The sequence below is a fragment of the Mytilus californianus genome, unplaced genomic scaffold (genome assembly GCF_021869535.1).
Source record: "Mytilus californianus isolate M0D057914Y unplaced genomic scaffold, xbMytCali1.0.p SCAF_4, whole genome shotgun sequence".
Lineage (NCBI taxonomy): Eukaryota > Metazoa > Mollusca > Bivalvia > Mytilida > Mytilidae > Mytilus > Mytilus californianus.
Window position 1 is genome coordinate 40938119 of NW_026262690.1, and position 121896 is coordinate 41060014.

General features: G+C 32.4%; 1 protein-coding gene and 3 long non-coding RNA genes across 4 annotated transcripts; all 4 read right to left on the bottom strand.

The window, feature by feature from the left end:
- Window positions 1–6797: 6797 nt before the first annotated feature.
- LOC127738054 (uncharacterized) lies at window positions 6798–22838 on the bottom strand. The gene is made up of 3 exons (XR_007999922.1): window positions 22671–22838; window positions 20903–21043; window positions 6798–14150 (listed from the first exon to the last, which is right to left on the bottom strand). It is a non-coding gene; the product is annotated as an uncharacterized LOC127738054 (long non-coding RNA).
- LOC127738055 (uncharacterized) lies at window positions 17250–19511 on the bottom strand. Its single transcript, XR_007999923.1, has 3 exons — window positions 18756–19511; window positions 18147–18303; window positions 17250–17581 (listed from the first exon to the last, which is right to left on the bottom strand). It is a non-coding gene; the product is annotated as an uncharacterized LOC127738055 (long non-coding RNA).
- Window positions 22839–27273: 4435 nt separating the features above from the next.
- LOC127736920 (uncharacterized) lies at window positions 27274–121300 on the bottom strand. The gene is made up of 27 exons (XM_052247486.1): window positions 121126–121300; window positions 120480–120541; window positions 119862–120042; window positions 117738–118043; window positions 110896–110983; window positions 107221–107252; window positions 105669–105797; window positions 101332–101421; window positions 100945–101019; window positions 88376–88425; window positions 75619–75707; window positions 66235–66378; window positions 62078–62213; window positions 61687–61763; window positions 60118–60258; window positions 59166–59280; window positions 57093–57113; window positions 44548–44627; window positions 43944–44093; window positions 43334–43412; window positions 42758–42843; window positions 39443–39583; window positions 38152–38239; window positions 36612–36691; window positions 30800–30934; window positions 28086–28227; window positions 27274–27285 (listed from the first exon to the last, which is right to left on the bottom strand). The coding sequence occupies exons 1-27, from the start codon at window positions 121172–121174 to the stop codon at window positions 27274–27276; spliced, it is 2778 nt and encodes a 925-aa protein (XP_052103446.1). The 5' UTR covers window positions 121175–121300.
- LOC127738057 (uncharacterized) lies at window positions 80591–84127 on the bottom strand. The gene is made up of 2 exons (XR_007999925.1): window positions 83344–84127; window positions 80591–81771 (listed from the first exon to the last, which is right to left on the bottom strand). It is a non-coding gene; the product is annotated as an uncharacterized LOC127738057 (long non-coding RNA).
- Window positions 121301–121896: the final 596 nt, after the last annotated feature.

Consider the following 121896-nt stretch of genomic DNA (forward strand, 5'->3'; position numbering starts at 1 on the left):
GATCTTCTATAACACTTTTATTAAAAACCATTATTTCAGCATTTGTAGTTTCTCATCTTCGTTGCTTTTGTATCAATTTATGAAATATTCTGTTGTCACTTTGGCTTGATTTCATAATTTTCTCGGCAAGTGCTATTCTTTACGAATCTTGTGCCCTACGTTGTGCACTCATTGGCGTTTCGCAGTTCGCATTCATTTTTAAGTTCTTGATTTTAAACACAATCCAGTCAGAAAGCAAGAAGTCAACAATGCCATCAAAAGCCTTAATCGAAAAAAATCCCCCGATGCTTATGGAGTTACGGCAGAAAATCTTATACATGGTGGTGAAGTACTTGCTTCGTACATACAAAAGTTATTTAATAGCTCTTTTGAATTGTTTTATACTGGACATTATCAAATTTGGAACGTTAACATCAGTCTTCAAAAACAGAGGCAACAAGAATGATGCAAAGAATTATAGAGGCATCACAATAACTCCAACCTTATCAAAAATTATAGAAACAGTACTCAAATTTCGTATCAATCCAAAAATTATCTGCTTACAAAATCCACTACAAAGAGGCTTTACCAAAAATGCATCTCCATTATATTGCTAATTAATTATGGAAGAATTTCAAAGGGAAAATAAAGATCTGAAATGAGAGACAATCTTCGTTATGCTGGATGCTAAATCAGCTTTCGATGTAGTAAAACATTCAAGCCGTATACGGAAATTATTTCATATGGGACTCACACTCCAAGAAATATTAATGATTGATGATATCTGTATAAAAATGCAAAATCATGTGTCAAATGGAACGGATAACAATTTGACTCATTTTGACTCAATATTGAACAAGGAGTCCGTTAAGGTGGTACACTTAGCGCCGACCTATTCAAACTTTATGTAAATGATCTGCTCAATGAGATATGAATACTGGATTTGGAGGCCATATTGGAACAATAAACTGTAGTGCACCCACATGTGCTGATGATTTGATCACCACTAGTAATTCTCAATTAGAAGCACAGATATTGTTCAGCATAGCAAATGACTACAGTAAAAGAGAATCATACATATAACAACCTACAAAAATGTTGTATTACCCATACAAACCAACAGCAATACCCAAAATGATATGACACTTCTTATGGATGGAAAGGAAATGCCAATAGTTGATAAAACCACCCATATAGGATACACAGATCAACCAACAACACACAACTTATAACAGCAGAAGAAAATGTTAAGAAAGCTAGAAGAGCTCTGTATAGTTTAATGGCAAGTGGCCTACATGGAGAAAATGGACTAGATCCCTCTACTGCTATATCAACATTTAAAATCTACATTATGCCTATCTTACTTTATGGGCTCGATATAATGATGAGCGGTACCAAGTCTCTAAGAATGCTGCAATCTTTTTACAAGAAGACAATTAAACAAATTCTAGCATTACCAATTACAACTGCTGACTCAGCTATATACATTTTACCTGGTTTGCTACTTATAAATGCTGAAATAGACATCAAAATTATAATATTACTTGGAAATATCTTATGTTCTGATAAAACTACTGTTGAATGGAGGATAGCTAACAGTCAATTGAAAATAAAATCAAGCAAAAGTAACAGCTGGTTCACATATGCAAAGAAAATTTGCTTTAAATACCAATTAGATGAACCTGTGACTTTCCTGGATACTGTACCAACTATAGTGTGTGATAACATTTTGTGGGGGAATTCGATGTTTGCAATACCACGGTTCATTTCAACGTATTTTATGACAATACTACTATACCAATCAGAATGAAAAATTTTGTAGTGTTTTAAAAAATGATTCATCTTTGTATCCATGTATTAGTTATGAAACATTAAATGTCTTAAAAGAGCGAATTTTCTGTATAAAGTCAATAATTATATAAACTTTAGAATCCAAAACTTTCTATTGCCTTCACTACGCAAATGAAAGATCCGAAAACTATACCTATACAGAACGACGTGTTTTTGAAATTATAGCAAACCTTAAGGTTGACAAATTTTTATTCGTTATTGCAAAAAATGAACTTAGATCACGGTCACGTCCACGTTTTATTGTTATATGTATTTCTATTTGTATCCATCTGATGAGTTAAGCCTTTTTCAACTGATTTTTATAGTTCGTTCTTATGTTGTACTGTTACACCACTGTCCCAGGTTAGGGGGAGGGTTTAACCCTGCAACATTCTGTATGTATGTGCCTGTCCCAAGTCAGTAGCCTGTAATTCAGTGGTTGTCGTTTGTTGCTGTGTTACATATTTGTTTTTCGTTCATTTTTTTGTACATTAGTTATGCCGTTAGTTTTCTCAGTTGAATTGTTTTACATTAGTGATTTCGGGGCCTTTTATAGCGGACTATGCGGTATGGGCTTTGCTCATTGTTGAAGGCCGTACGGTGAACTATAGCTGTTAATTTCTGTGTCATGTGGTCTCTTGTGGAGAGTTGTCTCATTGGCGATCATACCACAACTTCTTTTTTATATTTAAAATATCTATCATTTTCTCCCTTCCAAGTTTACCTCTATTACTTATTATGATGTGGACAGGTCATTCTTATTGAATCTTACACAATTTGATTGGATTAAATTATTATCAGTTTACCTTCAAACTGTTTATTTTTTTTTCATACATGTACATGTATATTGATTAAATCAGAGCGTGCATGAATGTGTACAGTAACTTAAATGACCTTCAAACTGGACGAGTCCAATGGCATATTATTTTTTATCAATGAAACTAAAGGTATGAAAGGTAAGAATTGCCACAACTTATATTTTCACAAAGTTTTCCACTTATAGAATAGATAAAATATTTTTTAATAGCCTATTCCGGAGAAAAGAGAAAGTTTACAAATCAGACGTTTTATTCCATTAAACAAGTCATTTTTCGAAGAGAAATGCCGAAATACATTTTACCCACGGCTACGCCAGGTAAAATTATTGTTTATCTTAACAAAAAAAAAAACCAACATTTTTCAGTCTCATTATAATGTCATAATTACAATTAATCCCAAACAAAAGTAGTCAGTAAATAAAGTCAAAATATGTCGGATCTGCCTATTTCTGGACATCAAAATTCAATACGATCGTTTTAAGGTCAAGTTCGTCTACCTCACAAAATCTTGTTAGGCACTATAAGACAACTTGGAAGAAATGTATGATCAACAAAATAAAAACATACTGGCATAAAAAGATCTAAGAAGACGATAAAGAACAATTCTCTAGTCTACAATATATTTCTCCAATATACAATTTTGGACACTGTCAACCATTAGTATATATAACAACACCCAATCCTAAACTTATACACAAATTTACAAATTGCCGCCGAGAGTAAAAATTGCCACAGGTGGATATATTCTACAATCACACAGAGCCAAGTACAACTCAAATGGGGTGGAACCAACATGTCAGCTGTGTCAAAAAGGAGATGAAACAATATCTCATTTCCTGCTCAAATGCGAAGTACTTGAAATAGTAAGAAAACTTATGTTAGAGAAAATTATTTCAACATCCGGAAATTGTTTTCTAAAGAATATACAGTCAATAATATTGAATTACTAAAGCTCATAAGTGATCCGTATAACTATACCTTGTACTATAACAATCAGAATATATTGGACAATATATCCAAAGTACTGGAATCTCAATGCAGGAAGTTGATACATATACTCCATACAACCCGATATATCTTGATAGGAATACGGTGATACATCCAAGGATATTAATACACCGCGCGTGCGTCAAGTAATTTACTTAAGTGGGGCCCCCCTTACAATTTCACTAAAGGTTTTAGCTGGTTCTTCTGCTGTCTGAATTTTGATGAAGATATCCGGTGGTAGTTGGTTCCAGTCTTTAATGGTATTTGGAATGAAACTGTATTTTAATGTGTCTGTTTTTGTTTGAAGTCTAAGGAAATGTTGGCTGTGCATGTTCTTGGTTGTCCTTGATGGTTTTTTCAGTTGGTCAGAAGGTAAGTTTGCTTGACCGTGTATACTTTTGCAGAAAAGGATCAGTCTGTTTTGTGTACGGCGGTCTTTTAGTGATGGTAATTGCAGTTGGTCTAAAATTGCTGTCATACTTCCTGGTTCGTAGTTGTAGTTTGATGTTATAAACCTAGCCGCTCTTTTCTGTACATTTTCCAGTTGGTCTTGGAGATATAGTTGATGTGGGTCCCAGGCAGTGCTTGCATATTCTAGGACAGGTCGTATCAGTCCTTTATATGCCTGGAGTTAAACTTCAAGTGGTGAAAGGTTTCTTTTTAGTAAGCCTAATGTCCTATAAGATTTATTGCATATCTCCTCTATGTGCTTTCCCCAGTGTAGATCATTTGTGATGTTTACTCCTAGATATTTAATAGATGTTAAAAATTGGAGTTCCGTATTTTTGAGAGTGTATTTAAATGATGTAATTTTCTTCTTGCGACTCAATGTCATCATGTTGCATTTAATTGGTTGAAATCTCATATCCCAATTAGTCGCCCAGTTACCAAGGGTATCTATATCTTTCTGTAGTTCTGCACAGTCATCTTCACTTTTAATTTCTCTGTAGCATACACAGTCGTCTGCGAACAGCCTTATTTCTGATGTTACATTTTCTGCTATGTCATTGATATGGACCAGAAATAGGATGGGACCAAGAACCGTTCCTTGAGGTACACCTGATAGGACTGTCGATGTTTTTGACTTAGTCCCATTCACTATCACACACTGAGATCTTGTAGATAGAAATGCGTTAATCCAGATCAAGATGTTTTTCGGCACGCCATATTTGTGAAGTTTACTTTTTAATAGTTCGTGCGGTACGGTGTCAAATGCTTTTTCAAAATCCAAAATAAATATATCCGTTTGTTTCCTGTTGTCAATGGCAGTTGCCCAGTCATGTATTACGTTAATAAGTTGGGTTTCACAGCTGTGTCTTCTTCTAAATGCATGTTGTCGGCTATTTAATTTGTTGTGATCTTCAAAGTGCTGCATTAGGTTCGACCAAATGACATGTTCTAGTAGTTTGCAAGTGATACATGTTAGGGATACTGGTCTGTAATTACTTGGGATGGTTCTGTCGTTCTTCTTGAATAATGGGCATATGTTATAGACTGCTGAGCTATAATGATGGAAAACAACAGAAAAGGAGAAGAAAAATATAACGTTAATAAGGGTGGGCGTGTCTCAGCATAAGACCATCTTAATTTTAATATTAATATACATTAAGTCAATTTTAGATTTTAAACGTCCCTGATACATTGTTAGAAATCGGCAACCTGTACATAATAACGACAATATTCTAGTGGATAGAACTTTTAATATGTGGATAGTACTTATAGCTGTGTGAAATAACATTATTATAACTTGTTTTTGCGTGTGGTGGTGGATATCATACTCCAGATCTTGGAGGTGTGCCTTGACTGGCAGCATATATTATACAGATTACAGATATGGCCACACAAGGACTAGTTCACAAAATATAGTTTTAGAATGGAAGCAGTTTATAACAAGAGTGCACACACTGAAATGTCTGGCCTGCATTACTGATCATTGATTTTATGTTGATAGTCCTAAATATAAAGCTTTACTACAAGTAACACATAAACTGAACATGGATCAAAGAAAATGAGGCCAAGGTCAGATAAACCAAACTGGAAATACATGTACACCTTACAATCATTCCATACACAAAATAGAGTTGACCTATTGCTTATAGTTTCTAAGAAACAAACTTAACCAGGAAAATTTAACATTGACCAATGAACCATGAAAATAAGGTCAAGGGGAGATCAACCATGCCAGACAAACATGTACACCTTACAATCAATCTATGCATTAAATATAGTTGACCTATTGCTTATAGTATCTAAGAAACAAACTTAACCATGAAAATTTAACATTGACCTGAATGAACCATGAAAATGAGGTTAAGGTCAGATGATACCTGCCAGACAGACATATACACCTTACAATCATTCAATACACCAAATATAGTTGACCTATTGCTTACAGTTTAAGAAAAACAGACCAAAACACAAAACTTAACATTGAGCAATGAACAGTAAAAATGAGGTCAAGGTCAATAAAACCTGCCAGACTGACATGTATATCGTAAAATAGTTCAATACACCAAATATAATTGACCTATTGCATATTGTATTAAAAAAAAAAACCAAAACACAAAAACTTAACTTTAACCACTGAACCATGAAAATGAGGTCAAGGTCAGGGGACACCTGCCAGTTGGACATGTACACCTAACAATCATTCAATACACCAAATATAGTTGACCTATTGCTTATAGTTTAAAACAGACCAAAACACAAAAACTTAACATTGAGTAATGAACTGTGAAAATGGGGTCTAGGTCAAATAAAAACCTGCCAGACTGACAATTACATCATAAAATATTTCCATACACCAAATATAGTTGACCTATTGCATACAGTATTAGAAGAAAGAAAACCAAAACACAAAAACTTAACTTTAGCCGGACAGACGGACAAGGGTAAAACATAATGCCCCCTCCGCGTCGGCGAAGGCATAAATAATCTTTTTTTTTTTTTCAAGTAGTCACTGAACCATGAAAATGTGGTCATGGACAATGGACATATGACAGACGGAAACTTCATAACATAAGGCATCTATATACAAAGTATGAAGCATCCAGGTCTTCCACCTTCTAAAATATAAAGCTTTTAAGTTGTTAGATAACTCCGCAGCCGGATCCTCATGTCGATCTTTCTGTGAGTGAAGTCACAGGCTCGACAAAAACTATCAATGGGAATAGAAAAGAGAAGTTGAAGTCACTATCTTTTATATTTTGCAACATGCATACATTAATTTATTAATAACATAGCTTAAAATACGCACATTTAAGATCATTTTCATTTTGCAAGTTGTTTTGTCAATTATCTATCTACATTAAAATATAAATAAATAAATAACAACAAAAAGAAAAAGAAAAAACAAACACCTGATTTAAATGTTGAAAAAATGCAATGCAAGGCAGAAGCAGGCTAACACAGAGATATGTCTTGCCTTTTTGTAATTTTGATAATGCAAATGTTGAAATTAAAATAGCAATACTTTAACATGTAAGTTATGAAAATATCCAAAGTCAATGAACCTTGACTGAAGGTACATGGCTTAACAATCTCCATGGAAATGAGATGTGCCAGTGCTAAATAAAACTGCATACCAAATACTATTGACTTATCATAAGTCATTCCCTTTAAACAAACCTAAACACTATGTAAAAGTTTTAAAGTCAATGAACCATGATGAGGGGTTGGAGCTATATAATCTCAATGGAAACGAGACTTGCAAATGCCAATAAATTTGCATACCAAATATCATTGACTTAACATTAGCAGTTCATCTTAAACTGATCCAATCACAAACTGATCCATATGTAAACTAAGCAAAAGTTTCAAAGTCAATAGACCATGACTGAGGGGGCCGGGCCAAATAATCTCCATGGAAATGAGATGCGCTAATGCTTATACAACTGAATACCAATTAACATTGGCCTACCACTAATGGTTCCCCTTTAACTGACATAATCACAAACTAATACATGTAAACTAAGCAAAAAATTAAAAGTCAATAGACCATGACTGAGGGGAAAGAGCCAAACAATCTCTATGGAAATGAGATATGCCAATGCTTATACAACTGCATACCAAATATCATTTACCTACCACTAGTGGTTCCACATAAACTGACCTAATCACAAACTAATACATGTAAATTAAGTAATAGTTTTAAAGTCAATAGACCATGACTGAGGGGGCAGGGCAAAATAATCCCCATGGAAATGAGATGTGCCAATGCTAATACAACAAAATATTATCTATTGTACTTAAAAAAAACACAAGACATCAGCTACATACTGATGAGGGAAGTGAGCAGATACATTGCTTGATACAAACTTACATTATAAACTAAATGTCCAAATAAAAAAACAAAACAAATAACGCTCTCAGAAACCAAATTGGTAGAAATGGCAGTGATGAGGTTCATCGTCAGCAATGAGCAATACTACAATTACAATTACAATTCACTGAATTATCTTTTATAAAAAATACAAAATCTGCATCAAGTTAGTAATATGGTATCTGAATAGTACTGTTATTATTTAGTTTTGATTAGTATATATGTTGTGTACAAGTTGTAATTTCGTACAAATTATAATTTGTACAGGGTTTTTGTACAAGTTATCAGTATTTTGACACACACCTTCTTTCACCATGTGATACAAGTTTACCTTCAATAATTATCCAGTTCTGTGTTTTACTCACAAATTTATATACTTCAACCTAACATTAAGCACTGTCCTCTATGTCATAAAACTACAAATAAGGTCGCATGATTGGTTTAGATTATATTTTTATTTTTTTACTTATAACAAATTCTATGTCCACAAAATATATTTTAGTGTTTTTGTATAAACTTTTTGTCAGTACTATGTGCAAGACTGTAGCATGTAGTTGTGGAAATAAGACAGTGACAAGCTTAACCAAAGACACTGTGCTTATTTAATCTAGTTATGTAAAGGTATTCACAAAATACTGACAACTTGTACAAAAATACTGTACGAATTATAATTTGTACAACATTACAATTTGTACACAACATATATAAATATGTGACAACTTTAAAACAAACATTCTCCATCTGATAACCTGTGGTTATACAGGGCTAACACCATCATTTATATATACTTCGTCTCAAATCTAGCCCATCAACCTTTAAGCTCATGCAAATTTGCATGAAGTATCTACTATATCTATGGGTTTATATGATCCGTTTATCCTATTTCGACTCTTCAAAATTCAAGAGTCTATCCTAAATTGAGGTAAAATATATGGCCTTCCAAATACTGTTTCGATTCCTAACATCACTGAAGAGACGTTAATTGTCGAAATCCGGATATGGTGTATAAATTTTTGCACCTCATGTTTGCAGTATACCATCTTTTGTGCAAGTTTATTGTTTTCTGTTTGGTATTAAATTAATAATAAAGATCCATTTTGTTGCATCTTGTGATCTGTTTATTTGGCAATTGCCAATGGCAGTCAGAAGAGTTTAAGAACATCCGTTGTTCGACCTGTTAGTCAAATGTGTTTTGTTTAAATATACTTTTTCACTTTTTTGGTCTTTTGGAAAATGTTGTTTGTGCTGTATTTAGACCCCTCTACCAAGAAATTTGTTTTGCATGCACATATATATATAGATAGATAAGTCTAAATTGAAAACAAAGTTCAAATCTATGATTGCGTTGGATAAAAACTGCAATTTTTATACATGTGCATGCAAAACAAATTTCTAATTTCTAATTTAAATTAGAGGCCTCTGTGGCAGAGTGGTCTAAGTAGCTGAACTTTTTTATCACTAGCCTGTCAACACTAAAGTTGTGAGTTCAAATCCCGCATGTGGCAGGTGAGCTCGACTCCAATCTTATTTGACTAGGATTGTCAGTTTTACTTCGTGGATCTCTCAACTTACTTCGGCTTCCTTCCGCATTTAATAACTGACTGCCACGAAATAGCACAAAAGTGCTGAAAGTGGCATTAAACACCAATCAATCAATCAATAATCAATATAATGTAAATTTGCAGATCTTATATTGGTTGGCTAAATTTTTTATATATAATTGTGGTTATCCAATAGAGAATGTCTATTGTAAAGTTGTCACTTATTATATAAGTGAATATTTCTACATGTAACCATAAATTAGTCACATAAGGCATTTTCACAATTTATTGTCCTCATAAGGAGCACATTCACCAAGATTATCAGATACTTTTTTTAAAACATTTGAGACGAATAAACTACTGAACCTAAATTAATTTTCCCATTGAAATATCAACACATTGACCTTTTTCATTCATTGTTTTTTAGTGGTGCCAGATACATGTTACCTAAAATGTATTACCTGGAAAAATCATCATGTGATGCACTCTCAGGCCAAGATAATGATTTTTTTAAAAATCACAAATAAGTTTGAAATTGTATTTATATTGTTCTTGATATAAAAATGATAAAGCACGCAAATAGTTCTTACAACTTCAACCAATACTACATATCATCAGCAAAGATGCAAAAACAGATTAACGAAGTATACAGACTTGTTTTCGACCTTTTTAAAATCCACTTTACTCAATTTTAAAAAACATGTATTAATTGGTAAATCTATGAAAAAGTGATATATAGACATAAAATCTGCAGTTAAACATGTGAGGCTGGACATATTTTTTTTTTAACTCAGTTAGGAAGCAAGATCATTTCATATATATTCCTTCCAGAAAGGAAAAAAAAAATAAAGGTAGGTAGCACTTTCAAAGTGTAAAACATATATTTATTCCTGGACTACCATAATATGAAAAGCCCTTTGATAATACGGTATGCAAAAAAATTTTAACAAACATACTATAAAATTCGTAAGGGTTCCGCGGAACCCAGTGTCTCGCCTACTTTTTCTGTTAATCGCAGGCTCAACAAAAATGAGGAAGTAAATCAATAAAAATATTCCTCTTGATACTTTCTTTTGATTGTAAGAAGCTTTTGTCCAAGTTTGGTAAAAATCAAGGATAGTTTATGAATCTAATAAATGTTTAAAAACATTAACTGCAGACTGAATGTAATGTTAACTGGAAGAAAAAAAAAAATTTCCTTCTAGATACTAGCATTTGACCATAAACAAGCTTCTGTCCAAGTTTGGTACAAATCCAAAATAGTATAAGAAAGTTATTAAAATTTTAAAAACTTTAACCACAGAGTGAATGTGTTGTTTCCTGGCAGAAAATCTAAGTCCATTTAAAAGTAAAATACTGAAAAAATGGATTTATTTTTTTACAAAATTTCCTTCTAGATACTAGCTTTTGATCTAAAACAAGCTTCTGTCCAAGTTTGGTACAAATCCAAAATAGTATAAGAAAGTTATTAAAATTTTAAAAACTTTAACCACAGAGTGAATGTGTTGTTTCCTGGCAGAAAATCTAAGTCCATTTAAAAGTAAAATAAGGAAAAAATGGATTTTTTTTTTTACAAAATTTACTTCTGGATACTATCTTATGATCATAAACAAGCTTCTGTCCAAGTTTGGTAGAAACCCAGGATAGTTTAAGAAAGTTATTAAAATTTTAAAAACTTTAACCACAGAGTGAATGTAATATTTCCCGGCAGAAAAACTAAGTCCATTTATAAGTAAAATACGGAAAAAATGGAATTTTATTTTTACAAAATTTACTTCTGGATACTATCTTATAACCATAAACAAGCTTCTGTCCAAGTTTGGTAGAAATCCAGGATAGTTTAAGAAAGTTATTAAAATTTCAAAAACTTTAACCACAGAGTGAATATTTGTGGACGCCGCCGCCGCCGCCGACGGAATGTAGGATCGCTATGTCTCGCTTTTTCGACTAAAGTCGAAGGCTCGACAAAAAAGCTCTCTTATCTGCAGTGTTTTGGTTGTGAAATAATTGGCTGTCAAGAATGAGTTAAAAGGGTGGTAACAAAAAAAAAGTGATTTAACACGCAAATTTTAAGTATTTGGATCTCATTGACATCATATATTCAGTGAAAGTGTCATTCTAAAAGGTGACATATTTTGGTAAAGAGCAATTTTAGGTATGGAATGATATATATCAATATTGAGTCCACATATTGGTGGTGACTGGCCATTTATCTAGATTTTCCTTATTTTTTCCCATTATCTGTAAACTTATTTTTTTAAATGTTTGATAAATCAACATTTCTTAAGAGGGTCAGCAATAATTTTTTTTTTTCAAATTGATGTTGCGCAGCTTCACATCCTTTACAGGATTTTCATTTAAAAATATTAATCCTTGGTTCTATTTCTAGTAAATTCAGATAAGCTGTTTTACCAGAAGGTATATTTGATTAGCTTATAAACTAAACATTAGTGTTACCGGTACCCTGCCCAAAGTATGTGCCCCTCCTAAGTCACGTACATCATCAGTAGTGGTCTTTTGTTATCCAAAAAATCTCCCTGATATTAGGCATTTTTGGGTATTTGCTGTTGATAGCAACTCTTTCATAGTTTATGTTAAATTTAATAGCAACAATGTTTAGTCAGGAATGAGAGCTGGATATATTGTATAGACTCCTGTCTATTTCAATAAGTTTATGCTGATCTCTAGATATTTTTTAGTTTTTGTGAAGTTAGGTTGCTGTCTCATTTAACGAAATAAACCTTTTTGATTCATATCTTAAGGATGATAGTGTTTACGTCTAGTGTTTCACTAAAGCCAGCAACATTTTTTCATGACCAGTAATTAACTTGTTCATTGCATTAAATTAAGCAGCAGAATGCCTATTTTAACAAAATCTTTTCAAGGATATCAAAATTTAGTACATCAGATGTGCATTACATTTACATAAGACTCAACATTTATGATAAAATTGAAAATACACAGAGCAAAAGTATCAAATACATACAAGGCTGAAAAAGTAATTAAGAAATATACAGTAAAAAAATGTACAATATGGACATACATTTAGATTTTATTATCAATATTTATTAAAATACAAAATAAGCACCAACCAAAAAATAATATCAAATACATGTATATATAAATAAATGATAACTTATCATTAAAATGCTTAGTGGTAAATAAAAAGGAAAAAATATATCTATGTAATATATTTAATACGAATACATGTATAATAAATAAAAAATGACAATGGCAGTGTGAAATTGTCGATCTGTAAAATGCAATTGTATTGAATGATTTTTTCATACTGCTAGGCCTTAGCTTAAAAAATCAGAAGCTAGTTGAATACATATTGTTTATCATCAGGGAACACTGTTGTTGTAGGAAACCTGTACGACTTTTAGTGAGTTCACATTATGAAATTTGCTTCTGGATGAACCTGGGATACCTAAGTTCACACTTGTTATTCAATTCACCTCAATTTTAGGTTCCCTGCTTAACAAAAATAGACATGTACCAGTATGTACAAAAAATGTTAGTTGAATCTCTCGGTTGGATTTGATTACTTTCTCTGCATAACAAATGCAAGTTTTTCAAGTCTCAATTTTTCCCAACTCCTTTAAGGGGTTTTGAGGAAACCTACAGCACCAATCTGCCTTCCTGTGTATATGAATTCATGTATATTCTGTATAGAGTAGTGAACTCCTACTTTTTCTTGCTCACTCTTTATATAGATTGCAAGATTAACGCCAATGAAAATCAGTCCATGTTTGGCAATGGTTACTGGTAAGATGTTCATACTACCCAAAATAACCCCTGATTTTTTTCATTATCAACTTATTTGAGCAGAAACTAAAATCAAATCGGATAGAGTGAACAGAGTATTTGTTTCACAATGACTATATAGTTGAATAAATAAATTTTTTGTTTTTAAGCTAGCATTTTTGAAAAGTATGATTAAACTATAGTTTCTCCACTATGTTTGTTCAGAATGTTTTATTCCTTATCCAATTGTTAGCGTCATTTATTTCTAAATAAACTAGTAAATTAAAAAAAATAATATACTTGCCATAGCAGAAGATTCAAAGTTTGAAATGAACACATATTAATACAATGTTAACCTTCTACTTACAAAAAAAATATTTCACTTCAAGATGTTTGTTCAGAATGTTTTATTCCTGATCCTATTGTTAGCATCATTTACTTGCAAATATACCAGTAAAGTTTAAAAAAAATTTTACTAAAGTGACTTATAGTTGTTAAATTCTGTCATTTGGTTTCTGGTGGAGTGTTCGTCTCATTGGAAATTACACCACATCTTCTTATTTTTGTATTGCCATGGCAGAAGATTTATACAAATAAAACAATGTTATCCTTCTACTTATAATAAAAAAAGTAGATAGAACAACTGCTTGACTAGCTAGGGTTCAACAGATACATACTTGTGAACAAAGTAAATCATACTTGTGAACAATGTAAAATTGTATAAAGAGTTGTACAACAGGAACATAGATAATATTATAAAGCGTACTTCAAGCTTTTATTTGGCAGTTTGCTGTTCTTTTAGATAACCTCATCATTAAGTATCAATATATATATGTATACTTAATGTGGGTGTATTAACTTTCAAACAGTCTTATCATATTTTGATCTCCACTTTCCTTTGCTTCATCTAAAGGTGTACGTTGCCATCTAAACATAGAAAAAATATCACATTAAATCAAATATAAATAAATTCTGAGCCAAGCTCAGCTGGATACAACCGCAGAGGTCCAACCCTGAACAGTCTTGGCAAAAATGGACACAATATTCAAGCTTGATACAGGTCTGAATTTGGATTGTAATTAAATATTTGATACATAATAGGTTTCTGACACAGAATAAATGTAGTCAAAGAACTTAGAATTGGTTATATGATTTGAATTTATATTCATTTTTTTTGCTTTTGTGCAATACACCATGCTGTTGCAAATTGAACCCCCCCCCCTTCCAAATTTTTTTTTTTTTTACCCCCACCCCCCTTTTTTTGCAAAAAAAATAATATTTGAAGAAATTTTCTTTTTAATTTCTGAAATCTAAGAAAAAATTGTCCCCCACAATTTCTTTTTTACCCCCTCCCCCCAATTTTTTTCACCCCCCCCCCTTTTCCAAAAATAAAAAATTTCTTTCCCTCAAAATATGGTCATAATCTCAATTCAAATTTCCAATAGATTTTGCAACCATAATTACCCATTTAAATACATCATAAAAGTCTTAATTAAAAATAGAAAATGACATACACAATCATGGCTATAATTAATATAACTTAATCAGCATTTTCAAAACAGTAAGTTCTACAAATAAATTGACAGCTAATAACCTCAAGGCAGTACAACATTTCTTTATACATAATTTAAATGCAGTGTAAGGGAGGTAATTAAAACACAACATTGTACTTTTAAAGTAATTGTCCATTAACATGGAAACCCTTGCTTTTTCCCCTTTTTTGCCCACAATTCCTAAAGGGTTTGAGCTATAACCCCCAAAAGCCAATCCTAACCATCCCTTTGTGGTATGGAAACTTGTGGTATAATTTCAGAGAGATCCATACAACGTTCCAAAGTTATTGTCTGGAAACTAGAAAAATGCTTATTTGGGTCCCTTTTTGGCCCCCTAATTCCTAAACTGTTGGGACCATCACCCCCAAAATCAATCCCAATCTTCCTTTTGTGGTTATAAACCTTGTGTTTAAATTTCATAGATTTCCATTTACTTATACTAAAGTTATTGTCCGTAAACCAAATGTCTTCGGACAACGCAGAAGACAACGCCGTGATACCAATATATACCACCGCAAATTTTTTGCGGACGTATAAAAAGAAAGGCTAAGTGTAAATTTAAACTGTTGTAATGACATTATTTATAACCTGATTTAAATTAGATCTTACAAACAAGATAGATTTGTTTGTATTTTTTGTTCTTTTATGTACCTATTTACCCTGTCACATATTCATGTGCCTAGCCTAAGTCAGTAACCTTGCTAGTGTTCTTAAGTCTTATCTTTATGTTTTTACTGCTATTTTGAGAATTTGATGTTCATTGATAGACTATTAAATTATTCAAAACTTTATATGACTTCTGGGGATTTAGAGTTTGACATATTGTATAGACACTTGTGTATTGTTAAAGACTGTATGTATGTTGGATTCTTGGTGTCCTTTTATTATATGTCATTGCATTACTGTCACATTAACCTCTATCTATCATATCCTTTTATTTATGTAATTATCTGTTTATTATTGTATGCTTCCTGTGCAATGTTAGAAAATGTTAGCTTGTGATATTCTTTTGTATATGCAGTGCAATATTGCTAAGAACAGGCAATATTATGAATAGGTAAACATGGCTTCTTGCCTTTCTAAATGATGATACAGAGATATGTCTTACTTATATCTTATTTTGATATCAAATGGCATTACTTTGACATGCAAACTATGTAAAACATCAAATGTCAATGAACTATGACTAAAGGTTCATGCCAAATAATCTCAGTGGAAATGAGATATGCCAATGCTAATTTAACAACAATGTGGATTCATTTATTTTTTTGGGTATCAATTTTCGCAGATTCAGGAAAACTTGAATTTTCGTGGATATTTGATTTCTTGGTTTTACCTATCTTTGCATACAGGGCTTATAGAAAATTTGTAAGTCGTTGAACATTTGGAATCGTGGTTCACCTGTTCCCATGAAACCCACTAAAATTGGTATCCAATGAATAATAATGAATCCACAGTACTAAATATCATTGCCTTATCATATGTGGTTTGACTTTAACATGTAAACTATGCAAATATTGCAGTCATTGAACTATAACAGAGGATGCAGGGTCATTTAATCTCCATATATAGAAATGATATGTTCTTATACTGATCTATATTAACACAACTGCATACCAAATACCATTGACTTGCCATTAGTTGTTACCTAAACACAAACTTGAACATTTAAACTAAGCTAAAGTTTCAAAGTCAATAGACCATGACTGACGGAACAAATAATATTCATGAATATGAGATGTGATAACACAGATACAACTCCATACCAAAAATCATTGACTTACCATTCGTGACACCCTTCAAACTGACCTAAACACAAACTTTATCAAATTGTTGACATCAAGTCAGATGGAAACAGCATGTCCAAGTCTGACTAACTTAACTTCTTGTGGTGACACAAAATTTGTTATTGCACTTATATACTTGTAGAATATCTTTTCCCTTTGATAACCCTACTGAAAATGTAAAGTGGGATTTCACTGAAAATACCAGTGGAGTTTCATCAGAGTTCCATTGGAATACCACTGTATTACCACTGGGAAATTTGGTCGGGATTTTCATTGGACATTCATTGTTTTCCATTGGGATATCAGTGGAATATCCAGTGGGATTCCGGTGAATACTCGAGTGGAATACAGTGGAAATTCCATTGGAATACCAGTGAAAACATCGTTGAAATACCATTGTTTTCCCACTGGACATTTATTGTTTTCAACTGGGATACCAGTGGTAATTCCATTGGAAATTGTAACAATCAACCAAAGAAAACCAGTGATATTTCAATGGAAATTGACATTTCCACTGAAATGTAATTATCATTTTGCATGCACTGCTTATCTTTAAATGAATTAAAAAGAAAACTTGAAATAAGACAATAACCATTTTAATGCAAGTCAAGAATTAAAGAAATTAAAACAGTTTATACATTATCCACATTTAAGACCTTTTAAATGAAAAGATCAATTAACCTCTTTAAAATATTAATGTTGATAAATTATCATTTTTTAGTCAAAGATGTATTTACTTAATTGTACATGTAAATCATTTTTCTGGTTAAATCATTCATAAGTCCATGGTAACTTTTGGTCCTCTTGAAATCTTTCACAAATGGTTTTAATTATCAATTTTACAAATTTGTTTATTGTGCATTAAACAAACAAAAATGTCCAGTTTACATGCATCCGAAATACTTTGTCAGTTTGTTCAGTTTTCTTCATCATCCATTGATGTTATTCATGAATTAAGTCCAAAGTTTCTGCATTCCAATCCTGTTCCATTAAGTCTTCATCATGTTCATTGATTAATCTGAAAGAAAAAAAATCATACATCATAACATGCATAGAACAAGGATTTTTATAGTCTCACTATACAAATCCTCGCATAGAATTTTGAATTAAAATAACATTACAATACCATGCTCCAGTCTGCAATTATTCAAAAATATATGTTACTGGCATATTTTTTTGGTGTTTGTTTAATTTATTCACAACATTTATACACTAAGAGCAATTTAGACACATGTATGTCTATTGTTGAAGACTATGTGCAAGGATTTTTTTTATTTTATGGCTTTTTTTTACATTGAGTCTATGGGAGCAACATTCTGACTTAAACAGTGCTTAATACTGACAATGACTGAAAAATGACAAAAAAATCTTTAAGGTAGGCTATTGTTAAGACTAAAAAAAAGGTAGGTAAGGTAATTGGAACCATGCATATATTTTTATTTAGCCTCATATTATCTTTCCCTTTGTGTTGTGTTTGTTGTTGGTTTACTATCTGTGTTTACAGCTTATAGATGTATAGATGTGAATGATTAATGTATTTTCTTTCAAGTGTGGGAAGGATGAAAAAATAATTCAATAAGTACCTTTCAATAATCTTATACTCAAATTTCTCTTCTGCTGCTGGTTCGTTTGTTTTCATCGTGTTTTCATATTATTGAGTGGGTATTGATCGATGCACAGTCATCATTTTTGCAGCTTTGTACCTTCACCATGAACAATGCCTTTTAATATATGGACAACCTAAAAAAAATATGTAGACATTTTATTAATAATTTTTAATTCTGGTCATGACCTGTATGCATCATATATTACTGATATTTATCATACAATGTACATATATAATTAAGAAGCTTCTTTCATTTAAGTATAAAGATTCTAAAACACAATATTAACCTTTAGGGAATTTTTGTGTTGCATGTCCATCCAAATCAGAACATGACAAAATTAAGTTGAATGTGCCGGAAATTGTGTAGTAAACATCTTTCCTTGATTGTGAAGGCACACAATGTAATTGAATATTGAATAATAAAATTATTATTACATTCCCACCTCCCTCTTTTCAGAACACCAAATGGTCATCCTCAAAGTGTGAACTAACGGAGTCTATGAATGAAACTAAAGGGGGTGTATATCTTTTTTTAAATTTTAATTAAAAATATTCATGATCAAATGTAAAATCTCTTAAAAATTACCTGTATCTGCTGTACGTCTGCCCTACATCAGCACATCGTCTCATCGTAAATTCTTGGTTCAACAGCTAATGTCATGTCTAAATGTTCTGCCTTTAATGTCTATTTCTTTATTTATCGAAGGTTGTTGAGTATTAATAATTATTAACATGATTAATGTAACCACAGCTGGACAGGATACATACTCGTACAATATTTGTAGTTTCAAATTTGAACACATTCCGTGTATTAATGATAACGACGATCTGATTGGCCGATCGGAAATCCCGGAAATTGAGTTATCCAATCAAATCAGCGGTTATATTTATAGTCTGGTAGAAAAAATGGCAGCCTCCATGAATGTAAACATGTTTGTTGAAAAACAACATTATAGACTACAGTTTCACGAATTTTCTGCTCAAATTATGCCAAAACACTGACATTTAGCGTACAATTAATTGGAGGGGATTAAGTGAAATGTTTCTATAGATTAACTTATATGACCCGAGTTCCAGTGCCGAGTTCAGGACATGAAAATGATGAAAAATTCATCACACCGACAAAGTTAAGATACCGAAACAGTTTATAGAACAATGTGGAAAATGAAAGCCGTTCACTTTGTTTTTCTCAAAAGAACAGTAGACCAGTAACAGTTAATGAACATGATGAAGTCAAAGGAGAAATAATTATATTATTGTATACATGTAGACTGTAGTGCAGGGCAGTTGCCAGTACGGTCACTTGAAGAAAAAAACGGAGTTATCCTAACAATTCGTACAGACTGAGATAATTTCTGCAACAGATCTGTTTAAAAACGGCCCTTTTAAGAGCCATGCACATTTTTCAAAAAGAATCTTAATTGTTTTTGTTCGTTAAATCAAACAGAATCTTATTCTCAACCCAATTTGATATAAAATATTCATTTATTTATTTATATTATTGCACATTTAATTTTATTTCTTAATAGTTAAAATATATCCTTTCAATGTGTCATACTCATAGGCTATATGGTGATGCATTATATTCACCCTACATATGAGGAGCTACCATTTTACTTATTTTATATGGGGGGGGGGGGGGGGGGGTCATATTCATTTCATATTACGTTTAACCATGTAACTTTTTTGAACAAATGTTTCATATACATGTATATATGTAGGTTTATGAAATATTCATTACATCCCATATATTATCATGATTATAATATTTAATTTCTTATCAGGCCAGCAAATCATATGTTACAAATTAAATCCTTTATATAATAATCATGCACTTAATTATTTGAAAAATTTGAATTAGAAGTATATATTCCTTTAAATTTCTAAGTCCAAAATTCCACTGGAATATTTGCATTAAATCAAAAATCCACTGAAATATAAACAATAATATTCCACTGGAAATTTATTGGAAAATCTTTGGAAGTTTCATTGGAAATTTCACTGATTTTCCATTGGAATTAAAGTGTGAAAAATATTCCAGATGTTTTGGATGAAATTCTAATGGGATTCCATCGGAATATTTTTTTCCACTGAATACCAGTGTAATTTCACTGGAAATCCAGTGGAATCCCGTACTCATTTTCAGTAGGGAAAGACCTTTTAACTTCACATTTAGATACCATTTACAATAATTACATAACACAGGATTATTGCTCTTATTTCAGTGAATATTGTCATGAGTGAAATGATACATTACTGAAGCCTCCATTGCTGCCAAACAGCCATTTGTCAAGCAACATTGAACAAATGCAATACGAAGGAATATTCCAAACACACAATTTGTTACATTCTATGGGGAATAATATGCTACTCCACAATAAAACATACTTGTATTGCAATAAAGATGTGGTTTAAAAATTATTTATACGTACGCCTGCCTTATTAAAAAACTTCTTGAAAAATTGAGGATGGTTTTTAAGAACATAACAGTCATGATAACTAGATGTTACCATGCTTATCCTATTGGGTGGACAGGTCACTTCTTTCTTTTAACCATAAGACTAAGATTAAACAATACCTTGGAAAAGTAAGAAAAGCTATTGTATTCAATACTTTACTGAATATTATGTTAAATTTGAGTGTACAAGAGGTGTCTTCCCACAATGGGTCCACCTGAGCTCTGGTGTAAGCACAAAATATGGTAAAATTTGTTATTTCAATCTTTAAATATACCTGTCTTTCATAAGCTTATCAGCTCCATGCTTCAATAGATATTTAACCAAGTGAATATGTCCCTCTGCTACTGCCATATGTAAAGCTGATCTTTCATCATAGTCAATTTTATTACAAAGTTTAATGTCTGTCTGTAAATACCTGTAATTTAAAGAGAGAAAAGCAAATCACTGAAAAAGAATTTGAAATAGTATAAAAACAACAGATTTATTACTATTTAAATCACTTCATTAGACAGTGCTATGAATTGAATTTTAACGGGTACCTACTGACAATCAGGCCCTGTTTCAATAAGAATAAAAAAAACATATGTATACAAAGAAATTCATATGTGTCCTGCAATGTTAAATGGTTTTACTATCATCTATTACAAAATGAACTTAAATGGCATAATTTTAAATTGAAACTATAGTTTTCTAAGAATAGATCATAATGCAAAGAATATGATGCAAACAAAAGCAACTATAATAGTAATTTCTACCTGTTATCTTGTCAATGGAATAAAGCAGATTTTAACCAACTTTAATGAGATTTACTCGTAAATATTGTATGAAGTTATAAAGATAAGATGATTTACTGCTGAAAACAAAAACTTCAGCTAAGATGAATATCTCAAGATCAATATACACAAAAAAACAAACAGTTTAAAGGGGCATTAGCTGTCAAATTCATGTTCACTGATTTGACTCAAACTCTAATATATGATTTATAACATACAAAAACATATATCCAAATTACAATAAGTCTGAAATAAACAATTAACAATGCATGGACTCGATGATATATATCAGCATTTCCTTTGTATTTTAGTCTGGAGGCCACCTAACTAACTATCAAGATGACCTCCGAAGACTGCCAACAGTCACATAACCCGATATATATACATAAGCATAAATATAAATAGATAACGACCTCATGCAATTTGACTTTTCTAGGTCTCTTTGATTTCATGTTATAGGCTAAAAAAGATAAGTTAGTCATCAATTTTACCTGTATTAGAATGAGTTTTTTATGGATTGAGTCAGTCAAAACAATGGTTCACCTTTGTTTCACTTTCAATGTTAACATTCTTTCCCTTTTAATGACTGAACACAACTAATTCATGCGTAATCAATCTCTAGCTAATGGGTTAAATTGAAGGTCACATGAATACGGATTCAATGAGGTCGAATTATTCACAAGTGAATAATTCGTCAGTGGTGTTTTTTATCTTATTTTGACAAAATCGAACTAATCTGGCTGCTAAAATTAAAGTATTATTTCACTATTTCACTTTCATTTATGATTGAACAAAAAAAAAAATTCATAGCTAGCAAGTAATTTAATTCAAAGAAAATGTTAGCAATTACAATATGAATCTCCCACAGACACATATGACATGCTGAGAGGTAAAACTATGCACACATATATGCATGATGCATGAAACTTTTGTATTGATAACATAAAAGCTTATACTAAACAGACATGTAAAAAAATTACACAATTTCTTTAATTCAGCCAATGTCATTTTTAAAATGGCATATGACATTTAAAGTAAACAAATAAAAAAGTATATCTATCAGGTAAATTTTCTTTGATATTTAAGGTTAACAGAATTTCCAGGGTTCAAAAAATTCTACTAAGCCAAAGATACCCTTGAATACTTGTAAGGATACAAGCCCACTACAATATCTGGAATAACCTTCATCAGGAAAATTAAGGGCAAAACTTAGGAAAGCCTAAAATACTCATTGACTTCACATGTTTAAAATGAATTTTAATTGTATACCTGCGAATTGTCTTTAAATCACCTTTACAGGCTCTATTAAGAAATAGAAATATCCTTTCTTCATCTGAATGTTTGATGAAGTTTTTGTCTTCCTCCTGTACAAATAGAATATTTTTTTAGTTTGGTGTGAAATAATCATTTCAATTGTGTCTTTAAAATGTGACTTATACAATATGAACAATAAAAGCCAATAAAATATTACTTTACAGAAGAATTAATTAAAACATGAAACATAATCATGTTTTGCTTAGTTTTCACCTAGCTACTATATATAGAATAATGGCATTTTTGTTTTTGATACTGACTTTATCAGCAAGAATATCAATCGAGCCCGCTAGGGAATGGAATAGTTCGTAAAACTACTTTTATGCTTACAAAACGTTGGGATAGTTGTTCGGTTGTATGAATGAAGTTGTGTGCATTTCACTGATAAATTGATGCGGATGGATTTGAACAAGCGATGTTGCTGAACTGATACATGACGTCATTGCCTAATATTTTTCGAGTATCAAGTCCTTTCCATGATCTTAATCAAAGCACTGTAAGCGCTGTAGGCAGTTAACCAAAAACCAAGGCAAACATAATTATGAAAACTGTGGCTATGTTGCTTCATTTTTTTTAAGATTTAAAAGAACAAACATTAAACATTCATATATTGTGCATTTATGTTCATTTAACGAATTAAATATTAAGGCAAATAATTCATATTTTATCAAGGTTTTCAAAAGCAACGCATATATCAAGTATATTTTTAATAGTCATGTGTCTGCAGTGGTACAAGTTTGAAATGATTGCAGTTGTTCTAGTTAATAGTTAACGTTGGTATTAGTTGACTGTTAGTAGTTCAAGTTGACTTAGTACGAGCTTGTAATAGTATGCATGGACTTGCTTCCCTGGAAAGAAAACTGAGTTTGTGTTCTACAGTGCAAAAGTTATGAGACACAAATCAGACAAATGTTTACTACTACGGGGATCAAAGGTGAGGTCTGACTGACCTGCCCATAGTAAATGTAAATGACCCCCGCCTTCACCCCAAGTCCATGATGTCTAAGTTTGGAATAAAATGACAGGTGATTATAATAAAGTTGGTCAAACACTCTTGGGCTTGAAAGATATGTTTTCTTTAAAATGAGCCATATTAAAATGAAATTTTTTATAGAACCAGAAATTATTCAAAATATAATTAAGGTAAATTCTTTAAACCTACTCATTTTTTGCATCAATAAAATTTTATAATAAACAAGAAATAATTGTAACAGAATGCTGTTACGAAGTCTCCCAAACAAAGCTGCCATAATTATTCATTCCCATGGTCGCCTGACATTGGGCAAAGTCTAGTACACATTGATTAGGTCTAGTAAAGTGATATGCATATGTGATGCCTATGAGATTGACCTTGTATGTCATTCAAATCTGTTTGAAATGATGAACAGGAATGAATATGGTTTAGGAGTTGGTATCTCAAACTTTTACAAGTTCTTAAAACACACACAAGAGGGGATGGGGTGACCTTAGGGACTAACCCTATATTTCATTTGATTTTTTATGTTGTCCCATACATGAATATATATATGGTTTAGGGGTGGGGATCTCGACCGTTATCAAGTTTTCAAACAGGAGGGGGTGGGGTGACCCCAGTGACTTCCCCTATATTTCATTTGATTTGTTATATTGCCAAATACATGAGTATATATGGTTTAGGGGTGGGGATCTCATCTGTTTCCAAGTTATCAAACAGGAGGGGGTAGGGTGAACCTTAGGACTCTCCCTATATTTCATTTGATAAGTTCTGCTGTCCCATACATGAATATATATGGTTTAATTTAGAGGTCGGGATCTCGACTGTTTCCAAGTTCTCAAACAGGAGGGGTGGGGTGACTGCAGGGACTCCCCTATATTTCATTTGATTTGTTATATAGTCCCATACATGAGTATATATGGTTTCGGGGTGAGGATCTCGACCGTTTCCAAGTTCTCAAACAGGATGGTTTACAGTGACCATAGGAGCTGCCCCTATATTTCATTTGATTTGTTATATTGTCCCATACATGAATATATATGGTTTAGGGTGGGGATCTCGACCGTTTTCAAATTCTCAAACAGGAAGGGGTAGAGTGGCCCCAAGCACTCAACCTATATTTCATATGATTTGTTATATTGTCCCATACATGAATATATATGGTTAAGGGGTGGATCTCGACCGTTTCCAAGTTCTCAAACAGGAGGGGTGGGGTGACCCCCAAGGACTCCCCCTATATTTCATTTCATTTGTTATATTGTCACATACATGAATATGTATGGTTTATGGGATCATTATTTTTTTGTATGCTCCAATGAACAAATTATGTCTTTACGAGAAAGATATATACCTACATATTACACACAAAATCCTTCCCAATTGAAACTTACTGGTCTATTATCACACTGTAACGTGCCACTGCTAACAAAAGTGTGCATGTTTCTAAGACATATTGAAAAAATATTTTCATAATACAAAGCATGTTACAATAACTTCATATCCACGTTGCAATTAAGAATTTTGCAAACAAATCAACCTACTATGGTTTATTTCAATTTTATTGTATGATATCACTTATTTATTTATTGTGTGTCTTGCTTGTAAATGTATAAGTATATATGTAATTGTTAATGTATAATTGTTATCCTCTTGTAGCACCATACGTGTGCTTAAGTTTAAATAAATTGTCTTGTCTTGTCTTGTCTTGTCTTGGGATCTTGACCGTTTCCAAATTCTCAAACAGGAGGGGTGGGGTGACCGCAGGGACTCCCTCTATATTTCATTTGATTTATTATATTGTCCCATACATGAATATATTTGGTTTAGGGGTGGGGATCTCGACCATTTCAAAGTTCCCAAACAGGAGGGTTTGGGTGACCCCAGGGACTCCCCTGTATTTCATTTGTCATTGATTAGTTATATTGTCCCATACATGAATATATATGGTTTAGGGGTGGGGATCTCGACTGTTTCCAAATTCTCAAACAGGAGGGGTGGGGTAACCCTAGGGACTTCCCCCTATATTTCATTTGATTAGTTATATAGTCCCATACATGAATATATATGGTTTAGGGGTGGGGATCTCATCCGTTTCAAAGTTATCAAACAGGAGGGGGTAGAGTGACCCAAAGGATTCCACCTATATATCATATGATTTGCTTACATTCAGGTATCATAAAATCTAGTTGCACTATTTGCGAAAACAAAGTAAGAAACTTCCAGCTATGTTAACTGACCCTTCAAAATTGAGAAAAAAATTGCAGTAATATGTTTACACTTTAAAAGCATCTTACATGCATTATCAACATTTATCACTGATAAAGAAGATTTATACTGTCACCAGGAACATATATATTGTTAGATATACTGTTCCCAGCTGTCACATTGTATTGGATTTTGACATTAAAATTTGTCAAAAAGTAATTTTGAGTTTCTGTATCAAATATTTTTTGCTTTTTCTTTCTTTTACATATATCTTTTGGTTTCCATTTCTAGTGTTTATATTTATTTACCATGCATAGATGTATTTTGTCACCTGCCTGAAATTTTTTTTTGTAGTTGATCTCCAAAACCCGGAATTACCCTTATCCGCTTCCGGAATCGGACCCGATATTGTAATTGTCTACACGGCATCCATTGTTTTTCAATGTTGTTTTTGTCAGTCAGATACGATTTTACTCGAATTTACACATTACTTGTAGGCGATTATCTGCATAAAGCTAGCGGTTGAACAAAATGAACATCGCTGTCATGAATAATAAAGATGAAAATACGTTTTGAGATCGTTTATTTAGAGACTTTGGTAAAAAGGTTTGCAAAGTTATTTTTAATTTTCTTTCAAGTGAAAGGTCCGTCGGGCGTAGCTAGCAACCAAGTCGAGAGTCCGATTGCAAAAGTGGAAGGTCGCGGACCTCGGACCACCGCTAATTTGAATCCCTGCCTCCAAATTGAAAAGATACGAAAATTTCGTCTTCTAATTTGAAATTGCCGCCAACAGCATGAACAGTGGAACTTATTAATAGACTACTGACGTAGTTGTAGCACGTATTGACGACAAACAATATTCCTACGACTTTTGCCATTTGGGAAATCTAAACTGCTTGTCTTTAAAGATTTTCGGCGATTAAATATTTCATACAATTGTTCTATGACATCTTAGCCAAAAGCACAGGGGATAATAAACTACATAAGGATTCCCAATGTGCTCTACTTCCTATGTGCAACTTCAAAACTTTTGGGTGGTTCGACGATCATTTAAGGTTTTTTCTGGTCATATTTTTGTAATCCAGAATTAAAAGTATGAAAAAACTATTCAATTAGTTATAAATAACATTATATCCAGCTAGATAATAACAATGGCACGTATTTCAGCATTTATTGGGTAGAACACAAATCTAGGGTGCTCGCATAAGGCAGCTTAACTGCCTAAAAATATTACGCAGTATGATCAAAGGGAAAATGTACAAATTGCCGATAACTGTATATGTCAGGGTAACACCCCAAAACTGTGTATATTTACGAAGCTTGAAGAAAGAAGTTCAACAATTACACAAAACTACATGTACATTGCAGCAAAGATAACCACTATTGTAAAACCTAATGATAAGAAATGGTATTGTTTTTTAAGAAGCTATATATATCTGCAATGACAACAGCCTCTTTACATTGGCATGGCAGTAAACCTACTAACATCATTTGCAGCATGGTGTATCATGAAACAGTCTAGTTTGGCAATTACGATCCAAGGGTATGTATTTTACCTTTGTCTAAACCAAAAATTAAACCCTGTTATGATATCGTATGAATACATAGAAATTATGCTTTATCCAATTGGGAAACAAGCAAATGATTAATAAATATAAAATGATACTACCATCAAGTTGTACAGCAAATATAAGTATAAATAATTTCATCAATACAGCCTTGTTTACCAATAAAGGTTACATTATTTGTATTTATAAACTTGTTTACCAATGATGAATTAATACTTTTTCAATACAGCCCTGTCCCAAGTCATCGCAAATGGTTTTGTTACAAATTAGTTTTCTTGTTTGAATTGTTTCACATTTTCATGTCGGAGGCCCAGGGCCTTTTATAGCTGACTATACAGTATGAGTTTTCTCTTGGCTTTGTACGGTTGCCTCTGATTGCTTACATCCACTCAATGGAACTCTTGTGGATAGTTGTGTCATTTGCAATCATACCAAATCTCAGTATTTTTATACTGTACCAATGAAGATTAAATAATTTCATCAATACAACTTTGTTTACCAGTAAAGGATCAAAGGATTGCCAAAGAACCTTTACTTGTAATGAAGATGTATTTTTAGTTCTTGTCACCAACAGTACGAAATATTAACAGGATAAATAGTAATTTTGGCTATGTAAGTCCTTACTATACTTTCATCAGAGGCTGCATCCATAGCCTTTTGCAGTACACCCTTTACTTTTTCAAAATCTTCTTTGCGAGATTCCCTTCCTTTCTGCTCCCAAAATTTAATTTTTTCACTCACTAAATCAACTGGCATTTTCCAGAAGCTGTTAACAATATAACATGTGTGTACATAAAACATGTAGCTACTGTAAATTCAGAAATTATTGCGAAGTTTTTATTAATGCCAATAATACGACTGGGTTAGTATTGTAATATATAATAAGAACTCGCATTAGGAATCCTATACATATATCTATATACAGATTTGCTTGAAATCCCAATAATTAATCTCACATTTGTGTCCATTCTTCAAAAATAGCAATAATAAATGCACACAAAAGTTACTGAATTTACAGTATTATTAATGCTTTTCAAAGAATAAATTATGGTACTAGTATTAGTGATTGGAGTGATTGTTGATTGTTACTTAAATTGTGCAACACCCAGTGCAAATATTTTATGCATATTCAAGATGATAAACAAAAATAACAATTAATACAATAGATAGGTTCTGCAAAGAAGGTCCATTTGGATGAAGGGTAGGAAATATGAGGGAAAGTTGGACAGGGGCCTAAAGGAGTAGAGTCAAAACAGTTGATGAAAATATTATAGCACCATAATGGAGCTTTCACCAATGAATAGTGTTGTTATATAATTCAGAATATCACTGATGCAAAATGAACTGACTATCACTAGGATGTGTGTTTCATTAATTGACTTTTAATCAGTAAAAGAGATAACACAAGAGGATAGTAAGAGCCTGATTCACTCATCTGTCTAAATTTGCTGATAATAGTTTCTACTTATCCATTATATTTTTCAAGATAATATGCAATAAAATGCAAGGCACAGCTTGATATGACCACAGAGGTCGAATCCTGAACAGTTGGGGCAAGTATGGACACAACATTCAAGCTGGAAACAGCTCTGAATTTGGATTGTGATTAAATATTTGACACAGAAATAGGTTTCTGACACAACATGAATGTGATCTAAGAACTCAAAAATTTGAAATTAAACATTTACCTAGTATGGTCCTATATTCAAAATCTAAATACATGGTTAAATTCAGTGTATCAAAGAACCCCAATAGTTCATTTTTTTATGAAATCAAACAAAGTTTTATTTTGGACCCTTTGGACCTCAATGTGGACTAATCTGATAAAGGGGCATAAAATTCAAAATCTAAATACCAGTTAGATTCAGCATATCAAAGAACCCCATATATTCAATTTTTGTTGAAATCAAATGATGGACCCAGATTAGGACCAACTTGAAAACTGGGTCCAAAACAAAAAACCTAAATACATTTAGCATATCAAAGAACCCTAAAAAAAAATCACTTTTTGTTTAATTTTGGACCCTTTGGACCTTAATGTGGACCAATTTGAAAACCAGACTAAATATCAAAAATTTAAATACAAGGTTAGATTAAGCGTATCAAAGAACCCCAAGGCTTCAACTTTTGTTGAAATAAAAAGTTTAATGAAGGACACTTTGGACCTTATTGTGGACCATTTGAGAAAAGGGCACACAGTTCAAAATCTAAATACAAGGTTAGATTCGGCATATCAAAGAACTCCAGTAATTCAATTTTTGATAAAATCAAACAAAGTTTTATTTTGACCCTTTGGACCTTAATTGCAATTGGGACCAGTTCAATAACAAAGCCCAATCCAAAATTTAAATACACCGTTAGATTCAGCATAATAAAAATCCCAAAGAATTAAGGAGGGTATAAGTCTATGGATCTCTATGAAATTGTACCACAAGGTTCCAAAACAAGAAAGAATGGTTGGGATTGATTTTGGGGGTTATGGTTATTTTAAAATGTTGGGTACCCCCTTAATTATAAAGCATGCTGAAATTCCATGGCTGTATTTAAAGTGATTGACAGGTAAAAAATGAATAATTTTTTTTCCTATGAATGATGTGTTGTAAATAATTTACCCATAATGTTAAATTTATATCTTAAGTAATAAAGCAAGCAATAACTCCCTTAAAGTATTGAAACGAGCTTAAAAAGGAGGGAAACTCTAAAATCCCTTGTTGGAAATAACACAAATATGCCCATGGCCACTATCATGATTAGTATGACAATGACTGATGTAGATGATTACCATAGAATTAAGATTGAGACCCCACCACATATACACAATGAAAAGGATGAATTCATATCTGACATGAAATACATGTAATAAACATTCTAATGCAATTTTTATGTAACAATTTTTTTATTGGCTAGAATTAACCATCAAATCCAGGATTGACATGTCGTAACTAAGGAGTGAGCCGCCTTATTGACAATATAATCAAATAATAAAACAACATCTACCTCAAAACTGCTGTTTTGATGTGATTTAATCCAAAATTGAACTGTAGAAGTAACGTAAAAACCTAAAGTTTGAACATTGTCATTTGTATGACGTCACGTTCAGCCATGACATTTACACCAAAATTATGCATGAATTTTCATGGAATTATATTTTATTTCAAATCTATAGATATTCTTCAAGTTTCAACGAATTATTTCTTTTTGTAATGCATTAGAACGCTAATAACATATCAAAGTTTACCCATATTTGTTGGTATAACTGTTAAAAATTAATATTGATTATTGCTACAGTCATACACATTAACATTTAAGGACAACATTTTATTTTTCTGAATATTTACCTGTTTCGAGCAAATGGAGAGACTTGTCTTTCATTTAAGAGATATTTTACATCATCTAACCTTCCTTTAGCTGCAGCAACATGAAGTGGAGTTTCTTTAAGATAATCACTGCTGTCCATTTTGAAATATTTGTACCTGACAAAATGAATTTAATTATAATGAAATAAGAGGTTCATATTCTTCATAATTAAACTGTTTCACACTTACAAAAAATACAAACTTTTTATTTAAATACAATCAGTAGAGTGTAAATTGTTTTACTGGTAGTTTTGATACTGAAACTTTAAAATACTTGAAAATAATTGTAAATTTCACTGTTTTCTTCCTTCATTTGATTATAAACATTCAAAATGTATTTATATTAGGGAGCAGGACCTATTGATGATTAATAACAAAATCGGGAGGAAATGTATTTCAACCACTTATCAAGTACTGTCATTGTTGACTAATACCAATTACAAAGTAACAAAATCTATTTGATGCAAATTCAAAATATAATTTTTCAGCAGTGATGAAACAAGTACTGAAAATCCTTAAGTATTCCACATGGAAGGGAATAGGGAATAATGTATGCATCAAACTTTTCGTTATGCTCTTAACTAGAGGCTCTAAAGAGCTGTGTTGCTCTCCTTGGTCTATTTGTATCTTCAACAATGGACACTCTCCAACATTGTAGACTAGAATAGAATTCATGACAAAAATCTCTTTTTTGTTGATCTTGTATTGCTGATCATTTTTTCTGTTTACAGTTTCTCTCTTTCTTCTTCAGTTTTTGTCCAAATTACAAAAGAGGGTTAAAAAAAATAGTCATTTAAGGGCAGTAACTCCTATTAAGAGTTTACTATCTATTTCCCCTAAATTTGACTTATTTGAAGATCTTGTCTTTCTGATCATATTTGCTTTTTAAAGTGTCTCTTTCTCTATTATAGTTTTCAAGATAATAGGCAAAAATAATAAAAATTGATAATAAAATGCTCCGCAGGGCGCAGCTTGATACGACCGCAAATGTCGAACCCTGAACAGTTGGGGCAAGTATGGACACAACATTCAAGCTTGATACAGTTTTGCATTTGGATTGTGATTAAATATTTGACACAGCATAGGTTTCTGACACAGAATGAATGTGGTCTAAGAACTTAAAAATTTTAAATTGGACATTCACCTATTATGGTCTAATATCCAAAATCTAAATACATGGTTAGATTCAGCATATCAAAGAACCCCAAGAATTCAATTTTTGATGAAATCAAACAAAGTTTAATTTTGGACCCTTTTGACCTCAATGTGGACAAAGTTGATAACGGGGCCCAAAAATCAAAAATCTAAATACATGGTTAGATTCAGCATATCAAAGAACCCCATATATTCAATTTTTGTTGAAATCAAACAAAGTTTAATTTTGGACACCGATTTGGACCAACTTGAAAACTGGGCCCATAATCAAAAATATAAATACATGTTTAGATTCAGCATATCAAAGAACCTTAAGAATTCAATTTTTGTTAAAATCAAACTAAGTTTAATTTTGGACCCTTTGGACCTTAATGTAGACCAATTTGAAAACGGAACCAAAAATTAAGAATCAAAATACACGGTTAGATTCAGCATATCAAAGAACCCCAATAATTCAATTTTTGATGAAATCAAACAAAGTTTAATTTTGAACCCTTTGGACCTCAATGTGGACCAATTTAAAAACGGGGCCCAAAATCCAAAAACTAAATACACGGTTAGATTCAGCATATTAAAGAACCACAAGAATTCAAGAATAAAACCTCATTGAAATTGGTCAAGAAATAAGCAATTTATACGAAGTATCTTCTTTTGCACAATACTGTGCAATTAAATATTTCTTGCTATTGCGCAATACTGTACAATTGACAATTTCTTGCTATTGCACAATATTGTGCTATTGGATATTTCTTGCTATTGCGCAATACTGTGCAATTGAAGATTTCTTGCTATTGCGCAATACTGTGTAATTGAAGATTTCTTGCTATTGTGCAATACTGTGCAATTGAAAATTTCTTGCTATTACACAATACTTATTATATAATAATTTACACATCCTGTTTGGTGTGTATCTCCTACCATATCATTATTATTTGCTTTTAAATATAAATCAGAAATAACCAACTTAAAATGGAAAATTTTAAAAGAAAAAAAAAGAAAAAAAGAAAAAAAAGGAAAAAAAAAAAAAAATCCCCCCCCCAAATTTTTTGAACCCCCTTATGATTCATCACCCCCAAACTCAATCCCAGCCTTCCCTTTGTGGTATGGTACTTTGCAGTACAATTTCAGAGAGATCCATACACTTGAACACAGTTGTCTGGAAACTAGAAAAATGTGTTTTTTGGCCCCTTTTTGGCCCCCAATTCCTAAACGTTTCGGCAATTACCCCCAAACTCTATTCCAGCTTTCCCTTTGTGATATGGAACCTTGTAGTACAATTTCAGAAAGATCCATACACTTACACACAAGTTATTGTCATGAAACTAGAAAAATGCTTGTTTTTTGCCCCTTTTTTGGCCCCTAATTCCTAAAATTTTGAGGCAATTACCCCCAAAATCAATCCCAGCATTCCTTTTGTGATATGGAACCTTGTGGTACAATGTCTGAGAGATCCATACACTAACACACAAGTTATGTCTGAAAGTTACAAAAATGCTTATTTTTGGCCCTTTTTGGCCCCTTATTCCTTTACTGTTGGTACCATAACCCCCAAAATCAATCCCAACCTTCCTTTTGTGGTATTGAACCTTGTGGTAAAATTTCATAGAGATCCATTCACTTAAACTAAAGTTAGAGTGCGAAAACCAATGTGTCTTCGGACGACGACGACGACGACGCCAACGTCATACCAATATACGACCACAAAAATTTGTTTGCGGTCGTATAAAAATCGTCTTTACAGAGCAAGAACTCCAATAACAAGTCGCCTGAAGAATTCGTCAATGTTGACTTATTTTCAGATGTTATCCTCCTGACCATTTTTGCTTTATAATTTTTTCTCTATCTATTACAGTTTTCTACATATAAGACAAAATACACAAAAAAATGGTAGAAATTGTCTTTATAGGGCAATAACTCTAATAAGGAAATGTCTGATGATTTCAGCCATGTTAATTTATTTGTAGATCTTGTCTTGCTGATTACTTTTGCAATTTTAAGTTTCTCTCTATCTATTATAGTTTTCAAGATAATGGGTAAACGTGAAGAAAAATTCTTAAAAATTAGGTTTTTATGGGCAATAATTCCTGTAAGAAGTTGTCTGACAGTTTTGACATAATGAACAATATGTAGAGCTCAATATTCTGAGAATTTTTGTCAATGTCAAATTTTCTCTTTTTAAAGCTGTTTTCAAAATAATAAGCAAAACTTGCATTTTACCCCTATGTTCTATTTTTAGCCATGTCAGCCATCTTGGTTGGCAGGCAGGGTTTATCAGAGACTTTTTTAAACTAGATACCCCGATGATGATTATGGCTAAGTTTAGTTAAATTTGGCCCATTAGTTTCAGAGGAGAAGTTTTTTGTAAAAGTTAACTGATGACAGACGATGGACGACAGACGACAAGTGATGAGAAAAGCTCAGGTGAGTATATATGCAAGTCTAAATTGAAAACAACGTTCAAACCTATGATTGTGTTGGATAAAAACCGCAAATTTTATACATGTGCATGTAAAACAAATTTCTTGGTAGATGGGTCTAAATACAGCACAAACAACATTTTCCAAAAGACCAAAACAGTGAAAAAGTATATATTAACAAAACGCATTTGACTAACAGGTCGAACAACAGATGTTCTTAAACCCTGCTGACTGCCATTGACGATTGCCAAACAAATTGATCACCAATGAATCTTAATTCTAAATTTAATATCAAACAGACAACAATAAACTTGCGGAAAAGATGGTATACCACAAACATGAGGTGATTTTTTTTTACACCATATCCAGATTTCGACAATTAATGTCTCTTCAGTGATGTTAGGAATTGAAACAGTATTTGGAAGGCCATATAATTTACCTCAATTTAGGATAAACTCTTGAATTTTGAAGAGTCGAACTAGGATGAACGGATCATATAAACCGGAGGGAAAATATAATACAAGCCCAATCGAAAAAATATAAACAAGTCTAAATTGAAAACAACGTTCAAACCTATGACTGCGTTGGATAAAAACCGCAAATTTTATACATGTGCATGTATATATATATATATATATATATATATATATATAAAACAAATATAAATTTTAATTAAAAATAAATCAATACAGTTATGATGAAAAAAGTAAAAATTCCTATTTTCTGAAACAGTCATTAGAACTGAGGACAGAAGCAGCTTAATTTTTCATGTTTTTTTATATTCATATATATTTCTTGACTGCATTAATGATTAAAATTCATGTTCAATTTATATTACATTGAAATATATATATGTATGTTTTTGTCACAAACATGTTTTTTTTATATGACAATAAAGATTATCATTTATAAAGTATATAATATATACAGACATTTTTGGGGAAATTTTCTACCAATAGCTCTCATGGCAAAAATTGACTCATATTCTTGACTTAGTTCAGGCACTAATGAATAAAATGGTGATTGAAGAGGTTTCATAACACATCTAAGATTGAACTACAGTCATTAATGGAATGAGGGAGTCAATGTCCTGACTTGGGTGTGTCTGTTTGTTGAAATAAACACTTAATACTCCAGGGAACACTTGATTATAGGGACAATAATTTTAATATTTGTTACTTCCTTTTTTGTGAGCTGAAAATCTATAGTATCCATGTGAATACACTGGATTAAATAATATACTACTTTTTCCATCTTTCATTCTCATACCTGTCAACTGACCCGGATCCTGCGGGTGTGACCCGAGATTTTCACAATTCTGAGGGGTCACCCGGAACACCCGCCGGGTGACCAAATAACCCGGGAATTCGGAAAATAACCTGTTTTCACCCGGATTCCTAAGCCTTCAGACTGATTAGATATAAACTGATTTCTTTAAAATACCGGCAAATTCGTAATTCTTCCTGGACAAGAAGTTCAACTAGCTGTGTAAACTCAGCTCAAGTGACCCATTTCAGTGCATGGCTTCACTTGACAGCTTTGGTGTCAAACACACTGTTAATTAACACCAACTACCTTAACTTAAGGTCGTAAATAATTTGTGTATTTCATAGTTGTTTTAAAAACAATTTGAGTTACTTCCCCTTTTTTGTCAATTCACAATATACTCCTTACACTTATGATTTTTTTTTTGGTAAAAAGATTAAATCTAAAACGAATTGAATGCAAAAACATATCAGAATACCGGTAATACTTTAATTACTTTTACTATTGTTCTACCTTACATTGTATGTCATGGACTGAATATGAACAGGAATAAAGGCAATGTAACACAAATCTATCAATGGCCTCCAAGTGCAATGAAATAATAAAATGTACAGTTTTAAATTACTTTACCATGTGGACATGTTTTGGAAACTTTTTTATAAATTACAAGAAAAATGTCCCCTAAATACTGAAATTCAGATCGAAAAAGTTTGTACGCGTTATGACCTGAGACTTCATTCTTCTATGCAGGTCATCACCTGCATTCTCATTGTCATAGGTTGACAGGTATGCATTCTGAAAAACGTATCTATCATTCATTGAGATTTGAGTTTAAAACATATGAGGACCATTGCTAGGCGTTCAATAATAAGTTGTTGACTTACTTATCATTCACATTTTTTAAACTTTTTACTGCTATGATATGACATGTATGGGTTTTATTACTTTAGACTTACTTAAAATCTTGAAGTTTATGTAAATATCCCTTTGAAGCAGCCATCATTAGAACAGTCAAGGTTTCATCTTTTACTGAAAGCTTGACAAAAAAAGATTGATTTACACACATTTGTAAAATAAAACATTTTTTTTTTTAATAAACTGTTGACAAAGAGATGCGTTTCATCTGTTTAATCTTTAAAACACAATTTTTTACAATCATAGACCTAGAAGCAGCTAATGAGCATGCCTAAGTGCCACTTCCTTGATGTTTGTCATAGGTGAGACAAAAACTAAATAAAGAGCTGTGACATGAGCACATGATATGCCAACCACCCTTTTAGCTCATCTTAATGCTTTAAATGTAAAATAAGATAATCTAGAAATACTGTGAGCACTGTTCAAATGCTCAAATAGGTTAATTGTCTAACAGATGAGATTTACCTGTGATCACCTGTGTCAGGTAAACTATTTTACATCAATCGATCTTTTTGGAAGTTATTTTTTATTAAAATTAAAAACATTCATGTTTAAATCTAAATACTTTTTAGCAAAACAGATTTAGACTATCAGAAAAATGTATTTAAAACTATAAGATCATAATTTACAAAGGTGGTAAAAAAAGTTTAACACACAGAACCACTTTGATTGAAATATAAGAAGTGTATGCATGTGCACAAGTGTGATATTTATCATTTAATAATGTGTCGGGATTCATCCAAAATGATAAAAATTTTACCATTATCTTACGTTCATCTCAAGTATTTTCCTTAAGAAATAAGGTGGAAAGAACTGCTTAAACTCAATAATGCTAGATAAAAATACACGGATTTTGCACAACCGTCTCCGTTCAGTGTTCTATTGTCGTCTAGTAAATATTCGGTATTGGAAAACATGTTTATCAAATAACTAAGCTAAACTGGAAAATCCCATAACTTAGAAAGATAAAATCTAAAATTAAACTTTTTTCTTCTGATACTTTTTCTTGATCATGAAGAAGCTTTTGTCTAAGTTTTCTGTTTTTCTGTTTCTTGATCATGAAGAAGCTTTTGTCTAAGTTTTGTAACATTCCAATAATTCAATGGATCCATTTATCATTTAGATAAGGAACAATGTGTTAATTTATCTCTTTTTTTTTCAAAGCTCCATAATATTTAATATTCTATTAAGGTTTGAAGTAACTGATGTTTAAAAACTTTAACCCAAAACTGTCTCTAAATATTATCTGCAAAAACATAAGTTCATTTATCAGTAAACTAAAGATAATCAAGAAAAATATTTTACAAGTATTTGGTAGATTTAAATTACTTTTTTGATTTTAAAATTTTGTGGTTAAAAAAGTGACATTTACCCCATTATCACATCCTCTTTTCAAATAGTTCTTTGTCATCTCTAAGAAGGAACATTTTAAATGATAGATAAACATTGAACTACATGTTGCCAAATTTTTACATAGAATTTTACTAACATCACTTTATAAGTGGCTCAATAGTGTCACATTGGTATCACAATTAGGTTAACTTTAAATGTTTATAGTGAAAGACTTTATGCACTACATACCTTTGCCTTTTGCCCTACATTATTCTTATATTCCCTCAAAAGCTTTTGAATTTCTTCATTTGCATCAGTCATGGGTAATCTGGAATCTCTGTAACATTATACACATACATATGTGCAGTCAAAACATAATGACTTAATAATTAATCCATTGTCATCTTTAAACCATGCTTCAAATGTCAGTTTGTATGATTTTACAACAATCACCATGTTTAAATGATATTCATTTAGGAGCTTCTAAAATAACCATAGTTAGACAGTATGCAGAAAGAATTTCTAGGTAGCTTTCAGCTTTTTGTATAACTTGTAGGATTTAGTAGGACATTGGGTAGTTGATTGGTTTTTGGCTATTTCATGGCAGCCAGTTGTTATTGGTGGAGGAGGCAGGAGTGCCAAGAGAGAACAACCACCTCTGGCAGGAAAACTTGCAACCTAAGTCAATTAAGATTGAAGTAGTTCGCACCTGCCACATGCTGGTTTCAGAATCACAACCTCAGTATTGAACGGTTTGTGATACAGTAGATGAACTACTTAGACCACTCGGCCAACAAGGCCCCTAGTAAGACATTGAAAATAAGCAATCAGGTAAGACAATACTTTTTAAATTACTATTTTCATATTTGTACAGCAGGAAATACGAATCCTTCCATTCTACTTGAGTTCAACCAGTTTTTTTTAGCTGGTTTTAAGGTGATTTAATAACTCAACTTTCATATGTTAATTTTTGTGATATCTGATTTTCAATTTCTGTACTCTTTCTTTTGTTCATAATCATGTCCTTCCTTCATCTTGAAAAAAATATTTTTTTGGTTTTTAAAACAATTTCATCACACTGTGTTGTGCATAGAATTATTATTGGAGACCTATTAGACTGAACATGAATATTCTGTCCAACAAAATGCAGGATATAAATGTGTACAAAATTAAAATTAAATAAATAAGCCTGTCTAGCAATAAGTGAAATAAAAATTCCCCCAAAAATCCTTTTTCCCTCTCACAGAAAATTGATTGGTTGTACCCTTAGGTGTAACAAGTGTAGCAGGGATAGCTTTTTCTTTGGAGAATCTGATATGAGTTCACTCACCTCTTGTTTTGAAATTGTCTTCATTTTGCTAAATCATACAATGTCATGAACATCATAAACATGACCAAAACGGCAAAGCTCAACATTGTGAAGTTGTTTCAGTCAATATGTGATAGCATAAATTACAATTGATTTTATGAATTAAATGTGGTAGACTGTTTGTTTATATAATTTAAGATTATTAATGTAAAAAACTTTAGTTTAATGTACCTGTCTGGTATTGATACGTTAACCTTTGCCTCTTTGACAAGAAATTCAACAGCATCCACATGTCCGTTTGCAGCTGCAAGGTGCAAGGCAGTCCGTCCATCATAATCTCTCAAATTCATGTCCACTTTCTTTTCATGTAAGCTGTCAAATAATGTGAATTAAAATATTTCACAGGAATACAGAAACTTAAACCTGAGACCTGCAAATGCTTATTGACTTCTATTTTTACATCGCGATGACCTTGAGGTCAATCCGATGTATTGCTATCGCCTAGATTTCCATTATGTAAATTAGTTTTGGGTTTGTAACCGATCTATAAACATGATAAATATGCGCACATAAACGAATGCAAAATAACATTCCTTATCGTTTGATATAAATACATCTCTTCAATGAATACTGATAAAAATATTTTTGTTTACAACATAAATTAATAATATGAAAATGTTTTGTAGTTAGATATATATATATATATATAAGTAAAAAATCATTGATAATATCAATGCACACGTACCGAAAAATTGTGTTAAAGCATGCGGAAGAATATCTCAAAGAACGTTTTGAAGGACCAGTAACTCTGTAATTGTTTTTGCGGGAAAATATGAATGCCTACTCGTATCCAATCTTAGAAAAATCGAATTTTTACAGAAAAGTGTCCACCATGCACTTGCATTGCACTATTATTAGAATAGTAGAATAGAATGATATACAAATGGATGCAAATCATATATGTATGTAACTGTTATTTTAATATAATTATATAACAACAAATCAGTGTATACTGATTTGTATCACTACAATATAATACATGTAGTTATTACGGTGAAGTTGAATTTCCTGTCATTTATTCATCATCCACGCACGAACTTGTCTCAGAAAAAAATATATCTCTGTACATTAACCTCAGTTTCAGGTAAAGAGATATGTTTTTTTTTTCTGAGACAAGTGCTTTTGACCATCCTCAAGAACTTGTGGTCATCCGATGTTCAGTACTTCAGTACTTTGATTAAGCATGCTTGTGTTGTTAAATCATCCTCTTGATATTTACCCATCATTTTCTTTTATCCATTACAAATGCAGAGAGATTAAGAGAATGGGTGTAATTACTGTGATTCTATATTTGCAAATTATCATCATCATTTCACTCTATTATGTCTAAAACAAGCAAGAGGCTCTCAAGAGCCTGAATCGCTCACTTGTAATTTTTGCTTAAATCTTTCATCAATGATTATTTTTGCTTTTTAATTTAAAAATTCCGTTGAAATGTTCTTTGTATCTGTCATATTTTCTTCAAAAGCATAGAAATACATTTTACCCCTATGTTCCATTTTAGCCATAGTGGCTATGTTTCTTGACGTACAAGAAAATAAAATACCAAATTTATACCAGATACTCTGAAACTCATTCAGCCCAAGTTTGATTGAAATTGATTCAGCAGTTTCAAAGGAGAAGATTTTTTAAAGTAAGCAAACTAAATGAACAAATTGTGAAAAATTGTCTATAAAGGGCAATAACTCCTTAAGGACACATTTGACAATTTTGGTTATATTAACTTATTTGTAGACCTTACTTTGCTGAACATTTTTGATGTTCACAGTTTTTCTTTATCATTAATAATATTCAAGATAGTAACCAAAAACTGCAAAATTCCTTAAAATTACCAATTTAGTGGCAGCAACCCAACAATGGACTGTTAGATTCATCTAAAAATTTCATGGCTGATAGAACTTGGCCTAATGAACATTTTAACCTCTCATCAGATTTGCTCTAATTGCTTAAGTGTTTGAGATATAAGCCAAAAACTGCATTTTACCCCTATGTTCTAATTTTAGCCATGGCGGCCATGTTTTTTGACGAAACAGAAAATAAAACACAGTCTTTATTCTAGATCCCCAAAGGATCATTCAGCTTAAATTTGGTTGGAATTGGTTCAGTAGTTTCAGAGGAGAAGATTTTTTAAAGTTAGAAAGCATGATAAACAAATTGTGTAAAATTGTCCTTAGAGGGCAATAACTCTTTAAGGGGTAATTGACAATTTTGGTCATATTTAACTTATTTGTAGATCTTACTTTGCTGAACATATTTGAAGTGTACAGTTTATCTTTATCATTAATACTATTCAAGATAATAACCAAAAACTGCAAAATTTCCTTAAAATTACCAATTTAGTGGCAGCAACCCAACAATGGGTTATTAGATTCATCTGAAAATTTCAGGGCTGATAGAACTTCACCTAATGAACACATTTACCACAGTCAGATTTGTTCTAACTTCTTTGGTTTTTTAGATATAAGCCAAAAACTGCATTTTACCCCTATGTTCTATTTTTAGCCATGGCCGCCATGTTTTTTGACGAAACAGAAAATAAAACACAAACATTATTCTAGATACCCTAAGGATCATTCAGCTTAAGTTTGGTTGGAATTGGTTCAGTAGTTTCAGAGGAGAAGATGCGTGAAATAGTTTACACCAGACGGACAAATACGACGGACGCCAAGTGATGGCTAAAGCTCACCGTTCCACAGGAACGGTGAGCTAAAAAACATCCTTTTTCTTTGAATTTTAAAATGTCAGTATCTCTATAGGTGGTTACAATTAGTTATGCTTTACAATGACAGAAACTATCTATTTCTCTTGTAAACATTATATTAAATATTGTTCTACAACAAATATATTTCGGTGCACATTCTATATGTTTCTTGAATAATTGGCATTGGCTATACTGGTTAAAAGATTTGAAAGCCAATATTCTCATGGTAGTGTGAGTAGCTGAGACATCCAGTTCCCTACCCTTTTCATATACAATGTATTTTGAATAACAAAAATACATATTCTATCATGTGGGTCTCATTGGGGGGGACTGATCCTGGATCCCGCTTATTGTTTTGTCAGATTCCCTTATCCCGCTTATCATTGTAATAATTACGCGTGTAATTTCACATCCTGCCTGACTTCGTTTCCCGTTTTCACGCTTAATAATTTGACTTTCACATGTCATGCTTACAAAAAATCGGCCAATCGCTTGTCATGCTTAAACCCCAATGAGACCCACTATCATATATGTTTTCCACAAAATATATGTTTAGCTATCATTATTACACTATTTCATTGAGAGATAAATAGATTTGACAAAAATCTGATGCATTTATGACTGAGGTTTAAATGGCATCAGTGAAAAAATCAACATGTGATTAATTTTAGATATTTATGATTCCATCAGCAACATCCCAGCGCCTCATTCCCACCAATCATTACAAAGTAAGTTTTTTCTGATAAGGGTATACACAAATTACATGCTAGATATTGCATATTTACCTTTGCAAAGTGGAAACATCACTATTTGCTGCAGCATATATTAATCTGCAGGTCCTATAATCATCATTTTCTGTGTCCATTAACTCCTATCATATAATAAAATATATATAAAAGAAGAATGTTTCTGAGGACAGGATGCCCTTGCTCAAGTGTTGCAATTTTACAAGTTAAAATAAGGCATAACTCTAGAACAGTAAATGACTCTGCCCAAATTCGAACTCTCTATGTGTGGTATAATTCTTAGCATTGTGTATGAGTTATATAAAAATTTGCAATTCGTCTGTCATTAGATCACATGGCCCTTCAGAGCTAATGACTGATGATTAGCATGTTTCCCTGAAATAAATATAAATAGTCAGGCATGGATTCAGGAATAAGCACATATGATAGTTTCCTAGTTTTGTTGAATTGATATCAAAGATAAGCAATAATGTAAATCATAATGTTTTATCTGTATAACAGTGATATTGATTTTATGGGCCTATGTTTTCCAAATAACATGTTTATCAATTTTTTATAAAGATAGGGGAGATTCACAATTGAATCAGTTCTTAATTGGTCTGTTGTGATACTTACTGGGCAGTGATTCAAAAATTCATTATAAACAACCTCCATTGCAGAATTTTTTGCTGCTTCCCAAGGAGTAATGTTCCATCTGAATAAAAAAATATTAAAAATTGATATAATTGTTTAAACTTATCAAGCATTTTTACACAAACTACTTGACCATATGTATTTATTCAAACATTGAAGATTGTCATAGTTGGTTGGTTATCCCTACCCTGATAAATCAAACTCACTTCAATAAAAAATCCCAAAAGTCCAAGATAAAAAAATATAAATCTTAAAACATTTAACTTGATTTATCGTACCAAGTGTTGAATTACGGACCTATGGATGGATGGACAGACCGATATTGGTATACCATAATACCTCCATTCTTTGACATGCATATAAAACTTCTAGGCTGTAAAACTTAAAAAAAGTGTGATGAAAAATAAAGAGTGGAAGAAGACAGATGGATGGACAAGGTGAATGCAATATAGCTAGCAAACCTAGAGTTGGGAGTAAAATAAAAATTTTCTATAATGCATAATGTAGAAATCAGTGGTATCAACTTTCCTTACTTCCAAAGTGTCTGTAGGTTGACCTCACACAAATCTATATGGTAAAGAAAATAACAAACCTATCTCCCCCATTCTTTGCAATCCCTTGTTGGTCACATTTTCCTAACAGGAATTTAACAATATGTTCCTGGTTATCACTGACTGCAATATGAAGTGCTGTTCGTTTGTCATAATCACAAGCATCCATTTTGTAACCACACTCCTTGAAACTGTCATTAAATTAAAAAAGGTAAAAGGTGAAAAAAAAGTATTTCTAGTATAAAATGAGTACTTTCTACAGATATCAAAAAGAGCAGGATAAATTATTATAAAATAAAAATCAATATAAAAGCAATTTTACTATTGATAAATCCAGTCCTAACCTGTGTATCCTCTTGGTGATGAAGAGCTTTACATAAGGACATTTGCTTACATTGAAATCAATCTGTAGCCAAACTTTATTATAACTTTTTTTATTACAATTCAAATCACCATTTTGATTCCAATAAAAGTATTTACAAACATCTTTTAGTGTTTTTGCAATTGAATGAAAAATTGTTTTAAACCTTCCTTTTGACCAATATATCATAGGAAGCAAACATTATACAAAAAAATAAACAAACAAAACACATAGTTTGAAGGTCTCTTCAGTGCTAATTTCATTTTCCGAAACACAAATCTTACTGTCTCATCCTTTTGATATCCCCTCTAGATGCACAGTTTAGAAGCCGAACAATCTGAACATCTTCTGGTGGCAGATCCTCCTATAACACCAAGAAAATTTCAATTTAAATTGATGAGCTGTAAAAGTGTTAATCCTACCAATACTGAGGTGATGCATTAATGATTACATAATATTGGAGAAATATACTTTAGAAACACTTGTGTGTACCTTACATGTAATAAATTAAAGTATAATAGAATAATTTCATGATGAAACTGCAAACATACTATAATTTTTTAAATTCAAGATTTTTTTTCATCAATAATTGTTTATATAAATACAAAGTTTCCTACAGAAAAGAAATACAATTTAATTAGTGTATATCAATAGACATATAACAGTTGAGATTCTTATTCACTATATATAAACATAAAGCCTTAAATGTTTATCCTTTAAATTGCAATAAATTCTTTTCAACAAAATTGGTAAGGGGTTCCCCGGAACCCTGTGTCTCGCCTAGCTATTGCTTCAGACATTATCTCTTACCCAAATCATAAAAAAGTTTCAAAAAATTCTATGAATTGACAAAGTATTTAATGTGTAACAAACTTTAACCCCAGACTGTATCTACTTGTTAATTGTAAAATCAAAGCCTTAAAGGCTGTTAAAGCAATTGCTGCCTTGTTAATGTTTTTGTGACTTTTATTTTTCATCCACATGTATAAGAATTAAAGCTGACAGTAGACTTGTCTAGTGAGAAGTAAGGATGTTTTAACTTTATATCAAAACAAAAAAAGACTTATCAAGCAGAAAGTCATTTTTACCATGTTTTACATTTCCCAGGGGGACGACATGTTTACCAGGCTAACGGTGGAGTCAAATATATTTGCAGAAACATATAACTCACGAAGAAATCATAATGGATTATCCCCTTGTAGAGTGTTTATAACTGGGCAATAATTTCCAGGCTTCATTATCTTTATTGCTTTAATTTTAATTATATCATAATTGATTTAAATTTAACTATTCAGTTGAAGATTTCAACTTTCGTGACGCGATGTTCTATTGAACTATAGTTTTCTTTTCATAATAAGAATCATTCATTCATACATAAGATTAAAGATTTTGAAGATGGGACCAGCTTCTGAAATTTTCATGAAATGCACGTTAACTATGGATTAACCTGTGAACTGGCTTATGCTTTACCAATTTCATCACTAAGGCCAGAGTTTTTTTAATTTGTTGGTTTACTGATTTTTCACACGAAAGTCAGTCGGAGAAAAAAAAAAAAAAAAAAAAATCTAATAAGACAGAAACATGTAAAATATATATATATATTTGAACTTACTAAAAATATTTTAATAATGCTACTTTGTCATCATTTCTTAAATCTAAGTCCCAACCACTATTGCTCAGCTGATATGTGCCATTGTCATATAATTTCAAAAAGGGGGAACATGAAATTAAATTGTCATTTCACAAACAAGAAAAAAACAGCTCCACGTTGCTTTAATAATTTATCAACATTGTGAATAATGATCTTCAAGCTCGAAAACATGTCAAATAAAATTGCAAACACGTCGACTTTACCAGATCCATGTAAAAAAACGAAGAAGACTCGTCCACTGGAAAGACAAGGATATCGGTTTCATCCTTTGTGATGCATTCCCGTTTTTGATATCCAAATGGACGAACTTTTTTTTCAATCTATGAAACAAGAAAATTCCACGTTTGGACCGATCCATTTCATCTATAAGATGATCGATAAATCTTACGGAATTAAGACAAAAAAGGAAAACTCACCTATTTTTATGTGTTTTTAACACAGGTTTCTTTCCGCAAACAAAATTACAAAGTCAGTTATGTTCGTCTTTTTTTAGATTACAGATAATAATTAGGGTTATTATGACATTTGACACTGTCATTATATCATTTGGTTACAGAGTGGAGTCAGTATCAACAGCAATTAAAATAACAGGGTCCCTTATTTCATGGAAGTATTAAAAACATTGTAAGAGTAATTAGAACGTGTAAACTGTGCTACTTTTAATTAAAAACAAATAATGCGAGACAAGATTACATTACTATAACGTGTGTAATGATTTTACGATAATTTTATGAATGAACAATAATTTTATGAATGAACAAGAGCAACTTGACCTCTTCAAAAAAGAAACACGAATTAAACAACATAAAACCGTATAAGAGATAATTCAGTCAACAACTGAAATGATTCAATATTTTGTTGAAACATCACAAAACGCAGGTATAAAAATGCACTTTTTTCACTCGGACTTCTATGTTCTTTGATAGTCAAATGGTTGTCCCCTTACATACAATCAAAGCACTGTAAGCGCTATATGCAGTTAACCAAAAACCAAGGCAAACGTAATTATGAATACTGTGGCAGTGTTGCTTCATTTTTTTTTTTTTAAAGATTTGAAAGAACAAACATTAAACATTTGTATATTGTACATGTATGTTTATTAAATGTATTGATTATTAAGGCAAATTAATTAATATTTTATCAAGATTTTCAAAAGCAATGCATATATCAATGTATATTTTTAATGATGAGTTTGCAGTGATACAAGTTCGCAATGATTGCAGTTGTTCTAGTTGGTAGTTAACGTTGGTACCAGTTGACTTTTGGTGGTACAAATTGACGTAGTACAAGTTTGTAATAGTATGAATAGACTTGCTTCCCTGGCAGGAACACTGAGTTTGGGTTCTACAGTACAAAAGTTATGAGACACAAATCAGCCAAAGGTTTACTACTACAGGGATCAAAGGTGAGGTCTGATTGACCTGCCCAAAGTAAATGTAAATGACCCTTACCTTCACCAAGTCCATGATGTCACTCCATCCCAAGTTTGGAATAAAATGACAGGTTGTTATAAAACAGTTGGTCAAACATTCTTGGGCTTTACACTGCTTGAAAGATTTATATATTTTCTTTATATATTTTCTTTAAAATGAACAATAAATGAAAATTTTTATAGACCCAGAAATAATTCGAAAAATAATTAAAGTAAATTCAATTAATCTAGACTTATTTTTGCATCAATTAAATTTTATAATAAACAAGAAATAATTGTAACAGGATGCTGTTACGAAGTCTTCCAAACAGAGCTCCCATACATCGTCAATCCCATGGTTGCCTGACATTGGGCAAAGTCCAGTACAAATTGGTTAGGTCTAGTAAAGTGATATGCATATGTGATGCCTAGGAGATTGACCTTGTATGTCATTCAAATTTTCTTAAAATGACGAACAGGAATAAATATGGTTTAGGGGTGGGTATCTCACCGTTTACAAGTTCTCAAAAAAAAAAAAGGGGGGGGGGGGGGGGGGGGGGGGTGTTCCCCAGGAGACTCACCCTTTATTTCATTTGATTTAGTTTATTGTCCCATACAAGAATATATATGGTTTCAGGGTGGGGATCTCAATCGTTTACAAGTTTTCAAAAAGAAGGGGGTGGGGATGACCCCCGTGGACTCCCCCTATATTTGATTTGATTTGATTTATTGTCCCATACCAGAATATATGTGGTGTAGGGGTGGGGATCTCGACCGTTTACAAGTTTTCACAAAGAAGGGGGTGGGTTATCTCCAGGGACTCCCCTATATTTCATTTGATTTGTTATCTTGTCTCATACATGAATATATGGTTGAGGGGTGGGGATCTCGACAGTTTTCAAGTTTTCAAAAAGAAGGGGGTGGGGTGACTCCTGTGGACTCCCTTATATTTCATTTGATTTGTATTATTGTCCCATACAAGAATATATATGGTGTAGGGTTTGGGATATCGACCGTTTACAAGTTTTCTAAAAGAAGGGGGTGGTGGTGACCACAGGGACTCCCCCTATGTTCATTTGATTTGTTATCTTGTCCCCTACAAGAATATATACGGTTTAGGAGTGGGGATCTCGACCGTTTACAAGTTTTCAAAAAGAAGGGGTGGGGTGATCTCTGTAGACTCCCCTATATTTCATTTGATTTGTTTTATTGCATGGCCAATACAAGAAAATATATGCAGTAGGGGTGGGGATCTCGGCTGTTTACAAGTTCTCAAACAGAAGGGGGTGGGGTGATGCTGTGGATTCCCCCTATATTTCATTTGATTTGTTTTATTGTCCCATACAAGTATATATATGGTTTAGGGGTGGGGATTGCAACGGTTTACGAGATAAAAGCACATTTTCAAATTGAAGGGGATGGGATGACCCCAGGGACTCACCCTATATTTTATTTGATTTGTCCTGTTATCATTACTGAAGACTGTGTGTGTCTATCACTTACTGTTTTCAAGTAAAGGAGCTGCCATTTGATTTTATGAGGGGGGGCTAGGATGAAAAATTTTGTCCTGCATTTATTTTTAGTTGTAATCTCTGTCCTGCCTTTTTTTTTTTAGTTTATCCTGATTTTTTTGTACATAAATTGTCATCCTGCCTTTTTTTTTTTTTTGCAAAGTGTCTCATCCTGCCTTTTTTTTTACTAAAAACTCCTGTCCTGCCTATTTTTTTCAAATTTCATCCTAGCCCCCCCCCCCCCCCCCCCCATAGAAATCAAATGTTAGCTCCCTAATAGTCATTTGAAAATTGAAAAAAAAATTGAAAAAAAATAAAATCCCATAGGGTTCTATAGTAAACCCCTCCCTTATTAAGGCCCCTCAAAATACCCCTAAATAGACCCCAATGCACAAACAAAAGATTGATGGCTACGCTAGACATGTTAGTCTTACATTTTATGAAACCCTAAGTAAATCTGACAAGCGGTTCAAGTTGTCTTTTTAGACGGTCCGAGTGGACTCGGTCCGACTTGTCTCGGGGACGAGTTGTCCACATTTCGTAAAACATCCCACTAACGTCGATTTTCGGATTTGTTTCATTCATAAACAACAACAACTTTGGCAAGTCAGTGATAAACGGAATCATATAAAAGAAAGGAATTTAAATGTGCATACATTTAATTGAAATCAATTAAATAATCACAATCTTCTTAAACATGTTAAACGAAAAGAACATCATGATTAACAAAACTTACTTTATAACATCAGAATACTTACTAGCTTACAAACTTACGGTTCGTGTAAGTTGAAATTACCGCCAACTGAGACTTCTACATATTTATAACTTTATTTCCTCTATCATAGAGATTTGGTGTACATGAACAATATTCCTGCACCTTTTGCCATTTGGGAAATGTAAACGACTTGTAATTAGAGATTTTCGGAAAGTATGAAAAAAGTGCCCAATTAGTTATTAATAACATATTAGCCAGCTAGATAATAACAATAGCACTTTTACACCATTTAGTGGGAAGAACACAAATCTAGGGTGGTAGCATAAGGCAGCTTAACTGCCTAAAAATACATCTACAAGAACATATGTTGAAATTTCTCAAATCCACTAATGTTTTTCAACAGTTTCAATCAATGTTTTGCATTAGAAAACATACATAGGTGTTTAAGAACGACAGACCAGGAATCTGCTAAAAAAAAATTTGGCTTGATCTGGGCAGAGTCTCTGGTCTGGGTCACAAAGATGGCCATACGCTATAGCATGAAAGCAATTGCTTTAAAAAGCTAAGTCCATTTATCAGTAAAATACAGAAAAATGAAAATAAATATTTTCAAAATTTTGCTCTGGATACTGTATTTTGGTCATAAACAAGCTTCTGTCAAAATTTCATAAAATTCCATGTAAATTTGACAAATTTATTGATGTCTAACGACAGAATCTAGGATCGCTATGTCTCGCTTTCGCTAAATAAATTTCGCAGGCTCAACAAAAATGAAATACAATATTATCATAACACTTCAAGAGCTTCAACGAAATTAAACATTGAAAAGAAAGGTAAAATGTTAGTTTCTTTCAAATTTATGTTAAATTATGTGTTGCATTCTTTAAAAATACACAGTGATCAAACTTCTTTGTTTACATAGCAACAAAATATTTTCCCTGACCGACTATTGTTATCCATAAGGAAAAAAACAGCTGTTTCAGAAGTTAAGATAACCCTGCTGTATGCATACTGAAATTGTTGCAAGAATAAAATAGAATAATTAAATGGCATTTAATCAGAAATCAGTGAAATGATCCTGCCAAAAAAAAAATCAGAGGAACCTTAATTCCAACAATTTGAGTAAACAATACAATCAAAAGGGAGCTTAATTTCACCAAACAAATGAAATATTTTATACAAGTTTCATAAAACAGTCTAGCAAATGCACAATGTGTTGATAGACAGATGCACAGCAGTATACCACCGCATGTCCTGTCTTAAACAGGAATATAAAAGTTGCCTTAATTTTGAAGTTCTGTAAGTCTGAAAAAGCAAATCCAAAGATATTCAAAACTAAAAAGAAGCACAATTCACAACAGTGTAAAGTCTAATTCAAAGGTGAATTGATTAAAGCATACAGCTATTGTACAACATGTGAAAATCACCTTTAATTTTATTGTTAGAGTTCCATAAATCTGGAATGACAAATTGGAAAATAAAACAAACAGAGAGGGAGATTATCATTCACAATGAAAAAAAATGTAACGTTTGAGGTTAATTAAATTCAAGCAGTTAAACATATTGAATATATGAAAAAATCCCCATATATCTGATGGATAAAATCTCATAACTATGGTGGCTAATAATGGCCATTTCATGTTTTCACCTTTTCGCCTTTCATATTCTATAGGATGAAAATGCGAAAATGCGAAATGGAAAAGGCAAAGTGGAAAACATGAAAAGGCGAAATTATTTCACTTCTCGATTTCACGTTTTCAACTTCGCATTTTCATGTTTTCGCAATTTCGTGTTTTTTGACTTAGAGTTTTAGCGTTTGTCAATTATCGCCCACTTCTGTCAATCGTTTCGTATCTTTAATCTGATTGGATAATGTTTAATTTTTGAAGATAACCTGACTGGATTATATATTATTTTCAAGTACTATAAATTTTTACAATAAGTACTTATGTATGTACTTATAAAAACAAAAATATCTTTATTTAAAGAGAGTTACTCATTTGGATTAAACCAATTTTCAGTTAAATAGTTCAATAGATCATGGAAGTATTGTATTGGGAAACTGTAACAAGTTAACAATGTATACCACAGTTGTTTTATTTTTGTTATAATTGTATAAATATATATATATTCTTTATCTTTGCATAAAGGTAGATTGAATATGTTTTATTCATGTAGTTAACATTGTATGTAGAGAGCCTTATTGAAAATTGGTTTAATCTAAATGAGTAACTCTCTTTAAATAAAGATATTTTTATTATTATTATTACATACATAAGTACTCGTTGTAAAAATTTATAGTACTTGAAAATAATATATAATCCAGTCAGGTAATCTTCAAAAGTTAAACATTATCCAATCAGATAAAAGATATGAAATGATTGACAGAAGTGGGCAGTAATTGACAAACGCGAAAACGCGAAATCTCAAAAACGCAAAGTTAAAAAAGTAAAAATGCTAAGTCAAAAACGCGAAATAGAGAAGTGAAATTATTATAGAGTAAGTATGTTATTTGTGAAAACTTGTCTTCAATAGGACATTTAGACTCTAGAGTCTGAAATGATAAACAGATAAATTTAAAAATTGATAGGGAATTTTCTTGTCTTTATTTCAATATTTCATACAAGTTTTGTGATAGTTGATTGAAACATCCTCTGGTATTTTTATGGCGTATGGATGTCTGACAGATGGACAGACGAATGAACAATGGTATAATATTTACATTTTGCCTTTGCAGGACAATGTACAAAAAATTTAAAACAACCATTGACCTAATGACCCATAAATCAATAAAGGTCTTCCTCACCCCCATTGGGCAGTATCCAACCATTATCTAACCAAATCATACACATTTGATTCAAAAGATAGCATCCTAAAACATCAAAAAGATATTCTAAGACATCCAAACTAGAGGCTCTCAAGAGCCTGTGTCGCTCACCTGATTCTACTTTGGTTTTGGAAATCATGTAAAAATAGATTAAAATCATAACAGATACCCTAATAATGAGTGAGGCCAAATTTGGTTTAATATTGGTCCTGTAATTTAATAAAAAATCCTGGTGGCCATCTTGAACAGTAAATCGGCAACAAAGTAGCAACACTTAATCAGCACCTCATAAGAAACATTTATGCCATGTTTTGGTTTCATTCCATTTAGTGCACCTCTAGAAGAAGCATTTGTATGTATTTCCTATAGGGTCTTATGTTAAAGGAAGTCCCCCCATTGGCGGCCATCATGGATGAAGGATCAGCTTCAAAGTAACAAAACTTAGTCAGCACCTCATAAGGAACATTCATGCCATGTTTGGTTTCAATCCATTCAGTATGTGGTTCTCTAAAAGAAGACATTTGTATGTATTGTCCATAGGGTCCTTTGTTAAACATTGTCCCCATCTGGCAGCCATCATGGATGAAGGATCAGCTTCAAAGTAACAACACTTGGTCAGCACCTCATAAGGAACATGCATGCCATGTTTGATTTCATTCCATTCAATGGTTCTCTAAAAGAAAACATTGTACGTATTTCTCATAGGGTCCTATGTTAAACTAAGTCCTCCGCTGGCGGCCATCTTGGATTATGGATCGGCTTCAAAGTAACAACACTCGGTCAGCACCTCATAAGGAACATTCATACTATGTTTGGTTTCATTCCATTCAGTGGTTCTCTAAAAGAAGACATTTGTATGTATTTCCCATAGGGTCCTATGTTAAACTAAGTCCCCCGCTGGCGGCCATCTTGGATTATGGATCGGCTTCAAAGTAGCAACACTCGGTCAGCACCTCATAAGAAACATTCATGCCATGTTTGGTTTCATTCCATTTAGTGGTTCTCTAAAAGAAGACATTTGTATGTATTTCCCATAGGGTCCTATGTTAAACTAAGTCCCCCGCTGGCGGCCATCTTGGATTATGGATCGGCTTCAAAGTAACAACACTCGATCAGCACCTCATAAGGAACATTCATACCATGTTTGGTTTCATTCCATTCAGTGGTTCTCTAAAAGAAGACAATTGTATGTATTTCCCATAGGGTCCTATGTTAAACTAAGTCCCCTGCTGGCGTCCATCTTGGATTATGGATCGGCTTCAAAGTAACAACACTCGGTCAGCACCTCATAAGGAACATTCATACCATGTTTGTTTTCATTCCATTCAGTGGTTCTCTAAAAGAAGACATTTGTATGTATTTCCCATAGGGTCCCATGTTAAACTAAGTCCCCCGCTGGCTGCCATCTTGGATTATGGATCGGCTTCAAAGTAACAACACTCGGTCAGCACCTCATAAGGAACATTCATACCATGTTTGGTTTCATTCCATTCAGTGGTTCTCTAAAAGAAGACATTTGTATGTATTTCCCATAGGGTCCTATGTTAAACTAAGTCCCCCGCTGGCGGCCATCTTGGATTATGGAATCGGCTTCAAAGTAACAACACTCGGTCAGCACCTCATAAGAAACATTCATGCCATTTTTGGTTTCATTCCATTCAGTGGTTCTCTAAAAGAAGACATTTGTATGTATTTCCCATAGGGTCCTATGTTAAAATAAGTCCCCCGCTGGCGGCCATCTTGGATGATGGATCCGCTACAAAGTAACAACACTTGGTCAGCACCTCATAAGGAACATTCATGCCATGTTTGGTTTCATTCCATTCTGTGGTTCTCTAGAAGAAGTTCAAAATGTAAAAAGTTAATGCCGACGACGGACGACGCCGGACGCCAAGTGATGAGAAAAGCTCACTTGGCCCTTCGGGCCAGGTGAGCTAAAAAGGAATAAAACTTGCTTGCTAGTATCAAAAGAGGAGATGCAATTTGAGTTTTCACAATTACAGGTAAACATTTGTCTACATCAAAAGCAAGAATCAAAAATAATACTTTGTAGGACAAAAATTAAAAACAATAAAATAATGTACAAAGATCAAACAAATGAGAGGAGACATATTTAACTACAAAACAACTTTTCATCAAAGATTCAGTAGGTAAGCTTTTATGACCCACAAAAGTATATGTGATTTACTTTATATGAAAGGTCAACAATACTTTGTAACATCTATTTGTTGTAGAAATAAATGTGTCATAAGGATTAGAACTTATTTTCGTGTTTAAGTAGTCTGGGACTGGACTATGCTTAGATGTTTATATCTTTTTGACTTTGGACTTTGCTAACTTAAAGAATTGAACATTGTGGGCCATTTTACTGTATTATTTGTTGGCAAGCCTCTTCTATAAAAAAAAACTAGAGGCTCTCAAGGGCCTGTGTCGCTCACCTGTATTTACTGATGCTTTGGAAATAATGTAAAATAAGGTTAAAATCATAATTAATAGTATTAGATATTAGAGATTATAATGATATCTAAGATAAAAACAAAAAACTGCAAAATTTTTGTAAAATTACTAACTCAGGGGCAGCAACCCAACAACGGGTTGTCAGATTCGTCTGAAAATTTCAGGGCAGATAAATCTAAATCTGATGAACATTTTTGCCACCTGTCAGATTTGCTCTAAATGCTTTAGTTTCAGAGATATAAACCAAAAACTGCATTTTACCTCTATGTTCTATTTTTAACCAAGTCGGCCATGATGGTTGGAAGGCGGGGTCATCAGACAAATTTTTTAAACTTTATACCCTATTAATGATTATGGCCAAGTATGGTTAAATTTGTCTCAGTAGTTTCAGAGAAAAAGATTTTTGTAAAAGATTACAAAAATTTACGAAAAATTGTTAAAAATTGACTATTAAGGGCAATAACTCCTAAAGGGGTCGACTGACAATTTTGGTCATGACAACTTATTTGTAGATCTTACTTTGCTGAACATTATTGCTGTTTACAGTTTATCTCTATCTATAATAATATTCAAGATAATAACCAAAAACTGCAAAATTTCCAAAAAAATTACCAATTCAGGGGCAGCAACCCAACAACTGGTTGTCAGATTTGTCTGAAAATTTCAGGGCAGATAGATCTTGACCTGATAATCAGTTTTACCCATGTCAGATTTACTCTAAATGCTTTGGTTTCAGAGATATAAGCCAAAATCTACATTTTACCCCTATGTTCTATTTTTAGCCATGGCGGCCATCTTGGTTAGTTGGCGGGGTCATCGGACACATTTTTTAAACAAGATACCCTAATGATGATTGTGGCCAAGTTTGGTTTAATTTGGCCATGTGGTTTCAGTAAAAAGCTAACGATGACGGACGACGGACGCCATGTGATGAGAAAAGCTCACTTGGCCCTTCGGGCCAGGTGAGCTAAAAATGAATGGAAAATGTGTCCATGGGGCACAGATGATGACTCTGCTTGCATATAAAGTTATAAAGGGACATAACTCAAGAACGGTAAAAAGGACACAACCAAAATTCAAACTTGATCTGTGTTTTGTGGTAATAACCCTTTTGTCATAACATTTGGTTGAGGCAAACTAAAGTTAGAGAAGGGAAACTAATTTTTGGACGTGTGTGGCGGGAGCATAATAAATGGAGAATGTGTCCATGGGACAAAGATGATGCCCCCGCTTGCATATAGCATTATAAAGGGACATAACTCAAGAACAGTAAAGGAGATGCAACCCAAATTAGAACTTGATCTGTGTTTTGTGGTAATAAGCATTGTGTATAAGTTTCATAACATTTGGTTGAGGCAAGCTTAAGTTAGAGAAAAAAACTAATTTTGGGACATATGGACGGATGGACAAGGGTAACACATAATGCCCTCTCCAGTGGGGTAGGGGCATAAAAATGCAAGCACTTTTAGGATACATGTATCAAAAATATTTGTTAATGTGTTTAAAATGACCTAATACTAAACAGATAATAATTGATTGATTAATTGGTTTCACTTTCTTGATTCTGAAATATATGATTTAATTTTGCAATTATATATTATATACAAAATTGTATTAAATTAAATGCTTTTAAGAGCAAGAAACACTCACTTGACAAAAAAAAAATGCCATAACATTTACATTACATGTTTGCTTATTTGTAGATCTTTTCTCTCTATCTCTCTATCTGTTATAGCAAATTTCTGAAAATGCCAAAAAAGGTGATAATAGTCATTTAAGGGAAAATATCCTATAAGGAATCAACAGAAGTTTTCAGCTGATTTACAAGAAATCTTATCTTGCTGATCATTATTCTGCTTGTGATTTCTCTCTATATATTATAGTTTTTTAAATAATAGCCAAGAATGGAAAAATCTAAATGCATGTTATCATTTAAAGGCAGCAACTCCTATAAGGAGTCAATCAACAAATCCTACTAATATTTGAAAAGATGTCATTATGTAATGAATAACTCTATCATTACACAGTATATCATTTATGTATTTCCATTTTTCACCATCTTGCAAGCATGAACTGTGCTCTACTTCGATTTTAAATAAAATATATTGTAAAAAGAAAGCATCTTTTGAAAAATGAAAATACTACATATATGCCTAATCATTTTACTACATATAGCTACTATATATTAGCAGATATAACTGTTTGATGTTAAATTAGGATTGTAAATCATGATTTGTGCCTCATTTATATACAATACCTTTGGTTTGGGACTGTTATTCTATGAAAGAAAACAGTATTTGTTAAACCTTCAGTTTAATAAAAGCTATAGCACTTATACCTAATGCTCCTTTTATAAAAATGAAATTATAGAAGATAATAAAAAATACACTATCTTATTTTTATTTTTATATTTTTTCTGAAGTTCTGTATCAATATATTCAGTTAAGGGCATACGATACAGTTTTGATCCCACAGTGATTATTTTACATAAATTTGCATACAAGCTATTTTTCACTTAGTTAATTCAAATATGTAACAAAAAATATACCTTCATTTTCTAAATTCAGACATAAATGGGATTGAAATTTCAGACATTTACTTAAAATTTCAGTTTCTTGTACATTTCTATCCTTTTGACAGACATACTTAACTTTCAATGTTCATGACATTTTTGTTTCAAAAGGTAAACACATGCAGATTTTTGTAAAACGATTAGGAATATATTCTTTATCAAAATATGCTCTTAATTTGCATAACAATTCTTTGAAAATAATTAATTTTCATTAAAATTTATGTACTCGTTTTCAAGCTAATGATTAAAATCCCTTGAAAATTGCGTCTTTTTCCGATAAGTCGCAGTCTGACATCGCGAAAAATAACATATTACCTTAGCAACGTCATTACCTCCACTGTAACTGTATCGTATGCCCTCAAGTTACTTCCCTTGCTTGGTTTCCAACTTCTAATACATAGAAAGCCATCCCGATATAGCTATCCTGAAATTTTTATTTATCCCACATGACCTTTCATGTGCATACTATTTGCATGTACTAATGTATACTGTATTCTGTATTATGAAATTTTTCTTTTATCATGAAATAAATTATCTTTCCTTGATTGTTTTTATATCTTTTCATGGTATTGTGCATCACAAGAAAAGTTTCTGATTATATTTAAACCAGTCTCATTCATGAAAAAAAAAACCCACATCCTACATTGTATAGTCTAATCCCTCAGTCTGGAAGACAATACACTGTTAACACAGAGATATGTCTCACCTTTTTGTAATTTTGATAATGCAAATCTTGAAATTAAAATAGCAATACTTTAACATGTAAGTTATGCATATATTCAAAGTCAATGAACCATGACTGATGGTACATAGCAAAACAATCTCCATGGAAATGAGATGTGCCAATGCTAATACAACTCCATAACAAATACCATTAACTAATCATAAGTCGTTCTCTTTAAACAAACCTAAACACAAACATTAACTTGTAAACTATGTAAAAGTTTCAAAGTCAATGAACCATGATGAGGGGGTGGGCCTATATAATCTCCATGGAAACGAGACTTGCAAATGCCTATAAATTTGCATACCAAATATCATTGACTTAACATGAGCGATTCATCTAAAACTGATCTAATCACAAACTAATACCTGTAAACTAAGCAAAAGTTTCAAAGTCAATAGACCATAACTGAGGGGGCAGGGTCAAATATTGTCCATGGAAATAAGATGTGCAAATGTTCATAAAACTGCATACCAATTAACATTGGCCTACCACTAATGGTTCCCATTGAACTGACCTAATCACAAACTAATACATGTAAACTAAGAAAAAATTTCAAAGTCAATAGATCATGACTGAGGGGGCGGAGCCAAATAATCTCCATGGAAATGAGATATGCCTATGCTTAGACCTACAACTGGTGGTTCCCCCTAAACTGACCTAATCACAAACTAATACATGTAAACTAAGCAAAAGTTTCAAAGTCAATAGACCATGACTGAGGGGTCAGGGCCAAATAATCTCCATGGAAATGAGATGTGCCAATGCTAATACAACTGCATACCAAATATCATTGACCTACCACTAGTGGTTCACCATAAACTAGACCTAATCACAAACTTATACATTGTTGACGCCGCCGCCACCACCGGAAACAGCATACCTATGTCTTGCTTTTTGACTCTGTCAAGGCGAGACAAAAATGTACAGATTATATCTAATCTAACAGTGATGAACAGATTACATGGATAATAGTAGTATCCATCAGATTTATAGCATTATAGTGTGTGCTTTATAGTTCAAATTTTCCCTACCTTTCCAGCAACCTTTCCTTCTTTCAAGTTGTCCATATAGCTCTGCAATTTTTCATATATTTTCTGAGTAACTTCATTCTCATCAACTTTTAAGATCTCAATGGGTCTTTTATTGCTAAAAAGGTTAAATGTAAGGCATAAAGACATAAAGACATATCATATAAGCTTGCTCTATAACTTTTCATTCTTTTAAAATAACTGACATTATAACTGAAATATTCAGGTATTATTCATATTTAAGGCACATTATTCACCACAGGTTCGTAAAGATCTGTTTTATGGCTCAGAGATATTTTGAGTATATTTATAGACAATGTGACCTTGACCAGTGACCTACTGATCCAAAATCAATAGGAATCTTGTTCTTTCCAAACAGCATTTTCAAACTAAATGTGGTGAAGTTTGGACATATGTTTCATATCATTTGGAATCAAAATGTTTGCCAATCTTCAGTCTATGAGTTGCTGCTTTGGCCTTGACCTTTGGCTCTGATACCAAAATAAATAGTTTTTTTTCTCCCCAAGGAGCATCAGCCAGGAAAGATTGGTAAAGATCTGATTTATTGGTTCATAAGATATTGTCCAGAAATGAAACTTTCCCCAAAATTTCAGTTTATTCATTGGCACTATGACTGTAACCTGTGATCTACTGGCCCAAAAATCAATTGAAGTCTTTTTTTCCAAGGGCCATTTTCAAATTTAGTATGGTGAAGGTTAGACATATTGTTAAAAAGGTAAATCTTGCAACAAATTTTTTCTGAAATTTATGCCTGTTAATTGCTTCTATGAATTTGTCCTTTGCGTCAGTGACCTCAACATCTATTCAAGTCCCCACGTCGATTGGCACTTGAAAATTATATATAAGACAATTGAAAAAAAAAATTATTCAACAGCAGTACAACTTATTTGTGTTATTCAGTACATCAGTCACACCAAGAGAGTCCAGTATTTACCTCCATCTTACAAATGGTGACACTTCACATTTGTCTATTAAATAATTAACAATGTTTATCATTCCATTCTCTGCAGCAGCATGTAAAGCTGTTCTTCCAGCAGAATTTGGCAGGTTCATATCAGTTTCAAGTTTAAACAATCTGAAAATAAAATGTGAAATAATACATCATATAATCTTACCTTCTATAAACTTCTAGGAATATCATTGTTTAAAAGATAACATGTGGATGCTGTGTTTATGAACTACACAGTCATAGAGAGTGTTATGTTCTCAAATTAACATACATGATTATATTTTATTTCATATTTAGACAAAAACATGTGTTGAAGATGCTGATTTTCTCACTGTTAATAATTGAAAGTTCTATTTAATGTTGTGTTAAAATTGTGATATCAAGGTTCTTCGATATAAAATTGTTAATGTTGGCTTTTGTTTTTTTTATAAACCAGTGCAAGTAGGTTCTTTATATTGAAGACTTGATCATTTTATAGTCCACTAGACACCAAATATTGCTCATCCCCAAAGATGCCATGAGGTGTCACCTGGCGCGTGCCCAACAATGCCCTAAGGCAGCACTTGGCACAACATGCGCCAAAAGATGCCTTAAAGCATTGCTTCCTGTAGGCTCAACAATGCCTCACAGCATTGCTTTTGAGGTATTTTTAAAAATCTTTTCAGCAAAGAAATGACATGGCATATGACCAAGAAAATCGACACAGTAAAGGATCGTATTATGAAATTTGTTTCTATGCTTTGTTTTGTGAAATCATACAGTTTAATTTGAATTAATACAGCAGAAACTAGGTGCAAGCTGAAGAAAATAATAATGGCTTTCTCTAGTGGAAGCAAAGAGGGTTCAAAATCCGTTTATTTCAATGTTTTTTCGTTTCAACATGTGTCTTCCCAGATGAAAATCTAAATTATATTTTAGGTGACCTAAATCTCATCTGCATGTCAATGCAAAAATTTAGGGACATTTAATCCAATGTTTCATTATGAGTTGTTGTTTTCTGATTTGGATATTCTTTTTTCCTAATTTTCTCATATCATTTATGTATGTATATAATTATATAAGGAAGACCCAAGTTTTCATTTTCTTTTTTTCCAAGTAAGATCTTTGTTCAGCCTCAAATCTGTGTCCCATGATGTCATGAAACTTAAAGCTATGACCTTTATATAAGGTAGACTTTAAATGTGACATTATGGAACTCAAATCTGTGCCCTTTGGTACCACCTCAAATCTATTTGAGCATTTAGCCATCAATGGTTCGTTCTTTATGTCAGACAGGACATGGATTTGAGGCTAGACATAGGTATGACTGTTACACATATACCCAAGCAATGGTATAATATGAACCAAATTCATCTAATAAAAGAAATTACATGAAAAATACACTGGCTATCAACAAATCAAAATCCAAGATTCTTATATAAGGTGTAATCATGTCTAGTATCCCTGCTCTAACAGAAATGAATTTGAAGAGTAAAACAAATTTGCGTAATAAATATTTTTCTAGAATGCAAGTATCCCAAAACCTTTTTTAATCAAACATAATGGTTTCTTTACCGTTTAATTGTATGTAGATCTCCTTTTTCAGCTGCTTTGATCAATTCCATAGCTTTACTTTCTCTAAAATGTGTCTTCTGCAATGTAGTAGATTGTACATACTAATGTCACATTTATCTATTCATTTCCAGTTCATAATACTATGTATTTGGGATAAAGATAAGGTTGCAACTGTGAGTTCACCTCCAAATTTTGGTTGGGTTCAAGCTGCTCAATCTTTAGTTTATGATCAGACTTTTGTAAACTGTGGTGATTTCTTTTCTTCTTTTTTTCCCTTGACCATAGTGCTGTCTGTCCATTTTGATTTATGATTTATTTGCTACGTTGATATTTTCTTACTTTGTTTTTTTTTTTAAATGTCTACCCTTTTATGAATACGTCATTAATTTACCTCTTCTCTTTTTGATTGGTATTGTTCTTTATATTTCTTTAATTTTTCCAAGACTTCCTTATAACAGTCATCATCATAATGATACTTTTTTTGTTTCTGGTGCCACTTAACATCATCCTCAGCCGATCGGTTCCATCTGTAAAGTTGGATTATAATGTATATTTATTCCTTTCATAATTACATTAATTGTATTGAAAATATATAGGATGATAGAATCTTGACACTTAACTATAGAAATTCCATATAAGTTATCACTATGACTACAACATTTAAATATCAGCTACAACATAGAATGCAAAACAAGTAACTAATCAATATCCCCATCATTGCATAAGACATCTTGAAGCTGCTAATCAAATGTATATGGCTAGGCTTATATCAAAATATCAATGAAAAGGTCTCAAAATGAGGCTATTTTGGAAGTGTTTGTAGTTTTTCATTAAATGAGATATAAATTTTTTTATCAAAATGAATTGAAGGTGCCAAAAAAGTGACTGCAACTTCTCCTTACAGACTATAAATAGCCATGAAATCTTACAGGTCCTGTCATAATTCATAGTATCTAGCCATTTGCACTTTGACCACTTTCAAACTTGATTTACTTCTGTTGGACATATTGAATACTGTATGTGAATTTATATCATCAACCAATGAAAACATTTGCAATCTTTACCAAGTTTCACTACACAGGACCGGAAATTTAATTTCGGTTTTAATGGCCCGAGAACACAGTTATTTCGTAGTGCATTTCTTTTAGACAATAAATTCAAATTAAAAAAATCGCACCTGCTCTATCTCAAAAAGATTTTTACAGTGTAGTGTACTACTATTGATACAAATAATATCAAAATTATAGAAACTTCTACCAGCTCAAACTCAAAATATTGACAATTCTGTGTTAAGGGGGGCTAAAATGCAGTTTGACAGCTTCAGACATTCTAATTTTTGACCTTTTTTAACTGGACCAAATCACTACTTAACATAAAGATTCAGCACCCAAATTTTTTTAACATTTAATTTCATCCCCTTGCTTAATATTTCATGCATAAAATATCAAGAAATAAATTGGGAAAGTGTATCAAAAAAAAATGCAAGTTATACACTGTTCACACTAGGGACTATATTTGTAGACAACGAAAACCAAAGGACGATAACTGTGTCCTTGGACCTAATAGGATAGAAAGACTTGACCACTTTTAATAAAACTTTGCATGACCTAAGCTTAGGCAATTATAAGATAGTTGGTTAAGTTTCATGGCCATAGGATATATATTATAGAAACTAGGGCCATTTTAATATTGAAATTTGGTGGTTTATTTTTGACGTTTAAATGAAATATTTTCAACTGTCAAGATTTTGACCTAAAAAATTTAAATATTGCAAAAATTTGCTTTTTAAATACTCTTGAATTTAATATAATAAGTATTAAAAGCAACGGAACACTCATTTGATTTATCAGATTTATTACAGTTATTCAAAAGTCAAATTTATATGAGCCTGTGCCTGAAAATAGAGATTTTTTAATTAAGGGAAGCCTTACATAAACATGCATTTTTTTCAACCAATTTGAAGTTTTTGAAGTTTTTTAACCATACATTATTCATCCATATATATTAAATGTACTTTAAATGTAAAGAAAAGTTACAAAAAGCATACCACATGAGTATAAAATGGTCTTAGGCCATGTAAGACTGAGAATTATTTAGAGTCGATTTAGGCCGTAGCCCATATTTACATATAAAAATGCACACAGAGGCTATAAGAAATTGAAATTTGTTACTTTTTGCTCATTTCTATGCTAAGATGTCATGATACAAGAAGTCTAATTGCAAAAGGACTCTTGAATTCAACTTTTTTTTGCAGACAGTATGGTCTGATGACCAGTTTTTCACTTTTCAATGGAAAACTTGCATGTAGTTTTAGTCTCATTTGGCATATATTTGAACCACTTACTATCCTAAAGAAGACAAGAGTGCACACGCTGAAATGTCTCGCCTTCTTTACTAATCATTGATATTATGTTGATAGTCCTAAATATAAAGCTTTATTACAACTGTCACATAAACTCAACATTAACCAAGTAAACTAAACATTGACCAATGAACCATGAAAATGAGGTCAAGGTCAGATGAACCATGCTTGGCAGGCATGTACAGCTAACAATTCTTCCATACAACAAATATAGTTGACCTATTGCTTATAGTTTAAGAAAAACAGATGAAAACACAAAAACTTAACACTGAGCAATGAACCTTGAAAATGAGGTCAAGGTCAAATAAAACCTGCGTAACTGACATATAGATCATAAAATATTTCCATACACCAAATATAGTTGAACTATTGCATATAGTATTAGAAAAAAAGACCAAAACTCAAAAACTTAACTTTGACCACTGAACCATGAAAATGAGGTCAAGGTGAGATGACACCTGCCAGCTAGACATGTACACCTTACAATCATTCCATACACCAAATAAAGCTGACCTATTGCATGCAGTATTAGAAAGAAAGACTAAAACTCAAAAACTTAACTTTGACCACTGAACCATGAAAATGAGGTCAAGGTCAGATGACACCTGCCAGCTAGACATGTACACCTTACAATCATTCCATACACCAAATATAGTAGACCTATTGCATACAGTATAAGAAAAACAGACCAAAACACAAAAACTTAACTATAACCACTGAACCATGAAAATGAGGTCAAGGTCAGATGACACCTGCCAGTTGGACATGTACACCTTACAGTCCTTCCATACACCGAATATACTAGACCTATTGCTTATAGTATCTGAGATATGGACTTGACCACGAAAACTTAACCTTGTTCACTGATCCATGAAATGAGGTCGAGGTCAAGTGAAAACTGTCTGACGGGCATGAGGACCTTGCAAGGTACGCACATACCAAATATAATTATCCTATTACTTATAATAAGAGAGAATTTAACATTACAAAAAATCTGAACTTTTTTTTCAAGTAGTCACTGAACCATGAAAATGAGGTCAAGGACATTTGACATGTGACTGACGGAAACTTCGTAACATGAGGCATCTATATACAAAGTATGAAGCATCCAGGTCTTCCATCTTCTAAAATATAAAGCTTTTAAGAAGTTAGCTAACGCCGCCGCCGCCGCCGCCGCCGGATCGCTATCCCTATGTCGAGCTTTCTGCGACAAAAGTCGCAGGCTCGACAAAAATTATGATAGCATATGAAATGAATAGGGTGTACTGATCATTGTAAAGTGTATTTTTTTACAGATTTAGTGAAATATTTGTGATGGACTACAGATTTTATGTACAAAGCTCTTCACATTTCACATACATCAAACAGGCCGTTTAACCAGGGACATAAATACAAATATTCTGCACATTTTTTCTGTGATAATCTACTTTTCTCTAGATTCCGAGTTCACAAATGGTTAATTAAATTTGATTTAAGCATAGAAACACAAATATCAGGAACATAAAAAGCTGTCAGATAGAAAGTCAGCATGGCTCTTAGGCATAAAATGGAAACTGCTTTAAAATGCTTATTTTAGCCGTATAATGCCAAAATGGGACATTTTAACAGAATTTCTGTCAAACAAAGATGTAAATCCTTTACTTTTATTGAGTTTGACAAATTGAAACCAGCAAACCATTCAGGAAAGTTGCCAAAGTACAGAATCTACATTCACGGAATTCATCTCTTAGGCCCGAGAACACAGTTATTTCGTAGTGCATTTCTTTTAGACAATAAATTCAAATTAAAAAAATCGCACCTGCTCTATCTCAAAAAGATTTTTACAGTGTAGTGTACTACTATTGATACAAATAATATCAAAATTATAGAAACTTCTACCAGCTCAAACTCAAAATATTGACAATTCTGTGTTAAGGGGGGCTAAAATGCAGTTTGACAGCTTCAGACATTCTAATTTTTGACCTTTTTTAACTGGACCAAATCACTACTTAACATAAAGATTCAGCACCCAAATTTTTTTAACATTTAATTTCATCCCCTTGCTTAATATTTCATGCATAAAATATCAAGAAATAAATTGGGAAAGTGCAAGTTATACACTGTTCACACTAGGGACTATATTTGTAGACAACGAAAACCAAAGGACGATAACTGTGTCCTTGGACCTAATGTCATTAAAACTGTACCTATCTGTTGCTTCTGGGAAACATAAGTGATGTTTTACAATAAAATCCACAGCTTTAATCTGATTTGAACATGCTGCTAGATGAAGTGCAGAACGACTGTCATAATCAACATCATCCATATCTATACAACTTTCATTTCTCAGTCTGAAATAAAACAAAATTAAGAATAATGCAATAGACAGAACGGTTCTATGTCTTCAAATATCAGTAACAACAGTATATTGTTTAAAGATGTGAGAATTAACAGCAAGGAAAAAAGCTTCCTACTCATTTGATTAAACTGAAGCCCAGATGACCATTGGATTCCCCAACTTAAGAAGCACTGGCAATGGAATTGAAGCTGTAACATTACTACAGTGTACCCCTACATTAGTTAACCAGAATATTCATAAAGTTATCCTACATTTCAAGGAAAAATTATAATAAATTTAGTTTGTTTTGGAAATAATTCAAGGGACTTGAATTTATATTGATTTTAATACCTGTTGGCCCTTTATGCTTAATATTTTATCACTAGCGACAGAGAGGTTCTTTAGTCACAGTGAGAGTTGATCGTTCAATGACGTCATTTACACCTATTTAACGTGGGTTACTCATTCATAACAAGAGGCTCTCAAGAGCCTGAATCGCTCACCTGTAATTTTTTCTTCAATCTTTCATCAATGATTATTTTTGCTTTTTAATATATATTAATGAGTGGCTTAAAAATTCCATTGAAATGTTCTTTGTATCTGTCATATTTTCTTCAAAAGCAAAGAAATACATTTTATCCCTATGTTCCATTTTAGCCATAGTGGCCATGTTTCTTGAAGTACAAGAAAATAAAACAAAATTTACACTAGATACTCTGAAACTCGTTCAGGCCATGTTTGGCTGAAATTGATTCAGCAGTTTCAAAGGAGAAGATTTTTTAAAGTAAGCAAACTAGATGAACAAATTGTGAAAAATTGTCTTTAAAGGGCAATAACTCCTTAAGGACACATTTGACAATTTTGGTCATACTAACTTATTTGTAGATCTTACTTTGCTGAACATTTTTGCTGTTCACAGTTTATCTTTATCATTAATAATATTCAAGATAATAACCAAAAACTGCAAAATTCCTTGATATTACCAATTAAGTGGCAACAACCCAACAATGGACTGTTAGATTCATCTGAAAATTTAACGGCTGATAGAACTTGGCCTAATGAACATTTTAACATCTCATCAGATTTTCTCTTATTGCTTAAGTGTTTGAGATACAAGCCAAAAACTGCATTTTACCCCTATGTTCTAACTTTAGCCATGGCGGCCATGTATTTTGACGAAACAGAAAATAAATCACAATCTTTATTCTAGATACCCTAAGGATCATTCAGCTTAAGTTTGGTTGGAATTGGTTCAGCGGTTTCAGAGGAGATGATTTTTTAAAGTTAGAAAACATGATTAACAAATTGTGTAAAATTATCATTAAAGGGCAATAACTCTTTAAGGGGTCAATTGACAATTTTGGTCATATTAACTTATTTGTAGATATTACTTTGCTAAACATATTTGCTGTTTACAGTTTATCTTTATCATTAATACTATTCAAGATAATAACCAAAAACTGCAAAATTTCCTTAAAATTACCAATTTAGTGACAACAACCCAACAATGGGTTATTAGATTCATCTGAAAATTTCGTGGCTGCTAGAACTTTACCTAATGAACACTTATACTCCATGTCAGATTTGCTCTAACTGCTTTGGTTTTTGAGATATAAGCCAAAATCTGCATTTTACCCCTATGTTCTATTTTTAGCCATGGCGGCCATGTTTCTTGACAAAACAGAAAATAAAACACAAACTTTATTCTAGATACCCTATGGATCATTCAGCTAAAGTTTGGTTGGAATTGGTTTCGTAGTTTCATCAGAAAAGATGTTTGAAATAGTTTACACCAGACGGACGACGACGACAATAGACGCCAAGTGATGGCTAAAGCTCACAGTTCCATTGGAACGGTGAGCTAAAAAGCATAGGTGTGTTCTTAAAGCCTTTGAAGACATCATATAGAATATTATTTAGAACTGCATTTAGTTTTTAAGAATTATTTTACTAAGTATGGAATGCAAATTATATTTTTCAGTCAGAGACTTGAACTTTTCTTATGCAAATGAAATCAATGTGATAACTTAGAATGGAAAACTCAAGGTACCTGGGCAATCCAAAAATATGAAGTTTACCCATAGAGTGATACCATTGGAAGACACCAATTCCTGCAGTACTACAGTAGTCTTAAATGGTAGGCAACTGAGGTATATAAAAAAAATTCGACTGAAAATTGTAATCAAAATGGAAGTAGCTATTTCATTGCCCTCAACATCTAAAAACTCTTATAGTTGTTGTTTTTCTGCATGTTTGGAACCTTTTTGAACTTCTGACTTCCTTCACTTATGATTGTAAATGCATATTATCAATGATTCATGAAAATAAGATCACAGTCAGATGAACTCTTTCAGATGGACATGTACACCTTACTATCATTCTATAAACTCACAATAGTTAACCTATTATTGATAGAATCTGAGAAACAGACTTTATCATGATAACATAAAGTAGACATAAGAACTGTGAAAATGAGTTCAATGTCAGATGAACCCTGTCAGACAGACATTTACATCATGAAAAAGATTATGTTGAAAAAATTATTCCTTTTTTAATTACCATGCCATAATTCATTAAAAAATAGATCGAGACAACAGATATTTAAGCTCATCATACATACCAGAATCAAAATTTTGTACGCCAGACATGCGTTTTGTCTACTCATCAGTCACTCTTGAATAAAAAAAAGTTGAAAAGACCAAATAAAGTATATGCCATATGGAAACCACAAACAATAAGGCATTTGTATACAAGACATGGAGTATCCAGATCTTCTTCCATCTTAAATATGTAGGTTTATACAAAGAGCTAGGCCTGCAACCATGGCCCAATTAAATCCCTATGGCTAGAATACTGAATCTTGTACTTGCCCTTCCCTAGATCTTCCATCAATTTCTTCATTTTCCATCAACACTAGATGGACAATTGATGGAAAGTTGATGGTACTTGATGGAATTCCATCCCAAACCAAGAAAATCCATCAAAGGATGATGGAAATTAGGAATATTATTTCCATCAGCATTCTTTTGATGGAAAATTTGATGGCATTTTTAACCCCTGATGGAAAATTTGATGGCATTTTTACCCCCTGATGGAAAATATGATGGCATTTATTCCATCTGATGGCAAATAGGATGGAAATGTAGGAAGTTTGATGAAAATTGGACTTAGAAATTTTCTTTGATGGAAAGTGGGATGGAAATTGGACTTAAAATATTTTGTTGATGGAAAGTGTGATGGTATTTGGACTCTGTCATTTTGCTTGATGGAGAAAAACTTAGAAAATTTCAGCAAAATTGTGTCTGAAAATTTAACATCCCTTACCCCAAGAGAAAATGAAAACGGGATCCATCAGGATCCCAATGAAATCCCGGTGAAATTGGCCGGATAAGCATCTAAAGTCAGGATCCCATTCGGGGTAAATATCTGAAACTGGGTTCCCATTCGGGATAACTGTCTGAAGCCGGGATCCCATTCTAGTTGAAACGGGATAAATATCTGAAACTGGGATCCCATTCGGGATAACTGTCTGAAGTCAGATCCCATTCTAGTTGAAACGGGAAAACATAAACCATAATTTTGTGTGGAAAAATATGCAAGTGTTTGGTAAACAGGAAGTTGTTGAGTGCTGAATCTGAAAACGCATATGGATCTATTCAAATAGTATGGTTGTTTTAACAAATATGTTTTTATCAATTTACAGCCATGTAAGTAGTCCAAATAATTATGACGTCTGGCAAGGCTAGTATTTTAATTTTTTTCTGGGACGCCTTCCTTTTTTGTCAAACATTTTTGAAATACACAATTATTTATGACATAACAGGGGCGGATCCAGCCATTTTTAAAAGGGGGGGTTCCGAACCCAGGATAAAGGGGGGTTCCAACTATATATCCCCATTCAAATGCATTGATCGTAAAAAAAAAAGGGGGGTTCCACCCCCGCAACCCCCCTGGATCTGCCACTGCATAAAGCAAAGGTTATTGGTGTTAATTAACAATGTGTATGACACCAAAGCTGTCAGGTGAAGCCAATCACTTAATGGGTCACTTAATTTGACAGTTTACACAGCTACATGTAGCTGAACTTCTTGTTCATGGATGAATTACGAATTTCAGTTTGACAGTATTTCTTAGTCTAAATAATTATGACGTCTTGGAAGGCTATTTTTAATTTTTGCTTTGACGCCTTCCTGCGACGATGTAAGGCGTCAAAGAAAAAAAATATAATAGCCTTTCAAGACGTCATAATTTATTGGACTTAGTATTTCTAAGTCAGAAATATGCTGAGATTTTCGTGATAAAAATGGCAGGGCGTTCGAGAAACGTCAACGGCTGTTTTACCAGACAAGCTGGGGCGTTTCTGATTTTCTCCAAGTTCACATAAGTGTTCTATTAATTGTTGTCCGGCATATATCAATGATAGGCCAATGATTGACATCGTAACACGTTGGTTTCTCAACTAATGTAAAATGTAAACAACATGTTTTGTTTGTAATTGTACTGAACAGTCCGACCCTAGAAAATACCGTCCTAGATAATGCAGCCACTAGTTCATCCACATGCAGCCTGTGCCGATTAAATTAAAGTTGTTTTTTCTTATATTTAAAAACTGTCTAGTAATAAATTATTTTATGCGACACCCTTGATTTATTTTTACAATACCGTTACGGGAACAAATCAACTTCTGGCCGGTATAATATGGAGCGAGATTTTCATATCGACGTTAGTGTACTGGATAAATACGTCATCAAATTCTGATTACGCTGAATATTGAGGAATACGATGCAGATGTTTTCAGATAAGTGCATTAACAATTAAAGTTAACATGTGTATATGTGTATATAATGATTATAAAAAATGATTCATTGAAGAACTAAGATTTTTTTATGGTTTTTATTTGAGCAAATCAACATCAGAAAGTCTGAAAGCATAAACTGAAAATATATTTATTTTTAACATAAAACAATGAATAATCTTGTTGTCACATAACAGGCATAACTGGTAGATATGTTAAAATTTAATTGAGTTGTGTATTTGGTGAAAATGATAAGTCGCTAGTTGTTTATCTTCAGGGGATAAAAAAGGGGGAGGGTAATTAATTTGATTCCAAATGGCTTCCAAACTTCTGTATAAACATGCAATAACATTTCTATTGAATTTATTGCTTCAAAACGTCTTGAACAATTGATTCTTTGTGGATTTTTTTGATACTTTTAGGGGATTTAATGATTTGATTAAATGGAGCTGCAAATTTTGATAGTAAACAGATTGCATGCAGATTCCAGTTACCTTTACTCAGCAATACTAGTTGGAAGTACAGAGACAGCAAATTTATTTACAGAAAGGAGAACTTAAATACATCATGTATATCCTTTCGCAACTTACGCAAGGGTAATAAATAAATAAACCAGGAATCCCAGTGGAGTCAAGTAGGTGCATGGAATTCTAGTATATCCTGCTGGGTTTTATTTCGGGATCCCCCCTTTTTTTCCGGGATATCCCAGTATATTCCAATCAAAATCCCACAATATCCCAGTATATTTCCACTGGGATTTATTTTAGGATCCCAATTTTTTACGGGAATCCCAGTTTATTCCAATCAAAATCCACAATATTCCAGTGGGATCCCAGTACATATTAAATGTGCCATCTGTTTTCCATTTATCTCTGTAGACAGGAAGTATCATGAATGTACACAGAGTTTGGGGCCAAATTAAGGGGAGCACATGTTTTTATGCATTTTCCTGCAATTACTGTAACTTATAACATGATAAAGATAAAAAATAAACAATAAATGGATATTTTTTTATATATATATAGTTATACTGTGGATTCATTTTTATTCATGGTATACCAATTTTCGTGGGTTTCGTGGGTCACAGCGAACCACGAATTTAAGAATTCAACGAAGAAATATCCTGAGAAATGTGTATGGAGTCGGATGTTTATTTCCGGTTATGTTATGCAGTTCTAGTATAGTGTTGACTTGCGATAAACATTGTAACATAACACGAGTTTTTATTGAAAGAAGATACAAGTATTTTGGTTAAATCAATAATAAATATATCGAATATCAGTGATAATTTACTTTTTAAAATTGATTAAAACTTTTCATGGAAAATAACTGCAAGCTGTTAATTATCGTGTCATAGTTTGGTTTACTGGTGATTAAAAAATCAATAGGATTAAGTACGGGGATATTGCCCGTAGGTAATATTGTTTATGACATGAACATTTATTTTCACACCTTTTACTTATATGACTGTTTATTATATCTGATTAGGGAAATGAGCTTTCAATCATAGAGTTGTGAATGCCTTATAAAATTCCGACAAGAATTTATAAATTGTAAAACAAACAAATAATTATTTGTCTCTACCCATTATTGTAATTTAAGTTTTCAATGAACACTTTAACCTAGAATGACCAAGCGAGGATTTTGACAATTCAAAACGTTTTCAATGAATTCCTTCTTTTTTTTTTTTTTTATTATTGATCAAACCAAGGATGTTATATGATCTCCTAAATCAAAAAGAAATCCACGAATTATGTATCTGAATTTTTTTTTTGTAATTAGCAATCAACGAATTTACGTATACCACGAAACGTCTTTTTTTCTCTATCCACGAAAATTGATACCCACGAAAATAAATGAATCCACAGTATATGTATAGAGCAAATATTCAAGATTTAAGTAATAAACAGTATTTATTAGGGGCACATTTCAAAGGAATCAGATTGTCACAATACCCTAAACAACCTCAACAAATTTTTAAATCTACCGGATGTTATCGTGACAATGGTAAAACATGGACCAGAGACGGATACGTAAATTCCGTGTACGTTTGCAAAGCATGAATGAGTGTATAAGTAGCTCATTCTACGTTATTTCTTCAAGAAAATATTCGAAATAAACGTGAGATAAAGGTATCAATGACAATTTAAGCATTTTTTGAAGAAATTAGAATGCATAATTAAATTTCACACCTGCGCACACATGTACTAGTTCAAACAGAGACATGTCTCTGGTTCAAACAACGTGGTTATGACGATTTTTCATTTTCACCTTTTTAATTTTTTCATCAAATCATATTTGTAAATGTATTTCTGAAAATTTAAATCTTTTTGACTAAATTAATTAGATGCAAACCGGTGAAATGTAAGAAAATAACTTTGAATAGACCGATCAATGTCCGGTTCAAAATAGTTTACCTGTCACCTGAACAAGTCAATTTCAGCTGTTCGACAACTAATTAGTCTTGATTAAAATGAGAAGGTATTAAAGTAGGGGTTGTTTTGATAGTACTTAATGATCATGTCACTTTTATGACCGGAAATGTGTGGCTGTTAAAGGCAAAAGGTTGGGTCAAAAAGATCGCGAATTATGTTAAAAATTATTATGACCGTCTCTTAAAAAAGCCTTGAAAACTAAAAAGTAGATGACCGTTTGGTGCTTTGCCCAACCGGATTTTTACTGGACATTATACAAATGTCCGGAATATATGACCATTTTGAAAGCCTTGATTGACATTGGATAGTGCAGATGTAGTCTTGACTTGAATTTAGGAAGATTGATGTTCACACATATTTTGGATTACATCTTTTGGTAAGTACAATGAATTTGAATATCCACCATTTTGAATATGTGCATGCTCTTTTAGTTCAAAATAGTGAGATTTAAAGTGTCTTCTTAACTTTTGAGAGACAAGAAAAAAATCTAAACCATAGATTTATGCATATAAATATTATTAAAATTGTGTAAGATAGGAGACATATTTTGTATCTTTTTAAGACAATCTGTTTTATAAAGAATTACTTAAAATAAGAATCTTCTAATGAGGTAATGTTGGTATTAAATTAGAGATCTGTGGTATGACTGCCAATAAGACATCTATCCACAAATGACAAAACAATATATCTTTGTATACACAACTACACACCAAAATTATGATTTAAAAAGATGGGCAAGACCCATTATCATGATTATGTTAAGTACAATGAAAAACAAATATTAAACAAAAGCAAGAACTACCACTATATTTCTTGGGACAGGCACTGTGATGATATAGTATTGACAGGAGGTTAAATGTATTCTACAGTTATGTATCAGTTGCTGTTCCAGGATTTTGAAAAGGGTGGTGGTGGTAGCAATTAAGTCAACATTAGTTGTAGGACTTGTAAAACTTCTATGCAAAAACAGTTTATGTAGCTCAAAAGCTCAAAATGGGGAGATCCACCCACCCCCTTAAATCAACATCTGAATATTCAATTTCTAAAAGGATTTGACTACTTTAAGATATTGGCCCTGCAAGTGAAACAAATTCAGGAGAAATTTGCCCTATTTTTATGTTTTTCGTCCATCTGTCAATTTGTCAGTCTGTCCCGCTTCAGGTTAAAGTTTTTGGTCAAAGTAGTTTTTGATGAAGTTGAAGTCCAATCAACTTGAAACTAAGTACATATGTTCCCTATGATATGATCTTTCTAATTTTAATGCCAAATTAAGAGTTTTGATTCCAAATTTCATGGTCCACTGAACATAGAAAATGATAGTGCAAGTGGGGCATCCTTGTACTTTGGACACATTCTTGTTTTAAAACGTGATATTTTCATTTTACAAATCCAGATGTTACAATAGATTTAGCTTTATATTTTTATAATATTTAGTTTTTCTTTTATATTCTAGATTCTTTTACTTTTATTTTGCAGCATTTGCCATCAATAAATTCACCTTTAAGGACAGCGAGTACATGATGGGACACTGAACTGAAAGATACACACATGTAACAGGACAACCTATAGATGACAGAGAAAATTTTTTTTTTTTTTATTAAATTACAGAAAATTCCATATGCGGAAAGATTTTCCTTACTCATCCATCAAGTTCCATCAGATGGTCAATTCTCCATGCATTTTTCCATTAGATGGAAAATATTCCCTCAGTTTCTGTCAGATGGCAAAAATACCATCAGTTTTCCATCAGATGGCAAAAATACCATCAGTTTTCCATCAGCTGGCAAAAATACCATCAATTATCCATCAGATGGAAAATATGCCATCAATTTTCCATCATCATGAAAAAAAATTCCATCAAACATTTTCCATTAACCATTTTCCGGTATTGATGGAAAGTTGATGGAAAGTTGTTCCAATACTCCATCAACATGATGGAATTTTACTGGCATTTTTTCCATCACAAAATTCCATCATGTTTGATGGAAAATCTAGGGAAGGGAGATTAGACAATGAAACCAACCTTTGCATTTCATCTAAATCACCTTCAGAAGCTGCAGTTAGTAGCTTAAATATCCTTATTTCATATTCTTCATTAAACACAACAAGATCCTGAAAAAGGAAAAAAAGACAATATATATAAATATAAGATCAAACTACATTCACTCTCCTCCTCCGAATCGTTTTTGAAAATTGATATTTATTTCTTAATTTCAAATAATGATGTTATCAAAAGGACAATCACTAAAGTCTCCTTTTAATCTCCAATAAAATCTATAGGTCTTTTTTTATGTGAAGGAAATTAATACTAAGAAATAAGAAATCTTTCAGGATCTTTTTTATGGTATAACTTACTATTATCCATTAAAAAATATCAACCTCAAGTATAAGTTCATGCAAAAAGATTATAATTAACTGTTGATACAGAGATATGTCTCGCCTGTCAGCATAAAACTCAGAAAAAGACAATCTGCTGGACAGCAACATTGCTAATTAATTCAAAGTAGCTGGACTAACTAATGGGTATGGCCTCGAAATGGTTGACAAACTGAGAAGTACAAACAGCAATGTAACTCTATAGAAAATATTGTCTATTGTAAGAAGTTCCTGTCAAACTAACTTAATCATAAAACTTTACATTGAAAATTGTTAATTGATTGATAGTCACTGGACCATGTCCTAGGGGACAGGGCCTTTAATTGTTATCAAACTGATATGTACTGATAGTAATGCAACTTTAGAGAAAATATCATTGATCTATTGCAAGTAGTTCATTCATATCAAACTAACTTAAGCAGAAAACTTAACATTCAAAATGGCTAATTAATTCAAAGTCACTGGACCATGGCCTAGGGGGTGGGGCCTCAAAATTAACGTCAAACTGATATGTACTGATAGTTATGCAACTTCATACAAAATATCATTGATCTACTAGAAGTACTTCCTATCAAACTAACTTAAGCAGCCGTAGCTGGAAAAGCAATCCCTGTCTCACTTTCTGTTTCTGCGACTTTCGTCGCAGGTAAGACAAAATTACTTGTTGGAACATTAAGAAACAAATGTGTAGTATATCATATGCATATTTGTCACACTCTTAAACTTTGAATATGGTTGAGTTTATTTGAATGATGCAAATACTGTATGAGTTCATCATTTTTACCTTTTTCAATAATGGTATTATTTCATTACAATGTCCCATTTGAATTTTTTTTATGTGTGTGTTTGTTTAATCACTTTGTAATTATTTGTTTTTTTATGAGGGCCTTAGGGAAGATTAGTTTTACAGCTAACTGTGTTAACCTATTTAAATAAAAAAATAATATTATCATTTATGCTGTCCCTCAATCCGGCAAAGAATATAACAGTGGCAAAACAAATGATGCAAGAAAAATAGAAAAGAAACTCTTCTTATGAAAAAGTTGACAAAATCAAAGTAAAACAAAGCTGGTAAAGAAACTGATTGAAAGTTATTTGGAAACATATTTAAAGAAAGTATTTGCTAAACTGTATTATTAGAAATATATATGCAAAAACATGATGTTTTATGTTCATTATTTATCAAGATAATTGCATTAGATAGAAGCTTGTAATATTGAAATTTTAAAAAATATTAATCTTTGCTGCATATTGAAAAAAAAAAAAAATTATGTACAAATGTATATACAAAATCTAAAGCTATTTCAAGTCGCCAATTTTCTGAGTTGCATATAATCCTTAAATAGCATGTTACAATTTCCAAAAATATATCTATTTTTAGCATCTAAGTTTTTGTATACACTTGACACATGAACTTTCAATGTAATTTTAAGAATAGATCATCATAATTTTTATATTTAGACCTAGAGTCTTCTGAATGTATAAATTTAATGTTTACATATAGGGATAAGGTCAGTTTGAATTTGCTAAGTAACTTAATTTCAAAAGTTAATCAAAGCGCGAAAGCGCTGTAAAGGCAGTTAATTACAGGTTGTGTGTATTTTTAGTCTAGTTATATCATTATCTTGCATAGTACATTGTACTTATCAGAGGTGGCTTTCAGTATTTAAGATTTAGAGTTCTCTAATGATATTGAACAAGTTTTATGAATGTCATATTCTGAGCACTATATGAAGGCGATTGTTCTCACTTGTTTATGAACTAGTGCATTATGTCCAGTTTGTACCTTTTTTATCTATGTTTATAGTCAAATACTGTTTAAAATAGTTTGGCATTTTCTTTTAAGTAATAAGTAAATGTTATCAACTGTATTTTATTCAACTTTGCAAATGTGGTTTGTTACTGGTAAGTACAATGTATGGATGATAGTTGTTTCATTGGCAATCATAACACATCTCCTTATTTATATAATGATCTATATTCAACGACCTCAGGTACAAAAAAAATGTATGTAACTAAACTATGATGGGAAACCTTTGACTTCTTTCTTTAATATAAACTTTTGATTTGGTACCATAGAACTATGTAGAATAAATGTACATTGCAACATGTCAACTCTTTCAATGACAATACTTTTTTTAGAAACTATAACTCCAAGCAAAATTATATTTCCAAGTATAAAGTAATTTATGAATGAAACAAAAGTGCACACGCTGAAATGTCTCGCCTTCTTTACTAATCATTGATATTATGTTGATAGTCCTAAATATAAAGCTTTATTACAACTGTCACATAAACTTAACATTAACCAAGTAAACTAAACATTGACCAATGAACCAAGAAAATGAGGTCAAGGTCAGATGAACCATGCTAAGCAGGCATGTACAGCTAACAATTCTTCCATACAACAAATATAGTTGACCTATTGCTTATAGTTTAAGAAAAACAGACCAAAACACAAAAACTTAAAACTGAGCAATGAACCTTGAAAATGAGGTCAAGGTAAAAAAAAACCTGCGTGACTGACATATAGATCATAAAATATTTCCATACACCAAATATAGTTGAACTATTGCATATAGTATAAGAAAAAAAGACAAAACTCAAAAACTTAACTTTGACCACTGAACCGTGAAAATGAGGTCAAGGTCAGATGACATCTGCCAGCTAGACATGTACACCTTACAATCATTCCATACACCAAATATAGTAGACCTATTGCATACAGTATAAGAAAAACAGACCAAAACACAAAAACTTAACTATAACCACTGAACCATGAAAATGAGGTCAAGATCAGATGACTCCTGCCAGTTGGACATGTACACCTTACAGTCCTTCCATACACCGAATATACTAGACCTATTGCTTATAGTATCTGAGATATGGACTTGACCACCAAAACTTAACCTTGTTCACTGATCCATGAAATGAGGTCAAGGTCAAGTGAAAACTGTCTGACGGGCATGAGGACCTTGCAAGGTATGCACATACCAAATATAGTTATCCTATTACTTATAATAAGAGAGAATTCAACATTACAAAAAATCTTAACTTTTTTTTCAAGTAGTCACTGAACCATGACAATGAGGTCAAGGACATTGGACATGTGACTGACGGAAACTTCGTAACATGAGGCATCCATATACAAAGTATGAAGCATCCAGACCTTCCACCTTCTAAAATATAAAGCTTTTAAGAAGTTAGCTAACGCCACCGCCGGATCACTATCCCTATGTCGAGCTTTCTGCGACAAAAGTCGCAGGCTCGACAAAAAGGAGTTCTTACTTAAGTAATAAACTGATTCGCTGAGCGCAGCTGGATACACCCACAGAGGTCCAACCCTGAACAGTTGGAGCAAAAATGGACACAATATTCAAGCTTGATACAGGTCTGAATTTGGATTGTAATTAAATATTTGACATATTATAGTTTCTGAATAAATGTAGTCAAAGAACTTGAAATCGGTTATATGAATTGAATTTATTTTCAATTAAAGATTTCTTGCTGTTGTGCAATACACTGTGCTGTTGCGCAATACTTAATAAATCTGTTGCCAGACTATAAACAAATAAAGTTCAATTTCTTCTCAATGTCATATTTGAAATTTATGAAAATCAATAGGGAGATTACATCAATAGCTATAAATAATTCACCAAAGTTTCATGCGAACTGCTTAAAGCATTTTTGAGTTGTTGTCCAAAAACTGGAAAATCCCCCCCTTTTTAATGAATAAAACCCCATAACTCAGAAATGTAAAATCTAAAATTTATAAAATTCTAAAGGGAGCTTACGGATTGATAATTTAGTCTTAGATGCAAAATTTTTTATCAGTTGTTTGTGGCTTTGAACTAGCTGTCAGTAAATGCGAGTACTCTCAGATCTGTACTTAGTGTCTTTTTGTTGTTTGGATGTACAACTACCCGGCCACGTCCACTTGTATTTGTATTTATCCATCTGATGAGTTAAGCCTCTTTCAACTGATTTTTATAGTTCGCTCTTATATTGTACTGTTACACCACTGTCCCAGGTTAGGGGGTGGGTTGGGATCCCGCGAACATGTTTAACCCCGCCACATTCTTTATGTACATGTATGTGCCTGTCCCAAGTCAGGAGCCTGTAATTCAGTGGTTGTCGTTTGTTTATTTTTTGTACATAAATTAGGCCGTTAGTTTTCTTGTTTGAATTGTTTTACATTGTCATTTCGGGGCCTTTTATAGCTCACTGTGCGGTATGTGCTTTGCTCATTGTTGAAGGCCGTACTGTGACCTATAGCTGTTAATTTCTGTGTCATTTGGTCTCTTGTGGAGAGTTGTCTCATTGGCAATCATACCGCATCTTCTTTTTTATATTTACATCAACAGATATAAACAATTCACCAAAGTCAAGGTGAGACAACAAAACTTAGTTGTAAGATCTCTGAAATTTTTTACACGGTACAAGTTTTTCTAATTGTTGGAGATTGTATGGTGACACTAACACCTGTAACTGCTTAACCCATTTCTTATGCACTTCGGTTCGATAAACTCACTGAATATCATACGATTACCACATCTCCTTATTTTTATATGCATGCATGTAATTGTAAATAATATTTATATATATATATCAGAACAAACTTCATTGCGTCACTTTTATTTATGCATCCTTTGGCACAATACAAGTTCTAAAATTACACAACATAAAACAACTAAATGTTATTTCAGATGAAAGTTTTGTTTCAGTTCCATTCATAGGATTTATTAGAATTTTGTATGTTTTGCCAAGTCCAATAATTAGCTCTATGTGCACGTGTTAATTGGAGACTTTTCTATCCCTAAAAGAGTTTTGGAACTAATTCTGTTTCTTTTTTTGAAAAAAGTGAGCAAACAAATCTTGCACATTTAAACCTTTGTCTGCCATCACACTGTCACCTGGATCACATAATTGAACTATTCTACTTCTTTCAACTATTTCACAGTCACTGGTACAACCAACATATGCATTAGAGACATAGTTGACTAAACCACCAGGTGTCGAACATACAAGTATTTTCAGTGTTTCTGTTTTTATATGATGAAAAGGTTGCCTGAGCTCTAGGAGCTTTAGGTTTTATCACGGGATATTCTGTGCTGTCAATAATAATCCAAGTTGTAGGAAACTTTAATTCTAAGTTGGATGGCGAAAAATACCTGACTAAACCACTAAATGGCCAAGTGTTAGCCTCACGCCACTGTTTAGACATAAAAACAATCCATGTTTACACAATATTCTTAACACTAGTTTCAATCTAGAATCTAGACAGTTCAAAGTTGGTTGTATAATGCATCAATTTCATCAAAGTCATAAAAAAACTGATTTTCAAATGACACCCTATCAATTTGAAAATATATGTATCTCAAACAGTGTGCTGTTGGACCAAGTGTGGTCAAAACAAATAAAAATTTAGTATACAACTCTAAACCGGTATAAAAATGCATGGCTGTGTCACGTGTCTTCATTTCAAAATTCTCTGCTGAAAATATAGGCATTGATAGTGTTTGCGTAATTCCATCTGTGAAGCTCAACATTAGCTCGGCAGTTGGTGGTGGACAGTCATAAATCCTGTCTGCAGTATGAATTACTTCTTCAGGAAAACCGACTTTACAATCAAAACTTTCCTCTAGATTTCTACTACAATATTCATCAAGTTTAGTTCTTTTGTTTTCACAGGAAACTGCCCTGATTTTTCTTTTTGCGGACGATTCAGTCTCTTGCTTGGTCCAGGAAAATAGGCTGGGATTGGCAGTAAACTTAAGTCTCTGTATGGTGGGTTTGTGCCCTGAAAAAGGTTATAAAACATTAGTTTTTTGATAATTAAATGAACTTCCATTAGCAATGCATACTTTGTACAGAAGCGAGTTAACTCGTACCATTGTAAACTCGTACCACGTAAACTCGTACCACTGGGAAGTCGTACCACTGCAAACTCGTACCATTAAAAATATATTCAAAAATACGAAAGTTTTATGATTTTTTTTTTGGTAAACTAAATAAAAAAAGTTGAATTACTTGAATTCTATACTAGATTTTAATGAAAACTTAGACAAAAATACGAATGTTTTATGATTATTTTTTTTTTAAGCTTTATACAAAAAAATAAAATATCTTTGAAATTTATACCAGATTTTAATGAAAACTTGGACAAAAATACAAATGTAATTTCTTAATTACCATGCTAATAAATATATTAAATTCCTTTGATTGTGTGATTATTGGTTGATTATTAACTACATTGTAATCAACTTGTTTTTTTTTATCTTTAACTAATCAACTTGTGTAATCATCATAATAAGCATGGTCATATTCTGCTGAAATGTGCTGAATATTGTATAAAAATAAATTTCATACTTTCTAACTGTTGGTCATAAACAATTTTAAACCTTTAAAACACAATCAATAAATTCTTTGATTAAATAAAATTCCTTTTAGAAACAATAGAAAAATACCCAAATCTATTCAATGTTACTGATTTGGAATGATTAAAAATTAAATCAAATAGTTGTCAGTAAAAGTTTAAAAAAGAGTCTTTTCAAGGGAGACAACAAAGCCAATCTGCCACGGTTTTCTCTATCCAATTAGACAAAGAAAATTAGCTACAAATTGCTTATTGTAATTTCAAATTATATACATTTTACAGACTTAAGAGGTATTGAGTGAAATTAAAGTATATATTCATCATTAAACACCATTTGAATGCATTTAAATAAGTTGGTACGAGTTTACAATGGTATGAATTTACCGTGGTACGAGTTAGCAGTGGTATGAGTTTGCATTGGAACGAGTTTTTGTTTAGTGGTACGAGTTACAATGGTACGAGATAACTATAATTCCTTTGTACTCGTAACCTGGCAAAATATGAACTAGATTTATTCATTACAATCTGGATAAAACTATGTTAGCCTGATTCAATGTACATCAAAATGTATGTTATGTAAATCCAAAGGACAAACAATGAGAGACGTATGCAACAAACATACATTGTTTGTACCTAAATAACTATAATAGATGAGAGCATGTCATTGTTTTGTTCCTGTTAACATTGTCATTGATATTTTTCAAGAAAGTCTATGAGGCATAGCTTATGCATTCCTGTCATTACTACATAAGCATAATTACTGCTAAAATAATTCTCAGTATGATATACCTCTTGTAAGAAATCATTATAATTGTAGCAAGCACCAAAAAATCTCAAACAGATCACATTGAATCGTAATCCAAAAAATTATGACGTCTTGAATTAACCACCCCCTTTTATTCTAAAACGATAATTACGGTTGTAAACTGACTTTGGTTTATACGCATGGCGATTACATATATAACTATATATTTTAAAAAGAAAATAGAGTTTTACCATGAATAGTTTCCTGCACGTAGTCTTTTTCAGTAAAATGTGCCTTGCAAACAACAGCTGATTGAGATGGACTCCACGATTTCATCGTGTTCTCGTCCAATCTGCGTATGGGCCATGGCGTTGATCCAACTTTTCCTTCTTTTTAAGTCATTTGGAAATGCATGTCCTCCTCTTAAATGACATCCAGGTACACAACAACAAGTACTTGGCATCGTTAATTAAAAATGCAACTGTAATAGTTGCACAGTGCAGAAACCGGAAGTTGAAGTACAGGATCGGCTACCACGGCGCCACCTATTCAGGAACGATAATTTGCTACTTTATATAACTGCGAAATAACAATAACGTTAGACGGGTTCACGTGCATAAACAGAAATGCGCTTTAAATTGTATAATATAATTCATGTTCAGTCGACCTTTAATTATTATATCAACGACTGAAATGATTTATAAACATATCGATTGCAGATAACACTCGAAATTAACCCGAGCTCTTTCCACACGGAATTCAAATAATTCTAGTTTGTCAATCGGTTGACTGCTTATAATGTAAAATACAAATATATCAAAAGTTTTTAAAACTAACAAAACACAATGATCGTTTCTCTATTTCCCAATGTAAATGAAATGAGACAAAAAACATTTTATACCACAATAAGAAGAGGAGAGAATCAACATTTTCCGGATCTACTTGGAGCTAAATGACCCCCCACGTAGATAAGTTGGATATCGCGGAAAGAAATATTAACACGGCAACTAGAAAGGCATTAAAGCACTGCCTTTAAAAAAATAAATGGAAGTTGGTACTCCAGGAATTTATTCGCATAGTAACATTTAAAACCAATTTTACACAAAGCTCCTATAGACTGCTGTACTCATTTGCTATTTTAGCATTATATGAAAATTTTGTGTTTATTTCAATTCATTTCTGTTGTAACTTTTTATCCAAATGTTTTCTTGTTAATTTATAATTAATACCATCCTTGTTTAAATGGGACAAACATTGAGATGATCAAGTTTTCAGTGTTTGCTGGGAAGGTAATATTTTGTCACTTAAGATTTCCCCTGATCAATAACATCATGGAAAATCAGCACCAAAAACAGAAACTCAGAAAATATTGGTTAACACAGGCACTTGGCCTTTACCCTGTTGACATAGGTTGCCATGTTGTAAAGCATATGATTTCCTGCAAATTTGTATTCTGATAACCAAAAACAGACTCTGACCTCTTTTACCTGACATATAATATCACACTTTTATATTTTGTGATGATAAGCAAAGTTAGATATAATTTTTGACTAGTGTTTAACATAGTCTAGTGTTATATATAGCAAGTATTAAAGACAACCTAGCTAGTTAATTGTTATTTAAGGCAGAAGAAACAATAATATACATGTACCATATTTTGAAATATTCTCCAACTTTACTTGGATCTATAAATGTAATTAACTATGTCAAAATTAAAACAACAAATTTTAGGATTCTTTTAAAACATCAAAATATTTTAATTGTTCATAACATTAATCAGTGATATAATGATCTATAATGATATATGAGATCAACTAATAAATTTTGCTCCTGCTGTATGGGTAATTCAGCAATTTCTTTTTGTGTATTTCATGTGTATTCATTAGACAGTGATATTGTTGTCTTTTTTCAAAACGACCTCTACCGTTTTTTATTGGGAAAAATGCATATTTTTTAATGAAATTGGGAAATTTGTATATTTTATTCTACACACATCTCCGATTTTTTGCTGACCTTTGCTGTCTTTTTTGTACTGTTTTTTCATGTATATTTTGGTTGTCAGACATTTTCAACCTGAAAGGTACTTTTCGGAGAGGGAAAAGAAACAGAAGCAATGATGGTACTTAATGCATTGAAACCCACATGTGTTACAAACACCATGATGATTCTGATCAGAAAACCGGATCTCAAAAGTGCTTTCTAATATCAAAATAATAACATGAATACGATATTTACAAACACTACTACCAATGCCATCACTGTTTGGGGAAAATGTAAAACTTTTTGGGAGGAATTTTAAGCCATTTTTTTTAGTAATTGGGAATTTTCTCTAGGGGAAAAAGCCGAATTTCGGCTGTAATTTGTGGCAAACAATATCACTGTTAGAAGAATACTTATTATAAAATTGTGGTGTTATAGTCTACTAACTTAAATATTGTTCAATGCATGATGGTTTTGAAGTGCATTTTATAAATTTGATTTCCTATTCATATACATTAGTGCTTATTCAATCATCAAATTAAGCTTAAAAGGAAATCATGCTTCCTCAAATTTCTTTAGATTTGGACATGCATAAGTGACTTCTATTTATGATGATCACACCTTAGTGAATGTTTTTTCTTTATGATAAAAAAATGTCACTATTGTTTGATCAGTTTGGACTTTGGAATCATTTAAATTCATGAGGTGTTTATTAAATTTCTGATTATATTATTGTTAACTTAATTGAGACATGAAGTAAATGAGCTTTCAATTATGGTAACCAGCCTGAAATAATTTTGTTGATGGGTTTAGTTTAACCTACATTAAACACTGACCCACAAAGCATAAATATGTTTCTATTTAAAATATATTTTTACTAGGAAGTACTCCTGTATTGCTTGGTAAAACAAATTAGTACTCAATTATTAACTCTTTGCTGAGTTGACATCTCTAACTAATAGTTTAACAAAAGGTTAGAGCCCAGAAAGGTTTTTTGAACACATGCACAGGAAAGGCTATGATTAACTAAGTTTTTACCATGACTTTTAGTGTATTAATTTCCTCTTTATGTTGCACACTTTCAGGTAGTGGCCAATAGCGGTAATCAAATTTCATCAAAGAAACTGAAAAGGGTTTTAAAGTTTCAGAGTGGAAATGATTTGTGACAGACAGCCACATGCATAGAAAACTTTTGACACCGTTGAACATCATCTTTTGTGGTTTAGATTACAGCGCGTTGGTGTCCGTGGACAGTTTATAGCTGCGATTCAATCATTGTATAATGACTGAAATGTACCCTTCGTACCCCTTGGTTCAGTGTAGATGCAGGTGTGAAGCAGGGCTGTATCCTATCACCCACTTTGTTTTCGGTTCACATCAATACATTGGCAGATTGTATAAACTCTCTAGAATGTGGAGTACATATTGATGATTTCTGTCTCAGTTTATTGCTTTACGAGGACGATATACCGGTAGCGCTAATAGCTCCAGATAAAGAAAGTTTACAACGTATGTTAAATGTAGTACCCAAATGGTGTGCTGAATGAAAGTTATCTGTAAATATAGGTAAAATGAAAATTGTCCATTTCCGTCCACAGTCATTTTTACGTTCAAATTTTTCGTTCCGATGTTCTGGAAAAAGTATAGACTATATTGATTCATATAAATATCTTAGTGTGTGGATGGACGAACATTTAACTTTTGTAAAAAATGCAAAAGAATTGGCCAAAGCAGCGAGCCTCGCTTTGGGTGCTTTAATTACAAAAACTCAATCCATGGGAGGGATGACTTATAAAGTGTATAATAAACTGTATACGTCCGTTGTTGAACCAATTTTACTTTGTGGTAGTGGAATCTGGGGCACAAAATCGTTCAGTGCCATATCAGCGGTACAAAACCGAGCATGTAAATTTTTCTTATCGGTGGGGAAGCGCACATAGAACATCGCTTCACGTGGTGATATGGGATGGACTTCACCAATAACTAAACAACAAATAAATAATTGTAGACTTTTGTGCAAGTTGATCCCTTCTGACCAAAATAGAATTACTTACAAACGTTTTAAATGGACATCTAGAAGAAGAAAAGGTTGGACATTTGAAGTGCATAAGATTGTTGATCGGATCAGACTAATGGATTCGACGTATGACTTAACACTATCGACTAAATCAGTTATGGATATAATAAGTGAAAGACTATCTGAACTGGACAACACAGAATGGTATGAAGACCTTTTTGATGACCGTCGTAATGTAAAATATGGAAACAAATTACGCACATACAGATGTTATTAACAATGTGTGAAAACAGAACCTTATGTATATCTAAAAATTTCTAAACAGGAAAGGCGTGTTATGGCTCTGTTTCACACCGGAGCTCTACCGCTAGCGCACGAAACTGGCAGATACCCCAGGCCGCCTGCACCCGTAGAAGACAGACTTTGTTTATTTTGTGAAAGTTTTAGTGTAGAGACTGAAAAACATTTTCTTCTGGAATGCACGCTATATGAAGATATTCGATATATAGATATAAGAAGATGTGGTATGACTGAGTGCCAATGAGACAACTTTCCATCCAAGTCAAAATTTAAAAAAGTAAACCATTATAGGTCAAAGTATGGTCTTCAACGCGGAGCCTTGGCTCACACCAAACAGCAAGCTATAAAGGGCCCCAAAAATTACTAGTGTAAAACCATTCAAACGGGAAAACCAACGGTCTAATCTATATAAAAAACGAGAAACAAGAAACACTTATGAACCACATCAACAAACGACAACTATTGAACATCAGATTCCTGACTTAGGACACCTTCTTCATGAATGTTCAAAAATTTATTCAAGATTTTCACAGCCTTGATATAGATAATAAATTTATTGAAATTATGAACTGTTATGATATACAATATTTCCTATGCAAATTTTCATATAAATTTTTCTGGCGTAGAAAATTGTTTTACAGCTGTTTATGAAATTTTTATAAGCCTGAGATTTTTATTTGTTTAATTTTATCAGAAAAAGTAAGAATTAGACAATTTTAAATGTATATACAATAATTTGAATATATTGATTAGTAATTTTTAATGGTTAATTTTTGTGACTTGTATGTTTTTACCTGATATATTTGAAATTTTTATAGAATTTGAAGTTTTATAGTGTCTCATTAGTCGTTTTTATGGCTGGATATTGATTGTTTTAAGTGTATATAATTATAAAATGTTGCTTATATTTATGTCAATCAATATGTGACACTTTAATAAACTATTTACTTACTTACTTACATAGACAGGCAATAATAACAACTTACCTTTACTATCTCATGTGTATACAGTAAATACAAACAAAGTAGGAACACACCTAAAATGTAAATGGGATATATATACAATCTATACTCTCATAACACATGAATTCTCTTAAGTAGTTTTATATATATAAAGAATGTTTTTAGAAGAATTTGAATATTTCTTCTTGAAAACTACATCCGGTTAAGACTTTTAGACACATTAAATTACTGTATATATGGTTTTTTTTTTTAAGTCATTTTTTTTGTGATTTGATAACAAAATTGGCAGGCTGAATTTTTAGTGTATATTATTTTCGCTCTGTGGGAAAATAGATGAGAAAAAAATCATTGTAGTGTATGATAATTAAGTTTCGAACAACATAAAGTTAACTTAATTGACTGAAAGAGAATCAATAACAAATAAATATGAGTGCTATAAACTAAAATACATATAGAATGAATTTCATAACAGCATGAACATGGACACCTGGTAATTAAATGTTATGTGTGTATCACTGGCTGTTGACAACAAAGACTTCAAGCAATTAGAGTATGTCAGGGGCCTCTCAATGGGGATATACATAATTACTATCTATACACATGCCCATTCATAAAATAAAAGTTTTTGCATGAAAGTTTATAGGAATTTGTTTTGAATATATTTATATACTCACAACAAAAAGTTTCTTTTGATAAAATGAGAAATCAGAGAAAAAAAAAACGTTATGTTTTTTCTTGCACAAACTTTCTGTGGCTCCTTAAAAAAATAAGAAAACATTTATTCATACGAGTTGATGTAGAGTAACCTACGATCAACTTTTATACTAAGATTATATTTGTTGGTAATAAGAAGCCCAGACCTTCATTAAAAAGTCATTTTAGTCCTCTGGGCTGCATAATTTATAGCACAGAACAAATTTGAATTACCGTCGAAGACTCCAACGATCAGATTTTCGTGAAACATTTAAATATCATTTAACAAAAATAACTCGTGGAAATATCAAGAAGCATATGAATCTGGTCTTGTGTGCAAAATTTACGCTATTGGAGTCAGAGTAGCTTTTGTGGAAACACTGATATTTATTTTAATTTTTGTTATACCTGAACACGTATAACAAAAGTTACAGGACCTATATTATTTTACTACAAATCAAGCAGGTAATTTTAAATAATTTGGTCTTACTCAACTATTGTATTTGTTATTTGAGGACGCATATTTGAGACAATTCTGGATAAACTTTATAATTTTATTCATGCTGATTTCAAAAGCCTCTTGCATAGGCACCCCTCCCTTATCTTAACTGAATCAGAAATGGTCGATCCCTTACAATTTGAAAATGTACTCACTTCTTTTTCGGTTTCTGTGTTTCAATATACATCCATGAATTTAAGGATATGTTCACAATACTGAATACTAAATCATGTGCACAATACTAAACTGGTCAACTGTAACATGAGATAATGTACAGGTTATTATGTCAACATAACATTAACAGTGTAATAATAACCTTTAAAATGGGTGCACTTGTTTAATTATTCTAGTATAAAAGGTATTGTGAACATATTTAATTCATCGATAGGTAGTACTGAAACACAATTAAAAAAATTAAGTACAATTCTAAATTAAATCGCTGTGATCCGTCCATTCGTTTTTCAAATCAACAGAACAGCTGCATTTAACAGGTCGGGATCATTTCCCGATACGGACATGTATTATTCAGCATACTAATATGCCCCTGTCAATGCATGTATTAGTGTTTGTTTACAAATAAAGCATTTTTTTTTTATTTTGGCGATTGACCAATCCACTGAATGATTTGCAATGCATGATGGACTACATGTCTATAACTGACACACTACTTAATTTTTTCACTTATTGCTAGAAAAGAATCTTTCTTATTTTCTTTCTCTTGGTTACTTGGTGATATCAACTCTGAATATACTCATTCTTTCAAAAGAATCTTTTTGTTTTGAGTATATAAATATATTCAAAACAAATTCCTATAAACTTTCATGCAAAAAAAATTATTTTATGAATGGACATGTGTAAAATAGTAAGTATGTATATCCCCAGAGAGGCCCCTGACATACACTAATTGCGTGAAGTCTTTGTTGTCGACAGCCAGTGACCGACACAATATCATTTAAATATCAGGTGTCCATGTCCACACTGTAATGAAATTCATTCAAATTCAAATTTCGGAGAACATTCAAGAAAAGTAAATACCCATTGTGGCATGTTAAAACAAGAGGCTTCTAAGATCCTGAATTGCACACCAGAAATTTTTTGTGTAGACCTTGCATCAATGTTTATTTTGAAGTTTAATGTATATCAATGCATGTTTAAACATGCCTTTCTATCATAGATTTGGCAAAAAACTAAAAAAATTGGTAAAAAAAATTATTTTCAAGGACAATAAATAAGATTAACTCCTATAAGAAATCAATTGACATTTTCGGTCAAGTTGACTTATCACTAGGTCTTATTTTTCTAAAAATTCCAGTTTTTTCCCCCTTTTTGGACCCTTATTCCTAAACAGTTGGGCTATAATCCCCTAAATCAATGAATCCCAACCTTCCTTTTGAAGTATGGAACCTTGTGGTACAATTTCATAGAGATCCATACACTTACACACAAGTTGTTGTCCTGAAACAAGAAAAATGCTTGTTTTTGGCCATTAATTCCAAAACAGTTAAGACAACGTCATAAAATTAAACAAGGCAAAAAATTTGCAGTCGTATAAAAATATGCTAAAAATTATCTTTAAAGGGCAATAACTCCTATAAGGAATCAAATGACAATTTTGGTCATGTTCAACTTATTTGTAGCTCTTACTTTGCTGTTTGAAGTTTCTCTATATCTATCAAAGTTTCTATGAAAAACTAAAATTTTAGTGAAAATTATCTTTCAAGGGCAATAACTCCTATAAGGGATCAATTGATAATTTCCGTCACTCGATTTATTTGTAGGTCTTACTTTGCTGAACATTTTGCTGCTTAAAGTTTCTGTCGATCTATCATAGTTTTGAAATAATCTAAAAAAATTAGTAAAAATTATCTTTCAAAGGCAATTACTATTGGTAGCTCTTCCTTTGCTGAACATTTTTGCTGTTTAAAGTTTCTGTCTACATATCTTCCAACACTCCTGTTTTGAGCGGGAGTATCCCACACAAATGATGAAATTCTGGAACCCTCTGGCTTGCTGGTACGCTCCCGCATTAGGATATTTTAACCCAGATAACCCACGTTTGTATTTCTCGGTGATCTTTCATTACTTACAATAGAAATAAATAAACAATCTGAGATCATTTGACAACTTTGGTCAATAGTTTCTATGTACGATTTATAAGTAATCGAAAATCCATTTCTGCTATGTCAACTCCAACAAGATAGATGTCTTTGTCTGGACCAAACAGCAGTGTAAAAAAGAAGAAATATAACTGCAAATTTCAAGCAGATTGGATGAAGATTTTCAATTTCCACGACCAAGTTCACTCGGCAATGAATCTTCATTTTGCACATTATATTCAATCAACTTTTCGGTTGTTCTGGTGGTCTGTTTAAAAGCATGCTTAGTGTGCAACTCACAACAAAATCAAAATATGAAATGTTATGAGTATTGTCCTAACTCAGAGGTATTGAAAAAGGCAAAAAAACTTGTATAAATTTAAACAATGAATTGAAGAAATAAAGTATAATTTTTAACTCTCACTGGTGTTTTGTAGACAAATAAGCGTACAGGTCATATATTTAGCTTGAAAATGTCCTTCGCACAAAATCTCGTCCTCAGCTATCATAGCTGAGGGGGAGATCTCCCTCATTGAAGGTTTCAGAGGTTGGCAGGTACGTGTCTATTTATCAATGTTTCTGGAAAAAAACTAAAAATTTTTTAATAAAAATAGTTTTTCAAGGGCAATAACTCCTGTAAGGGATCAATTGACAAATTCTGTTCTATGACTTATTGGAAGATGTTACTTTGCTGAACATTTTTGCAGTTTCAAAGGGGTAAGTTCACGAAGGGTTAAAATTGGCCCTTAGAATTTGATGTTTTCTTTAATAAAGCCAAAATACTACAAATTTCACATAGAAATAGTTGTGATATAAATATAACTATTAATACAAAAATAACTTCTTTTTTGGCACAACATATTAAAATGACGAAGAAATGGCACCTCAAGTATGCATTATTTGTGGTGTAATGTCAGTTTTGGTCTAACTTTCAATAATTCTTAACAGTTCTTAACATAATTTACTTTTGATTTTGCCCTTTAATCAGGAACTTTCCATTTTGAATTTTCCTCGGAGTTCTGTATTTTTGTGATTTACTTTTTACTTTATCCAGAAAGTTTTTGTGTCGAGGGATTCAATATCATTTTTGGCAACATTTTGGATCTTAGGTGGTGTCTCAAGCTCAAGCTTTTAGGTCTGAAAAATGCACAAAATCATTGTTTTTTGACAATATGCCAAATATGTGCTGACTCTGAAGCCTGGAATATAATCTAGTGAAGAGATTTGTTTAACCTAGTAGTAAGGCTTTTTGAAATAGATCCATGGTTTAAGATCTAAACTACAGCCATTTTGATATTTTATGATAAAGTTGAATTTCAAGGCCATATTTGGCTTAAAGTGAACCTTTTCCTTTCTCTCTTTAACTATGATAACAACCAAAAAAATCCAGGGTGATGTTCGGCTTAGTCTTTTTTTATAATGTAATATGTAATATGCTGGCATATTATGAAAGCTCACGCCTTAATTGATAGACATAGAAATGAAGAAAAAACGTATGATAACCAAAACAAAATTTTCTTTTTGATTTCTGAAATCTTGAAGAGAAAAAAATGTCTGCCCCCAACACCATTTTTTTTTAAACTCCCCCCCCCCCCCCCCCTTTTTTCCCTCAAGACATGGTCATAATCTCAATTCAAATTTCCCAATGGAGTTTGCAACCATAATAACACATTAAAATACATCATAAAAGTCTTAAAATAGAAAATGACATACATAATCATAGCTAAAATTAATTTACCTTAATCAGCATTTTTAAAATTATCAAAATAGTAACTTCTAACTAGAGGCTCTCAAGAGCCTGTGTGGCTCACCTGATTCTACTTTGGTTTTGGAAATCATGTAAAAATAGATTAAAATCAAAACTGATACCCTAATAATGATTGAGGCCAAATTTGGATTAATATTGACCCGTAATTTAATAAAAAATCTTGAGGGTATGTATTTCCCTAAGGGTCTTATGTTAAACTACGTCCCCTGCTGGTTGCCATCTTGAATGATGGTTCGGCTACAAAGTAACAACACTTAGTCAGCACCTCATTAGGAACATTCATGCCATGTTTGGTTTCATTCTATTCAGTGGTTCACTAGAAGAAAACATTTGTACGTATTTCCCATAGGGTCCTATGTTAAACTTACTCCCCCTGCTGGCAGCCATCTTGGATGACAAATCAGCTACAAAGTAACAACACTTGGTCAGCACCTCTAAAAAAACATTCATACCATGTTTGGTTTCATTCCATTAAGCGGTTTTCTAGAAGAAGACATTTGTATATATTTCCCATAGGGTCCTTTGTTAAACTAAGCCTCCGGCTGGCAGCCATATTGGTTGATGGATTTGCTACAAAGTAACAACACTTGGTCAGCACCTCATAAGGAACATTCATGCCATGTTTGGTTTCATTCCATTCAGTGGTTCTTCAAAAGAAGACTTTTGTTAGTATTTCACATAGGGTCCTTGTTAAACTAAGTTCCCCTCTGGTAACCATCTTGGATGATTGCTTGGCTACAAAGTAACAACACTTGGTTATCACCTCATAAGGAACATTCATGCCAGGCTTGGTTTCATTCCATTCAGTGGTTCTCTAAAAGAAGACATTTGTATGTATTGTCCTTAGGGTCCTATGTTAAAAGAAGTCACCCACTGGCAGCCATCTCGGATGTGGATCGCCTACAAAGTTACAACACTTGGTCAGCATCTCATAAGGAACATACATGCCATTTTTTATTTCATTCCATTCAGTGGTTCTCTAAAAGAAGACATTTGTATGTATTTCCCATAGGGTCCTATGATAAACTAAGTCCCTCTCTGGTGGCCATGTTGGAAGATGAATCGGCTTCAAAGTAACAACACTTGTTCAGCACCTAATAAGGAACATTCATGCCATGTTTAGTTTCATTCCAATCAGTGGTTTTCTAAAAGAAGACATTTGCATGTATTTCCCATAGGGTCCTATGTGAAACTTAGTCCCTCTAGATCTCTGGCGGCCATCTTGGATGACTGATCTGCTTCAAAGTAACAACTCTTGGTCAACACCTCATAAGGAACATTCGTGTCATATTTGGTTTCATTCCATCCAGTGGTTCTCTAAAAGAAGACATTTGTATGTATTGTCCATAGGGTCCTATGTTTAACTAAGTCCCCCGCTGGCGGCCATCTTGGAAGATGAATCAGCTTCAAAGTAACAACACTTAGTCAGCACCTCATAAGGAACATTCATGCCATGTTTAGTTTCATTCCATTCAGTGGTTCTCTAAAATAAGATATTTGTATGTATTGTCCGTAGGGTCCTATGTTAAACTAAGTCCCTGCTGGCGGCCATCTTGGAAGATGGATCGGCTTCTTAGTAACAACACTTGGTCAGCACCTCATAGGGAACATTCATGCCATGTTTTATTACATTCCATGCAGTGGTTTTCTAAAAGAAGACATTTGCATGTATTTCCCCTATGGTCCTATGTTAAACTAAGTCCCTCTCTGGCGGCCATCTTGGATGACTGATCGGCTTCAAAGTAACAACACTTAGTAAACACCTCATAAGGAATATTCATGCCATGTTTGGTTTCATTCCATTCAATTGTTCTTCAATAGAAGACTTTTGTATGTATTTCAAATAGGGTCCTTTGTTAAACATAGTTCCCTGCTGGCGTCCATCTTATAAGATGGATCGGCTTCAAAGTAACAACACTTGGTCAGCACCTCATAGGGAACATTCATGCCATGTTTTATTTCATTCCATTAAGTGGTTTTCTAAAAGAAGACATTTGCATGTATTTCCCATAGGGTCCTATGTTAAACTAAGTCCCTCTCTGGCGGCCATCTTGGATGACTGATCCGCTTCAAAGTAACAACACTTGGTCAACACCTCATAAGGAACATTCATGTCATGTTTGGTTTCATTCCATTCAGTGGTTCTCTAAAAGAAGACATTTGTATGTATTGTCCATAGGGTCCTATGTTAAACTAAGTCCCCCACTGGCGGCCATCTTGGAAGATGGAGGATTCAAAGTAACAACACTTTGTCAGCACCTCATAAGGAACATTCATGCCATGTTTGGATTCATTCCATTCAGTGGTTCTCTAAAAGAAGACATTTGTATGTATTGTCCATAGGGTCCTATGTTAAACTAAGTCCCCCGTTGGCGGCCATCTTCGATGATGGATTGGCTACAAAGTAACAACACTTGTTCAGCACCTCATAAGGAACATTCATGCCATGTTTGGATTCATTCCATTCAGTGGTTCTCTAAAAGAAGACATTTGTATGTATTGTCCATAGGGTCCTATGTTAAACTAAGTCCCCCGCTGCAGCAATCTTGGATGATGGATCGGCTACAAAGTAAAAACACTTGGTCAGCACCTCATAAGGAATATTCATGTCATGTTTGGTTTCATTCCATTCAATGGTTCTTCAAAAGAAGACTTTTGTATGTATTTCACATAGGCTCCTTTGTTAAACTAAGTTCCCTGCTGGCGGCCAGCTTGGAAGATGAATCGGCTTCAAAGTAACAACACTTGGTCAGCCCCTCATAGGGAACATTCATGCCATGTTTAGTTTCATTCCATTAAGTGGTTTTCTAAAAGAAGACATTTGTATGTATTGTCTGTAGGGTCCTATGTTAAACTCAGTCCCCCGCTGCAGCAATCATGGATGATGGATCGGCTACAAAGTAAAAACATTTGGTCAGCATCTCATAAGGAACATTCATGCCATTTTGGTTTCATTCCATTCAGTGGTTCTCTAGAAGAAGTTAACTAGATACGCCCGCAGAGGTCCAACCCTGAACAGTTGGGGCAAAAATGGACACAATATTTAAGCTTGATTCAGGTCTGAATTTGGATTGTAATTAAATATTTGACATATTATAGGTTTCTGAATAAATGTAGTCAAAGAACTTGAAATTGGTTATATGAATAGAATTTATATTCAATTAAAGATTTCTTGCTGTTGTGCAATAGTCCCCAATACTTAGTAAATCTGTTGTCAGACTATAAACAAATAAAGTTCAATTAATTCTCAATGTCATATTAGAAATTTATGGAAATAAAAAGGGAGCTTACATCAAAAGATATAAACAATTCACCAAAGTTTCATGAGAATTGGTGACAGTATATTTGATTTATTGTCAGAAAACTGGAAAATCACCCCTTTTTTAATGAATAAAACCCCATAACTCAGAAATGTAAAATGTAAAATTTATAAAATTCTAAAGGGAGCTTACATCAATACATACAAACAATTCACCAAAGTTTCATACAAATTGCTGAAAGAATTTTTGAGTTTTTGTCTGAAAACTGGAAAATCCCCCCTTTTTTTATGAATAAAACCCTGTAACTCAGAAATGTAAAATTTAAAATTTTTAGAAATCGAAAGGGAGCTCATGTCAATTGATATAAACAATTCATCACAATTTCTTGCAAGTTGGTGAAAGCATTCTTGACTTATTGTCGGAAAACTGGAAAATCCCCCTTTTTTTAATGAATAAAACCCCATAACTCGGAAACGTAAAATCTAAATTTTATAAAAAAAACGAAAGGGAGCTCACGTCAATAGATATAAACAATTCACCAAAGTTTTATGCAATTTGGTTAAAGCATTTTTAAGTTAATGTCCGACATGTTGACGCAGACAGACGGATGGACAGACGGACGAACGGACAGAAGGACAACGGTATACCATAATACGTCCCGTAAACGGGCGTATAAAAATGTAAAAAGTTAACGACCACGACGGATGACGACAACGGAAAACGGATGACGGACGCCAAGTGATGAGAAAAGCTCTTTTGGCTCTTTGGGCCAGGTGAGCTAAAAATGAATTGACAGCTAATCAACTGAAGACAATACAACATTTCTTAATAGATAATTTAAAAGCAGTGTAAAGGAGGTAATTCAAAGTTGTGTTTGAATTACCTCCCTTACACTGTAATTTGTACTAAAGTAATTGTCCATTAGCCAGGACACCCTTGTTTTTTCTCACTTTTTGGCCCCTAATTCCTAAACGGTTTGAGCCATAACCCCCCAAAGCCAATCCTAACCATCCCTTTGTGGTATTAAAACTTGTGGTATAATTTCAGAGAGATCCATACACAACTGTTCCACAAGTTATTGTCAAGAAACTAGAAAAATGCTTATTTGGGCCCCTTTTTGGCCACTTATTCCTAAACTGTTGGTACCATAACCCCCCAAAATCAATCCCAACCTTCCTTTTGTGGTTATAAACCTTATGTTTAAATTTCATAGATTTCTATTTACTAATACTAAAGTTATTGTCCGGAAACCAAATGTCTTCTTCTGAAGACGACGACGATGTGATACCAATATACTACCGCAAAAGCAGGCGTATAAAAACAGGTGTAATCATGATTAGTTTTTGATAACTTTCAGATTACATTTAAATGATTACTTGCTGATTACAAATTTTATATATGAAAACCATTTTGTATATACAAGCATGAATAAATACAATTATCAAACTATTGTTTATTTAATTGATCATTGTTCAATATGATTGATTATTTTAACGATTTTAATAATTTCAGGTTAAGTATAAAAATGCTTAAGGGCATGTAGAGTGTGAATGTGTAACTTATTTTGAAAACAATTTATCTCATGAATTTACCTTTCACAAAAGTTTCATTTTGAAATTGTGTCCATGTGAAATAAGATGTCAGCTCTGAAATATTTAGTTTCCCTGAGGGAGCAGAAAATTCTGGGACTGTCAAGGCATAGTGCAGATATTGATCTCTATCATGACTGACTTAAATGTGCCCATTCAAATTATAATGGAATTTGGAACCATTTTTTCACAAATTTTATAAAAACAAGTTCCAAATTTTATTATATGTGTTTTCTTGATATATACGTATACAAATTTTCATACAATCATATAATAAAAATAAACTGCAAATAAATTTATTGATTATTGCAATTAAAACAATTCATTTTTATAACCCAAGCTCATCTATTGTTTTGTACTAAATTTGAAGTAGTCATCAACACCTGTAAAAAAATGAATAAATGTCAATTATGTCTCCACAGACAACAAGGCTACTTGATCATTGATTAGTCACTATTTGTTTATTTCTTGTTTTAATGGAAAGTATGTTCGAGGATAAGATTTTGATAAAAACAATGTTATTTCTTTAACAGTGAAAGCACAGAGACTTTTACATTCGATGTAAATCTGTTAAATAAATTATACCTTCAAACTATACAAATATTACACTGCTCCTGTTCCAAGCTCTTAATAGCATGTTTATATCAAAGATATTAAAAACACAATTTTCACTCAAATTAGCATTTTTTTATGTGAGGATAAAATGTAAGTTAATATTCTTCAATATCACAGTATACAAGGTAATGTAATCTATTACATTTGAATTTAGGTGTAATTGATTACATAAGATTAGTGAAAGTAATTGTTATTTAATCAAATACTTTTTAAAGTAATCAACCCCATCCCTGATGAAGAAATGAAATAAGAGTTGAATACAGTGCTTCGCTGAGCCGACTGGATAAGCCCGCAGAGGTCCAACCCTGAACAGTTGGGGCAAAAATGGACACAATATTCAAGCTTGATACAGGTCTGAATTTGGATTGTAATAAAATATTTGACATATTATAGGTTTCTGAATAAATGTAGTCAAAGAACTAAGAATTGGTTATATGAATTGAATTTATATTCAATTAAAGATTTCTTGCTGTTGTGCAATACATTGTGCTGTTGCGCAATGCTTAGTAAAACTGTTGTCAGACTATAAACAAATAAAATCTTATAACTCGGACACCTAAATTCGAAAATTTATAAAAATCAATAGAGAGCTTACAAATATAGATATAAACAATTTACTAAAGTTTCATTAAAAATGCTGAAAGCATTTTTGAGTTATTGTCTGAAAACTGGAAAAAACCCCTTTTTGTAATGAATAAAACCCAATAAATCGGAAACGTATAGTCTAAAATTTATAAAAATCAAAAGGGAGCTCATATCAATAGAAATAAACAATTCATCAAAGTTTCTTGCAAATTGGTGAAATTGTTTTTGAGTTATTGTCAGAAAACAGGAAAATCCCTCCTTTTTTAATGAATAAAACCCCAAAACTCGGAAACGGTAAATCCGAAATTTATAAAAAATTAAAGGGAGCTCACGTCAATAGATATAAACAATTCACAAAAGTTTCATGCAAATTGGTGAAATTGTTTTTGAGTTATTGTCTGAAAACTGGAAAATCCCCCCTTTTTTAATGAATAAAACCCCAAAACTAGGAAACGGTAAATCCGAAATTTATAAAAAAACAAAAGGGAGCTCACGTCAATAGATATAAACAATTCAACAAAGTTTCATGCATATTGGTTAAAGTGTTTTTGAATTAATGTACAACATGTTGACGATGGACGGACGGACGGACAGTCAACGGTTTACCATAATACGTCCCATAAACGGGCGTATAAAAAGTACATCATGTGAGTAATATTCTATAAAAGTTTCATAAAATTCTTTCATGTGGTTCAGGGACAGTTGCTGATACAAAAGAGGAATTGAGGGACAAATGGAGTGACCCATCCTTCACTTTAAACCACCCACTGCAGAAAGCAGGGGGTACAAAATTACCACTAATGCCCCCTGCTGAACATACCTATGTCTTGCCTGTGACAGAAGCACATGTAATCAGTAATTAATGTAGTAAGCAACTTCTAATTATTAAAATCATACTAGAAATAAATAAAAAATAGCAGTCCATACATGTCAGACTGTTTTTGTAACTTTTTGAAATCCTGAAATGATACCCCGAGAGGGTTGATTTTATAATATGTTGTTCCCTAAGAGCCATTATCTACAAAAGGGTGTCTCAGATTTTGGATAGAATGTATAGATCAAATTTTACACCTAATCAAATAATCTCTACTTTTATGTGGTAAGGATGTTTACACTAATTACAGATTTATGAGAGAATGGAATACGATAGCGATAATTTGAGACACCCTTTTGTAGCTTCTGCTGTGTTGATTAAGATAACGTTAAAATTTCTTGTGTAGTTATAGAGATGTCAGAGCTAAATTCATTCAAGTGAACTGACCAAGATTTTGCCATTAATTGCATAATAATTGATTACATAATGATTGCATAACAAAAATATTGCATTCATTTAAAAGATTAATCTTTTATCTATCTATATATACCTCTTTTATTAATTTGTATGCAGTCATAAGAAAGTAACATCATTTTAAAGGTTGGAGATTGGAAGTAAAAAAATCTTTGTATTTTGCTACCTTAAGGTGTACATTATGTTTATATCATACTTACATAACAATTGTACTGTAAATACAGAGAAAGCAATTTGTGCAGTCCAAGGAACATCTATACACACAATAGAAAGAGCTGAAATTAAGAATAATCTTTAAAATTATTGATAGTACTGATTTTGACTGAACAATGTTCAAAACAAGAGACCAAGAAATCTACTGCTGAAAATGTATATGAATGAAAAATATACAATTAGTGATAATTTTTTAAAATTTAATATTCTTGCAGAGTTCAATGAAATACAAACAACACTTTCATTGATGATGTAAGTGAACAAAAGACAGAAGTTTCTCCTTTTCAAATATTTTCAATGTAATTTTTTTTCAAAGGAATGCAAAAACTTTAAAAAAAACATGGATTTTTCACAAAACTTAAAAACAAACATACCTAAAATGAGTGTCACAGTCAAAGCCCATGTTAGGTATGGGAAGAGTTTAAACCTGAATGGCCTCCAAGTTCTAGTGTATGCACCATAGACTGTAAAAGCAATAGTAACTAAACATTTGATAATTCTTCTTAAAATCAGTAAATGTGGAAAGGATAAGCTTTCAAACTTGCATCTTGTTTTTTTTTAGAATATAGGTATAAAATGGGAAAAAGTCCATACTGATAATGACTACCCCAGTAGGTTTCTCGACAAGGTAAGCATGTCCAGCTAGGCATGCATGCATTCAACTGTGACATAACTTCTAAGTCAAATTTGATAGTGGAACATGTTTTCGTTCTGAATATGCATTAATTTGCAGTTGGATGTTAAACAGCCATCTATCATCATGGAATCATTGTATTTGCAATAAGCTCTAGCATATTCTATAAGTAATATTCAGGTATTCATATACCATCATCTTTTTGTCTCGTTACAACATATTTAAAATAGTTAAAAATGGCATTTCAAGTTAGGATGTTTTGGGTAAATATAAGTATATAAAAAAAAGAAGAGAGTTCCAATGTCCACGGCATTGCATGTATTTCATCTATCCAAGGAACAAGGGCAATAACTAAAATAAAACACTGTTTTTTTTGTTCTTTAAACTTTTTATATATCTTAATAGCCTAGTCAATTTAGCTATAAAATCACTCAACCTGCAACTAATTGCAACACAAGGTTTTTTCAGTGCAAATTAGAATACAGACTTGTACTAACAACATACTAAAAATCTACACTGATATAATTTGAGGAAAAGGTTATTTTTGGGGGAAATATGTGGTTATTAGAGAAAAAATACTGAAAACTGGAAAAGAAGAAAAATTGTTATTTATGGCTACATTTTTGACTTATAGCTTGGTGAAGACAGGACACTTGATCTTATTAGTGTTTTATGTAGTGCTCTTGTTATTAATATTCATTTTAAAGTAATTTTGAGGTGAAATGTGTAATTGTTAGTGAAAAAAACAGTAAAAACTGGAAATGAAGTAAATATCAGTTGTTAATGTTTACAAGTTTTTAAATGTGATCTTTATAAGAGAAATGAAAGCTTCAGAGCAAATGCAATGCTATTTCCAATATAATTAATATTTCCAAGGGGCATAACTGGTTAAAAATATTTGATCAGCACTTATTTTCAAAAGTGTCAAAGACATTGCTGATATAAACCTATGACATAAGTTTCATAAAATTCTGGTATTAACAAACAGGGACTCTTCACTGGAATGCTGGACTAGTGAAGATCATTGTTAACAGCAGAAGTGCAATTTGTTAAAAAAATTAAAAAAAAATAAGTTTCATCAAATTCGGGCAAATTATGAGAGCGTTAACAATGCAATTTTCCATATAAATCAATATTTCCAAGGGACATAACTCTTTTAAAAACAAGAGTGCACACGCTGAAATGTCTCGCCTACTATACTGACCATTGATTTTATGTTGATAGTCCTACATATAAAGTTTTACTACAAGCATCACATTAACATTTATGATCCAAGAAAATAAGGTCAAGGTCAGATAAACCAAGCCGGAAATACATGTACACCTTTAATACAATCCCTCCATACACAGAATATAGATGACCTATTGCTTATAGTATAAAAGAAACAGACAAAACCATGGAAATTCTATATTGATCAATGAACCATGGAAATGAAGTCAAGGTCATTTGAACCCTCCAGACAGACTTGTACACGTTAAAATCATTCCAAATATAGTTGACCTATCTAAGAAAAAAAGTTAACCAGGAAAACTGAACATTGACCAATCAACCATGAAAATGAAGTGAAGGTCAGATGATACCTGCCAGACAGACATATACACCTTACAATCATTCCATACACCAAATATAGTTGACCTATTGCTTAAAGTGTAAGAAAAACAGACCAAAACACAAAAAATTAACATAAGCAATGAACCATGAAAATGAGGTCACCGTCAAATAAAACCTGCCAGACTGACATGTACATCATTAAATATTTCCATACACCAAATATAGTTGACCTACTGCATACAGTATTAGGAAAACAGATCAAAACACAAAAACTTAACATTTAGCAATGAACCTTGAAAATGAGGTCAAGGTCAAAAAAACATGCCAGACTGACATGTACATCGTAAAATATTTCCATACACCAAATATAGTTGACCTACTGCATACAGTATTAGAAAAACAGACCAAAACACAAAAACTTAACATTGAGCAATGAACCGTGAAAATGAGGTCAAGGTCAAATAAAACATGCCAGACTGACATGAACATCGTAAAATATTTCCATACACCAAATACAGTTGACCTATTGCATACAGTATTAGAAAAACAGACCAAAACACAAAAACTAAAAACTATGACCACTGAACCATGAAAATGAGGTCAAGGTCAGATGACACCTGCCAGTTGGACATGTACACCTTACTATCATTACATACACCAAATATAGTTTATGCTTTATATAGTATCTCAGATATGGACTTGACCACGAAAAGTTAACCTTGTTCCCTGATCCATGAAATGAGGTCGAGGTCAAGTGAAAACTGTCTGACGGGCATGAGGACCTTGCAAGGTACGCACATACCAAATATAGTTATCCTATTACTTATAATAAGAGAGAATTTAACATTCCAAAAAATCTGAACTTTTTTTTCAAGTAGTCACTGAACCATGAAAATGAGGTCAAGGACATTGGACATGTGACTGACGGAAACTTCGTAACATGAGGCATCTATATACAAAGTATGAAGCATCCAGGTCTTCCACCTTCTAAAATATAAAGCTTTTAAGAAGTTAGCCGCCACCGCCCGATCACTATCCCTTTGTCAAGCTTTCTGCAACAAAAGTCGCAGGCTCAACAATAACAGATCGTCACTGATTTTCGAACTTGTTAAAGACATTGCTGATATAAACTAATGATATAAGTTTCATAAAACTCTGGCAAGAAATCATGAGAATTGTACAAATGAGAGCACTAATGATGCAATTTTCTATATAATTAATGTTTTCAAAGGACATAACTCTTTTAAATACAATTGATTGGCACTGATTTTCGAAAAAGTCCAAGACATTGCTGATTTAAACCTATGATTTAAATTTCAAAAAACTCTGGCAAGAATTGTACAAATGAGAGCACTAATGATGCAATTTTCCATATAATTAATGTTTCGAAGGGGCATAGCTCTTTTAAAGATAATTGATTGGCACTAATTACGAACCTGTCTAAGACATTGCTGATATCAACCTATGATATAAGTTTCAAATAAAATTGTCAAAAATTGTACAAATGAGAGCTTTAACAAGACCGGACGGAAAACAGACCCCTTGTATTTCTATGTCCAAAAAAGAAATCAAATTGTCAATGGCTTGTAACTTAAATATATAAAATATATCTATTTATAAACATAAGAAGATGTGTTATGATTGCCAGTGAGACAACTCTCCACCCAAGACAAAATTACGTAGAAGTTAGTCTGAGTATTCAGAAAGTAAATATATATGGTGGATTGAATTTTAAATCCACACTTTGTCCTAATATTTTGTATTGAGATTTAACTGAATGATTTCAGTAATGACAAGATGAGAACACATTTCTGTAGGACAGGAATGACTTTAAGTAATGCTAAGCATATCCCTGGTCTAAATTCAAAGAATAGGAAAACAGGAATTAAGTGTCTGAAAAATCTTTAAAGGGATCAAATGTTACAACTCATCACTGTCAAGCTGCTGACCAAATATGAAGTCATTTTATTCAAAAGTTCCTGAAATAAGATGATGAAAATATTTGTTGGAAGAATAGAAGGATGGACAAATATTGGAAGTGATTGCAATATAGTCCCTGCTCACAGAGTTGGGGTTTAGCAAGACCAATACAGGATCTGGGCCTGCATTACTGTATGCGTAATTGATTGAAGTAGCATGTGTACTGAATCATTTTCCTAGTACAATAAGTGCTGTAAAATTTCAAACTATCTACTAGCATGAAGTGGCTGCACAGCAGATGAAAAAATTGCTTTCATGCTACAATAAACATTATCAAGATCCAGACCAAATATCAAATTATTGCTCCATAGAAGCCAAGGAAAGATTGATGAAAAGTATCTGTTTTAAATTATTTCAAACTACATATGCATCAATAAACAGGAAGTGGTTGCACAATAGAAGTAAAATTGATTACACGCTACAACTTTGATTAAAGTTTTCTACCCAAGGCCTGTCCGACGGATGGACAGAGAGAGAGAGAGTTGAGTGGTTACTAGACCTGCTTTTGACCATTGGCGAATCAGGTAAAAATACATAAATACTTACTTATTATGACAACTATATGCAGTATGTATATACCAAGAATGATGAACAGGATAGGTTCCACGTAAGTAATATCAAATTTCTTAAAAGTGTTATAAAAAGATAGGTCTGTTCTTTTTTGGCTTCCAAGGCCTGTAATAATATTATATTTCATAGGTTAGTGAATAATTTTCAATATATTTATGAATATAATATTACTTGTGAACAAAGAAAGGAGATATTTTGTAACAACCACTTATATGACTCTATCATGAATAAAAGGAGATGCAGGGTAAATATTATTGAGACAAGAACCAACATAAAAAATAACACAAAAAGGTCAAAGAGAAAAAACTATATTACTAACATTATACATATAGATTCTACTTTTATAAATTGTTACTTGGATGGAGAGTTGTCTCATTGGCACTCATACCACATCTTCCTATATCTATCTACCACTGCATCGAGTGTGATTCGATATTTATCCACTTGAGACAGTTAAATTTTCAAATTTAAAACGCGAGGCTCGACAAGCATTTTAAATGTTTAAAATTTACTGTCGAGAGTGGATAAATATCGTATTGCATGAGATTTGGTGGTGGAATCTGTTTCTCTAAAGATTTTTAGACGATATGCAGACAATCTTAATCCTTCTTTTCGAACCACCTGCAAAAAGATGTGTTCTTTCTACGTGAGATCATGAGGCATGGTCGCCATTTTTCATGACGTCACAATAGGAATTTCAGAGGAAAGCAAGAAAATTTGACGTCATAATCGAATTTTAACCAATGAAGAACTGAGATCAAACAAACCACACGTTGATTAAATAAAAATAATCAACAGGTCAAGAAAAGAATAAATCAAGTAAGAATTAAAGTTGTATAGGTACCATGTCAAACTGAAAGTCCCAAAAATTAATTCAAGTTGTGAATACATTTAACAAAGACCAACAAAGATCTGTCATGAACCACACCAAATTATTTACAGGATAAACACTTTTAGAAGATATATATAAAAACAACTACCTATACAGTTCTTTTAATGAGATAGATGCAGATAAGACTTTTCTTTAGTACTCAACCCCTTTTTTATTTCGATCCTTAGATACCGACAATTACCCCAAAAGCATAAAATGGTTAAGCTCAGTCAATTACTAAAGTTACTAAATTGGGGCACATTAGCATTAGAGATATTGACCCATATATAATGAATATATGTATACATATTTGTTTAGCGGCCAGCTGAAGGACGCCTCCGGGTGCGGGAGTTTCCCGCTGCATTGAAGACCCATTGGTGGCCTTCGGCTGTTGTCTGCTCTATGGTCGGGTTGTTGTCTCTTTGACAAATTCCCCATTTCCATTCTCAATTTTATCATGTGTTTTTTTTGTATTAAAATTTGCTTATGAGTAAAGAAAGCTATTGTACTTTGAACAATGTATGATGACACGGTTTAATAAAATTATCTCAGTAGAAAGGAAATTATGGTTGACTGTTTGACATGATATACAGTTCATCTAAATATATTAGTCTAAATACATGGGATTTTCTAAACCTTAGTTTTAGAAAAACTTACTTAAAGAACTTGTGTTTGAAACAGTTTCTGTTCTACAAAAGAAAATATAAGAACATGAGTACTAAGCAAGCAAAAATCAATCAATTGGTATGACACTTCATGGAACTTTTAAAACTAATTCCGATTAAATTTTAACTGTATTATTCTTTTATGACATAAAACATGGAGTAGCGTCTTACTCCTGTTTTATATTTTCCATAAAAAGTATCAGTTTGGTCTTTTAACTGTTGTGTTAAAAGGTTTTGAACTGTCATAGAATGCTTCTTATTTTTATGGACTGTACACTATTCTATGACCTTTTACATAATGTCAAGAATTAACCAACTTTTATCTATTCAAAAACTCATGGTTTGTTCAACACAGCAAGTTAAAATCCACATCAACAATATGTTTGGGACACCATGCAAAACAAATATTCATGCAAGCATTTGTTCTATTTCATCATATTTAAGATGTTTAAGTATATTGCTGGAGTTATATGTTGCTTACATCCACGTCCTTTAATCTCTGTTGGATAGTTGTTTCATTGGCAATCACACCACATCTCCTTATTCATATATTTTAATTAAGATTATACGAAAAGAATGAAAACGGTATTCTTACTTAAATGTAATAAAAAAACTGAATTTGCAGTGAGGATTTTCTTACATACATAGAATAAAGATTAGTATGTTTTCATTCGGTTTACTCCTGGTTTGCCCACTTTTAATTACACCAATTATTTATTATTAAAGAAAACAAAAAAGACAAAAGGTTTAATAAGCATACAATTATATAGTCTGTTCCAACTTAGGTATAAAGTTTATCAGTGTTTTCTATATATATTCAGGTATTTTGTTTTTGTAATTCCATTTTCATAAATGTATAGATAAATTATAAATAAATCATATATTTTTTCTCTCAATAATTTAACATATATGTAAAACAATGACACTAGCCTGTTTTAAAAGTAATATAAAGTATATTAAAAAAAATAAAATGCTCGGCTGGGTCGCAGCTTGATATGACCGCAGAGGTTGAACCCTGAACAGTTGGGGCAAGTATGGACACAACATTCAAGCTTGATACAGCACTGAATTTGGATTGTAATTAAATATTTGACGCAGCATAGGTTTCTGACACAGAATGAATGTGGTCTAAGAACTTAAAAATTTTTAATTTACCTATTCAAACCATATCATTAATATTTGTTTTTATATATAAATCAGAAATAACCAATATAAAATGGAAAATTTTAAAGAAAAAAAAGGGAAAAAAAAATCCCCCCCCCCCCCCCAAATTTTTTGAACCCCCTTATGATTCATCACCCCCAAACTCAATCCCAGCCTTCCCTTTGAGGTATGGTACCTTGCAGTACAATTTCAGAGAGATCCATACACTTGAACACAAGTTATTGTCTGGAAACTAGAAAAATGCTTGTTTTTTGGCCCCTTTTTGGCCCCAAATTCCTAAAAGTTTAGGGCAATTACCCCCAAACTCAAACCCAGCTTTCCCTTTGTGATATGGAACCTTGTAGTACAATTTCATAAATATTCATACACTTACACACAAGTTATTGTCCTGAAACTAGAAAAATGCTTGTTTTTTTGTCCCTTTATGGCCCCTAATTCCTAAAATTTTGAGGCAATTACCCCCAAAATCAATCCCAGCCTTCCCTTTGTGGTATGGTACCTTGCAGTACAATTTCAGAGAGATCCATACACTTGAACACAAGTTATTGTCTGGAAACTAGAAAAATGTTTATTTTTGGCCCCTTATTCCTAAAAGTTTTGGGCAATTACCCCCAAACTCAATTCCAGCTTTCCCTTTGTGATATGGAACCTTGAAGTACAATTTCAAAAAGATCCATACACTTACACACAAGTTATTGTCATGAAACTAGAAAACTGCTTGTTTTTTGCCTCTTTTTGGCCCCTAATTCTTAAAATTTGGAAGCAATTACCCCCAAAATCAATCCCAGCATTCCCTTTGTGATATGAAACCTTGTGGTACAATGTCAGAGAGATCCATACACTTACACACAAGTTATTGTCATGAAACTAGAAAAATGCTTGTTTTTTGCCCCTTTTTGGTCCCTAATTCCTAAAATTTGGAGGCAATTACCCCCAAAATCAATCCCAGCAGTCCCTTTGAGATATGGAACCTTGTGGTACAATGTCAGAGAGATCCATACACTAACACACAAGTTATGTCTGGAAGTTACAAAAATGTTTATTTTTGGCACCTAATTCCTTAACAGTTGGTACCATAACCCCCAAAATCAATCCCCACCTTCCTTTTGTGGTATTGAACCTTATGGTAAAATTTCATAAAGATCCATTCACTTAAACTAAAGTTAGAGTGCGAAAACCAATGTGTCTTCGGACGACGCCGACGACGACGACAACAACGACGAAGACACCACTGTCATACCAATATACAACCGCAAAATTTTTTTGCAGTCTTATAAAAACTAAACAAATTTCGTGCGCAGGGTTTTGGGGTTGCTGAAGGCCCGAAGAAGCTATAGAAAAATGTATGCAAAATCATGTATTCTGCACATTTCCCAGAACCTTTCTTGATCAAAAATGCAAGTTCTGTTTTAATTATTTTTGACAATATTTTGGTCTCAAGGCAAAATATATAGTTTCAGTGTAAGACTTTTAGTTTTTAGAGACAACATCAAAAGACCAATATGTAGGATAAAGCAAAAACATGTAGTTCACATATAGTTTTATGGATGTGGCTGCTATTTTTTTTTAGATAAAAAATACTAAAAAAAAATAAAAGTCAAGTTAATTTTTTTTTACTAAATTACAAATGGAAAGCAACACTAAGAGAATAAAGTAAATGTTCCTGAGACAATATACCTTAGTTAAATGAAACCCATTTTCGGACATTTAATTCAAGTAAATTAATATTTATACATTATATTATTTAAAGATTTGGGAAGTTTTTCCCTAAAAAAAATGAAAAAAGACAAATTTTGTAAGAATCTGGTGCCATCTCATACTTTAGAATAGCATTTATAAAATGGCTTAAAAGACCTGCCGAGTTATTTATTTTCAATACATTTTAAGTCAGTTTATTTTTTTTTCAAACTACTACAGGACAAACCATTATTTTTTTCTTATTATCAAGGCTGAGTTATTTATTTTCAAAATCCTCCCCCCCCCTTACAATATCAAATGGTCGTCACCTTATATATGAATCAAGTTTATAAATGCATTGCATAAGGAAATAAATAGAGCACTATGGTAAAATAACAATCTGTTGGGTTTTTTTTTAAAGAAGAAAATGCTAGCTTGGATACAGATTACTGTTCAAATTATTTTATTTGTAAAGCTTGGGTACTGAACAGTTGCATTTTTATTCTATTTGTTAGAATTAATTGTCAAATTCAATACATTTTCCTGATAAAAACTATATTGAAAATTTTCATTGATTTAATAGCAGAATATAGGATTTTTGATAAAATTTTACAGGTAAAATAAAAGGTAAAAAATATGACTATAATTCAGAAATAAACTATAATTGTTAAAACAACAATCCACCCTATGTTTACATATGCATGTAATTAAAAGTGGGCAAACCAGGATGACACCATCCACCCTATGTTAACATATGCATGTAATTAAAAGTGGGCAAACCAGGATGACACCTTTCATTCACAAATTTAGCTTCAATATAACTTACATGTTCTTTGTTTCCACTATCAAGGTACAATCAAACTCTCCTTGCTTTCTTTCATAACCATGTTTGCATTTGTCAACGCATCTATAATCTAAAAGTAAATATATAGTATACACATAACCACTTGTCAACACATCTGTGCTCCAAAATTAAATATATAGTATACACACAACCACTTGTCAACACATCTGTGCTCCAAAATTAAATATATAGTATACACACAACCACTTGTCAACACATCTGTGCTCCAAAATTAAATATATAGTATTTCTTTATTTGAAACAAAGACAAATTCTGCACAATTTTTTGAAAAGTGCAAATTTAACAAAGACTAATAGGGGAAAATCAATGGTGGTATTACACCTATAGATCACAGATGTGTTGACAAGTGGTTGTTTGTTTACTATATATTTAATTTTGGAGCACAGATGTGTTGACAAGTGGTTGTGTGTATACTAAATATTTAATTTTGGAGCACACATGTGTTGACAAGTGGTTGTGTGTATACTAAATATTTAATTTTGGAGCACAGCTGTGTTGACAAGTGATTGTGTGTATACTAAATATTTAATTTTGGAGCACAGATGTGTTGACAAGTGGTTGTGTGTATACTAAATAGTTAATTTTGGAGCACAGATGTGTTGATAAGTGGTTGCGTGTATACTAAATATTTAATTTTGGAGCACAGATGTGTTGACAAGTGGTTGTGTGTATACTAAATAGTTAATTTTGGAGCACAGATGTGTTGACAAGTGGTTGTGTGTATACTAAATAGTTAATTTTGGAGCACAGATGTGTTGACAAGTGGTTGTGAGTATACTAAATAGTTAATTTTGGAGCACAGATGTGTTGACAAGTGGTTGTGTGTATACTAAATATTTACTTTTAGATCACAGATGTGTTGACAAGTGGTTGTGTGTATACTAAATATTTACTTTTAGATCACAGATGTGTTGACAAGTGGTTGTGTGTATACTAAATATTTAATTTTGGAGCACAGCTGTGTTGACAAGTGATTGTGTGTATACTAAATATTTAATTTTGGAGCACAGATGTGTTGACAAGTGGTTGTGTGTATACTAAATAGTTAATTTTGGAGCACAGATGTGTTGACAAGTGGTTGTGTGTATACTAAATATTTAATTTTGGAGCACAGATGTGTTGACAAGTGGTTGTGTGTATACTAAATAGTTAATTTTGGAGCACAGATGTGTTGACAAGTGGTTGTGTGTATACTAAATATTTACTTTTAGATCACAGATGTGTTGACAAGTGGTTGTGTGTATACTAAATAGTTAATTTTGGAGCACAGATGTGTTGACAAGTGGTTGTACACACAACCACTTGTCAACGCATCTATAATCTAAAAGTAAATATAAAGTATACACACAACCACTTGTCAACACATCTGTGCTCCAAAATTAAATATATAGTATACACACAACCACTTGTCAACACATCTGTGCTCCAAAATTAAATATATAGTATACACACAACCACTTGTCAACACATCTGTGCTCCAAAATTAACTATTTAGTATACACACAACCACTTGTCAACACATCTGTGCTCCAAAATTAAATATATAGTATACACACAATCACTTGTCAACACATCTGTGCTCCAAAATTAAATATATAGTATACACACAACCACTTGTCAACACATCTGTGCTCCAAAATTAACTATTTAGTATACACACAACCACTTGTCAACACATCTGTGCTCCAAAATTAAATATTTAGTATACACACAATCACTTGTCAACACATCTGTGCTCCAAAATTAAATATATAGTATATACACAACCACTTGTCAACACATCTGTGCTCCAAAATTAACTATTTAGTATACACACAACCACTTGTCAACACATCTGTGATCTAAAAGTAAATATTTAGTATACACACAATCACTTGTCAACACATCTGTGCTCCAAAATTAAATATATAGTATATACACAACCACTTGTCAACACATCTGTGCTCCAAAATTAACTATTTAGTATACACACAACCACTTGTCAACATATCTGTGCTCCAAAATTAAATATTTAGTATACACACAATCACTTGTCAACACATCTGTGCTCCAAAATTAAATATATAGTATATACACAACCACTTGTCAACACATCTGTGCTCCAAAATTAACTATTTAGTATACACACAACCACTTGTCAACACATCTGTGATCTAAAAGTAAATATTTAGTATACACGCAACCATTTGTCAACACATCTGTGCTCCAAAATTAACTATTTAGTATACACACAACCACTTGTCAACACATCTGTGATCTAAAAGTAAATATTTAGTGTACACACAACCACTTGTCAACACATCTGTGCTCCAAAATTAACTATTTAGTATACACACAACCACTTGTCAACACATCTGTGCTCCAAAATTAAATATTTAGTATACACACAACCACTTGTCAACACATCTGTGCTCCAAAATTAACTATTAAGTATACACACAACCACTTGTCAACACATCTGTGCTCCAAAATTAAATATTTAGTATACACACAATCACTTGTCAACACAGCTGTGCTCCAAAATTAAATATTTAGTATACACACAACCACTTGTCAACACATGTGTGCTCCAAAATTAAATATTTAGTATACACACAACCACTTGTCAACACATCTGTGCTCCAAAATTAAATATATAGTAAACAAACAACCACTTGTCAACACATCTGTGATCTATAGGTGTAATACCACCATTGATTTTCCCCTATTAGTCTTTATTAAATTTGCACTTTTCAAAAAATTGTGCAGAATTTGTCTTTGTTTCAAATAAAGAAATACTTGGCATGAGTAAAGTTTTATCCTGTCCAGTACTATAGAAAAAATTTCACATAACATTTCATTGCATATAAGAAAATAACCATCACTGGAAGTTAACCAATCAAATTTCCCCCCTTTTTTAACCTGTGTACAAGCTTTAGTAACCATGTAACCTCAAGTGTTCAAAATATTCTATAGAAACCCCAAATAAAAAATTAATTGTGCTTTGAAATACCCAAGATATATGTTTATGACCCAGAAATGTTTTACTGCAATGAAATGTAGGATCAATTACCTACAACTGTCAAATTCAAGGGAATATTTTTTTTCAACCTATTTTTGTATGCAACCGGATGTGACGTACTATGATTTGGTGGTATTACACCTATAAGTAAATAGATAGTATACATGCAACCACTGAAAAGAAATACAGCTAAGTAGTTTTCAAAAACACTTATATTCAGTCAGATTCAAATTATTTACCATTGTACTACAATATTAAAATTTATTCAAATTTTCTTGTAAATATAGACCATCATATTAAGTCATTTGATTCCTTTAGAATTGTTTTGAATTAAAAAAAAACTCGGAACTATAATTATAACGATTTGCTCGCTTTTAATTATTTTTTTCCCTTAAAAGTTGACAGAACTAAAACTTTTATTTGATGTTATGGTGGAGAAATTTATTTATTTATCCAAAGATTGTGATTCAAAAATCAGGAATTTCTTACTTGAACACGTTGAAAATTAAGCAAAGCATGAATAAAGTTTACTTTTTGCAAAGCCTTAGGAAAAATCAATGCTTTTATATTGTTGTTGTCTGTTACCTATTTACTGCATTAAAAGATAATTCTTGTGTCAACAAATGTTAACTCAAATGCATTTATTATGGCTGGCCAATCCTGGAATGCAATATCAAAATGTGACATTTCTATTGCTTGTTTTTAAGTTCAATGATGACTAGCAAAGATTGTGATGGACAAATTCTTTCTATGGGTCAACAGTTTGTTATTTTTCATTTGTCAGTGCTTTCTGCATAATCATTTACCAAAACCCATAATAAACAGGATATATAGAAAGCACACAACATCAAAGCCTTGGCTGTCTAACTTGATTCATTTCTGCTTGCCTTATAAACAGTTAATACAAACTTTCATCATGACAAAAGGTGGGAACACTACTCAACATGTATGACCTTTTGACCTCTGGTTAGATTAGATTGGTCGCCTAAATTAATCCTATGAGCTCAATTATGCAAATAAAAGTAGAATGTGTGCATGGGACACAGATGCCCCGCTTGTAAATAAGCAGCAATTTTCCATTTATAAATGGACATAACTCAAGAACGATGTAAGTTATGCCACCCAAATTCAAACTGGATCTGTTATTGGTGGTATTAAGCATTCTGTGTAAGTTTCGTAACATTTGGTCGAGGCAAACTAAAGTAAGAGTGTGGAAAATGCAAATTTAGCAATTTTTCAATTTTAAAGGGATATAACTCTAAAATGGTTAAAGTGACGCCACCTAAATTCAACTTGATCTGGTGGTAGTTATTATTGTGTATAAGTTTCATAACATTTGGCTGAGGCAGACTAAAGCTACAGTGCGGAAATGGCAAATTTAGCAATTTTTCCATTTATAAAGGGACATAACACAAGAATGGCCCATCAAATTTGAAATTGGTCTGTGTTTGGTGATAATAAGCATTGTAAGTCCCTTGACTGTCCATGGCATTAAATCCCTGGGATGTGTTTTAATTGATTTTAGTCTCAGATGCATGATTTTTTATTTTAATTGTTTTTGGCTTTTAACTAGCTTTCAGTAACTGCGAGTACTCTCAAACCGTACTTTTGTGTTAATTTGACCTGTTGAAACAATTTGTAATGCATAAATTTCTGTTATTCAATGTTTAATTATTTTGTGTTATATCTCGTCTCACTATTTTTAATATGTACTACCTCTGATAAGTATTTAGTATGACGATAAATTTTCATTTCTATACTCGTACTGTGAACAACAAATTCATTTATTTTGCAAAAAATATTTCAAACTCCTAACAACAAAATTATTATATTTAAATTTACCTGTGTACGTTACTTTATTTAACACCATTTTGTCCCAGGTTAAAGTTGTTTTTTTGACATTGTTCTACAATTTTTTTTATTAATGTTGTATTTATATTGTGTCATAGATCAAACTTATTCGCTCAGTGTATGTTTACTTGTTTTTGTTTATATGTCTTTTTGATTGAGTTAATCCATTTCAATTGATATTTTATAGTGTGTCGTTTTATGTTGTAGTGTTACCTTTCTGTTTCAGGTTAGGGTGAAGGTTGGCTGGCGCCTGTTAAAACGTTTAAACCCACTGCATTTGTATGCACCTGTCCTAAGTCAGGAGTCTGTTGTTCAGTGGTTGTCGTTTGTTGGTGTGGTTCATCAGTGTTTCTCATTTTTTATATAGACTAGACTGTTGGTTTTCCTGTTTGAATTGTTTTACACTAGTCATTTTTGGGCCCTTTATAGCTTGCTGTTCTGTGTGACCCAAGACTTGTGTTGAAGGCCATACTTTGACCTATAATTATTTACTTTTTACACATTGTGACTGTGGGTGGAGAGTTGTCTCATTGGCACTCATACCACATCTTCTTATTTATATATTGTGTATAAGTTTCATAAGATTTCGCTGAGGCAAACTAAAGTTAGAGAATGGAAACTAATTTTGGGATGTACGGATGGACAAGGGTTGTACAGAAGAACAAGGGTAAAACTTAATGCCCCTCTGTTGCTGCAGGGGCATAAAAAACACTGCCAGTAATCTTTCAGAAGAATCAACCAATTATAACTTGAGACAGCAAGGATCAGACAGACAGACAACATACATATTGTTGTTTGATTATAAATACAGACTTTGGCACATGTTGCTCACAAATTTGTCACACATTCACTATGCCTTCATGTAAGAGTACAAGGATATCAGAATACAGAAAACTAGAGGCTCTCAAGAGCCTGTGTCGCTCACCTGTATTTACTGATGCTTTGGAAATCATGTAAAATAAGGTTAAAATCATAATTAATAGTATTAGATATTAGATATTATAATGATATTTAAGATAATAACAAAAAACTGCAAAATTTTTGTAAAATTACTAACTCAGGGGCAGCAACCCAACAACGGGTTGTCGGATTCGTCTGAAAATTTCAGGGCAGATAAATCTAAATCTGATGAACATTTTTGCCACCTATCAGATTTGCTCTGAATGCTATAGTTTCAGAGATATAAACCAAAAACTGCATTTTACCCCTATGTTCAATTTTTAACCAAGTCGGCCATGATGGTTGGAAGGCGGGGTCATCGGACAAATTTTTTAAACTAGAAACCCTAATAATGATTATGGCCAAGTATGGTTAAATTTGTCTCAGCAGTTTCTGAGAAGAAGATTTTTGTAAAAGATTACAAAAATTTACAAAAAATTGTTAAAAATCGACTATTAAGGGCAATAACTCCTAAAGGGGTCGACTGACAATTTTGGTCTACAACTTATTTGTAGATCTTACTTTGCTGAACATTATTGCTGTTTACAGTTTATCTCTATCTATAACAATATTCAAGATAATAACCAAAAACTGCAAAATTTCCTTAAAATTACCAATTCAGGGGCAGCAACCCAACAACAGGTTGTCAGATTTTTCTGAAAATTTCAGGGCAGATAGATCTTGACCTGATAATAATGCTTTGGTTTCAGAGATATAAGCCAAAATCTACATTTTACCTCTATGTTCTATTTTTAGCCATGGCGGCCATCTTGGTTGGTTGGCGGGGTCATCGGACACATTTTTTAAACAAGATACCCTAATGATGATTGTGGCCAAGTTTGGTTTAATTTGGCCCAGTGGTTTTAGAGGAGAAGATTTTTGTAAAAAGCTAACGACGACGGACGACGACGAAAGACGGACGCCAAGTGATGAGAAACAAATTAGGATTTAAGAACTACATTGAGCATTTTATGGACCATCAAAAAAAATATGTATTGATGTTTCACATTACCTGGATCCAGCTCTTGATTTTCGTTTGGACATCTCTTTTTGTAACAAGTGCAATCTTCAAATAAGGTTGGAGAACAACATTTGGTTTGAACCATTGCATATCCATCCTGATAATCACATCTGCAGGTGACATCAGATAGTTCACTTCCATTTGAGCAAAGTATTTGACCCTCAGATGTACAATGAGATTTTTTGAACAAGCAATTTGTTATTTCATAGGATTTGGCTGGTCCCATTTGATACAATCCATCTGGACATGGGTCATAGTATATGTCATCACCATAACTGCTGTATCTTGGATAGTTTCCTGTAAAATGTTAAAAAAAAGTTTCAACACAACTCAGTTCCTGATTGTTACCTTGATTTGTCTCTTCCTAATGCATTGTACCTGTCCCCTTAATTTTCTCCACCCCATTTGTGCCTGTACCAAATCAGGCAAATCAGGCTTTCTGGGCCATGGGTTGTGTGTTGTTTTTTGTCTATAAAATTGAGAATGGAAATGGGGAATGTGTCAAAGAGACAACAACCCGACCATAGAGCAGACAACAGCCGAAGGCCACCAATGGGTCTTCAATGCAGCGAGAAACTCCCGCACCCGGAGGCGTCCTTCAGCTGGCCCCTAAACAAATATGTATACTAGTTCAGTGATAATGGACGTCATACTAAACTCCAAATTATACACAAGAAACTAAAATCAAAAATGATACAAGACTTACAAAGGCCAGAGGCTCCTGACTTGGGACAGGTGCAAAAATGCGGCGGGGTTAAACATGTTTTTTGAGATCTCAACCCTACCCTATACCTCTAGCCAATGTAGAAAAAACAAACGTACAACAGTACGCACAGTAAAACTCAGTTTAAGAGAAGTCCGAGTCCGATGTTTGTTTGTATGTTATTTTTTTTCAGAAGGATTCATATGTTGTTGGTTGATGTAGTCTGTTAAACTGTTGTTTTTTTTTATTTTGGCGATTCCTGTAATCCTTTTTCAATGAATCATTTCTTTAAAGACACAACCTCAAACTGTTTACATCTACGGTAGGTTATTACATAATCAATTATCTTTCCATAGATGGTATATCTATACTTTATATATATATATATATACAGTCAGGGGTGCTACTTAAACAAGTGATTTCATCATCACTTATTTCAGTGATTTGATAAATTCAGTTATCACCTATTTAAGTGATTTTAGTGTTTTCTTTGATCTTCAAATGCTAATTTCATTGATTTTCCATATTTTCACAATCTTTTCTATAATTTTCCTACATAAATCAATTATCCCTTTTTCTTTGTATATTAATTTCACCAGTGCGCTTGGGCAGTAAGTTAGTGCGCTAAAGCTTTTAAAAGTACCCTTGGGAATTTTTCTGTAATCAAAAATTCATTAACTACTCTTACTATCAGACAAAGATCAACAATATTAGGTAACCTGATTGGTTTTCTTTAGAGTTAGAATGATCTACTTCAAGGTTATGACCTGATCTACAAGTTATTCCAGTTTTTGCATATTTTAAAAAAACTGTAAAAGTGTCAGGCTTATCAAGCAAAAGACAATTTCTGCATATACATAGTTGTTTTTTCAATGGAATTGTTGTCTTTTTACCAATAAAAAAATCAAGCTTGTGGGAAAAATATCAAGAAAATGTTATAAACACTTATTAAAGTGATTACATTTTAACTTTTAAAATTACTTGTTTCAGTGATTTTAAAAAGTATGTGTGAAAATTTTTAATATTTCACAACCAAAATCACTCGAGGGAGTGATTCTGAAATCACTTTTTTAAGTAGTACCCCTGACTGATATATATGTATAACTGTTAAAATAATGTAAATACCCTCCTCTAAAACGTCTGATACTACTTAAAAAACATAATACTGAGATCCATTATATAATTTCACTAAAAACGTCTTTTTAGTTGTGTATCATCTTTTTCTTGAAATAGATTAACACACATGATGGAACGGAAGGGATGTCTTGCTGGTACTTTTTATAGAACTAAACAAGAGTTTAATTTGAATTATAACTGATGCATCATAAAGACATTCAATGAAAGTCTATATAATATTTAACATGAAAAGTGTTGAAAAGCAAATACTAACTAAATGTGACATAATTTATTACCTGGCGGAAGTTGTTTGAAAGTTTGACATATTTCTGCTAAACGAAAATCGTCATCATACATACAGTGATATTCCTGTAAAGATTGACATACTGATGAAGACCTGAAGATTCTCTCTTTTCCTTGTAAAGGACACTGATCAACATAAGATTTAAACACTGATTCTGCTACATTTATGTATATCTAAAAGAAAATAACTTGATAAAAATATAAAATTAGCATTTTAAGGCATCATGATATTTACATACTTATAAAAAGAAATATAATAGCTTTATAAGAACCCTGTATATCTTTAACATACATATATAAATGTAAGACCTAGATTCACAAGATTTTCCAATGTCATGGATAATATACACACCTTTTTTCATTTATCATGTTTATAGCTATCCAGTTTTGATATATTCAGATTAACATAAATTTTTGTTATCATTATTGACAAGATATATATACTAAAAGAATGCACATTAATTTTAACATCAGTATTGTGTAATTTAGCACTAAAAGGTGTGATGAGGGATGTGGTAGGTTTATATGAATAAAGTTAACCTTCATTAATAATATTGCCACTTAAAGCATTGCCATAAATCAGTATAATCAGCAAATATGTTATTACTTACCACAACTAAAATAAGTGATGACTTCAACATCATATCGCTAAGGTTTGCATCTCCATCATGTCCTTTAAACAATAAGAAAGAATAACCTCCTTTAAAAATCCATGAAAATTTTTACTTTAAACATCATATAGTTAATAAAGAATACAACTCCGTTATACCATAAATTCAGAAATTTTTGCATGCATTTCTTATTTCAATTGTTGAAACGTCAAAATAATTATTGCGATTTCAGGAAATGGTGCGTTCAAATAATGTTATCAAAATTTTAAAATATGAGCTTTTACTTTTGCGAAACCAACATAAAATTGAGAATGGAAATGGGGAATGTGTCAAAGAGACAACAACCTGACCAAAGAGCAGAAAACAGCCCAGGGCCACCAATGGGTCTTCAACACAGCTAGAAAATCCCTCACCCGGAGGCGGGCTTCAGCTGGCCCCTAAACAAAATTAATGTGTACTAGTTCAGTGAAAATGGACGTCACACTAATCTCCGAAACATATTAATGAATATATCCGGTGGCCATTTACTGCTAAGATTTCAATGTCCTGTCATTACACCTACAAGTAAACACTAAACGTGCTATTTATGATAAATAATAAATTTATTGCATACTAATGATACTTACCAACATTGTAAACTTCTTACCTATGATGTCATAATTTGATCGACTCTTTACATCATATCCCCGATACATTCAATTATGCATTTCATTTTCGCATGTCTTTTGAAAATCTCCATTAATTTTCTACTTTCATTTTCGGTTATGTTCAAATATTACTGTTTACGTCACAGTTCAATTAGGGTCCTCCTTGCGGTCCGCGTCGATTTCATTCGATGGGGATGGGGAAAATACAATGCATGACAACTCGCCACAGAAATTACTCGGACCGACTAAAAAGACAACTCGGACCGTGTAATTCTGAATTATTAGTTTTGCATTTTGTAAAGTAATTCAATGTTCTGTGGTATATTTTAGTAGTTTTATTGTATTTTGTGTAGTTCTGTGGTATATTTTAGGTGTTCTGTGGTATTATGTGGTGTTCTGTGGTGTTCTGTGGTATTCTGTGGTGTTCTGTGGTAAAAAGACGCTCCGGTTTATAAAGTCACTTCGGACTGTCCATAAAGTAACTTTGGACCGTCTATAAAGTCTCTCCGGACCGTCTATATAAAGTCAACTCGGACCGTCAATAATGAAAACTCAGACAAAGTATCAAAAGAAAATTTGAACTATATAAATTATTTTAAAATGTTATATTTTACATGAAAATATCATTTGCATGTTGTTGAATTTGCACAACATAATTAAAAAAAAATTTGAATTGTTCAAAGTGAATGTGAATTCAAATTTTTAGTTATCTTTATATATTTATTATATAATTTAAACAAAAAAAGTGTAGGTCGAATTTGTTTTATTTG

Excerpts from the sequence above, each read along its gene's own strand:
- LOC127736920 (XM_052247486.1), bottom strand. The coding sequence starts at position 121,174 with ATGTATCGGGGATATGATGTAAAGAGTCGATCAAATTATGACATCATA. Across the intron at positions 62,214-66,234 it reads TTCCCAGAAGCAACAGATAG|ATGGAACCGATCGGCTGAGG; the intron begins GTACAGTTTTAA and ends CCAACTTTACAG. Across the intron at positions 28,228-30,799 it reads TCTCCATTTGCTCGAAACAG|CTTCTGGAAAATGCCAGTTG; the intron begins GTAAATATTCAG and ends TATTGTTAACAG.